Source organism: Meriones unguiculatus, chromosome 14 (genome assembly GCF_030254825.1).
Source record: "Meriones unguiculatus strain TT.TT164.6M chromosome 14, Bangor_MerUng_6.1, whole genome shotgun sequence".
NCBI lineage: Eukaryota > Metazoa > Chordata > Mammalia > Rodentia > Muridae > Meriones > Meriones unguiculatus.
In genome coordinates, this window is record NC_083361.1 from 35,271,673 (window position 1) to 35,408,586 (window position 136,914).

At 49.0% G+C, this 136,914-nt stretch overlaps 8 protein-coding genes across 21 annotated transcripts in view; 7 read left to right on the top strand and 1 right to left on the bottom strand.

Annotated features, from left to right (window-relative positions):
- Positions 1–1,677: 1,677 nt before the first annotated feature.
- On the top strand, positions 1,678–31,221 carry Ptprh (protein tyrosine phosphatase receptor type H). Its single transcript, XM_060367135.1, has 19 exons — positions 1,678–1,765; positions 2,501–2,534; positions 2,727–2,993; positions 4,850–5,116; positions 7,057–7,323; positions 9,189–9,455; positions 15,868–16,134; positions 17,493–17,792; positions 18,315–18,581; positions 21,864–21,942; positions 22,048–22,095; positions 25,294–25,384; positions 26,156–26,246; positions 27,327–27,403; positions 27,510–27,644; positions 29,157–29,279; positions 29,411–29,571; positions 30,353–30,488; positions 30,570–31,221. Exons 1-19 carry the CDS (start codon positions 1,715–1,717, stop codon positions 30,732–30,734), a joined length of 3,093 nt encoding a protein of 1,030 aa, XP_060223118.1. The 5' UTR covers positions 1,678–1,714; the 3' UTR covers positions 30,735–31,221.
- A 1,524-nt stretch (positions 31,222–32,745) lies between these two features.
- Syt5 (synaptotagmin 5) lies at positions 32,746–40,500 on the top strand. 2 transcript variants are annotated; one of them, XM_021657291.2, is made up of 9 exons: positions 32,746–32,972; positions 33,859–34,001; positions 34,508–34,680; positions 36,822–36,941; positions 37,070–37,237; positions 37,590–37,757; positions 37,987–38,104; positions 39,020–39,153; positions 39,968–40,500. In XM_021657291.2, the coding sequence occupies exons 2-9, from the start codon at positions 33,923–33,925 to the stop codon at positions 40,166–40,168; spliced, it is 1,161 nt and encodes a 386-aa protein (XP_021512966.1). In that variant the 5' UTR covers positions 32,746–32,972; positions 33,859–33,922; the 3' UTR covers positions 40,169–40,500. The 2 variants fall into 2 exon arrangements, with proteins under 2 accessions (XP_021512966.1, XP_021512968.1); XM_021657293.2 differs by having other exon boundaries at positions 32,756–32,972; positions 37,990–38,104.
- Positions 40,501–46,281: 5,781 nt separating this feature from the next.
- Positions 46,282–53,645, top strand: Dnaaf3 (dynein axonemal assembly factor 3). 5 transcript variants are annotated; one of them, XM_021657294.2, is made up of 12 exons: positions 46,282–46,385; positions 46,484–46,572; positions 46,888–47,030; positions 47,654–47,747; positions 50,107–50,264; positions 50,555–50,737; positions 50,922–51,047; positions 51,147–51,269; positions 51,641–51,758; positions 52,721–52,832; positions 52,980–53,054; positions 53,133–53,645. In XM_021657294.2, the coding sequence occupies exons 2-12, from the start codon at positions 46,488–46,490 to the stop codon at positions 53,599–53,601; spliced, it is 1,686 nt and encodes a 561-aa protein (XP_021512969.1). In that variant the 5' UTR covers positions 46,282–46,385; positions 46,484–46,487; the 3' UTR covers positions 53,602–53,645. The 5 variants fall into 5 exon arrangements, with proteins under 5 accessions (XP_021512969.1, XP_060223121.1, XP_060223123.1 ...); XM_060367138.1 differs by having other exon boundaries at positions 46,960–47,030; XM_060367136.1 differs by having other exon boundaries at positions 46,297–46,385; positions 46,470–46,572.
- An 813-nt stretch (positions 53,646–54,458) lies between these two features.
- Tnni3 (troponin I3, cardiac type) lies at positions 54,459–57,837 on the top strand. Of its 2 annotated transcripts, XM_021657295.2 has the most exons (8): positions 54,685–54,707; positions 54,966–54,978; positions 55,148–55,234; positions 55,664–55,705; positions 55,910–56,041; positions 56,443–56,532; positions 57,007–57,183; positions 57,691–57,837. In XM_021657295.2, the coding sequence occupies exons 1-8, from the start codon at positions 54,700–54,702 to the stop codon at positions 57,772–57,774; spliced, it is 633 nt and encodes a 210-aa protein (XP_021512970.2). In that variant the 5' UTR covers positions 54,685–54,699; the 3' UTR covers positions 57,775–57,837. The 2 variants fall into 2 exon arrangements, with proteins under 2 accessions (XP_060223124.1, XP_021512970.2); XM_060367141.1 differs by lacking the exon at positions 56,443–56,532 and having other exon boundaries at positions 54,459–54,707.
- Positions 57,838–61,620: 3,783 nt separating this feature from the next.
- On the top strand, positions 61,621–69,997 carry Tnnt1 (troponin T1, slow skeletal type). Of its 2 annotated transcripts, none has more exons than XM_021657312.2 (11): positions 61,621–61,929; positions 62,115–62,147; positions 63,207–63,228; positions 65,169–65,232; positions 65,479–65,595; positions 65,911–65,988; positions 66,359–66,472; positions 66,917–67,026; positions 67,743–67,833; positions 67,935–67,975; positions 69,754–69,997. In XM_021657312.2, the coding sequence occupies exons 5-11, from the start codon at positions 65,497–65,499 to the stop codon at positions 69,797–69,799; spliced, it is 579 nt and encodes a 192-aa protein (XP_021512987.2). In that variant the 5' UTR covers positions 61,621–61,929; positions 62,115–62,147; positions 63,207–63,228; positions 65,169–65,232; positions 65,479–65,496; the 3' UTR covers positions 69,800–69,997. The 2 variants fall into 2 exon arrangements, with proteins under 2 accessions (XP_021512987.2, XP_021512988.2); XM_021657313.2 differs by having other exon boundaries at positions 63,210–63,228.
- A 3,355-nt stretch (positions 69,998–73,352) lies between these two features.
- On the top strand, positions 73,353–94,176 carry Ppp1r12c (protein phosphatase 1 regulatory subunit 12C). Of its 4 annotated transcripts, none has more exons than XM_021657336.2 (22): positions 73,353–73,805; positions 77,319–77,449; positions 77,530–77,648; positions 84,970–85,129; positions 88,792–88,936; positions 89,018–89,092; positions 90,017–90,090; positions 90,166–90,293; positions 90,411–90,484; positions 90,730–90,882; positions 90,962–91,029; positions 91,482–91,595; positions 91,800–91,890; positions 92,107–92,190; positions 92,267–92,327; positions 92,480–92,565; positions 92,657–92,697; positions 92,806–92,878; positions 92,971–93,075; positions 93,264–93,314; positions 93,406–93,456; positions 93,536–94,176. In XM_021657336.2, exons 1-22 carry the CDS (start codon positions 73,461–73,463, stop codon positions 93,620–93,622), a joined length of 2,316 nt encoding a protein of 771 aa, XP_021513011.2. In that variant the 5' UTR covers positions 73,353–73,460; the 3' UTR covers positions 93,623–94,176. The 4 variants fall into 4 exon arrangements, with proteins under 4 accessions (XP_021513011.2, XP_021513009.2, XP_060223126.1 ...); XM_021657334.2 differs by having other exon boundaries at positions 73,354–73,805; positions 92,776–92,878; XM_060367143.1 differs by having other exon boundaries at positions 73,354–73,805; positions 92,483–92,565.
- Positions 94,177–95,765: 1,589 nt separating this feature from the next.
- Eps8l1 (EPS8 like 1) lies at positions 95,766–110,431 on the bottom strand. Of its 3 annotated transcripts, none has more exons than XM_060367144.1 (20): positions 110,346–110,431; positions 109,584–109,637; positions 106,131–106,171; positions 105,776–105,834; positions 105,248–105,409; positions 104,860–105,009; positions 104,425–104,507; positions 103,858–104,116; positions 103,471–103,597; positions 103,193–103,281; positions 103,028–103,102; positions 102,776–102,924; positions 100,635–100,776; positions 100,498–100,526; positions 98,006–98,135; positions 97,777–97,908; positions 97,514–97,622; positions 97,204–97,378; positions 96,759–96,891; positions 95,766–96,673 (listed from the first exon to the last, which is right to left on the bottom strand). In XM_060367144.1, the coding sequence occupies exons 2-20, from the start codon at positions 109,598–109,600 to the stop codon at positions 96,587–96,589; spliced, it is 2,148 nt and encodes a 715-aa protein (XP_060223127.1). In that variant the 5' UTR covers positions 109,601–109,637; positions 110,346–110,431; the 3' UTR covers positions 95,766–96,586. The 3 variants fall into 3 exon arrangements, 2 of the variants coding, with proteins under 2 accessions (XP_060223127.1, XP_021513013.1); XM_021657338.2 differs by lacking the exon at positions 110,346–110,431 and adding an exon at positions 110,233–110,339; XR_009585502.1 differs by lacking the exons at positions 97,204–97,378; positions 110,346–110,431 and adding an exon at positions 110,233–110,339.
- Positions 110,432–126,195: 15,764 nt separating this feature from the next.
- Positions 126,196–136,914, top strand: part of Rdh13 (retinol dehydrogenase 13) — a 20,036-nt gene continuing 9,317 nt past the window's right edge. The window contains exons 1-3 of one of the 2 annotated variants that reach the window (XM_060367145.1): positions 126,196–126,410; positions 127,460–127,578; positions 129,189–129,344. In XM_060367145.1, coding sequence (XP_060223128.1) covers positions 126,346–126,410; positions 127,460–127,578; positions 129,189–129,344 — 340 coding nt within the window. In that variant the 5' untranslated portion in view covers positions 126,196–126,345. Of the gene's footprint in view, positions 126,411–127,459; positions 127,579–128,623; positions 128,659–129,188; positions 129,345–136,914 lie in introns of those variants that run through there. The other variant, XM_060367146.1, reaches the window with a different exon arrangement.

Sequence of the window (136,914 nt, forward strand, 5' to 3'; positions counted from 1 at the left end):
ATCCTGGGCTACCTGAGATGCTGTCCCCAAAAATAGAATAGCCAGTTGAGGTTGGCACCTTCATTCTCAACACTCTGGGGGAAAAACACTGAAATAGAGGCAAGTGGCAAGTGTAGATCTCTGTGAGCTCAAGGCCAGCCTGGTCTACATAGTGAGATCCTGGCTAGACAAAACTACAAACTAAGACCCTGTCTCAAAAAAATAAACAAAATAAAAATTGTATCAGAGAATAAAATTCTATTAGTGGACTGCTTGCTTAGTATGCACAAAGCCCTGGGTTTGATCTCTAGCACTGTATAAGCCAGAAATCCTGGTAGTTGCTTATGATCCCAGCTCTCTGGAGGGAGGGGCTGGAAGAGAGGATCAGGAGTTGGGTGAAGGTCATGGAGAGTTTGAGGGCAGCCTGGGGTATGTAAGTCCGGTCATACATAGCCCAGGCTGGACTCTTGATCTTCCTCATTGCTGGGATTACAGGTGTGATTAAACATCTTGCTTTGACACGGCACATGCTATCCTCCTGCCTCAGCTTCTCAGAGCAGTGATGACAAGCATGCAACACCACACCCTCTGCGGTTAGGTTTTCCAGACAACCATTTCTCTAATTCCTCGTGGCTTGTTTACTGGAGGCTGTGACCATTTTTCACAGAGAAGAAATCTGAGTCACCCTGGGTTGAAGTCACCCTTTTAAGGCCATAGACACACCCTGTGACAAGGGAGCTATACAAATGTAAATAGTCAGGACAGATTACAACTCAGGGCTTCCTGGTGTGGGCTGCTTCTGAGCTGAGTCTCAGTGGAGGAGCAAGAGTGAGACCCTGCTGGAGGGCAGTGGTGGGGGGTGCCTGTGGAGGACACAGTGTGCAAAGGCTGGGACATGAGGAACATGCAGGGCTTCCCTGAGCAGGCTGCAAAAGTCTGTGGGAAGCAGAGTCCTGAGCCTGTGTCAGACTTAAGCTCACCAGTGGGACATGAGACACAGCGTCCTGGCTAGTGTGTGTGTGCATGTACATGCATATGTGTGCATGTGGGTGTGTATATATGTGTCTGTATGCATATGCAGTGTGTATGTATAGATGTATGTGCATGTTACATGTATATGTATGTATGCCTGTAACTGTGTATATGTGTTTCTGTGTGTATGTGTATTTTAAGACAGGATCTGATTTTGTAGCCCAGACTGGTTTGTAACTTGGAGAAATCCTGCCTTAGATTCCCCGCTCAAGTGCTGGGATTACAGGTGTGAGTCACCACATCTGGCTTTGGGCTGGCTGTGATGTGCCCCCATCCCTAAGAGAGGACAGGCATATGGACATTCAGCTCTATCTACTTTTGAAAATCTGCATAGCGTATTCACACACAGTGGGAAGCAACAGCTGTATACCTAGGGGATCTGAACGTGACTGAGTGGAGAAGAAGCTTCTTTTGTGGTACAAAATGGGGTGAGCTGAGCACTGAGGGTTCCAGACAGGCCCACCGAGAAAACATCCAGAATGTCTGTGTGTGGGCCTGAGACGGAAAGGAAGGACAGTGAGGGACAGGGCAGGGCCAGGCTGGCTTCTCAAGCTTAGAGCTCCTACTTCCTCCTCCGCCCATTGCAGCCTTAGCCTCTGGCCTCACCAATGGGCTGGCAAAAGGAAAAATCTCAAGTTGAAAGTCCAACCTGTAGAGGTTCCAGACCTGGGACTCCTGTGTCCCCTGTGCATTGTCGGGACACATGGCCAGAGCTGGTGGGAACCCTGGGGTTTGGGGGAGCTTGGTGCTATTGGTAAGTTCTCAGGGGCTGAGCTGGGATCCAAGGGAGGCAGGGATAGAAAGGGCTAGAATCTACATTCCCAGAGGGTGGGAGGAAGGTCCCTCAGCCAGGGGCTTGAAGAAGCAGCGGATGGCCATCACCTGGAAAAGGAAGGAACATCTGAGTTTAGTGGAACAGCAAGAGTTCTGACGTCCTAGTGTCTAGAAGCTGTAGTGTCTGCTTTGAGGCTGAACATGGATCGGGCTACTCACACACATCTAGCCCTCCTCCCTCAGACGTCGAAGCCTAGAGCCTACCTCTCTTCCCTCAGACCCAGGAGTTCAAGCCCTAACTCTATTCCCACAAACCCAAGGTGTCCAGGCTCTGGCCCACCTTCAACACACAGTCTGTCTCCAGAGTCCATTTCTGTTTCTCTCTTGTCTTTTCTCTTGGTCCATTACTTTCTTCCCACAAAGGCTCTAGTTATGTTTTACAGAAAGTAAAACTATTCATTTTATCTCTTGCCCTTATCTGGGAAACTACGTTGACTCCCACTTCCCTAGAGTATCACCTCTGCCTTGGGTGACCTTCCTAACCAACAGAGGACCAGAGTAGGGAGGACCTTTAACTAAACATTCTTCTCCTTGGTCAAGGTTGAAAAAAAAAAAGTTGGGGATGGAGATCAAGAGAGTCACAATCAGCCCTGTAAACCACACCTCCCAAACCTCACATACTTAAGCTAATTTCTTCCTCCCCTCTACTCTCTAGGGAGTGTGTGGTTGCACAGTGGTCAGGGCAGCTGGTGAGTAGCACTACTTTTAACCACTATGCTTACCAATGGATGGGAGCCCAGTTCCTCTGAGTCTGATGGTCAGTGGTGGACGGAGGAAAAAGTAGTTTCTCAACTGGGGGCAAGGGAAGTAGAGGGTGATGAGAAGGAGAATGAAGGATGATCTATGTTTTTCTAGTATGACAGTCTCACTCTACTTCTCAGCTCCATACCCAGTGAGAACCCTGAGGGTGGAAGCTCAGACCAACAGCTCCATCAGCCTGAGCTGGGAGCCACCCGAGAGCTCCTCATCCCAGGACCTCACCTACTGGGCCGAATGCAGTCGATATGATGGTAAAAATGAGACCCGGACTACAACAGACACCAGTGTCACTGTGGATGGACTTGACCCTGGGTCTTCATATGAGTGTTCTGTGTGGGTGGAAAAATATGGAGTCAATAGCACCAGGGAGGTTCGCAGTACTGCCACAGGTGAGAGCAGACACTGTTTCCTTCCATTTTCCTGCCCTCTCTCTTTCCCCTTCTCTCAACTTCATTCTCTGTCTTCACAGATTCTGAATGTGTAGCCCACACTGGCCTGGAACTCACAATCCTCCTACCAGTACTTCCTAGCTGCCTGGATTATAGGTGTTTATCAGCATGCCTGCCTTGACTTCTTAAAAAGATTTTTTGTGTAATTTATTTTATTTTATTTTATTTTATTTTCTTGTGTGTGTTCGAGTGCTCTGCTTGCTGATGAGCAAGTTCTCCAGGTGATGCAGTGTCCTGGGAGCCCGAAGAGGGCATAGGATCCCTTGGGAGTTAAGAGGCAGTTGTGGGCCACCCTGGGGTGCTAGGAACAGAAATCTGGGTCCTGCACAGGAGCAGTAAGTGCTCCTAACTCTGACCCATCTCTCCAGCCTCACATCTGGTCTCTGATTCCTTTGCTGTTAATGGAATGTGGTAGAGGAGCTTGGGAGCTGACAGGAGCAGGAGGCAGAAAGATATTTAAATGAAGCCACATATTTAAGCCTCCGTTTTTTTATCAGCCTCTCTGAAATAGAGAACAAAGGAGATATTGATGATCATGAGAGTTTATATATAGAGAGAATTCTTTTACTTCCTCCGTTCCTCTCTTCCTTCCTTCCTTCCTTCCTTCCTTCCTTCCTTCCTTCCTTCCTTCCTTCCTTCCTTCCTTCCTTCCTTCTTTCCTTCCTTCCTTCCTTTCTTCCTTCCTTCCTTCCTTCTTTCCTTCCTCCCTTTCTTTTCTTTAACATTTCTACTACAGTTTTCCCCTTCTCTTTTCCCTTCAGTCCCCTTCCCCACCTCCCTCCTGCCCTCCTACCATCCACTCCTTTACTTCTCTTCAGAAATGGCAGGTCTCCCATGGATATCAACCAAACATGCCATATCAAGTTGCAGTGAGACTGGGCACCTCCCCTCCTCTGCAGGCTGCAAGAGGCAACCCAGTAAGAGGAAAGGGTCCTTAAAGCAGGCAAAGGAGGCAGAGACACCTCCCGCTCCCACTGTTAGCAGTCCCACTAGAAGACCAAGCTACACAACTCTGAAATATACACGGAGGGCCTAGGCTAGTCTCATGCAGGCTCCCTGGTTGTTGGTTCAGTGTCTGTGAGCCCCTGTGAGCTCTGGTTAGTTGATTCTGTGGGCTCTTTTCTTGTGGGGTCCTTGACCTCTCTGACTCTTTCAATCCTTGCTGCCCTCTTCCACAGGATTGTCCAAGCCCTGCCTAATGTTTGGCTGTGGGTCTCAGTTGCTGGGTGAAGCCTCTCTCATGACAATTGGGCTAGAGACCAGTCTATGAGTACAGCAGAATATCATTAGGAATCCTTTTTCTGTCCTCCCTCCCTCCCTCCCTTCTTCCCTCCCTCCCTCTCTTCCTTCCTTCCTCCATTCCTCCCTCCCTCCCTCACAACCTCCCTTCCTTCTCCCAACCTCCCTCCCTTCCTTCCTTCCTTCCTTCCTTCCTCCCTCCCTTCCTGTCCTTTCTGTTTTTCCTTCACAGGATCATGCTAAGTAGCTGATGCTGGCCTCAAATCTGTAGCAGTCCTCCCAGCCTCAGCTTCCTGAGTGCTGCATTTTCAGACATGAGCCACCCTGCCTTGCCTGGTCTGACATTATTAGTGCAGTGACACATTTTTCCCAGCTCTGTGCACCCTCACCTGCATCAAATGGTGACCAGCTAAGAGCTGGTCCTAAGAGCTCAAAGGCTATTTGGACTTTCTAAGTCTGAGTCATCCAACCTGTGCCCCTGTGTCCAAGGCTTCTGAAGGAATAGACAATTGAGAAGCAGGGTCAACACCTGATTTCCCATTCTGTCCCCATTTCAGCTCCAAACCCAGTGAGAACCCTGAGGGTGGAAGCTCAGACCAACAGCTCCATCAGCCTGAGCTGGGAGCCACCCGAGAGCTCCTCATCCCAGGACCTCACCTACTGGGCCGAATGCAGTCGATATGATGGTAAAAATGAGACCCGGACTACAACAGACACCAGTGTCACTGTGGATGGACTTGACCCTGGGTCTTCATATGAGTGTTCTGTGTGGGTGGAAAAATATGGAGTCAATAGCACCAGGGAGGTTCGCAGTACTGCCACAGGTGAGAGCAGACACTGTTTCCTTCCATTTTCCTGCCCTCTCTCTTTCCCCTTCTCTCAACTTCATTCTCTGTCTTCACAGATTCTGAATGTGTAGCCCACACTGGCCTGGAACTCACAATCCTCCTACCAGTACTTCCTAGCTGCCTGGATTATAGGTGTTTATCAGCATGCCTGCCTTGACTTCTTAAAAAGATTTTTTGTGTAATTTATTTTATTTTATTTTATTTTATTTTATTTTATTTTATTTTATTTTATTTTCTTGTGTGTGTTCGAGTGCTCTGCTTGCTGATGAGCAAGTTCTCCAGGTGATGCAGTGTCCTGAGAGCCTGAAGAGGGCATAGGATCCCTTGGGAGTTAAGAGGCAGTTGTGGGCCACCCTGGGGTGCTAGGAACAGAAACCTGGGTCCTGCACAGGAGCAGTAAGTGCTCCTAACTCTGACCCATCTCTCCAGCCTCACATCTGGTCTCTGATTCCTTTGCTGTTAATGGAATGTGGTAGAGGAGCTTGGGAGCTGACAGGAGCAGGAGGCAGAAAGATATTTAAATGAAGCCACATATTTAAACCTCCGTTTTTTATCAGCCTCTCTGAAATAGAGAACAAAGGAGATATTGATGATCATGAGAGTTTATATAGAGAGAGAATTCTTTTACTTCCTCCATTCCTCCCTTCCTTCCTTCCTTCCTTCCTTCCTTCCTTCCTTCCTTTCTTCCTTCCTTCCTTCCTTCCTTCCTTCTTTCCTTCCTCCCTTTCTTTTCTTTAACATTTCTACTACAGTTTTCCCCTTCTCTTTTCCCTTCAGTCCCCTTCCCCACCTCCCTCCTGCCCTCCTACCATCCACTCCTTTACTTCTCTTCAGAAATGGCAGGTCTCCCATGGATATCAACCAAACATGCCATATCAAGTTGCAGTGAGACTGGGCACCTCCCCTCCTCTGCAGGCTGCAAGAGGCAACCCAGTAAGAGGAAAGGGTCCTTAAAGCAGGCAAAGGAGGCAGAGACACCTCCCGCTCCCACTGTTAGCAGTCCCACTAGAAGACCAAGCTACACAACTCTGAAATATACACAGAGGGCCTAGGCTAGTATCATGCAGGCTCCCTGGTTGTTGGTTCAGTGTCTGTGAGCCCCTGTGAGCTCAGGTTAGTTGATTCTGTGGGCTCTTTTCTTGTGGGGTCCTTGACCTCTCTGACTCTTTCAATCCTTGCTGCCCTCTTCCACAGGATTACCCAAGCCCTGCCTAATGTTTGGCTGTGGGTCTCAGTTGCTGGGTGAAGCCTCTCTCATGACAATTGGGCTAGAGACCAGTCTATGAGTACAGCAGAATATCATTAGGAATCCTTTTTCTGTCCTCCCTCCCTCCCTCCCTCCCTTCTTCCCTCCCTCCCTCTCTTCCTTCCTTCCTCCATTCCTCCCTCCCTCCCTCACAACCTCCCTTCCTTCTCCCAACCTCCCTCCCTCCCTCCCTTCCTCCCTCCCTCCCTCCCTCCCTCCCTCCCTCCCTCCCTCCCTCCCTCCCTTCCTTCCTTCCTTCCTTCCTTCTTTCCTTCCTTCTTTCCTTCCTTCCTCCCTCCCTTCCTTCCTCCCTCCCTTCCTGTCCTTTCTGTTTTTCCTTCACAGGATCATGCTAAGTAGCTGATGCTGGCCTCAAATCTGTAGCAGTCCTCCCAGCCTCAGCTTCCTGAGTGCTGCATTTTCAGACATGAGCCACCCTGCCTTGCCTGGTCTGACATTATTAGTGCAGTGATACATTTTTCCCAGCTCTGTGCACCCTCACCTGCATCAAATGGTGACCAGCTAAGAGCTGGTCCTAAGAGCTCAAAGGCTATTTGGACTTTCTAAGTCTGAGTCATCCAACCTGTGCCCCTGTGTCCAAGGCTTCTGAAGGAATAGACAATTGAGAAGCAGGGTCAACACCTGATTTCCCATTCTGTCCCCATTTCAGCTCCAAACCCAGTGAGAACCCTGAGGGTGGAAGCTCAGACCAACAGCTCCATCAGCCTGAGCTGGGAGCCACCCGAGAGCTCCTCATCCCAGGACCTCACCTACTGGGCCGAATGCAGTCGATATGATGGTAAAAATGAGACCCGGACTACAACAGACACCAGTGTCACTGTGGATGGACTTGACCCTGGGTCTTCATATGAGTGTTCTGTGTGGGTGGAAAAATATGGAGTCAATAGCACCAGGGAGGTTCGCAGTACTGCCACAGGTGAGAGCAGACACTGTTTCCTTCCATTTTCCTGCCCTCTCTCTTTCCCCTTCTCTCAACTTCATTCTCTGTCTTCACAGATTCTGAATGTGTAGCCCACACTGGCCTGGAACTCACAATCCTCCTACCAGTACTTCCTAGCTGCCTGGATTATAGGTGTTTATCAGCATGCCTGCCTTGACTTCTTAAAAAGATTTTTTGTGTAATTTATTTTATTTTATTTTATTTTATTTTCTTGTGTGTGTTCGAGTGCTCTGCTTGCTGATGAGCAAGTTCTCCAGGTGATGCAGTGTCCTGGGAGCCCGAAGAGGGCATAGGATCCCTTGGGAGTTAAGAGGCAGTTGTGGGCCACCCTGGGGTGCTAGGAACAGAAATCTGGGTCCTGCACAGGAGCAGTAAGTGCTCCTAACTCTGACCCATCTCTCCAGCCTCACATCTGGTCTCTGATTCCTTTGCTGTTAATGGAATGTGGTAGAGGAGCTTGGGAGCTGACAGGAGCAGGAGGCAGAAAGATATTTAAATGAAGCCACATATTTAAGCCTCCGTTTTTTTATCAGCCTCTCTGAAATAGAGAACAAAGGAGATATTGATGATCATGAGAGTTTATATATAGAGAGAATTCTTTTACTTCCTCCATTCCTCTCTTCCTTCCTTCCTTCCTTCCTTCCTTCCTTCCTTCCTTCCTTCCTTCCTTCTTTCCTTCCTTCCTTCCTTTCTTCCTTCCTTCCTTCCTTCTTTCCTTCCTCCCTTTCTTTTCTTTAACATTTCTACTACAGTTTTCCCCTTCTCTTTTCCCTTCAGTCCCCTTCCCCACCTCCCTCCTGCCCTCCTACCATCCACTCCTTTACTTCTCTTCAGAAATGGCAGGTCTCCCATGGATATCAACCAAACATGCCATATCAAGTTGCAGTGAGACTGGGCACCTCCCCTGCTCTGCAGGCTGCAAGAGGCAACCCAGTAAGAGGAAAGGGTCCTTAAAGCAGGCAAAGGAGGCAGAGACACCTCCCGCTCCCACTGTTAGCAGTCCCACTAGAAGACCAAGCTACACAACTCTGAAATATACACAGAGGGCCTAGGCTAGTCTCAATCAGGCTCCCTGGTTGTTGGTTCAGTGTCTGTGAACCCCTGTGAGCTCCGGTTAGTTGATTCTGTGGGCTCTTTTCTTGTGGGGTCCTTAACCTCTCTGACTCTTTCAATCCTTGCTGCCCTCTTCCACAGGATTGTCCAAGCCCTGCCTAATGTTTGGCTGTGGGTCTCAGTTGCTGGGTGAAGCCTCTCTCATGACAATTGGGCTAGAGACCAGTCTATGAGTACAGCAGAATATCATTAGGAATCCTTTTTCTGTCCTCCCTCCCTCCCTCCCTCCCTTCTTCCCTCCCTCCCTCTCTTCCCTCACAACCTCCCTTCCTTCTCCCAACCTCCCTCTCTCCCTCCCTCCCTCCCTCCCTCCCTCCCTCCCTCCCTCCCTCCCTCCCTTCCTCCCTTCCTTCCTTCCTTCCTTCCTCCCTCCCTTCCTGTCCTTTCTGTTTTTCCTTCACAGGATCATGCTAAGTAGCTGATGCTGGCCTCAAATCTGTAGCAGTCCTCCCAGCCTCAGCTTCCTGAGTGCTGCATTTTCAGACATGAGCCACCCTGCCTTGCCTGGTCTGACATTATTAGTGCAGTGACACATTTTTCCCAGCTCTGTGCACCCTCACCTGCATCAAATGGTGACCAGCTAAGAGCTGGTCCTAAGAGCTCAAAGGCTATTTGGACTTTCTAAGTCTGAGTCATCCAACCTGTGCCCCTGTGTCCAAGGCTTCTGAAGGAATAGACAATTGAGAAGCAGGGTCAACACCTGATTTCCCATTCTGTCCCCATTTCAGCTCCAAACCCAGTGAGAACCCTGAGGGTGGAAGCTCAGACCAACAGCTCCATCAGCCTGAGCTGGGAGCCACCCGAGAGCTCCTCATCCCAGGACCTCACCTACTGGGCCGAATGCAGTCGATATGATGGTAAAAATGAGACCCGGACTACAACAGACACCAGTGTCACTGTGGATGGACTTGACCCTGGGTCTTCATATGAGTGTTCTGTGTGGGTGGAAAAATATGGAGTCAATAGCACCAGGGAGGTTCGCAGTACTGCCACAGGTGAGAGCAGACACTGTTTCCTTCCATTTTCCTGCCCTCTCTCTTTCCCCTTCTCTCAACTTCATTCTCTGTCTTCACAGATTCTGAATGTGTAGCCCACACTGGCCTGGAACTCACAATCCTCCTACCAGTACTTCCTAGCTGCCTGGATTATAGGTGTTTATCAGCATGCCTGCCTTGACTTCTTAAAAAGATTTTTTTGTGTAAATTATTTTATTTTATTTTATTTTATTTTATTTTATTTTATTTTATTTTATTTTCTTGTGTGTGTTCGAGTGCTCTGCTTGCTGATGAGCAAGTTCTCCAGGTGATGCAGTGTCCTGGGAGCCCGAAGAGGGCATAGGATCCCTTGGGAGTTAAGAGGCAGTTGTGGGCCACCCTGGGGTGCTAGGAACAGAAATCTGGGTCCTGCACAGGAGCAGTAAGTGCTCCTAACTCTGACCCATCTCTCCAGCCTCACATCTGGTCTCTGATTCCTTTGCTGTTAATGGAATGTGGTAGAGGAGCTTGGGAGCTGACAGGAGCAGGAGGCAGAAAGATATTTAAATGAAGCCACATATTTAAACCTCCGTTTTTTATCAGCCTCTCTGAAATAGAGAACAAAGGAGATATTGATGATCATGAGAGTTTATATATAGGGAGAATTCTTTTACTTCCTTCGTTCCTCTCTTCCTTCCTTCCTTCCTTCCTTCCTTCCTTCCTTCTTTCCTTCCTCCCTTTCTTTTCTTTAACATTTCTACTACAGTTTTCCCCTTCTCTTTTCCCTTCAGTCCCCTTCCCCACCTCCCTCCTGCCCTCCTACCATCCACTCCTTTACTTCTCTTCAGAAATGGCAGGTCTCCCATGGATATCAACCAAACATGCCATATCAAGTTGCAGTGAGACTGGGCACCTCCCCTCCTCTGCAGGCTGCAAGAGGCAACCCAGTAAGAGGAAAGGGTCCTTAAAGCAGGCAAAGGAGGCAGAGACACCTCCCGCTCCCACTGTTAGCAGTCCCACTAGAAGACCAAGCTACACAACTCTGAAATATACACAGAGGGCCTAGGCTAGTCTCATGCAGGCTCCCTGGTTGTTGGTTCAGTGTCTGTGAGCCCCTGTGAGCTCAGGTTAGTTGATTCTGTGGGCTCTTTTCTTGTGGGGTCCTTGACCCCTCTGAATCTTTCAATCCTTCCTGCCCTCTTCCATAGGATTACCCATGCCCTGCCTAATGTTTGGCTGTGGGTCTCAGTTGCTGGGTGAAGCTTCTCTCATAACAATTGGGCTAGAGACCAGTCTTTGAGTACAGCTGTATCTTTAGTGATCTCTATTTCTCATGTCTTTCTTTCTTCCTCCTCCCCCTTTTTAAGTGATAGTTTCTCTGTTTCCAGAATCTCCTATAACTAACCCTGTAAACCAGTTTGTCCTTGAATTCAGAGTTATGCCTGCCTCTGTTTCTCTAGAGCATCATGATGTATGTACGACCATGGTGGGCTAGGAATCATTTTCCATACTAAGTCCTTGAGATATGAAGCCTCTTTGTCCTGGCCCTCTAGATGGTATTAGGTTCAGGGTCCCTTTCATGGCATGGCTCTCATGCTGGTCCAGTCATTGGTGGTTTCTTAGTTAGGGTTTGGTTTCTGTGAAGAGACACTATGACCTTGGATTCTTTTTTATAAATATTTATTTATTTATTTATTACAATTTATTGACTTTGTGTCCCTTCTGTAACCCTCTCCCTGTTTCTTCCCAGTCTCACCTTCTGTCCCTCTCTTCCTTCTATGCTCCTCCCCAAGTCCACTTATATAGGAGGTCCTTTTCCCCTTTTATCTGACCCTAGCCTATCAGGTTCCATCAAGGCTGTCTGTATTGTCTTTCTATGTGGCCTTGCAAGGGTCCACACCCCAAGGAGAGGTACTCAAGAGCCAACCACTGAGTTCTTGACAGAGACAGCCCCTGCTGCCTTTGCTAGAGAACCCCCTTGGAAACTGAGCTGCTTATGGCCTACATCTGAGCAGGGGGGGTCTAGACCCTCTCCATACATTGTCCTTGGTTGGAACATGTGTCTTTGCAGCTGCCCCTCCCTGGCGCCCAATATTTTTTTGCTTCTGTTGGTCTCCTTTGGAACTTCTGTCCCCTCCAGGTGTTTCTTTCTTTCTTTTTTTTAAGATTTATTTAATTTATTTATTACATATACACAGGGATGCAGATCTTGTCACCATGTGGTTGCTGGGAATTGAACTCAAGACCTCTGGAAGAGCAGCCAGTGCTCTTCACCTGCGAGCCATCTCTCCAGCCCCTTTGAGGTCTTTCTGTCTCCTCCTTCTTCCATAAGATTCCCTGTACTCTGCCCAAAGTTTGGCTATGAGTCTCTGTGCATCTGCTTCGATACCCTGCTGGGTAGAGTCTTATTCCCACCAAAATGGCTAAGATCAAAAACTCAAGTGACAACACATGCTGGAGAGGATATGGAGAAAGAGGAGCCCTCCTCCATTGCTGGTGGGAGTACAAATTTGTACAACTGCTTTTTAAATCAATCTGGTGCTTTCTCAGATAATTAGGAATAGTGCTACCTGAAGATCCAGCTATACCACTCCTAGGCATATATCCAAAAGATGCTCAAGTGTACAAGGACATTTGCTCAACCGTGTTTGTAGCAGCTTTATTTGTAATAGCCAGAATCTGGTAACAACCTAGATGTCCCTCAAGTGAGGACTGGACACAGAAATTGTGGTATATTTACACAATGGAATACTACTCAGCAATTAAAAACAAGGAAATCATGAAATTTGCAGGCAAATGGATGGAATTAGAGAAGTGAGGTAACTCAGATGCAGAAAGACACACAGGGTATATACTCATTTATAAGTGGATATAAGATATATAATATAGGATAAACATACTAAAATCTGTACTCCTAAAGAAGCTAAACAACAGTAAGGACCCTAGGGAAGATACTTAATCCTCATTCAGAAGAGTAAACAGTGTAGACATTGGAAGCAGGAGAAGACAGGAGCCTCCCACAGAGAGCCTCTGAAAGACTCTACCCAGCAGGGGTTGAAGAGGTGTAGAGACTCATGACCACAGACTCTTAAAAAACAGGAAACAAAAAACACTTAATTGGGGTTGGCTTACAGTTTCAGGTTTAGTTCATTATCATCTTGGCAGGAAGCATGGCAGCATGCAGGCAGGCATGGTGCTGGAGAAGGAGCTGAGAGTTCTACATTTGATCCACACGCAGCAAGGAGACTGTGTTTTCCACTGGGCAGAGCTTGAGCATAGGAGACCTCAAAGCCCACCCGCATATTGACAGACTTTCTTCAAGAAGATCACACCTCCTAAATGTATGGGCCAAATATTTACACACATAAGTCCATGGTATCGGTATACCTATTCAAACCCCCACACTTGTCCACTCCTGTAATCTCTGTGCCACCTTTACCTCAGCACATCTTGTAGGCAGGACAAATTGCAGGTTGAAAATTTTGTGGCTGGGTTGGTGTTCCAATCCCTCCACTGGAAGTCTTGCCTGGGCACAGGAGTTTGCCAGTTCAGGCTCGAAACTCCCCATTGCTAGAGTCTACCACGTAGATCCCTAGGAATTTCCATTGCTTTAGATATCTAGCTTGTTCCAGAGATGCCCTCGGAATTCCCGTGTTCTCTCCTTGTACTTCCATAAAAAATTTTTGAAGGTGCATTAGATATGGTGGCAAAAATGAGACCCAGAATACAATAGACAACAGTGTTACCATGGGTGGACTGGACCCTGGTCCTTCATATGAATGTACTGTGTGGGCAGAAAAAAATGAAGTCAATAGCATGTGGGACATGCTCAATCATTTCACAGGTGAGAGTGGACAGTCTTGTATTCTTCCTTTTTTAAGGATTGTGGTTAAAATGTCATAGGAGAATAGGCAGGGCCCATGATTCAATAGAAATAATGAAAATCACAACCCATATATGTGTATATATAGTTGTTGTGTATGTACATACATACATGTATACATAATAGATACATAGATGACACATAAAAGGTGATTGATAGATGGTAGACAGATGATAGATGATTGATGGATGATATATAGGTAGATAGATAAGTAGATAGATAGATGCTTATAGATGCTATCTGATAGAGCAGCAGTAGTGGGGATCAAACCCAAGGCCACATGTCTGCAAGGCAAGATTTCTACCAACTTGCTATGTAGAGCAAGTTGGCCTCCGTCTTCTAAGTACTCCCAGTCATTTTTTTAAAAACAGTTGGTAGTGATGCCTGAGCATCACTAGAAGAATCCAGCCAACCATCTAGTCCACAGTCCCTTTGGAACATCAGCAGGGGGAAACAGGATCTGTCTTAGGGCAATCTTGGCTCAGGAAATCAGTTGTTTATAGCATTTGCAGCTTCTGATTAAAGCTGGTCAGGAGCTAAGACTAGACTGCAGTCCAGAATAGCAGGCTGTGTCTCCTTGCTCAGGCTAGGGTGTATGCAATGACTGACCTCTGAGACTTCACTCTGTCTAAGCTCTGTGCCTCTGAACCTTTGTGTGTTCATCTTCATGCGTGCTTGCCTGGATGCATGTGACATGGAGGCCACTTGTTGACATTGGGTGCCTTCCTCAATTGTTTTTCACTTATTTTTAAACTGAAAGCTATATTTAAAGCTGGGTGATGGTACACGCCTTAAATCCCAGCACTCAGGAGGCATACCCAGGTGAATCTCTGGGTATGAGTTTGAAACCAACCTGGTCTATAGAGCAAGTTCCAGGACCACCAGGCTATACCGAGAAAGCCTATCTCAAAACAACAGCAGCAACAACAAGTTATTTTAAAAATCATTTAAAATCACAAACGCTATTGTATGTTTGCCTATTCTGTGTGTGTGTGTGTGTGGTGGGGGACTACATGCATACCATAGCCTCTGTGTGTAGGCCAGAAGACAACTTTCAGGAGTTCTCTCCTTCCACCTCTGGCTCCAGGGACCACATTCAGGTTGTCAGGCTGGCAGCAAGCACCTTTACCCGCTGAGCCAGCTTACTAGCCCTAATTAAAAATGTGTTATGTTTCCCTGCCTGTTTGTGAGTTTGGTATGTCCGTGCAACAAAACCCATGTAGAGGTCAGAGAAACTCCCAGAATGCTCTTCTCTCCTTCCACCGAAGGATCCGGAATCAAACTCAGGTCTTCAGGCTTGTGTGCCCATCACTCTACCCAGGGAGCCATTCAGAGGCCCTCCCCTTATTTACTTACTATTTTAGTTTTGTTTACTATTATTTTATGCATTTGAGTGATTTGCTTGTATGTATGTATGTATGATGCCCTCTGAAAGGCAGAAAGAAGGTGTTAGGTCGCCCAGAACAGATGGTTGTGAACCATCACGTCTTCAGTGCTGAGATATTGTGTGGCAAGCACTTTCCTGACTGAACCACTTCCTTAGCTCACCTTTTTTTTGCTTGTTTTTACATTTATTGATTTTATCAATTCGTGTATGCCTAGATATGTATTTTACCTGGATGCATGGATGTGTTCCACCTGTTGCCTGGTACCTGCAGAGGTCGGATCCACTGGATTAGAGTTACAGATGATTGTGAGCCACAGTGCGGGTGCTGGAACTGAAGCCAGGTCCTCTGTAGGAGCAGCAATTGCTCTTGCCTGCTGAGCCCTCTCTCCAGCACTTGTGTTTATTAAGACAGGCTCTTATGTAGTTCAAGTTGACCTCCAATCAGCTAGGTAGCCAAGGATGATCTTGAACTCCTGATCTTCCTTCATCTGCTTCCAAGGTTCTGCTATTAGAGACATACTCAGCTCACTCTGTGCCCTGTCCTTCTGTGTCACACATTGAGGGTGGAGGCTCAGGACGTCAGTGGCATCAGCTGAAGGTAGACAGTTCCCTCTGACTGGACGCCATTGTCTAGGAGAATTGCCACTAAGCTTAAGTAGTGACTTGAATATAAGGCAGTTGAGCTTGTGTAACATTTCAAATTTATCTCCCACCTCTCTGCTGGATGGGTACCCACCATGATAGACAGTGGGACAGCATTTAAAGTAGTGAATGCTAGCTTCCTTTTGCCTCGTATTGAGACACTGATTCCATCCATGCAGGCTCTGATCTCACAGCCTAATCAAAGCTTTAGGAGTACCATGTTAAACCAGGCATAGTGATACACGCCTGTGATGCTAGCACCTGGGAGTTGAGAAAGGCGGCCCAGAAGATAAAGGTTATTTTTGGCTTCTTCATCAACAACCTGAGTTTTCCAAAACAGGAAGAACAAAACAAACAAACAACTCAAAAAAAAAACAGTAAGAAATAACAACAGGAATTTGAGAAGCAGTAGGCTAAACTAGTCATCCCAATCTGCATGAACAAACAGTTGATGGAGGGCTGGGAATCTGAGATACTCACTGATCCCTGCTCAGTTTGAATTATTCTTGTTTTTCTTTCAGCCCCTAACCCAATAATGAACCTGTCTCTGGTGACTCAGACTAATGATTCCATCACCCTGAGCTGGGAGACCCCCAAGGGTCCAGACTTTCAAGGTTATACCTACAGCGTGCAGTGCACTGGAAATGGGGACAGAAGTGAGACCCAACATGTAGAAAACACCAGCATCACAATTGAGAAGCTTGAGGCTGGGACCATGTACAGCGTCTCTGTGTGGGCCAATAAGAATGGAGTCTCAAGCTTCCCGAAGACCCTAAACACCTCCACAGGTGAGAAACACACACACACACACACACACACACACACACACACAAGCCTTATGTTTGAAACAGAGCCTTATGTAGTCCTGGCTGGCCTTGAACTCCTGATCCTCCTGTCTCTACCTCCTAAGTGCCATGACCAAAGCAACTCTTATGAAAGAAAGCATTTAGTCCGTGGCTTGTTCACAGTTTCAGAGTTAGGCCGTTATCACCACAGTGGGGAGCATGACCGCACACAGGCAGACATGACGCTGGAGAAGTAGCTGAGAGCTACATCCTGATCTGAGGGTCAATGGTGAGCTGGCAGGAGAGAGAGAGAGAGAGAGAGAGAGAGAGAGAGAGAGAGAGAGAGACTGACTCTTGGCCTAGCTTGGGCTTTTGCAAACTCAAAGCTTACCCTGAGTGACACAGCTCCACCACTGAGGCACCACCGAATCTTTCCAGTCTACCAGCTGAGGACTAAGCATTCAAATGTATGAGCAGCTGTGGGCCATTTTCATTCAAACCACTAAGTGGATGTCATCATAGTTAGAATTCCTAAGTCCCGTTCCTAAAGATTGTCATTCCTCCGCCTTCAGGGATTTCAAAACTAAGGGTCTTTTAAAAAAAATCTTGGGAAATGGGCTTTTTGGAGTCAGAAAGGCTCAGCAGCACTCCCCAGAAACTAACAGTATCACCAGGAGCTGCTTCTGTTGAAACAGATGTGTGAAGGATGCCTTGCCTCAGCCTACACATGGTGGGTTCCATTCATGAGGAGAGCCAAAATCACTCCAGAGATTTGGTTCACTGCTGACGGTAGAAGTCTGTGGACTTCAGGGCTGAGAATACCAAAATGAGTAGCTCCCTCTTACCACTTGGTGTGTCTAAGAGGGAGAAAGGATCCTGTCCTTGGGTGGATGTGGGACAGGTACTTAGAGAAGGTTAGATTTTGTAGGGCAGGAAAGGTAACCGGACCACAAATCCCATTATGCCAGGGAGCCAAGGCTTTATATGTTGAGATATGGAGATTCCACGGCTCCAAGGGTAGTTGAGGAGACTTTTGAATGAGACCTAGAGCTATTGTCACTGGACAGAGAGAACTCAGATGATCCTGGTCCACACCCTGTTTCTAGTTCTTCCTTGTGGCTCCGTTCTCTCACTGGACTCACTAATGATTAGAACTTCACCATGAAGAGAAAGGAAGCAAGCTTGAGGAGGCATTTATTTCTCTCTCTTTCAGAGACAGACTCTTACAATGTGGCTTAGGTTAGCCTTGAATTCATGGTGCCTTACCTGCCTCAGCCTCCCACCAGGATCAAGTGTTCAACACCATGATTGGCTGGGGAAGGGTATCTCTGCGGCCATAACCCTTGGGGCTCTGTTTTCAGCTCCCAATGAAGTGACACATCTACAGAATAAAAGCCTTACCAACAGCTCAGTGACCCTGACATGGAATCCCCCTGATGACCCCTATTCTCACACCTACACCTACTGGGTCCATTGGGCCAGTGAAGAGGAGCCCCAGGGAAAGCAAGATCCTGGAGGACATGGAGCCAAATCCAAAGCTAAAACCAATGAGTCTTGGTATGAGGTCACAGCCCTCAGGTCTGGCACTTTGTACAACTTCAGCGTGTGGGCAGAAAGGAACCATGTACCCAGTTCCATACAGAGCCTCCAGGCACCCACAGGTGAGATGCCCTATCCTCTTTGTAGATAGAATGGGCTTAGGTCCAACCTTATGGGGAAGAAGGGAGTGGCAGAGTTGGAAGACAACAGTTAAGAGTACTTACTGCTCTTACAGAGTTCAGTTCCCACCGCTTATATCCAGTGGCTCACAAACACCTTTAAAGTAGGCAGAGGGGACCCAATGTCCTTTTCTGGCGTCAGTGGGCACTTTACCGACGTACACATATCCCTACATAGACAATGACACATACACATACCTAAAGTATTTCTAAAGAGGAAAAAATGTGAGTGGACTACAATTCCATAATGCCATGGGGGTTACACACTCAGTGGTACAGAGTCCAAGGCATTATGGGGGTTGTAGTCTGAGAAGACATTAGTTTTTTAAGGTAGGGCAGAGAGGACAAGAGAAGATGAGGTGTTTCAGTTTGGAGAGGAAGGGGTGGGCTAGCTCAAAGAGGTGGGTGTGCAAAACCAACCACTTTTGGTGGTTACTGTTGATTCCTCCTGTTTTCTTTACTCAGCACCCGTTGCTGTCAACATCATCTCTTGCATCAGCACCTCTGGGGGTTATGGTGTTGTCCTGAAGTGGTCCTGCCCATCTGGAGGTTATGAGACCTTTGAGGTGGAAGTGGGCAGGCAACGGAGCACCCAGGATGGATCTTTGTGTGAGAAGGGTGTGTCTGTGTCAGATCTTAGCCCAGCTCAATCCTACACAGCCACCGTCACAACTGTCTTTAATGGACTGAGGGTCCAGTCCATCTCTATGACCTGCAACACAGAGAGCACAGGTGAGTAGAGTCCCAGGGACAATCCTTGCCATGAAGGGAGGCCATGGGTTTTTGTTGTTGTTCTTTGTTTGTATTTTTAGTCTGTCTGCATTTTGTTTTATTTCTTTCTCTATCTGTGTCTCAATATCTCTTCTTCTCTCTACTGTGTTCATGTGTGTGCAGGTTCATGTGCACATATGTGTATGCATGTGACCAGAGGACAGTCTTGGGTATGGTTCATGTAGCATCCACATTAAAAATTTTAAATTACATTTATTTGTCTGTTTGTGTGTGTGTGACACATTGTGGAGATCAGAGAACAATTTGCAGGAGTTCGTTATTTTCTTCTGCCATGTGGATCAAAGGGATCTAACTCAGTTCCTTAGGTGTGCTGGCAAGCAAGCCCCTTCACCTCTGGATCCACCTCACAGTTCCATGTACATTTTTTTGTTGTTTTGAGACCTGGACTGTCACTGACCCAAAACTGGCCAAGGAGAGCTGAGCTGGTTGGGCAGTAGGCTCCAGGAATCTCCCTCTCCAGACTGACATCATAGGCATGTGCCACCGAGCCTGGATGTTTCTGAGATCGAACTCAGTCCTCATACTTTCAATGCAAGCATGCTACAGATTGAACCAACTCACTGATTTCCTTAAAATAGCTTTCTTGAAATAGAATTCATTGGACACACAATTCACAGTATATTTCCAACACCATTGCAGCTTTCACTACCATTGATTTAAGAACAATTTTCTTTAATTAAGAAAAATATTTTTTTTAATGTGTATGGCTGTTTTTGCCTTCATGAATGGCTGTGTACCATATGCATGAAGTACTCACAGAGGTCAGAAGGCCTTGATTTCCTTGAACTGGAGTTACATGTGGTTGTCAGGGCTTAGGTGATGCTGGGTATTGAACCCAGATTCTCTGGAAGAGCAGCCAGTGCTTTTAACCCTGAGCCATTCTCTAATTTTTATCTAATATTTCTTTTAAACATTTTATTCCACTTATCTATTAGTCTGTGTGTGTGTGGTGCACACACATGCCAGCATGCGTCTATGGAAGGCAAGCCTTAACCAGCTGAGCCATCTTGTTGGCCCTACCATGACCTTTTGGATGTATGTTTCACTCTGCCCACTCTGTCTCTTCCTAGGAATCAGGGCCCCTAGTAATCTAGGTGACCATTCTAGAGAGGCAGCGAGGTAGATGCAGTGTTAATTGTATGCTTCTTGAAGTTTGCTTTGCCCCGTTCTGTTCCTTGGGAGTATTTCTCTTTTAGAAAATTAGAATCTTGGAGGGGACAAAGTCTCTTGATGAATGCTGGAGGACCAAGTTGGTGAGGTTCATAAAGGACTTATATTCCTATTGGACCACCAGCTCTCTACAACCAGGGCTGCTGGGCAGCTGCAGCCTTGAGCTTCCAAGGCTCATGGAGACAGTTTCTTCTATGACTTGGTATCTCAGGACAGATCCTAGGAGAACTGTGCCTATCAGGACCTAGGAACAACCAAGGTCTTGTGTACTACTAGATGCCAGTTGAGGTCCACTGCTAAGACTTTTCTCTTGGCAAAGCTCGGCGCGAACCAAGCCCCTATCCTCAGGAGAACAGATGCTGTGAAGATGAGGAAGTGTGTGATGGTTGGCTTTAACTGTCAGCTTGACACAACCTAGAGTTATCTGAGAAGGGGTCTCAGTGAGAGATTGGCTCGATTAGGCTATCCGGTGGTGGCCCTGTTGTTGAGGGCTGGGATGTCTTGAGTACTGGAAGTCCTGCCCACTCTGGGTGGCACCAGTCCCTGAGCAGGGACTCACAGAGTATGTAGGAATGGAGACAGTAAACTGAGCAGTGGCATGCACGAATTCACGGCTCTTCCCTCTTGAGTGTGGATGTGACATGACTAGCTATGTCAAGTTTATACTACCTAGACTTCCCCATAGGGATGCAGGATAATCTTTGTCATTTAAGTTGCTTTCTATTTTCTCTGTGTGGCCATGGCTGTCCTGAAACTCACTCTGTAGACCAGGCTGACCTCAAACTCAGAGATCCTCCTGCCCCTGCTTCCCTAGTGCTGGGATTAAAGGTGTGGGCCACCACCACCTGGCTTAAATTGCTTTTGGCGGGGTGTTTTTCTCACAGCGACAGGGAGTGAAACTAAGATAGAATGGTTTCTTCACCTGTGAAGGCTTGCTGGCTCTCTTCGCTGCTTCGGTGGGCAGCCCTCTCTGTGTGTGGCACTGAATAGTCAGAGGCCAGTAATGCCTCATCAGCAATCTGTGACAACTGAAGATGCCTCCAAATGTTGAGCCATATCCCCATGGGGAACTACTAGTCAGGCCAAAGGCGGCAATGTTATGCTTTACTGTTAGGTTCAGTTTAGAAATTATGTATTTAGGAGGCTGGAGAGATAGCCCGGCAGTTAAAAACACATACTCTTTTTTTGTTTGTTTGTTTGTTGCTTTTTGAGACAGGGTCTCAGTATGTAGCCTTGGTTGGTTTGGAACTCACTGTGTAGAGCAGGCTGGCCTTGAACTCACAGAGATCTGCCTGCCTCTGCCTCCTGAGTGCTGGGATTAAAGGCATGAGCCATGGTGCCCAGAAAAGAGTACATACTGCTTTTGCAGAAGAACTAAGTTTGTTTCCCAGTGCCCATATCAGCCATATCAGCCTCATTCCTCCACAGAACTCTACCTCCAGGGCATCCAATGCCTTCTTCTGGTCTCTAAGAACACTTGTTCTCACATGTACACAGCTACACACACACACACACAAATTCAAAAGAAGAAATGTATTTGAGCTGGCCAGATGGATTGTACGGTGAAGGAGCTTGCTGCCAAGCCTGATGAATCCAACTCCAGGGCTTCACATGGTAAAAGAGAACCAACTCCTTCAGGGTGTCCTCTGACCTCCACAGACACACTGTGGCATGCATACATGCATACACAGGGAGAGATAGGAAATAAATAATAAATGTGCACATTCAAACAAAATAATGCATTTGGCTGTGTGGCTGGGATCCAGGGGTCTGCTGAGAAGGACTATCTTTTCCCTTTTCTTCGTCCTCACTATGGGCCTCTCAATGCAGAGCCAGCTAAGGACTGAGACAGAAAATTGGTAGATAAGAGCTGGCTCATCAGGTAAAGATACATACCATCCAAGACTAGGGACCTGGGTTCGATTCCTGGGATCCTCATAGTGAAAGAGAAAATTGACTACCCACATGTGCCATGTGTGACATGGCACACACACTCCATGCACACATCCTCACCATCACCATCAGTATCTCTCCCTTTTCGTCTTACTGCAGGGGTCATTGTTGGAGCCATCGTGGGCATCCTTCTGCTTTTCATCCTTGTGGGCCTGCTGATTTTCTTCCTGAAGAGGAGGTGAGACTTGGAAACAAGACTGCAGGATGCTTGGCTGGCAGGAGCTCAGAATGAGGCTCCCTGGTCCTGGGCTCCTGCCTGAGCTTTACAGAGTCTTTCTTTCAGAAGAAAGATGAGGCAGCCAAAGGGAGTGCCCAAGGCTCTGGTGTCCAGGTGAGTGAGGTTGGGGAATCATGGTCTGAGGGAGTTACAGCCAGCTAAGTCAGAGGGCAGAGCCATACCTGTGCTCACTGAAGCCTCAGAAGTGACTGTGACCCCACCCCCTCAACAGGCCACAGCTCATTCATGGAGGCAGAGCCTCAAGTCAATTCTTTTTAATCTTTAAATTTTTTATTTATTATTCTTTGAGAATTTTATGATTGTATGTAATATGGTTTGGTCATATTCAGTCCAATTTTTTAAAAAATTATTTTATGTATATGAATGTTTTGTCTGCATATATATCTGTTACTACACATAGTCTTGGTGCCTTTGGAGACTATAAGAGAGCATTAGACCCCACTAAAACTAGAGTTACAGATGGTTGTGAGCAGCCATGTGGGTATGGGTGCTGGGATTGAACCTGAGTCCTCTAGAAAACCAGCCAATTCTCTTAACCATCTCTTAACCAATTCTCTTAAGCCATCTCTCCAGTCTCATCCTAAATGTTTTGCATTTACTTTCTGTTTGTCTGTCTGTCCACCCACCCATCTATTTATCTGTCTGCCTATGTGTGCCTACATACCACAGTGCATGTGAAGAGGTCAGGGGACCACTTATGGGAGTTGCTACGTGTAGGTCTTGGGAATCAAACTCAACTTGTGTTCTACTACCAGGGATCACTAAAAAGCAAGATAATGTAGACTGCTCTATGTGTGCAGAGGAGACAGAAGTTGAGGAACATTCTAGACAGGGCAATAAAACTAGAGGGGGGAGTAGCCCAGTGTGCCGAACATCTTTAATCCTGGATCTCAGGGATGCTGAAGCAGGCAGATCTCAGTGAGGCCAGCCTGCTCTACAAGGTAAGTCCAAGACAGCCAGGGCTATACTACAGGGAAATTCTTCCTCAAAATAAATAAATAAATAAATAAATAAATAAATGAAGGAGGAGGAGGAGGAGGGGAGGGAGGGAGGGAGGGAGGGAGGAAGGAAGGAAGGAAGGAAGGAAGGAAGGAAGGAAGGAAGGAAGGAAGAAAGGAAGGAAGGAAGAAAAGCTGCTTGAGGAAAGGCAAAGCCACTTAAGAAGAATGTGAGCACAGAAATGAAGGAAGCTGGGTGTGTCCTGTGATTTAAGAGGGACATGCTTCCAAACAAGGGACGGACAGTGGAAGCTCGAAGGATTCAAAAAAGCATAGCTCGATGTGTAAGTGAGTCTGCTGGGGATTACCTACAGAGCCTTGCATAGAAAGAAGGCTCCATTCTCCAAGAGTCACCATCATTCTTGCGCCAATCACCAGGCAAACTTCTAGATTGTGACAATGTCTAGCAGGAAGGACGCAAACCCAGGCCTTGAGCGCCACCGTGTGTTCAAGCAGCAGAAGTTACTCCAGGCCGCAGTAAAGACAAGCACACAGGACGCCACAGGCTGGGAAAGTTGGCAGGCAGGGACTCCGGCAGCCTCAGAAAAGTGTCAGACTGTGGGGCGGTTTGTGTTAATGGAATTTTGTGTTATGGAAGTCTCATCTAAAGAACACCTAAGTGGTCGCAAAGTGGAGTTACTCTGTCCAAGACTAAGCAGTCTCGGTACACGGGGAGGGAAGAGTGTTAGGAAGCAGTATCAGCGACGTGGTAGGTGGGTGCTCCATCAGGTAGAGCCTTGCGGGGGGGGGGGGGGGGGGCGGGGGGGGAGGCTGGGGGAGAGGTTGTCAGTTTACTTCTGAGAGGGGAGTTTGGAGAGGTTTTCTGTTTGTTTTCAGATTTTTTATTATTTTTTATGGAGAAGGCTGTTTTGTCTGCATGGATACCTGAAGAGGATGGAAAAGCAGGCCAGGTCCTCTGGAACTGGAATTGCAGATGGTTGGGAATCATTATGTGGCTGTTCAAGTCCTCAGGATGAGATGCCAGTACTCTTAACCACTGAGTCCTTTCTCCAGCCCCATCCTTTTAAAGCTGAATAATACTCCATTGTATGGATAGACCACATTTAGTTTATCCATTTGTTCACTGATGGACACTTGGTGATAGCTCTTGGCCCATTACAATTTTTAATTTTTGTATGGTGTGTATGCATGCTTGTGGTGTGCATATGTGTGTGTGCATGTGTATGGAAGGAGTTGGGTCTCTCTTTCCACCATGTCGGTCCTAGGGATCAAACTCAGGTCATCAAGTTTATCGGTTAGTGACTTTTCTTGCTGAGCTGTCTTACTGATCCTTAGCCACCACCTCCTCCTGCTCCTCCTCCTCCTCCTCTTGTTCCTCCTCCTCTTCTTCATCCTCTTTCCTCTCCTCTTTCTCCTCCTCTTCCTCTTCTTCTTAAGACAGAGTTTCTCTTTGTAGCCCTGGTTGTTCTGGAATTCTCTCTGTAGTCTAGGCTGGCCTTGAACTCACAGAGATCCACCTGCCTCTGCCTCCTGAGTGCTGGGATTAAAGGTCACCACTGGGGTTCTTGTCCTATTTTTCAGAGGGAAGGTTTCATTATGTAGTCCTGGCTGGCCTTGAACTCTGATTCTCCTCCTGCCTCAGTGTTATGAACACTGGGCTTTCCATTGGTAATGACTATGCCACCGATGGGTGCTTGTATTGCTTGCAGCTTTGGGCTGCTGTGAGCCATGCTGCTGAGTATGCTCATGAGTCAATAACCTTTGACAGCCTCTTCTTTGGAGGATTTACTTAGGGCACTGCTAAATCAACTCATGGTAAGTCACTATGTAGACCAAGCTAGCCTCAAACAGACATCTGCCAGCCTCTGTCTCCCAAATGGACTCAGCTTCATTTGCTTTTTCATTTCATGGAGAGTATGTGATATGTGAAGGTCAGAAGACAACCCAAGGGAGTCAGGGCTCTCCTTTCAAGGATGAAACTCAAGCAATCAGGCGTTGTGTTAGGACTGGCTGAGACAGCTTGCCAGCTCCAAGGGGCTTAAAGTATTTTTATTTTACTATTTCTTTCTTTCTTTCTTTCTTTCTTTCTTTCTTTCTTTCTTTCTTTCTTTCTTTCTGTATTTTATGTATGAGCACTCTGTCTATATGTATACCTGCATGCCAGAAAAGGGCATCAATCCTGTTAAAGATGAGTGTGAGCTGTCATGTGGTTGCTGGGAATTGAACTCAAGACCTCTGGAAGAGCAGCCAGTGCTCTTAACCACTGAACCATCTCTCCAGCCCAAGTCTTCATTTTTATTCATTTGTATTTTTACCTTTCTTCCTGCCACAGCTTCCCAGGGGATATCCTGGCCAAAGACTTTGCTGAGCACATCAAGGAGAATGAAAAGGACAGCAACTATGGATTTGCTGAGGAGTATCAGGTGGGTGAGAGCAGAGGCATGAGGAGCTGGCTGCCACCCCCACTCTTGTCCTAATATTTTAGTGGCAACGTTTCATTATGGAGTCTTGGCTGGCTCTTGGTGTTTCTCCTGCCTCAGTGTCATGAACACTGGCTGAGGCTGGCTAAAGCATGGGCAACTTACCAATGAAGACAATGTCTTCCTTTTCCAGCAACTGTCAACTGCCCAGAGATCATCTATAAACCTCACCTCCTTTTTGAGACAGAGTCTCTCTCATGTACTCCAGGCTGGCCTACAACACACCACATAGCCAAGGACCTTGTGCTTAGAGTCCTTCCCCATGACCTCTTAAGTGCTGGCATTGCAGGTATGCTCCTGCAATTATGCTGTGCCTGGGGATCCAATCCAGGACCTTGAGCATGCTAGGCATGCACTCTACCAACGGAGAGCCACATCCCCAGCCTGCCTCTTTTAATCATACTGAAACTGCCAAGCATGTTTCTTTCCAACTCTTGGAAACCCTAAAACAATGATGGATACTTGGCTTCATAACAAACGGACTCCCTGACACCTTTCCCAGGACATCTGTCTGAGGAAGCCTCCAGCTTCCACTAAACCCTTACAAGTACCCCCAAGCTGAAGGGTCACATATCACCATTGTTTGTGGGTGCTACGGAGTCCCAAGATTCAAAGGATAAACAGAAGAAGGCACATGGAATCGTGAGGGCACTGGAGGAAGGCAAAGGCAATTCAAAAACACCTTAAATCTCCTCTCTGTCTCTCTGCCTATAGCAATTGGCTCTGGAGGGACAAGGCCAGTCTCAGATGGCAGCATTGGCTCCAGAGAACACATCCAAGAACCGCTTCAGGAATGTACTTCCCTGTGAGTCTCTGGTGTTTGTTGTCACCTTCATCTGCCTCCCATGGAGTCAGCCAGAACCCCGATCCTGGGTGCTCTGTCTCTCTCACATATGTGTGTGTGTTCATGCATGTATATGCTGGTTTGCATAAGTCTGGTTTGCGTTAGTTTGTAACCTCAAGTACCTTCTTCAGTGACTAGCCACTCAAAATTTTTAAATTTATTTTTTAGATGTTTATTCTTTGTGTGTATACGTGCATATGTGTGTGTGCACACGTGTATGATGTGTATATGGGTGCCCATGGAGACCAGAAGTTTTGATTCAACTGGAGCTGAATTTCAGGCAGTTGTGCACCACCTGCCATGAATGTTGGGAACTGAACTTGAGAGCAGAAAATGCTCTTCTCTTGTCCACTGAGCCATCTCTCCAGCACCATGATTTTTGTTTGCTTGTTTTGTTTTTCACATCTATCTGTCTATCTGTCTGTTGGTCAGTTGACCTATTTATGGTGTGGCATACATGCCACAGCATATAATGGAGGTCAGAGGGCAGCCTGAATGAGTCAGTTTTCTCCTCCCTCCATGTGGGCACCAGAGTCCAAACTCAGCTCATCAGGTTTGCTGACATGTGCCTTTACCGGCTGAGCTATCTTGGCTGTCCTGGAACTAGCTCTGTAGACTCAGAGATCTCCCTGCCTCTGCTACCACCACCCAGCCATTCTTGGACTTCTGATTCTCCCACCTCTACCCCCAAGTACTTAGATTATGGGCATCACCACACATAGTTTTATATAGTGGTGAGGCTCCAACCCAGGGCTTTTTACAGATTAGTCAAGCACTCTACTGAGCCACGTACCCAGCCCTACGTTGTTTTTGGAGACTTTGTTTTCACTGATCTGGAACTCACCAAGTCTGGCTGGCCTGAGAGCCTAAGGTATCCTCCTGTCTGCCTCCCTAGTGCTGGGGTTATAGGCACACACTACCATGTCTGGCTTTTTGATGTAGGTTCTGGGTCTTGAACTGAGGTCCCTTTACCGGCTGAGCTGTCTCTGCAGCCCCTCTCACAGCCTTCTTTGCATTACTCATGCTGTTGTGTTCTCCTAGATGACTGGTCCCGGGTTCCCCTGAAGCCCTGCCATGAAGAACCAGGCTCTGACTATATCAACGCTAGCTTCATACCTGTAAGGTGGCAGGGGGGGCACTCAGTGAGCCTGGAGAGATAAAGAGCTGAAAGGGGTGGTGGTCATCTGACAACCTCCCCTTGGTATGCCTGCTTTCTTCAACTAGGGTCTCTGGAGCCCCAAGGAGTTCATTGCAACCCAGGGTCCCCTGCCTCACACTGTGAGGGATTTCTGGCGTCTGGTGTGGGAACAGCGGAGCCACACCGTGGTCATGCTGACCAACTGCGTGGAGTCTGGACGGGTGAGAGATTTCTGCCCTAGAGGTAACCCTTGAGCACTGCCCAGCCTGGACACTAACGCTGTGCAGTCCCTTCTACATACCTCTGCATCTCTCCAGTGTAACTCCAGCAGTCTTCAACATGCACCCATCCCTCAGCCACCCTCAGAAGGTCCACAGGTCCGTGTGTGTGTGTGTGTGTGTGTGTGTGTGTGTCTTGGTTCATGTTCTGCTGTGGTGAGGCAATGCCACAGACTGGATATTTTGTAGAGAACAAAGGTTCATGTAGCTTTTGCTTCTGGAGAGTGGGATGTGTTCGAGAGTGTGATTCTGGCATCTAGAGAGGGCCTTCTTCCTCCAGCATGACAAGATGGGGAGTACAATGGTGAGGCTGAGCCAGTGTGCCAATTCTCTTCCTAGTCATATACAATCACGAATACCATCTTGAGGGCCTTACCCTTAGGACAACATTTAATCCTAGTTTCTTCCCATAGATCCTATCTCCAAATACCATTCATGTATGAATTTGGGAATGAGGCTCTCAGTATATAAATTTTGAGTAGAGGCACAGTCAAACTATATCAAGGCTCCACAGGCTTAATTAAGGATTAAGGAGTCCTCTTGACTGGTGTGAATCTATTAGACCTGGCACCCATAAGTCCTCTCTTGTTGCCATGGCAGCAAGCATATTTTCACCTTGATTAGAAAATTCATATGGGGCTGGAGAGATGGCTTAGAGGTTAAGAGCACTGGCTGTTTTTCCAAAGGCCCTGAGTTCAATTCCCAGCAACCACATGGTGGGTCATAACCATCTATAATGAGATTTGGTGCCTTCTTCTGGCATGTAGGCATTTATGTAGGTAGGATACTGTATGAAAATAAATAAATAAATAGTCATGTGAGAGGCTTGTTTTTGCTTAATAGCACTGTACAAACCTGTGAGGCAGTACAAACCTATAATCCCAGAATTCTGGAGGTGGAAGCCAGTGGATCAGAAGTCAAAGTCATCTTTGACTTCAAATAAAGCTCAAGATCAGCATTTGCTATGTGACATCCTCTCAGGAAGAAAGAAAAAAGACAACATGGCAAAGGTGTCTTGTTCCCAGAGCTGGGAAGATGGCTTAGCAGATAAGGAACTTGACATGTAAGCATCAGGACCACACAAACACCAGGTGAGCATAGTGACTCACTGGGAATTCTAGTCTTCAAAAGGCAGAGAAATGGAACCTCTGAGCCAAGCAGGCCAGCCAGACTAGCTCTATCAGGGAAGCTCTGTATTCAGTGGGAGACCCTGCCTCAGAGAGTTCAGTACAGAGTGGGTGAGGAAGACTCCCAAGACCAGCCTCAAGCACCCACATCCATATCCACTCCCCACAGTGTACTTACACACATGGGTACATGCATACACATGTATACACAGACACACCATACACAGACAGACAAACATAGAAACACACACGCACACACACGCACCACATCGGCATGCGCGCACACACATACATAGAGTGTATTGTCCTCTGTTTTTTGACTGTCCAGGTGAAGTGTGAGCATTATTGGCCTCTGGATGCTCAGCCCTGCACTCATGGGCAGCTGCAGGTGACGCTGATAAGTGAGGAAGTGACAGAGAACTGGGCAGTGAGGGATCTTCAGCTCTTCCACGTGAGTCCTTCCAACCCCACCCAGAACTCCTCAAAAAGTGTCCATGTAGTACGTGTCCCAGAGAAGCCCCATTAGACATAGAAACTTCTGGGACCTCTGCACTCTCCCTCCTTTGCTTTCACTTCTTTCAGATGGAGGAGCAGCAGACTCTCTCTGTACGTCAATTCCACTACCTGGCCTGGCCAGATCATGGAGTTCCTTACTCCCTAGACCCCTTGCTGGCTTTCCAAAAGGTGCTTCGGCAATGGTTGGACCAAACCATGGATGGAGGCCTGCCCATTGTGCATTGCAGGTGAGTGCCACCTAGAAGCCTCTCTATAGGAGAGCTCTATCTCTGTCCCCAGGGACTCAGAACCTGTCATGGACAGGCACACATTAATTATATAATTAAAAGCAAAATAAAAAATTTAGAAGTGGTTTTGGGCTGGACATGGTGGCATGCCTGCAATCCAAGCACTTGGAAGGCAGAGGCAGGTGGATATCTAAGGTCTAGGTTAGCCTGGTCTACAAAGTTAGTTCCCAGGACAGCCAGCGGTATACAGAGAAACCCTGTTTTGAAAAACCCCTGTCTGAGGGGTGGTGCATACTTTTAGTTCCAGTACTCAAAAAGCAGTAGCAAGCAAATCTCTCTGAGTTCAAGGCCAGCCTGGTCTACAGAGAGAGTTCCATGACAGCCAAGGGTATACAGAGAAACCCTGTCTTGAAAAACAAAACAAAACAACAAAATCACAAAACCAATTTGTATAGGTGTTCTTCCAGACCCATTATTAGCTGTGTGGCGTGGTACACATGACTTGCCTTCCTCAGCTTTCATTTTGCCACCTGTACAGTGGGTGTGCTGCTACATCTTATTTCCATGCTTGGGATCAGTGAAAAGATGAAGCAGAGATCACAGCAGATGGCCAACGGATATAGAAAACCCTAGCCTCAGCCACTTGTGTCACAGTCCCCGATTTAAACTGTCTTGAGGAGTGCCACAGTCTCTGAGTGCTGTAAAATCATGCAATCTCAGCACCTAGAACTCCAGACTTCCCTCCCTTGGAGGCCTGACCCCTGTCTTGTCCCTTGCCTAGTGCCGGCGTGGGCCGGACAGGCACCCTCATTGCACTGGATGTCCTGCTCCGGCAGCTGGAGTGTGAGGGGCTGGTAGGTCCCTTCAACTTTGTGAAGAGGATGAGAGAGAGCCGGCCACTGATGGTGCAGACAGAGGTAAGGGAGCTTTGGGGGACAGCACGGGTGATGTGGGGGACCCTCCAAGAAGCATCCTTCATCCCTCTGCATCTTCCCCAGGCCCAGTATGTGTTCCTCCACCAGTGCATCTTGAGATCCCTCCAGAAGTCAGCTCCAGACCTCGTCCCGAAGGAGGCAGTGTATGAGAATGTGGCCAGCCTCATCTATGAGAATGCAGCTGCCATCAGAGCCCATGACTCTGAGGTTTCCCCTTCTGGGTGCTGAGCCTACACACAGACATACTCAGGCCAGATCTGGACCCATGATGGAGCCCAGATACCTGGACCTCCAAGAGAAATGAGGGTTGGAGGCCCAGCATCCCCGTCCCTGTGGTAGAAGACCATTGGATGCCTCTCTCCTCTTCTCCAAAGGCAGGAAGAGTCTGATGTACCTCAACTTGTGAGCCTGGGGGCTGGGAGCCTGAGGACAGGGGTGGCAGGTTCTGTTCTTTGAGAGGAGGTGGGCGTGGCCTGGGTATCCAGGGTCTCAAAGAAACAGGCTGGACCCTGGAGTCAGAAGAAGGAATCAGGGTCTGGAATTCTGCTGCCTGAGGAGTAAAGGCAAGCAGGTAACTGCCCCCTTTTTACTTTAGAAACCAAACCAGTCTCCTTTAATCGGGGTCTGAGGGAGTTCCTCTGCTTGTGGTTTCCCCGTGTCCCATGTCTGCACATTATTTCCTTCTGTATAATTTATTAAACTCTTCCCACTGAAAGTGGCTTTTATTTATTTATTTATTTATTTATTTATTTGTCTCTAGAAGATAATAATGAGGTAGGAGAGGGGTTCCTTAAAGGTCTTAAAGACTGAGCAAACACCTATGGAGGAAACTAACTTTAGGAGCACATTATATTTCACCACCTTAGAATAGAGTGATTTGGGCTGGGAGGATAGTCCAGTTGCTAAAGTGAGTTTGGGCCCCAGAGTCCATGTGGAAAATGCTGGGTGTCAGGGGGCTTGCTTGTAGTGGCAGAAGTGAGGGGGCAAAGGCAGGGAGGTCCCCGGGGCTTTGGGGGTATCCGGCCAAGCTTACTTAGTGTGTCTAAGCCAGGGAGAGACCAGATGGATGAGGACGCTGAGATGGCTTAGCTGGAAAAAGACTTTCCTGTGAAGCCCAATGACCTGAGTTCAAGTCCCAGGTCCCCATGGCGAAAGGAGAGAGCCAGTGCCTTCAGATTGTCCCCTGACCCACACATGCCCACTCCCCACACAAAAAATACAATGTATTGTATTTTTCCTGGTTTTCCAGACAAGGTTTCTCTGTGTAGCCTTGGCTGTCCTGGACTCATTACATAGACCAGAGATCCCCCTGCCTCTGCCTCCCCCCGGGTGCTGGATTAAAGCATGCACCACCACACCTGGCTATGTAATTTAAAAAGTGGACAGTCTTTTAGCCAAATGGGCGGTGAACTGGCTGTTGAGAATCTATCTTCTCCAATCAGAACGTAACCACAGGATGACAGTTACAATAGAAGTCTTATTATCTGAATATGAAAGCATTTAAGATGGAATGAGGAAATGGCTGACAGTTGTCACTGGATGCTAGATGGTATTTTTTTTTAAAGTTCAGCAGGCCCTAAGGGAAGACATACCTGCAGCAGTATACTGTGAAGATTTTTCCTTCAATGTAAGAATAGTAAAGATTATGAGTAATATATAGTTATGTTTATAGGACAATAGGGATGTTTATTTCAGTGTGTAATGGAGGCAATTTTATGTGTAAAATGGCAGATCCACCTTTTTTAAAGGTGGATGGTACCCGAGGAGAAACATGCAAAGTTGTCTCTGACCTTCACACACATGCACTCACACCTGGACGTGCACTACTCTAAACACCGGCACACACGGGCGCACGTACACACATTCACAGAAGTGTAGGTTCTGTGTTGGCTGCAGCCAGGGGTGTAAGTGCTCCCTTCTAGGGACTGGTCAAGAGAAAAGGGTGTCCGAGAGCAAAGATGCTGGCGGCTCTTATTTCTTACCTCAAGAGTCTGGGTTGCTGAGTACTTGGGTCTCCAGAGGGGCTTTAGGATGGGTCCTAAAACCGAGTGCTCTAGAGTCTGGTTATTTGTATTGTAATAAGCGGGGTGTGTGTGTGTGTGTGTATTGCGGAGGCTGGTGCTCAGTGTAGCTGTCTGATGACTTAGCCAGAACCTTCTAGGGTACTAAGATCAACGTACGTGGGCGCCATGGTGGTTCTCGGGTGTGGCAGGCCGAGGGGCGGAGCAGGGCATTCTCCTTTCTCCCCGGCAGAACACGCACGCACACATATGCACACATACACTCACGTGCGCGCGTTCACACACAGGGGCACTGGCATCAGCCTGGCTGGCTCAGCCGCGCCCCCACCCCGCCGAGCTCTGCGTTCAGCACAGAGGCAGCGCCATCCACCCACGTGCTGGGGGCGGGGTCCCGGCAGCCCAGGACTCGGCACCTCCGGGAGGGTCCTGTCCAGCCACCTAGCAGGTAGGAGCTGTTGGGACCCTCTGTTCAAGCCACGTACTCAGTTCTATTCTCAGAGGGACCAAGGTGTGTGGGAGGGGTAGGGGTGGGTATAGGATGGAGGGTTGCCGACAAGGATCGTCTCTGAGCGGCAGGTTATGTGAAGAGAGACAGGTGTGGAGACAAAGAGGACAGGCTGAAAAGCAGAAAGCAGAGAGAGACCAAGAGAGACCAGACAAGAGGCCAGACAACAGAGGGCCGCAGAGACACGGACCAGAGAAGGATGTGGGGGACACCACAGGGAAGATGCCCTTCTAGGGTCGAGAGAGAAGTGGAGACCAAGAGAACAGGTGGAAGACGAGTCAGGGTGCTGGGGAGAGACTCGAGAGCCAGAGGATATGGGGCCCGGCAGAGGTGCCGGGACAGGTCCCCCACCTCAGCAAGGGGTCAGATGCGGAGGGAGGAGCCGCTGTAGACGCACAGATCACAGGCCGCCCTCAAGTACCCTGGCTGGGCGGCGGGATCGCCCGTCCTGGGTCCCAGGCACCGGCACCGCCCGGTCTTCATTTCTGTGCGTCAGTCCCTCCCGTTGTCTTGGCAACAGGCTCGTTACCCAGCAACCAGCCTTGCTATCACCCTGACTGGAGCCTGGCGGTCGCTCTGGGCAACAGTGGTCTGCTGGTTCCCACGCCTGCCTTCGCCTTCTTCCGGTTCAAGCCTTTGGGAAGGGCGAGGAAAGCGTAGAAGAGGATGGTTGGGGTTGCCTACAGAGATGGAGTGTCTCTTTGTAATGGCATTGGGTCCCCCAAAACCGGCCCTAGGCTTGGAGAGGCTGAGACTAACTCCCAGTATGCACCAATGGGATGTGGGGTTCTTTGATGCACGGAAAACTCACTGGATGTTTCGGCAGGGGTAGGGTGGGGGGATAGGGTACTTGGGTACCTCTGCAGAAAGCACCGCAGAACCTCGACGCCATGTTCCCGGAACCCCCGACCCTGGGGTCTCCAGCGCCTGAGACACCTCCAGACTCCAGCCGCATTAGGCAGGCCACAGGTGAGGAAGCCCTGGGCTAGTCCCCAAGGAAAGCCTGGCTGGATTCCCGGGGCCAGGACTCAGATGCACACTTGGGTGGATAGGCAGGAAAATCTGACAGGGATCGTGGGTCGGTATCCCAGACTAGAATCTGAAATAGTGAAACAAAGAGACAGATCTAAGAGGAAAACCAGAAGTGGATCAAGAGTGTGACATGGAGTGGGATCATAAGTGGGTGAAACTGAGGCCCAGGAGTGAGCCTTCTCAAAGAAGTATGGGTTGAGCAGAAATTAAGATGGCTGTAGAGACATCAGGATTATAAGAAAACAAATCATGTCAGTTTGGGTTAGGGCAGCAATTGAGCTTTAGAGATGAGATTGGTTGGAAGGAAAAAATGGGATTAAAATGGAATGGAATTGGTTAGAGGAAAAACCAGGCTAACATTTAAGCTGTCATATGGAATAAATACTTAGTTAGCTAACCGATTTCCCCAAGCTTTGATGCATGTTGTGTCCATCCTTCTACAGTTCCTGCCTGGGTCCTGGCAGCCATCGTGCTGGGCTCAAGCCTCCTGGTCTTCAGCAGCTGTTTCTGTCTCTACCGGAAGCGCTGTCGGAGGCGGATGGGCAAGAAGAGCCAAGCCCAAACCCAAGTCCATTTTCAGGAAGTGAAGGAGCTGGGTCGGAGTTACATAGATAAGGTGTGACAGCCTCTCAGTCCTTCCCTTTACACACTGGAACCCCATCCGGCTCCCTTCAGTGACCCAGCTATCCTCTGCCTTTGGTTTTGTTTTGTTTTCTAGACAGGGATTCTCTGTGTATCCTTGTTCTGGACTCACCTTGTAGACCAGGCTGGTCTTGAAGTCACAGAGATCTGCTTGCCTCTGCCTCCCTGAGTGCTGGCTTCTTCACTTCTTAATCTCTCTTTATTCACTGGACTCTGGGGATCAGAGCTAGCAACTGTCCACAAGAACTTTACTGTCTGACCTCTATGTGATGCACATGTGTAATCCCAGCACTTGGGGAGGCTGAGACAGTAGGATTGCTGTGAGTTCAACGTCAGTCAGAGCTATATAATGCCTGTAATGCCAGCCTGGGCTACACAGTGAAGCTTTATCTAAAACAAGACAAAAACATCAGGGCTGAAAAGCCAGCTCAGTGGTTAAGAGCACTTGCTGCCTTTGGGGAAGACATGGATTTGGATCCCAGCACCCACATGGTGCCTCACAACCATCTGTCACTACAGTTCTAGGAAACCCAGCACCCTCTTTCGATTTCTGTGGGAACCAGGCACACACATGCACACATGCACACATGTACACATGTAGGGAAAACACTCATACAAGTAAAGACATCCAGTAGGCAAATGGTTGCAAAGCAAGAATGGGATCCTTGGTTCTGATCCCCATCCAAAAGCTGGGTGTGGCCACGAATGCCTTTAGCTCCTCTAATGGAGGTAAGGAGTGTAGAGACAGGAATATCCCTAGAACTTCATGGCCAGCCAGTTTAGTGCAAATGGTAAACTCTAGGTTCAGTGAGAGACCCTGTTTCAAAAATTAAGATTAAGAGTGATAGAAGAAGATACTCAGAGTTAACTTCTGACTTCCACACACACAGGAATAGACTGATTATACCAACACACACAGGCATCTATCATACCACCACCACCACACACACACACACACACACACACACACACACACACACACACAGTCCTATCTACAGCCACACTACCCTAAATATTCTGGAGAAGTCACTCCAGCATATATGTCATATGTGTGCATGAATGGGCACACACACACACACACAGACACACACACAGGACTTAGATGGACCCTTCAAAAGTAAAAAAGACTAGGGAGTGTGGAGAGATGCCTCAGTGGTTAGGAGCACCCATGTAGGGTGGCTCACAACCACCTGTAACTCCAATTGCTGGTCATCCAGTGACTCTGGCCCCATGGGCTCCTGCACTCACGTGCACATATGCATGTGAAGACACACACCTATGCATTTTAAAAATAATGACTCTGGTAGAATCTGAATATTAGCCCTCTGAGTGCAGAGTCGAATGTAAGCCAGGCCGTCTTGGGCTTCTAACCCTAAGGACCATTTTCACCTGTGGGAACTACACTTTTGTTCTCTAAGCCTCAAGTCCATGGTAATTAACACATATTTCCTCTCCTTGCTCAATAAGTAGCTGCTATTATAATTATTAACTATTAGGATTCCCTTTGGGGGTCAGGAACCCAGCCTCCATTCCTATTCCTTAAGGCAGTGGTTTCAAAGGCCATCTGTGACAGAATCATCTCAATCTTTGTTCTAATTTAAGTTCCGGATGTAATGTCACCCAGATCTAGTGAATCAGAAGCCCTAATGAGGTGACTTTGGTATTTTGCCACTCAGCTCTGGTGGAGATTAGATTCACACTGGACTTTGAGAATGTATGACCTAGGTTAAAAGAAAAAAAACAAAACAAAACAAAAAACTCATATGCTAATGCCAAGTACATGGTAAATATGCCATTTTTCCTGTGATAATATCAATGGTGGAAATTTGAACTGTTATCCCAATATTTTCATTAGGATGTGGAGGAATGAATAGTGCCAGAACTGTGTCTCACTATGTCTATCTTCTGTCCATAGCAGATATCACTAATTAAATGCTGACAAATATATTGCCTTTATGTTACCATGTCTCATTCCAGACATTATTAATCAAACAGTGTTTAGACAAACAATCATTGAAGGCTTGAGGGAGGAATCTGTGAGCCTCTTGAGGCTTCCAAGCCTGGAGGGTGCTAGTTTCAGGGGAAGAGTCCACCTCCTTGCCCCTGGCTTTCCAGGTTCAGCCTGAAATAGAGGAGCTGGATCCCTCACCATCCATGCCAGGACAGCAGGTAACAGACAAGCACCAGCTAGGACGACTGCAGTATTCACTGGATTATGACTTCCAGACTGGTCAGGTGGGTGTGAAGGAGGGTGAATGCTTTGGGGGGGGGGGTGTCCCCAGGTACTCCAGCCCTTACTTCCTAGTGAAAATCCGGAGGAAGACTAAGACTAGAGTCTTCACGCTGTATTTGGGCAACTACAGCTCCTGGTGGGCATCTTGCAAGCGGAGGGACTGGCGGCCTTGGACCTAGGAGGTTCCTCGGACCCCTATGTTAGTGTCTATCTGCTGCCAGACAAGCGGAGACGACATGAGACCAAGGTGCATCGGCAGACCCTGAATCCACACTTTGGGGAGACATTTGCCTTCAAGGTGAGTTCCTGTTGTCCTCACCCCATTGGTCCTCAGCCTACCTCTAGTCCCTGGACCGCCAAGGACTGGCAGATCAGGCGGCGGCTGCCAGCTTATGTGTATAAGAGGTGGGAAGCTGTTCCTCGCGATGTGGAGTTTTCCCTGGGAACACTGGCGATCAAAGCCTGCGCTATCCATTTCCTTGTTCCCTGTGAGCTATTTGTGTCCTGTTAAACAAGTATTTCCTTCTGTGGATCCATGTACTTTACTGAGGTTCCTAGACTCTCCCTGCCCTACTCCACATCCACCTGAATATGCTGTACCCACTTGCTCTCTGACTTCCCACGCTCCCCTTCGTGCTCTCTTTCACCAGGTCCCCTACGTGGAACTAGGAGGCAGAGTGCTGGTCATGGCGGTGTATGACTTCGATCGCTTCTCCCGCAATGATGCCATCGGGGAGGTGCGGGTACCCATGAGTTCAGTGAACCTGGGGCGGCCAGTACAGGCCTGGCGAGAGCTACAGGTGGCTCCCAAAGAGGAGGTGAGCATGTGTGACCATGCCCATCCCTGCTCTGGGCCAATCAGATCACAGACCATGCTGTTCTTAAAGTCTCAAGCCCTTTTTTGGTTTGGGTGCCAGAGGGCAAGCTAGCTGGCTCCAAGGAATAGATAGACTTGCTTGGTGCTTAACTCTGGACGGTTTTACTCCAAAGCGAGCAGGCAAGGGACCGCAGGCCAACTTAGGTCATCGGTTCTATTGCTCCTTTTAGCAGGAGAAACTGGGGGACATCTGCTTCTCTCTCCGCTACGTCCCCACCGCCGGAAAGCTCACTGTCATTGTCCTGGAAGCGAAAAACCTTAAGAAGATGGATGTGGGAGGACTGTCAGGTGTGTGAGAAAAACAAAAGACGACGTAGGACTGTATGTGTGTGTCTGTGTGTGTGTGTGTGTGTGAGAGAGAGAGAGACAGAGAGAGAGACAGAGAGAGAGAGTGTGTGTGTTTCTACTGCTGTGAAAAAGACTATGACCAAAAAAACTTGGGAGCCAGGTGTAGTGGCACACGCCTGTAATCTCAGCACTACGGGAGGCAAAGGCAGGCAGATCTCTGTGAGTTTGAGGCTAGCCTGGTCTACAGAATGAGTAGGACAACAGAGAAACCCTGTCTCAAAAAACCAATAGATAGATAGATAGATAGATAGATAGATAGATAAATTTGGGGAGGAAAAGATTTATTCATCTCACAACTCTCATGTCACATTCCATCACTGAAAGAAGTCAGGGCTGGAACTCAAACAGGGCAGGAACCTGGAGGCAGGAGCTGATGCAGAGGCCATGGAGGAGTGCTGCTTACTGGCTTGCTACCATGGCTTGCTCAGCCTGCTCTTTATACCATCTAGGACCATCTGTCCAGGCCTCATACCCACCCACAGTAAGCTGGGTTTCCCACATCGATCCCTAAGTAAGAAAATGCCCCACTGTCATATCTGCAGGCCAATATTATGGAGGCATTTCTCATTTATGTTGTACTCAGATAACTTTAGCTTGTATCAAGTTGACAAAAAAAAAAAAAATCAGGACAGGGAGTGTATTTTTGCCTGAGGGTTCTAACAGCTTCCTGACCTGGAGGGCCTCTTAGGGGACAGCAGAGCCCCACACTCCTGTGGGATGACACAGATCTGATTTTATTCAGAAAAGGGGATCTGAGGGGTGCATACGGCCATTCTATGGAGAGTCCCCAGTGCTTCCACGCGACCTAATCCCCATGAGCTCAGCAGGGTGTTGAATGAAGCCTTCTTTTCCCAGATCCCTACGTCAAGGTGCATCTGCTTCAGGGAGGCAAAAAGGTCCGGAAGAAGAAAACCACCATTAAAAAGAACACTCTGAACCCCTATTACAATGAGGCCTTCAGCTTTGAGGTGCCCTGCGACCAAGTGCAGGTGAGTGCAGCCATGCCCCTGCTTCCAATGGGCTCCACCACAGGAGCCCTCAGGGAAGGTAGTGGCAAAGGGAAAGGAGCCTAGGCATCACTGAAGAGGTCAGGTCCTAGAGTCCTAGGTGGTATTATCCATCTTCACTTCTTCCTTTAGAGACCAAGAGCCCGGGCCCTACAACCTGGCTGTAAGCATGCCCTGCCCTAAGGAAGACTTGTATGTGTGGATAGAATGCCTGTCCCCAGCAAGCTCTGCTTCCTATAAGCCCAGACCACCCAGTTCTATAGAAAAAAGCCTTTATATGATCTTTAGAGACAAGGCTGGCCAGGTTATGGCTTAGTCATGACACCCATATCAAGGACTTGCATGTTTGCCCATCTTCTGAGCCCAGGTCTTTACGGAGAGTCCTACTAAGCTCTGGACAATGGGTCCTGAGGGTTTATCTCTGTAGAAGTTTGTTTTTTAGCAGGGTGTTATGGTGCTTGCCTTTAGAGCCAGCATTCCATAGGCAGAGACATGCGATGTCTATGACTTTAAGGCCAGCCTGTTCTACATAGCAAGCTCCAGGCCAGGCAGGACTACATAGTGAGACCCTGTCTCAAACAGAAAAAGAAAGGAAGGAAGAATTTCCTTTTAAAGGCACAGAGACTCCAGGGCACCCTTTTGTCCTTTCCAACTGCCACCCCTCTCTGTCCCAAGCTCCTGCAGCAATGTCCCTACATAGCCTGGCCACAGGGAGAGAATGTCCTTGACAATGACCCTGTGCCTCTTTCCATGCTTCCTTCCTTTACCTTCCTATCTCCTCTTTTCCCCACTACAGAAAGTCCACGTGGAGCTGACTGTTTTGGACTATGACAAACTGGGCAAGAATGAGGCCATTGGGAGAGTGGCAGTGGGTGCAGCCATAGGTGGGGCTGGCCTTAGGCACTGGGCTGACATGTTAGCCAACCCCAGGCGGCCCATTGCCCAGTGGCACTCACTACGGCCTCCCGACCGAGCCAGGCCAATGCCTGCACCCTGATTCCCATCAGGCAAGCGCCTGACTCCATATCCCTTCTCCCAGCCCCTTATACCACTCCCCATGCCCTACCTCCTACTTTCCAAACATCGAATTCATTCCTACCTCCACATTGGCGAGGTTTCCAACTTCCAGCACCACTCCCATACCCTGAGACCACGGTGATCCTGTGGGGAGGTGGGAAAGTCTGGCATCCTCTATCCCAGGGTCCTACCCTCTGCTTTGACAATCAGCTGTGAAGCCTGTTATCTCATTTCTCCCAGTATCTTAACTTTTCCCACACAGCTTGACTCCTGTACTGCTTCTGGGGCCAAATAAATACTCAACAGCTTGGAGGCGTGGCTCCAGTGCTCCTTGATGTGGGGGTGGGGTGGGGAGCAGGACACTGTGACTGGGACCAAGAATGAAGCTCATCTCCAGTCCCAAAGGCATGCCAGGACAAAGTTAACACTAAACACTCTGGAAATTCACGCAGGGAACCTACTCACCTACCACCAACCCACTCATACACTTAGCCATTCTTTTCCTGAACCTTGATTTTCTCATAAGAAACAAAACAAAACAAACAACAACAAAACATATGATAGTAATAATACCTGCTGTGTGACTGCTGTAAGGAGTTCATGGGCTCACCAACCAGGTAAGGCTTGGATCACTGAGCAGTGTTCACATCCTCTCACTGGCAGGAGCTCTACCACTGAACCACACCCTTGGCCCCTTACTGGGGAATTCTAGGCAGATACTTTACTAGGGAGATTCTAGGGATTCACTCTACCATTGATCCTTACTCTTAGTCCTCGTTTTACTTAAGTTGCACAGCCTCACCTTAAACCCACTGTGTACCCTAGGCAGGCATTAAACTTGTCATTCTCCTGCCTCATTTTCCTTAGTATCTGAGATCACAGATCTGCAACACCAGGCCCTTCATGCTCAGTTATGCACTCTTTCCTCTCCTTTTTCTCTTCTTTACTTCCATCTTATTTTCCCTGAGGTCTTCTGTGTATAGCTTCTGTTGAAGTGTGGACCAAGACTAGAAACAATCCCATACCGTACTCCTCAGTGACTTACTCTTATTAAGGAAACAAATTTCCAATTGAAATATTCAGAAAGTCCATGAAGTCTCCAGAGTCCATGGCCATTCTGCCCTCAAATAGCCACAGAATCTACGTGTAATGCTTATTTTTTTTTAGAGTATTTTTTTTATTTCAGTTTTTTTTTATTTTATTTTTTTTTATCAGTTACATTTTATTAACTCTGTATCCCAGCCGTGTCCCGATCCCTCATTCCCTCCCAGTCCCTCCCTCCCTCCCTCCCTCATCTCCACCGTGCCCCTTTCCAAGTCCACTGATGGGGGGGACCTCCTCCCCATTCAGTAATGCTTATTTTTAAGCTCTCTTTTATTTGGGGTTCCTTAATACCTCTCCCTTCCAACCCTCTAACCCTAGGTAGGAGAGAGAAGGTTAGTGGGGAGAGGAGGAGCAGACTGCTTTACTTCTCCCAGCTGTTTAGGGTCGATGGGTCTTTAGGGGCTGTACCAATCTTCATCACTAGTAAAGGGCAGCCAGCTGTTTCCTCCAAGCTGCTGCATCTGTCTGCTCCAAACCACCACACCGTCCATCTCTGGCCTCTCCAAACTGCCACTTGCCACATGCCACCACCGCATATGCTACACCTTCTCTTTCTGGGCTCTCATATTTATATCCTCAAAGTCCTAGACCACGCCCCCCTTTATACTGTAGGAGGCAGGCCGATTCCAGCTGATCATGCCCCGCATAAAACAATTATAAGCTGTGGACAAACTAAAACCCAACTAAAATCCCACACTTGGGATTAAAACAAGAACATATTTTTATCTTCAAGGCACCTGACCTTTTCAGTTATTTGAGGAAAAGCCATTGGTACCATCTCCCCTTCCTTCTTTCAACACATGTTGCTTCCCATCATCTCTCTGGGAAGATGATTTCTCTGCTAACTTCTTTTCTCCCCTGTCAGTATTTGGCATGGTACACAAGGTCTCTGCTGTTTGGGAAGGAAGCAGGTTAAGTAGGAAATGGGGCACGAAGTATCCTCAGATACTAGGAAAAGAGTATAGATTTGTCCCCTGAGCTTCCTGGTAGCCAGTGAGCAAGGAAATCAGATTACATACATGGGTTATGGTGGCCATAAAGATATAAAATTTTCCCACAAAATTTCTGGGTGTGGTGGTACACACCTTTAATCTCAGCACTCTGGAGTCAAGGGCAGGTGGATCTCTGTGAGTTGGAGGTCAGTCTTGTCTACAGAGCGAGCTCTGGGACAACTAGAGCTGTTATACAGAGAAACTCTGCCTCAAAAAAAAAAAAAAAAAAACAAAAACAAAAAAAGAAGGCAAGCAAGAAAGGCATTTCCACAAGATCATAGCTGTTATTTCTCCTGTGTGACTGTGTTGCTCTTATGAAGACAGTATATTATATATAATTAAATATTACCACCACTACTGCCAATATCACCCTCACAGCAAACTCATTATCAATACAATCTTTATTCTTATTGACAGATGAAGAGAATTTGTTTAGAGTCACATAGCCAATAAGTTTGACTTTAAGTCCTGGTACTTGAACTTGTTATGATGTATTTTTTTAAATTTTAAAGATTTATTTTATTATTTTGTGTGTATGGGTTGTTTTGCCTGTCTCTATGCACCAGCCACGAGTACACCTGATACCCGCTGAAATCAGAAGAGAGTACTGGATTCTCTGGGACTAGAATCAGTAGCACATGGTGGGCCACCATGTGCACGCTGGGAACCTAACCTAGGTCCTCTTCAAGAAAAGCAAGTGCTCTTAATAACAGAGCCAACTCTCTAGTCCCCAGACCTGTTATAATTTAGGGTAATATATTGAGGTCTCTGGGTTCTTTCATCTCAACAAGAATGTAGATCAATAAGAAAAAAAAGTCTATTACAAATGGCCACTGATGTTAAGAAATAAATCCAAGGTTTGGAGAGATAGCTCAGTGGTGAGGAATACTTGATGCTCTTGCAGAGGGACCAGAGTTCAGTTCCCAGCATTGACATATTGGGTCACGGCAAACGTAATTGAAGCTGGAATCTGATGCTTTCCTCTGACCTTCACAGTCACTGGACATACATGTAGTGCATAAACATGAAGGCCAAACATACACATATATCTAGGCCAGGTACGGTGACACATGCCATTAGTCCTAGCACTCGGGAGGCAGAGGCAGGTGGATCTCTGTTAGCTTGAAGTTCGCCTGTTCTACATAGCAAGTTCAGGACAGCCAGAACTACATAATAGAGAGACACTATCTCAATAAAAAGTAATCTTAAAAAAATTGAAAAAGGTGGCACACACTGGTAGGGTTTGCTGAAGGAGGTGGAGGCAGGAGGATCATGAGTTCAAGGTCAGCCTGGGATAGACATTAAAAAGAAAAAAGGAGTCCAATGAATGTTGAGGTAATTTAGAGAAGTCAGGGAGACCTTTTCTGAGGTAAAGTTTGAATTACGTACTAAGAATGGATGACACAAACAGGGAACAGGACAGGAGCCTAGTACAGAAGGCTTCTGAAAGACTCTACCCAGCAGGGTATTGAAGCAGAGGCTGAAACTCATAGCCAAACTTTGGGCAGAGTGCAGGGAATCTTATGAAAGAAGGGGGAGACGAAATACCTGGAGGGAACAGGAGCTCCACAAAAGAGCAACAGAACCAAAAATTTTGGGCTCAGGGGTCTTTTCTGAGATGGATACTCCAACCAAGGACCATACATGGAGATAACCTAGAACTCCTGCTCAGATGTGGCCCATGGCAGCTCAGTGTCCAAGTGTGTACCCTAGTAAGGGGAACAGGTGCTGGCTCTGACAATAACACAATGGCTGGCTCTTTGATCACCACCCCCCTGAGGGGGGAGCAGCCTTACCAGGCCACAGAGGAAGACAATGCAGCCAGTCCTGATGAGACCTGATAGGCTAGGGTCAGGTGGAAGGGGAGGAGGACCTCCCTATCAGTGGACTGGGGGAGGGGCATGGGAGGAGAAGATGGAAAAAGGGTGGGATTGGGAGGAGATGAGGGAAAGGACTACAGCTGGGATACAAAATGAATAAATTATAATTAATAAAAAATTAATTAATTTTATAAAGGAATGGATGACACACATAATGATAAGGGAGAAATAGAATGGAAACTTATCCACCACAAAAAGAAGTATGACATAAGAGAGCTTGCTGTGTAGACCTGAGTTCAAATACAAAGCACCAATATAAAAGGCAGGCATGACTGAGAGTGTCAGGAATATGACCACTGGAGAGCAGATTCACAGATTCAGGGAGCAGCCTAACAAAAATGGTGAACTTGCAGTCTAGTGAGAGATCTCTTAAGGAAACCAGACAGACAGTGAAAGAGGAAGGCACTAAACCCCTTCCTCTGGCCTCTGCATTTTCATGGGCACAAGCACCCATACATGCATATAGTACAAAGCACACACAAAGGTGTGAGTTATTATGTTTCATCATGAACCTGCAATTATATATTATGAAATGCAATTGATGATAGTATAACATACACTTCTTTTTAAAGATACACCTTTTTATTTTATGTGTATTAGTGTTTTGCCTGCATGTGTGCCCTCAGTATGCATACTTGTGCACCGCCTACATGTGTGTTTTCAGAGGCCAGGAGAGGGTGTCAAATACCCTGGAACAGGCATTACATACTGATGGTTACAAGCTGCCTGCCTTGTGGGTGTTGGGATCTGAACCCAGGTCCACTGGAAGAGTACCCAGTGTTCTTGACTGTTGAACCATCTCTCCAGTCCCTTTCTATACAATCCAGCTTGAACTACTAACCCTATTTCCAACCCATAACTCCCCAATTTACCCCCCATCAATGACTGGATTATAATCATGTACTATCACACCTGGTTTTATGTGGTGTAGGGGATGGGACAGTGTTTCAAGCATGCTTATCAAGGATGCTACCAAAACTGATGCCAGCCCTGAAGATATTATTTCAGTAGCATTGTCTCCTTTAATTTTTTCTTCATTCTAGTAATTCTGCTAATTGCTTAGGGTATGAAAGACCAATATTAGGTATCTCCCCAGAATGGAGATGAAAAAAAAATTTAATTCTTTATTTGTGTTAACATGTGTGTACCCACAGAGCAAACGTATTTGTGGGTGCCCACAGAGTTGAGAAAAAGGTGTCAGATCCCCTGGAGTGGGAAGTACATGCAGTTATGAACCTTCTGATGTGGGTGCTGAGAACTGAACTCTTCCCCCTCTGGGAGAGCAGCAAGTGCTCTTAACTGCTGAGCTAGCTCCAAGAGGGAGGGTTTGTTGTTTGTTTACTTTGCTTTTCTTTGCTTTTATGCAGAGTCCTACTTTGTCACCTCTGCTGGTCTGGAATAATGTGTTCAAGTGCTGGCCTTGAACCACTTATCTTTCTGCCTCTGCCTTCAGAATGCTGGGATTACAGGGCTGTGCCACGGTGCCTGCTAAGAATTTATTACCGAGTAATGACTGTGAGTAGCAGCCTGATCACATATTCTTGAAAATCTACTGCGCAGGGTCCTATTTTCCACCTGGTGAGGCCTGTGTCCAGGCAGATTCCAGGTGTGAAACAACAATAACAAACAAACAGACAAATTAGAGATCTGAAGGCATGAATCTGGGCTCCCTGCTGTAGTTTGGAGTTTGGAGTCATAGAGATTTCATTCAAAGCCAGGAGCAGTGGCTCACAACTCTTAAATCCATAACTCAGGAGACTGATACAGGAGTATTGCTGCAAGTTCAAATAACTTCTTTTTGACAGAAGGACCCTGTCCAAAAAAAAAAAAAAAAAAAAGGAAGAAAGAAAAGAGATTTCTTTCAGTTCTGATTTAATTTGAAGCAGCAAGCTAGGTCTTCCCTTTTCTAGAAATTTGGACATATATACACTGGCAGGCACGCTTTCTGGAGGCGCTGTCGTTATGACAACCGCGTCCAGCGTCCTGTTCAGGACGGTGCCGCAGCCATCCGTCGGCGCTTCTATTGGTCAAAAGTTCGTAGCAGGCTGCACCTTTTCATGTTCATTGGTCAGTTGATAGCCGCTGCAAGACCACCTACTTCCATTGGCTGACTACTTAGAGAGGGCGGAACCTCTGGGAGGCAGTTGTGCAGGCTTTTTCAGGAGCTCAGCCCCGGACCCTGCTGGAGAAGGGCCACCTCCGGAGTTTTGGAAGGATAAAGGTGAGGGGATCAATTTGGAGGCGAAGGGGCAAGAAATGAGGGGCACCGAGAAAGGGATAGGATGGACAAAAATGGAATTCCCAGGATCCATTTCCCAGGGCGATGACCACACCTGCGGGCTCCGGCTCCGGCTTTGGCTCAGTGTCCTGGTGGGGTCTGTCCCCAGCGCTGGACCTACAGGCTGAAAGTAAGTCTCTACCCCAGGACCACACGGTGCCTTATACAGAGGTACCTTTCCGACTCCCACGTGCGCATACCCCACAGAACTTGTGTAGGCAATACTAAAGGGGTGTGTATGCCAACGTTCCCATAATTAAATGGCTTGGGGAGAGGGACGGCCCCGAGAATCTTCTTTGATGATATTGAATACCATAAGGCAGAGGTACAGCTGTCTTTGGAATCCAGGATTGGGGTACCAGGCCCTCTGCATTAGCCTCTAAAGGTAGCTGCTGGAAACGAAGGAGACGAAGCCACCAGTGTCTGCCCACTATCGTCTTGTCAGGCCCTCCTGTGGACCCAGAGTCACAGGCAGTTACAGAGCACAAGATCCCGGAGCTGGATGTTCTCCTGTTAGGTTCTGTGGATGGGAGACACATGCTTCGGACGCTGGCCAGGGCGGCGCTCTGGCCTCTCAGGAGATTCAATGTGAGCTGGGATTCTGCGGTCGTGGATGGGGCAGGATGGACTGGGTGAGAAGCCAGATTCCCGAGTCCTTGAGAGAAGGGGGGATTGGGATGAAAGTTTCCAGGTCCTACAGGACAGAGGGGCTGGAAGCTAGGCCTTGGCATCTGAGGAAGTGGAAACTGGGGGTCTCAGACCCATGTCATAGAGAAGTAAGGCCCTCGGGTTTGGGCCTCCTGGGCTTCACTCAGTAAGAGGGAGAGCCTAGGGACCAGATCTCCAGTAGTGGTGTGAGGCATGATCTGGAATCTAAACTGTGGCTGAAGAACGGGGACTGGCAAGCTTGACCTAGTGTTTGAAGCCAGTGATCACAGCTGCTCAGGAGGCTGAGACAGGAGAAGCATCTCAAGTTCAAGGCCATCCTGGGCTACAGAGTTAAAGGCTAGAGTTCAAGGGCTACCTAGAGAGACCTGACCTCACAATAGAAAGAAAAACAGGAAATCAGCCCTGGGAATGCAGCTCAGGGGTGGAGTGCTGCCCTAGCTTGTGCAAGGGCCCTGTTGGGTTCCTTCTCCATTCTGGAGCCGGGGAGGCTGGTGTTCTGGGCTCCTAGATCTGCAGAATTGTCTTGTCTGTCACCCTTCCAGTTTTACGTGCTGGAGAATAATCTGGAAGCTGTGGCACGACACATGCTGATCTTCAGTCTAGCCCTAGAGGAACCTGAGAAGATGGGGCTCCAAGGTCAGTCATTTAAGAAGCTGGTATTCAGCCAGGCAGCAGTGGTACACCCCTTTAATCTCAGCACTAGGGAAGCCGAGAGAGGCAGATGGATCTCAAGGAACTCAAGGCCAGTCTGGTCTACAGAGTCAGTTCCAGGACAGCCAGGGCTACACAGAGAAACCCTGTCTGGAAAAACAAAAACAAAGACTCTAGCATTCCAACTCAAGGCTCTTTCCTCTCCTTTCAAAGATGCTGGCCTTCCAAGATGTGATTTATAAATTTTGGAGATGGGTCAGACACGACAGTGCACACCTTTAATCCCAGCACTCAGGAGGCAGAGGGAGGCAGGTGGATCTCGAGTTCAAGTCCAGCCTGGTCTACATAGCAAGATCCAGGCAAGCCAGGGAACATAGTGAAACCCTGTCTCAAAATGTGAAATGAATGAATAAAACCTTGGAGATGTAGAGTTAGTGCCCAAAGCCCTCGTATGGCAGAATAGGTTTTTTACCACTAGGGAGGTGGCCAGGAAACTCTGAAGTTCAGGTTGTCCTTAGCTACATGGAGTTCTAGGCTCCATGGGATACCTAAAATGCCATTAAAACAAACAAACAGAGGCTATGGAGATGGCTCAGCTGGAAAAGGTGACTGCCCTTAAGCTTGATGCCCTGATGGATCCAGTGATGTGGGTCACCTGGTGGGATGAGAGAACTGACTCCTACAGCTCTCACCTGCTCCCACACATGTGCCACGACAGAGACGCACACAAAGTAAAGTGTAAAAGGCGGAAGAAAAACAAAGCCCTTCCGTCTCTATTTCCTGTCTCATCCTTTGCATTCTTACATTTACAAAATACAGGTCCTAGAAGGTTCTCCACCAATGTGAGTCTTAGTACGTACTTATATTGTGTGTGTGCACAAGCATGCCATGGATGCCAAGTGGAGGTCAGAGGACAGCTGTGGGAGTTGGTTCTCTCCTTCTGCCAAATGAGTCCCTGGCATTGAACTTGGGTCCTCTGGCTTGGCAGCAAGCATCCTTATCTGTAGAGGCATCTTACCATTCCCTGCTGATAGGATCCATGTGAGGATTCTGGAGAAAACTGTGTACTGTTTGGCTTATAACACCAGTGTAGTTTCCTCCCTCCACCACTTGGATCCCAAGGCTCAAAATAAGTTCATCACCAAGCTTGGCTGCAGGCACCTTTACCCCTCCCCTCCCCCACCCACAGCATCAGCTCACTACACCTGAATGAATATTTTAGGTGTAAGAGACCCTGAGAAGTTACGACAGAGGTTTACTGCTGTAGATCAGGCTGCCTTGGACTTTGGGGATTCTCCTGTCTCAGGTTCCACAGCAGCATTGGAGATTATAGGCACAGGTTGCCCTAAGCAATGTGAGTATAGTCGGTCATTGCCACTAACAGCTCAGAGCATGGAGAACATACGGTTCTTAAGTAACTCAAACTTAGTTTATCTGTAGCTCTCTTCTGTGGCATTTGTAAGATTCGGACCACAATATATCTACATTTATCTGATAATTTTATATAAAATTGCATATGTATATAATGTGTATGGGGGCATGTAGCTCATTTGGTAGAATGCTTGCATAGCACATGGAAATCCCTTGGTTTCATCCTTTTTGTTTGTTTTGTTTTTCAAGACAGGGTTTCTCTGTGTAGGCCTGGCTGTCCTGGGGCTCACTCTGGAGGTTAGGCTGGCCTCAAACTCAGAGATCAGCTTGCCTCTGCATCCCAAGAGTTGGGATTAAAGGCGTGCGCCACCATTGTCCAGTGGGTTTCATCCCTAATACCAAATTAAAACGGTAAAATAAAAAAGTGGTGTTACAAGACATCCACTTCAAGAAACAGGTTATTAGCCGGGCATGGTGAAGCACGCCTTTAATTCCAGCACTCTGGAGGCAGAGGCAGGCAGATCTCTGTAAGTTCAAGGCCAGCCTGGTCTACAAAGTCCAGGGCAGCCAAGGCTACCTACACAGATAAATCCCGTCTCAAAAAAAAAAAAAAAAAAAGCGGTGTTACAATATTAAATTATTTCATCTTTATTGTGGAGTTTTGGGTGCTTTGGTTTGGGTTTGGCTTTGCTTTGCTTTTCAGACAAAAGTTTTCTTGTGTTCCAGGGGCTGTGTCACCCTCTTCTGACCTCTGTCTTGCACATGGTGCACAGATGTCCACTCAGGCACATACAATGAATAAAAGTTTAATTTGTTAAAAATAAACTTTTAAAAAGAGGCTTGAGGATATAGATCAGCTGGCTTTGCTGAAGTCGCTGCGCCAGTTCGCAGTGCTGGGTGGTGGTTGCAGTTCCCGGGGAGGTGCAGTTTGCCATGTCTCCCCTCCGGCGTCATCCTTCCCACCTCCCTCCAGAGCGGAGTGAGACCTTCCTGGAGCTGTGGGGGAATGCGCTGTTGCGACCGTCGGTAGCTGCCTTCGTGCGCACCCAGGCTAGCCTCCTGGCTCAACTGGTCCCCGAGCCTGACCGCCTGGAGGAGCAACTACCCTGGCTCAGCCTCCGGTCGCTCAAGGTGCCACAGCTGTCCACCACTGCTAGGGGGCAGGGAGGGGAGCATGGTCTGAAATATGACCTGCTGCAGGAAGAATGGAAAGGAGTTCAGAGGGTTTGACCAGCTGCAGCAGGCTGGGGTGTGGGGGTCGCAATCCCACCTCTGACTCCCACTATTGGGGCTAGGGTTAGGGGAGGCTTTGCTCTCTGAGTCTTCTTTTTTTCCACCCCTAAGTAATCATTCCCACTAATGGGATGGAGGGGAGCCTTCCCTGCATCTCTGGCTCTCTCCATGCTTTTCTGGCTCTGCAGTTCCGCGAGCGGGATGCCCTGGAGGCCGTGTTCCGCTTCTGGTCAGGTGGGGAGAAAGGACCCGAGGTCTTCCCCATGAGTCGCCTTTGGGACTCGAGGGTGCGCCACTACCTGGGTTCCCGCTATGATGCCCGGCGTGGCGTGGCCGACTGGGACCTGAGCATGAAGCTGCACGATCGAGGGGTGAGGAAGCCTGGGAGCAGGTGGCCGGCATCTGAGGTCTGAGGGAGGAGGGCCGGGGTCTGGACTCCTGTGTCTGACGGAGGAGGACTGGGCCTGCACCTCTGAGTCTGAGATAGGAGGGATTCCTACAGTTTGGGGTCTTATACCAGATTCATCAGGGCCTTCTTCCCCTCCTCTACCTCAGGCCCAAGTCATCCACATACAGGAATTCAGACGCTGGCGGGATACAGGCGTTGCCTTTGAACTCAGAGACTCGAGTGCTTACCATGTGCCCAACAGGACCCTAGCGTCGGGTCGCCTACTGAGCCACGTGTGTGTCTACTCCCAGGCCTGGTCTGCGTATTTTAGGTATCCACGTAAAGTTCCTAATTTGGACCTCACATGCATCTCATCCCCTTGTTTATTCCAGCGTGGGGAACAAGTGGCAGCGCGCGGGTACTGGGGGGACATTGCCACGGGGCCCTTTGTGGCTTATGGCATCGAGGCGGATGACCAGAGCCTTTTGCGAAGGAGCAATGGACAACCGGTCAAGGTGTGGGCTGGGGTGAGGTGGGAGGGGTGACTAGTATTGTGCCCAATAGACAAGTTCCTGCTTTTGGCCTTCCAAGCCCTGCCCCTTCCGCCAAGCTGCGCCAACACTTTTTAGCTCCACCCCTTATTTTGGTCCAGTGTCTCCATTCAAGAAACAGGTTTTGTCCCCAACTTCTTGGGTCCTACCTGCTCCTCCTCCTTGGAGGAGATTCAGTCCTCTTACTACATCCTAAACCCTAGCCCTGGAAAAGCAACAAGGAATTCTCAGTTTGGGGCTAGCTGTCTCCTGTGCACTGGAAGCCCCACCCTCGCCAGCATAGTCCACTTTATGTTCCTAGCCTGAGGTCGGCCCTTCCCTTTTCTCCCTGGCAGACTGCGAGCGAGATCACACAGCATAATGTTACAGAGCTGTTCAAAGAAGTGGCCACCTGGAGGGGCCCAGGAGCCACCCAGCAGAACCAAGAGGAGACAAAGTCGCCTGAGGCAGATGGTAGGTAGCCAATAGCTGCCAACTTCAGAGAGGCACTATTTTTTGTTTGTTTGTCTGGTCGTTGTTTTTTCCGAAGGCTTGAATGGAGTTGGTTTGGAATACCTGGGCAGTTGGCCTCTGGTTGATGTTTGTTCTCTTTTTCTCTCTTGTTCTTCCTTTCCTAAATCCTGAGATAGCAGTAGAGGTCTAACTGGGAACTGTCTAGATTCCTGCTTAGATACTTTGCCTTCATGGATTCTGGCTGTCCCTCTTTCTATTCCATTCCTTAACTCACTCCTCCCTAAGTGCCTGTTTCTCTTTTCAAGAGGCCATCCACTTTATTTCCTGTCTGTAAAATGGGTCTCTGTCTCGTGGGCCCCCCTCCCCAGATGTGCAGCGATGTAGCTCAGGGAAAGGATAAAAAGAGTTCTGGAAGGACAAGGAAGGTGGACAGGATAGCTCATCAGGGAGAAGCGCAGCTCTCTCTCCCGGAGAGAGCTGACTCAGTAAAGATTGTCACCTGACTTTTACACATAACCAAAAAATCAACAAAAATATTTTTAAAGAAAAAGACAAGAAATCTGAGTGTGGCAGTACATGACTGTCACCCCAGCATTCAGAAGGCTGAGGCAGGAGGAAATGCCTGGTTTAGGTAACAATTCCAGACATTTCAGCTACAAGATGAAAAGCTGCCTCAAGGCAAAAACAAAAGTAGAGGACAAGGAGTGTTAACTCCAGTATTGTTTGTCTGCCCACGAGTGTGTATCTCTTTGACCATCTCTTAAGATTTATGTTTATGTGTGCGTGAACACACATGTAAGTGCCTGCAGAGGCCACAAGAGGGAGCCATATCCCAAAAACTAAAGTTAGGTTCTGGCTGCCGAGCACCAAACTCAGGGTCTCTGAAGGAGTGTCAAGCCCTCTTAGCGGCTGAGCCATCTCTCTAGCCCCAGAGCTGACCTTTTTCACCCCTTCTTTTGCAGTGCCTACTCAAGAACCCTTCACTATGCACTTTCTGCCTCTCAATTCTTCACAGACTCTCCACCACAAGTCCTGCTATCAGGGCCGGTTCCAGCTCCTCTATGTGTCCTGTGGGTAAGTGGGACACAAATATACTCAGAGCCCTAGGATGGAGTCCCAGTTTCTTTGTCAGGAACCGGAACTTGAGCTTTGCAGTCTCCACCTGCTCTGGGCCTCTGTCCTCACTTGTGTTTCTCAGCTCCTAGCCTTTTCTCTCCTCAGGATGGTCCATCTTCTCAGTCCTGAGCTCGGGGCTTGCGTGGCCCCTGGAGGAAACCTGGTTGTGGAATTAGCTCGGTGAGCCAGAGGAGCAGGGTGGGAAGGTCCCAGCTGGGCCAAAACCCAGTCTCCTCACACACAGTTTCCTGAACCCAGGTACTTGGTGGACATACGGCCCAAGGAGTTGAAGGCGTTCTCTGACCGTGTTGGGGAGATAGCACAGGCGGCTGGGTTTGCCCCTCATACTGGAACCACCCCCTCGGAGACCTTTGCACGTTTCTACAAGTTAGGAGACTCCAGTAGGGGTTGTGGAGACTCAGCTTTGGAAGCCAAAGTCCTGGCCCCTCCCCCAGAAGCAATGAGCCCACCCCAGGCTGACCAGGCCACTTCTCTGGAGGCAGTAAGCCCACCCCAGGCCGACCTGGTCCCTCCTCTAGAAGCAATGAACCCACCCCAGGCTGACCAGGTCTCTTCTCTGGAGGCAGTGAGCCCACCCCAGGCCGTCCTGGTCCCTCCTCTAGAAGCAATGAACCCACCCCAGGCTGACCAGGCCCCTCCTCTAGAAGCAATGAGCCCACCCCAGGCTGACTTGGCCCCTCCTCTGGAAGTGAAAAGCTCGCCCTAGGAAGTTCTGGCAATGTCCATGATGAATGCACCTCTAAAACCATAGTATAACATGAACCCTAGCAACCAAGCACCCCACCTTTAATTGCTGAAGCAGGCCCCAGAACTGACACTCATAACCAACCTTCAGCCCACCTCTGGAATACTGTTTTACTCTGCATTCTTTCTTATTCCCAGTGATAACTAGAATTTCAAATTTCTTTCATGGAACTCAGTTCTACTTTTGGGGGGAGTCCTAGATTGCTCTCTGTGATTTATCCTGATGCTGATCCCAGGCTGGAGGTATAACCCTGGGTTCCAGGTCCTCTCTTTTACCTTGGGCCTTTCCTGACATGCTACTCTTGGGAGGGACAAGGACATACCCTCCCTTGAATGTGGTTCAAATAAAGAGTGCAGGGTCACCTCTGTGTATTCTGTCCTTAGTCGGTCTCCAGTGACAGAAGATGGTGGGGGAGGAGTGGGGGGGGATGAAGGGTGGGAGAGGTGCAGTAGAAGCTTGGTTGTGGGTTTACCAGTGAACTCCACTGGATTTCACAGTGGTGAAGGCTGAGAACCTGGGATCCTATACAGGAACCTTCAAACTAAACACACTAGGGGCATTGACACTGACCAAAGATGGAGGTGAGAAAGGAAATTCTAGGTCTCAGAAAGACTTCAGTTTAGTGACAGGCCAGGATCCTGAGGTGTGAGGGAAGGAGGAGGGAGCCTGAATTCTGGGTTTGAAGAAGGGGAGCTGAAGCCTAGATTCTTAGGTTTGAAAGAGGAGGGACCTGGCTCCCAGATTTTTCTGAGTCTGAGGGAGAAGGGAGTCGTAGTGTCAAGAGTCGAAAGGAGGAGGGGTATGGATCCAGGGCACCTTGGTTGATCCAGCTGGAGCTTTGCACACGCCTCCCCTCACACCCTGTTATCTCTCCTCCTGGGCAGGGGAGGAGACAGCAGTATATTTAGTCTTTGTCCTCAACCCTTATCTCAGTGTCCTCAGTGAGGCTTGAGCAGCCCAGAGGAGACCCAACATCTAGAGACCTCCAAGGTCACCGGGGACACCCCTGTAGGACCCTCCAGGAATCTTCCATCCCCTTCTCTGCCTCTGGAGAGCAGCATGGCGGAGTAAGTGAATCTTGGTAACTTTGGATGACTGGATGGGGAACAAGGAACAGTCTTGGGATCCATACGAGGGTTCAACTAGGTCGGATACTCGTCCTCAGAAGGTAGGAGGCAAGGGTGGTTGGATTTCCGGGTGGAAATAAGGTAAGAATTTAGGAACCAGACTCCTGGGGTCCGAGAGAGTGGAAGCTGATAACCCCAACCTCTTGGTCAGGGGGGTCACTGTAAATCATTGTCTCTGCACGGTTTCTCTCCCTTCAGGAGCAGCCATGCGGTGAGCGCTGTGAGCTAAGAAGTGGGGTAGGGAACCCTCGGCCCAGAGTGGGCGCGGCAGGGAGGGGACTGCAGCGCGGCTCGCGGGGAAGCCTGCAGCTCTAGGTGAAGGTACCGGGAAGGACTGGGTGGGAGGGTCTGGGTAGTGATGTAGTCTGCTTCACTTCCAGGCTGGGGAGTCCCAGCCGGCGCCCGTCCCTGTCCGACGCCGCTCCTCTGCCAACTACCGAGCCTACGCCACGGAGCCACACGCCAAGGTGGAGGGGGATCCTAAAGGGCGGGGCCACCGCTGGGCGGGGCTCCTGGGTTCGGAATCCTCTGGGACCTCGGGAAGGGGCGGCACCAAGGCCTTGGAAACGGGTAGCAGCACTTTGGTGACGGGCGGAGCCCGGCGGATCCGGTGCAGGTTAGGGTTGGTGACGGCGGTCTGTAGGAGGAACTCCGCTGCCTCTGCAAGGCTTAGGCCGGAGCGTGGGGAGCGGTGGATAGATAGGCAGTATGTAGCTCTAGTCAGAGCCCAAGACTGGTGGATAGGATCGAGGGACGTGGCTTCCGGTGGACTCAGCGTTCTGGTTGAAGAACGGATGAACCAAGTGGGCATGCACTCTGCTAGGTGGTGGTGCCCTGCACCCCGCCCAATGTCCACTTGGGACCTCTCACTGACCTTTCTCCATATCACCCCGCAGAAAAAATCTAAAATCTCCGCCTCCAGAAAACTTCAACTGAAGGTGAGGATGAGCTGGGAGGGGTAGGGCCTTGGTGGGCGGAGCCTTGGAGGCGTGGTTTTATTTCTGAGTGTGTCATTCCCTGACACACACAAACACATAAATGCACAAACACGTGCTTGTATATTCTGTCTCCTTGAAAGATGAAGGGACTTTTTTTTTCTTATGCTTTTGGAAACGCTGTTGTCTGCTCCGACCATTCCGCAGACTCTGATGCTGCAGATTGCGAAGCAGGAAATAGAGCGTGAGGCAGAGGAGCGGCGTGGAGAGAAGGGGCGCGTTCTGAGCACTCGATGCCAGCCTTTGGAACTGGATGGGCTGGGCTTTGAAGAGCTTCAGGTATCCGCTCTTAAAGCAGATTCCTGCCGAGCCTGGGACCCGAGGTTCCTCATCTCTGGCCTGGCATCCTTAGGTGCGAGGAGCACGAGCACCAACCATCTCCCATTTTGCTCCCGACCTGCAAGCCTTATGCCAAACAATACAGATAACCCTGCAGTTTCAAAACTTAGTGTATTTCTCCAGTCTTTATCTGCCAGGTCTCAGAATTCTTGGCTCCTGGTGCATTTAAGTTCCCTGGAGTTCAGATTCTAATGTCACTTTCTTTCAGCCCCTCCTCTCTCGGAGTCCAGACCCCAGCACTCCTCTTTCAAACTCAGGGGTCCAGGCCCCAGCCCTCCTCCCTCAGACCAGGGAACCCAATCTCCAGCTTCCCTTTCAATATACATGCGTTCCTTCATCAGGACTTATGTCGCCAGCTTCATGCTCAGGTGGACAAAGTGGATGAAGAGAGATACGATGTGGAAGCAAAAGTCACCAAGAACATCACTGAGGTGGGAAGCTTGGGAAAGTCTAGGCACCTTCACAGTAGACTGAGGTTCCCAGGACTGTGGCTTCAGGCTGAGGGCTATGGCTGTTTGTGCTCGAGATAACTCTGAGCAGAAGGCAAACAGTGGCAAAGAAGGTTTCATCAGAGAGACAACACATGCAAGGCAGATACTGGGTAGCATGAATAGGCTGGTGGAATGTGTGATTGGAGCACTGAGTAGCAGTAAATGAGTTGAACCCCAGGTCAGGGAGTCACCATCTGCACATTGTTGTACCGAGTTGTGTTAGAAGCGTTGATTGGCCAGTCTGGGGAATATCGGGAAGAGTTGCAGGTTGGAGGCGTTAACCTGGAGCCAGAGCTGGAAGAGAGGACAGAGCTTAGATGCTGAAAGCAAAACAGGGATGAGGGGAATTGTAGGTTAGAATTGTTGTGCTGGAAGGGTGCAGAGAGAAGCAGGGTTCCCCATGGTCACCCCCAGATCGCAGATCTGACCCAGAAGATCTATGACCTGCGTGGCAAGTTCAAGCGTCCCACCCTGCGAAGAGTGAGGATCTCTGCGGATGCCATGATGGAAGCGCTGCTGGGGACCCGGGCCAAGGAGTCCTTGGACCTGAGGGCCCACCTCAAACAGGTGAAGAAGGAGGACATTGAGAAGGTGAGTGTGGGCTAGGGTGAGGAATGAAGATGGTCTGAGCAGCCACCACCATGAGGTTATCAGAGAGCTGATGTGCTTGGGGTTCTAGTGAGAAGCAGCTGATGAAGGGAACTCAAGAAGTCAAAGGGAAGACAGTGAGTTAGGGAGAGAGTAAGTACAAGGAGTAGGAAGTGCAAAGAGACTGGAGGTGCATGGGGAGATGGAATACATGTGGAGACAGGAAGTACATGTGGAGACAGGAAGTACATGGGAGACAGGAAGTACATGGTAGGGACAGAAGTGCCTGGGGGTGACTGGAGGTACATGGGGAGAATGGAGGAGAATGGGGAGATAGGAAGTGCTTGCAGAAAGTTTGCCAGATTGTCTGAGGGGATGAGAAGCACTTTAGAACTAGATTCTTGGATAGGCTTCCAGCATAGAATGGTCTAGCAAGCTAGAGGCCAGATAGAGGATATTCAGGGGAGAGAGACCAGAAAGAGTCCTTAACCTTTGACCTTTCACCTCCAGGAAAACCGGGAGGTGGGAGACTGGCGCAAGAACATCGATGCACTAAGTGGAATGGAGGGCCGCAAGAAAAAGTTTGAGGGCTGAGCACATGGCTCTCACACTTTGCTCTGAGGATGTCCCTGAGGAATAAACCTCTCTAAATTGGAAGTGACTATGTGTCTGCTACCCTGGGCTTAGGCATGAGAAAGATGGGGGAAATGAGGGTTGGGTGTCTCTCAAAGCCATATGGGGGGTATAGTCATAGGCAAGTTTCTAACATGAACTAGTCTCTTCTACAGAGGGCATAGAACATGCTAAATCCACAGAGAAACATGCTAGTGGACCCCAAAGGTGGCTCTGGGGTTAAGAGCTCTGGGTGTTTTTCCAGAGGATCCAGGTTTGATTCCCAGCACCCACATGACAGCTCACAACTATATGTAACTAGTTCTAAGGGATCCTATGCCCTCTTCAGGCCTCTGCTCAGAAAAGCAAACTATATACATATTAAAATTTTTTAATTAAAAATAAAAATTTTAAAGGGTCAGGAAACGCCCCCCCATATAGATATATTCACAGTGAGGCAGACAGATGATGGAGACCCTGTAAGAGACAGAATCAGAAAACTAAGCCAAGTGGGGCATTGCTTTAAATGCAGCACTCAGGATGCAGAGGCAGGTGGAGGCTAGCCTCGTCTACATACTAGATTCCAGGACAGCCAGAGATACATACTGAGACCCTGTCTCAAAACCAAACTCAAACCAAAACCAACCAACCAATCAACCAACCAACCAACCAACTAACAAGATGAAACAAAACAAAACAAAACAAAAAACAAACAAAAGAAAACAACCTCAACCCACCCCTCCCCCACAGAAACCGAATACTAAAGAGAGGTGGGAGCAGAGAGAGACTCAGAAGATGAAGAAACATAAGCACATAGTTTAGACACAGAGAGGCGGAGCCAAAATAATTCAGAAACAACTACAGATGAATATACAGAGATTCGCCCGGAAACACACAAGGACAAAAACATGAAGAAGCTAGGTTAATCCCAGCACGGGAAGTTCTAGGCTAGTCCAGCCTGAGTTCTAGGCTAGCATGGGCTACATGGAACCTGCCATGTAGGACATCTATCATTCCTTCTTTCATTTCAAATATTTTATCCTCCCCTGCAACAAAAGAAAAAAAGACTATGCAGAATTTCACAGCAGTCCAGATGAGAGAGAGACACACAGAGAGATCAAACCCAAGAGGAGAAGAGAAAGCTGGGAACATCCACAGAAACAAATCCACAAACGGAGAGCAGAAGGCACGGGGTGGGGGGGCAAGGAAGTCTACTTTTGGGTGCTGGCTTCCCTAGAGTTCAAGGTCATGGCTTGGCTGGGAAGGGGGGTGGGAGGATACTAAAAAAGATCTGTGTCAGGTGGAGTGAGGAGGGGCTGGGAGGGTAAGGCTCTTCAGCCTGACACCCCATCCTCTCCCTCCTCCCCACACCTGCTTCCCAGCTTTAGCAGCCTGTTGTCACCATGGTGGAATCCTGGTGGCAGACAAAGGAGTGGGGGTGGGGAGGGGGAGACATTTGGACAGAGACAGAGAGGGAAGAGATGGAGAAATAGAAAAAAAAAAAGACACCGACCATTCAGGTGGAAGCCAGAGGCAGAGGCTATAGGAGAAGTTTGAGAAAATCCACACAGAGGTAGAAGCAGGAAGCCTCGCTTAGACTCGCCCCCCCCCCCCATTTTTCATTAAGCCCCCTTTCCTGTACTGTTTCCAGTCTTGGGAACTCCAAGGCACTGGGTTATTGTTGATGCTCTAAGAGAGCTTGTGGGGTGTCCTGATCTAGCCTAGACTCTAGGGTATTGCTGATGGAATCTAACAGGAATCTTGAAGCAGATGGCAGGTGTTGGACCCAAAAACTGGAGCCAGAGGGGGCAGAGGAGGCTCTTGAGCATGGGGGATGGTTTCTGCACAGAGGAATCGTCACTCCCTTCTCCAGCTTGGGGCGGGGCCCAGCATCCAGCTATAAACCCAGGGGGTGCGTCATTGTCCTCAGAAGCTCCAGACTCCTGCAGCACCTGTGGACCCAGCCTTAGGTAACAGGGCTCTGAGCTCTTCACACTGATATCTTTGGGGAGTGGGCAGGACAGGAGTGGAACCATGTATGACAATAGGGGCAGAATCTCCTCTTTGTTCTCCTCTTCCTCTTCCTCCTCATCTTCTCTTCTTCTTTGAGACAGAGTCTCATTTTATAACTGAGGCTGGCCTTGAGTTGGCAGCAATCTTTCTGCCTCCTGAGTGTTGAGATTGTAGGCAGCAGCAACCCAGCTAAGCCTGAGCCTTTGGGAGGACTTGAGGTGGTAAGGGGTAGGATTTGTGGGTTACAGAATCTGCGGGGTGCTCTTCCTAACACTGTAGAAGAAGTATTCGGAAGGCAAAGGCATGTAGCTCTCTATGAGTTCAAGTCCAGCCTGGTTTACAAAGAGTTCTGGGCTAGTCAGGACTAAGTAATCATACTGTCTCAAAACAAAGCAAACAACAAAATTGTAGGAGTTTCAGAGGCTGGAGGAATTTCAGAAGGGCAAATGCACCCACTTGCTAGGGTTTGGGAAATCTTGGGTATGAGGAACTGAAGAGAGACTCAGAATCTAGAGGCTGAAGGCCAGCCTGAGAAACAGACTGAGGCCCTGTCTTGGAAAACAAAGAGATAAACAACCATTAGGAATGGTGACACCATTATGCAGGGTACTGTGAAAGGGACCACGAAGTTTGGGAATCTGGTCTTATTTAAGAATTTTATACTTTCAGACTTCCACCTGGGGTCAGTAGGCTTGTGATTGGACACTCTGGGAGGCAGAAGAATCAGGACTTCAAGGTTATCCTTGGTTACATAGTCCAAGGCTTGCTAGCTTATGTTCTATGAGACCCTGTCTCAACACCACCCTTCAACCACCCCTCCCCCCCACAAAATCCAAACATGTTCTAGTCTGAATTGGGCACTCAGCCCAGGAGGCACTAAGATTTCTTGGTCGTTCTTACATAACAGGGGCATAAAGTTTAGATCTCAGAACCTGTGGGTACTGAGCTTTGAAGGTCTCAACCTGGGGACCTCCAGCCCTGGAGAAGGAGAGTTTGGGGGAGGTAGCTAAGGTCTTTGGGGGTCAGGGTGAAGCTGCTCTTGATACACTCACACCTTGCGGAATGTAGGTGAAAGGGAAAAGAGGGAGATGAGGGGAGGAATCCCAGGAAGCAAGGGGGCTATGGTAGGAGAGGAGCAGTGGTGGTGGGGAGCCCCACTTCTCCAGTTCCTTATTGGGAAATGTCCTCTGTTTTTCTGTCTGTGACATTCCCCCAAAATAGCACTGGGGTGGGGCAGCTATTGTCTTAAATCTTGTCCCTTTTCCAATATCTCTAATCCCTACTGGGATCAGGTTCTCACGGACCTGTCACAGGACAAAAGGAGACAGCTGGGGGTGGGGGCGGGGTATGCGGGCTTGGTGTAGGACTGGGGCCTTGTCTCAATGGTCTGGTCTCATCTGCATCCCAGCCTTCCCCGCTCTGACCCAGGGGTCCAGACTCCATCACACCAGCTCTCTTCCTCGGGACCTACCTACAGCACTCAGCCTCCTCTCTCTGGCCTGCAGGTCACTCCAGGATGTCAGACACTGAAGAACAAGAATATGAGTGAGTGATATCATCTGGCAGGGTTGGGGACTTGCAATGCGGAGAGATCATCCCATCCCAAGATGTCTAACTGTCTTCTCTTACCCCCTCTCTCCTTGTCCCTGTCTCTAGGGAGCAGGTGGAAGGTAAGTGGTTGAGTGAGCCAGCCTGGCTTGGAGGAAGCTGGCTCCTTGAGGGGGAAGTGGATCAGCTCAGCACCACTTAGGGGCAGGGATGAGGGTGGGATGTTCTGAAGCTGTTCTCAGGAAACCCCAGGCGGCAGGTGGAAATGACCCCCGTTCCATCTGCAGCTGGAGCACAGCTGGAGGTCATCTTGTTAAACCCAGTCTTCTACCCAGGACCAGGGCTTGGACCCCAGGTCTGAGGGAGGAGGACTGGAGCCTGGACTCCTAGGTCTGAGGGAGAAGGCTGAGGCCTGGAACTCCAGATCTGAGGGAGGAGGGCTGATCTGGGTATGAGATGGGGAAGACTGGGGCTAATCCCTGAGTCTCTGGTACACATTCGATGCTCCAGAGTCCTAATGTCTTCTGTGTGTTTCCCGACTCCTTCCAGATGAGGAAGCAGTGGAGGAAGAGGAAGGTGAGGCTTGAATCCCACAGGTTTTAGTAGGCCTTGGGGTGGGTGTGGGGAAGGGACATTTGGGCTGGAAGATCCTGGGTCCACTTTTTAACAGCATCTCGCTTCTCTCCCCATCCTTCTGTGCTCCTGTGTGGCTGTCCCTCCCTGAACCTCCCAATCCTCGCTTCTCCTCCTGCCCCTCCCAGCCCCCGAGGAGCCGGAGCCGGTGGCAGAGCGAGGTACCATAGCTTCTTCGCTTCTCTGGATTGATTCGGGGTGTCTGGGGACCCCGATATCATCAGGTCCGCAATCCATCATCACCCTGGATCCTGGATAACCGGCCCGGCTCAGCCTGATCCTTTAAGCTCCTAGGGCTCTGCGCCCTCTGGTGGCCGTGAAGGGAAAATGTCTTGTGTATCTTTAACCCTATTCCCTTCCTTAAAGGGAACGGTTCGTGCAAGCCTTCGTCCAATCTTGGAAGAATGCTTACTAGAAAAGTTGAGTGTTGGCGGAGAGGTGCCCCATCTCCTCTCCTTTTGGCCCCTGACCATGTATGCTATATTTATCCCCTATATACATTCAAAGGTTGGGGCCTGAACTTTTTAATCTTACATGATTTTTTTTGTTTTGTTTTTGAGACAGGATCTCACTTAGCCCAGCTGGCGTCAAATTTGCAGCAACCTTCCTGCCTCAGCCTCCCGAGTGCTGGGATTACAGGTGTTCACCACCGTGCTCAGTTTTTTTTCCCCCCTGAGACAGTCTCCACTTGTAGTTTAAGCTCGCCTGAAACTCAATTTTTATCCTAGGTTGGCCTTGAACTCATAGCAATTCTCCTGCCTCAGCCTTCCAAAGGCTAAGATTACAGGCATGAGCTAAGAGGAACTTGAAGTTTAGGGTACCAGTAAGAAGTGGGGATCTGTGTCCCAAAGTAACAGAGAACTGGGGACAGAGTCTAGAGGTCCCTGAAGAGAAGCAACGGAGTCCCTCCCATTGCTGGGTAGGATGGGGAAGGCAGGATGCAGGGAAGATATACTTGTCGACAGTCCAGGAGTGTGGTCTCTTTGGCTTTCAGAAGTTGGGGAGGAGGTGTCCCCATACCAGTGCAGAATGTATATCTGATGCAAGTGATCTTCTTCCTCCCTTTTGTCCACCTCAACTTTCTTTCCCTCTCCTAATGTCCCTACCCCTACCCCCGCACTGGACTTTTGGGTCTTCCCTGGGTTTCCTCTGAAGGGTGCCAATTCTCTCTGAACCCAGCTCTTGCTAATTATCTTTTTGTATCTCCCCATTGCCACCAGAAGAAGAGCGCCCCAAGCCCAGGTGAGGTGCTACAGGGTGGGTGTGGGTCATAAGCCTGTCCTCCCATACTCCCCCTCCTGGAGAGTCAGGGCACCCAAAAGGCAGAGAAATGAGGGCTTGCAACAGGCAAGGTTAATTCTTACAGCATAAAGCTCAGGATCTACATGGTGAAACAGGTCAGATTCAATAATAAGAGCCTAGGTTCTAGAATGAATAACATGTCAGGAGCATGTGTGTGTGTGTGTGTGTGTGTGTGTGTGTGTGTTAGCCCAAGGCCAATCAAGGAAGGCTTCCTGAGCCTGAGGAAGGTGATACCTGGACCCTGATGGATAGGGACCTTGCTAGTTGAGGGAGGGCATTGGGCACATAGTAGGCAAGGAAAGCCATTTCCTACATGCAAAGTTAGTGGTTACATAAAACCCAGTCTAGATGCAGAACTGGGTCACTGTGAGAATATGGCGAAGCCAGAGAGGCCACTGCAGGCTGTGAAAGCTCACTGAACTAAGAGCAGGCCTGGGGTAGTGATGTTAGAGCCAGGTCTTAGGAGGAAGAAACACTCCCAGAGAGTTTCCAGGCTAACAGACCAGAGTGAGGGGGATAGAGAGCTGCCAGGGAAGGGAGAGAGGAAGGACTCGAGGGCAGTGTCCAAGGGTTTCCAGGATTGACAACAAATGGAAGGCAGAGACTCCAAGTGGATGAACCTGACATATGAACAATTCAGGAAAGTCTCTGTCACCTTGGGTCTCGGGAAAGAGGGTGAGCCTGGCACAGTGTCATGCATCCTCAGTACAGTGGGCGTGGTCATTCCAAATGCAGCATCTGTTTGCCGATCTTTAGTCACAGCTGTTAACAGCAGTGGTAGGTGTCCTGAGCACGCAGACTTTTCTCCTGCTACAGCTGCGCACGGCCAGCAGCACAGCACTAATACAGCTGCGTAACATAAGTTACTTAGGGAAGAAAATCTCCAAAGTTTATGGAACTCAGCATGCATGAGCCCTGGGCTCCATCCTTACCCTTGAAATAAAACTTTCAGGGCTGGAGAGATGGCTCAGTGGTTAAGAATACTGGCTACTCTTCCAGATAGACCTGGTTCAGTTCCCGGTTCCCACGTGATGGCTCACAAACTCTGTAACTCCAGTTCCAAGGATCTATCCCTTTTCTGGCCTTTGTGGGCACTTGGCCATATGCATGTTACACAGGCAGCAGGCAAAGCCTCATACATACACAGAAAATAAAAGAAAAAGGGTTAAAAAGAAAGCAAAGTATCTCAGAGCACATGCAAGGAAAAAAAAAACAGTACTTTTAAATGTTAAGACATTTTATTATTTATTTTGTGTGTGAGTGAGTGCGAGAGCGCAAAGCTGTGTGTGCATGGCACAAGTGTGGGGTTCAGAGGATGACTTACAGGGGCCAGTTCTCTCTTTCTACCATGTGGATCCTCAGGCTTAGGCGCTTGGGCCTTTGCTTGCTGAGCTATCCCTGCCTGCTTTTAATGCAGAAAAGTCAACCCATGGCCTTATATGTTTGAGACAAGTGCTCCATCTTCAGTCACATTTCCAGCCCCTCACTGGGGGATTCTAGGCAGGGGCTCTATCACTGAGCCACACCCTAGTCCTGTTTTTACTTTTTATTTTGAGGCAGGGTCTCATAAGTTTCTGGGGATGGCCTTAGAGTCCCTCTAGAGCAGGCAGGCCTTGAACTTGCCTCAGACTCCGAAGCAGCTAGGATGACAGGTTTGTGCCACCAGGCCCTGCCTATTTATTTTATTTTTGTACTAGTGTGTCAAAACAGGCAAAAACAGTCTTAAATGTTTTATTCAACCAACAAATTAAAACTGTGTATATCTCTGACTGTGGTCTCCACACAGCCTCAGGGGGCAGCTGTCACTTTGAACAGCATGTGGCAAGGTAGGTGAGGGAGGACAGCCTGCCGACGATCTCTATCCATTTCTGTCCACACAGCCGTCCTGTGGTGCCTCCTTTGATCCCCCCGAAGATTCCAGAAGGGGAGCGTGTGGATTTTGATGTAAGTGACAGGTGTCCTACCCCAGACGCAGCTGCAGGATCCTTGGCGCCTTGAGCTCATTCCAACAGGTGCCCCTCTTTGCTCCCTTCTTTAAAAGCCTGGATTTACGCCAGTGCCCTGTTGTCAGCAAGGAATGCTTTGCTGACTTCTGCTGGAAGCCATCCCAGCTGGCTGTCAGTCATCACCTGGGGCTGGGAGGGGCGCCTCCAGGGCCCGGTCCGGTGGCCTCATGGGCTCCCTCTTCAGGACATCCACCGGAAGCGCATGGAGAAAGACTTACTGGAGCTGCAGACGCTCATCGATGTACACTTTGAACAGAGGAAAAAGGAGGAGGAGGAGCTCATTGCGCTAAAAGACCGCATCGTGAGCGGGGAAGGCTGGGTTTTCCAGTCCCGTACAACCCCCACCCCGCGCCCCGCTTCCCTCCCTTTGTTCAGTGCTTTGGGGTCTTTGGGAGAAACAGTGGGGACATTGTGTGGCTGCACTCCCATGTATATTTCTGCCAGGCATGGAGGCTGAGGCAGGAAGATTGCCACGAGTTCGAGGCCAGCCTGGGCTATATGAGACCATCTCAAAAGTGGAATAAAATGAAAGAAACCATACTTATTTTGCTTGCTGCCTACTGGGGGAGGGGCTAGCCTCCGAACCCCTCTCCCAATCGCCTCCCTTCTACCCTAGGAGAGGCGTCGCGCAGAGAGAGCTGAGCAGCAGCGCTTCAGAACGGAAAAGGAGCGAGAGCGCCAGGCCAAGCTGGCGGTGGGTGTCTAAAGAATTCTTCATTTCCCATGTGTGACATTCCTGTGGCTCTCAGAAAGTCCCTGTTGTGTATAGTATAGGGATTTTTCTATTGGAGGAATATATAAATAAAGTCTACTGTTGGATCAAGAAACTCAAGCCATGGTACAGAAGACTGAGCTTTACTGGAATTGAGCTGAGCTCAGACCTATGATCACAGTGCTCGAGAAGCGGAGGCAGGAGGATTTCTGTGAATTTGAGGCTATATATGAAGTTAAAGAGTGGATCCCTCCGCGGCGGCCACAACAGTAACTCATCTTGGCTCTGAGCAGTCAACTGCCCAGGCTACGGTCTGTAGGGCCACATGGGGCGAACCCCTTTGTTCTCACAGGAAGAGAAGATGCGGAAGGAGGAGGAGGAAGCGAAGAAGCGAGCAGAGGATGACGCCAAAAAGAAGAAGGTTTTGTCCAACATGGGGGCTCATTTTGGGGGTTACCTGGTCAAGGTGAGTTTAGCCTGTGGAAGACTGGGGTCTGCGTTTATTAGAAGGGAAGGGAGACTTCAGAGTGCTGGTCCTGAGGAGGAGGACTGAGCCTGGACCCCATTCAGGGGCAACTGTCACTTTAGATAACTTGTTGAGTAGGTGAGGGAGGCCATGTTGTCTCTATTCCTCTTCTGTCCATAAAGCCTTCTGGTGGTGTCTGGGTGTACGGGTAGAAGACTGGGGCCTGTACTCCTGTGTCTGAGGGAGGAGGGCTGCAGGATGGATCCCTGCGATCCTTGCGACCCCTGCATCTGAGGGATGAGGGCTGGGGGACACCTGGGTATAAGGCAGGAGGCCTGAGGCTGGACTCCTTGCATTTGGTGGAAGCACTGCCCTTGGCTGAGGGGCCCTGAGTGGATTTAGCCCCCAGGTTCCAGCACTGGTTTGGGATTCCTCCCCCTCCAGGCAGAACAGAAGCGTGGGAAGCGGCAAACTGGTCGGGAGATGAAGCTCAGAATCCTGTCTGAGAGGAAGAAGCCCCTGAACATCGACTACCTGGGGGAGGACCAGCTTCGGTAGGTGCCGAGGACAATGCTCTGGATCTGAGCCTGGTGCTGGGTTACTTCAGGCAACTGGCACTTCTTTTCCGGGCCACTGTGGCTTTCTCTGTTCAAAATGTCACTCAGATGCAAGCTGTCCTGTGGCTGGCATGGCCTGTACGTCTGGCATCCATAGTGCATTTAGGGGGAATTGTAGCATTCAGGAGGTGGAGGCAGGTACATCAGAAGTCCAAGGTCATCCTCTGCTGTATATTGAGTTGGAGGCCACACTTGGGTTACAGGAGATCCTGTCTCAGAAACCAAAACTAAATACACACACACACACACACACTAAAAACCAAACAGCTTTCACTCTAGGGCTCTCAGCCATCACTTTCTTCTCTCCTTAGGGAGTCCTCCACTCCAGAAAGATATGCAGCCATATAGTTTAAAACCTTCAGCCTCCTATCTTTTGTTTATTTGTTTGTTTTGAGGCAGGGTTTCTCTGTGTAGCCCTGGCTGTCCTGGACTTGCTTTGCAGACCAGGCTGGCCTCAGACTCCCAGAGATCTGCCTGGCTCTGCCTCCCTGAGTGCCAGGATTACCGGAGTGCACTACTAAGCCTGGCTCAGGCTCCTATCTTAACAAGAGTGTACCAACTACACCCAACCGAAAGGGACTTGCTGCATGGCTGGGGACAAGTACTCAACCTTTCTGGATCTCACTGCATCTCAGTCCTTCTCATCCTGTCAGTGAGAAGGCCCAGGAGCTGTCAGAATGGATTCACCAGCTGGAATCAGAGAAATTTGACCTGATGGAGAAATTGAAGCAACAGAAATACGAGGTGGGCCATGCCTCTACTGGGGCCCAGGCTGGGTGACGGGGGGCCAGGCAGGGCTGCGGTTGGGCATCCACTTCAACCTAGCCTGGCTTCCTGCTCCACAGATCAATGTGCTGTACAACCGCATCAGCCATGCCCAGAAATTGTAAGTGCCGCAGCCTCCATATAAGGTCCTTTCTGCTCCATCTGTCAGCCCCTCCTCTCCCCTACTCTGTTCCTTCCTCCCCACCTTCCACTCTGTCCCACCTTCTGTGGCTTCTGCACACAGCTGCCCTTTCGGCATCTTCTGTCTTTGTCCTTTGCTCCCTGAGACGTCCTTTTTGTATTTGTTCTTGTGGGCTTATTTATGTGTATTTCTTTGTTTAATTTATTTATTGTTTTGAGACAAAGCTTTACTTTGTAGTCCAGGCTGGCTTTGAACATGTAAACCTCAAGTCAGTGCAATGCTGGGATGATTGATATAGCTTACCACTCCTGACATTTTTGTTGATCTGTTTATTTTTATGGCAAGGTTTCACATAGCCGAGTCACTAGGTAGCTGAGGCTGGCCTTGAACTCCTGATCCTCTGGTTTCAGCCTCCTGAGTGCTGGGCTTATTGGCCTATCCTACAAATCTCTTGCTCTTCCTTATCAGCTCTTAGGTTTCAGTCTCCCTCCATCTCTCCTTCCCTCCACCTCTTTCTTTTGGGGAGTATATTTTTTTTTACACATTTTTGTATCATATTTGTGTGTGGATGCATGCATGTGTGTATCTTTGTGTATGTTCCTGTGAGTGAATGTTTGAGTGTGTGTATTATGTGTGTATGTATATGTGTGAGTATATGTGTATATGGTTGTATGTGCATGTGTGTTTTAGTATGTGTGTATTTATGTGTGTGAGTGAGTGAGTGTGTGTGTGTGTATGTGGTGTATGTGTGTGTGCCCATGGAAACCAGAAAGTTTGGACCTATTGGGGCTGAGCTACAAGTGGTTGTGCATCACCCAGCATGGCGAGTGTGCACAGAGTTCGACTTGGAAGACTTGGTTTTCTCTTTCTATCATGTGGGTCCCAGAGATGAAACTCAGTCCTTAGGTTTGGCTGCAAGCACCTTTACCTGCTGAGCCATCTCACCGGCCCTCCTTTTTCCTATCTCTTTGTTCCTCTCGTTCCTGCCTGTTTTCCTCCTCTCTATTTCTTATTATTAAGACAAGATCTCTGGTAAGCCAAAATGACCTAGAACTTCATTTATGTTGAGGCTGTCTTTGAACTTCTGACATTTGCTGGCTTCCACCTCTCAAGTACAGAGACTACAGAATCATCATGCCTGGCCTTTTGTTTTTCTGTTTTTTAAAAGATATCCTTGCTGCAAATCCCAGGTCATCCTCAAACCCTTGGTGATCCTGCTCTGTCCTCCTCAGGGCTGAGATTTCTGTGTGTCCCATCATGCCCAGGCTTCTCGCAGCTTCCTGCTCAGCCTCTTTCTTTTCCTAGTCTTTTCTGTGCTGTTCTAGCCTCCTCAAGTCCTGCTGCATGTCACCACCTTCAGGTTCCCCTTCCTTCACCCTCAAGTCCTTTACTCATAAATTTGCATGAGTTCTCTGAACTAACTCAAGAAAGTCAACTCTTACCTGGCCCCAACCACTTACTGGGCATTATCTGAAAGGGCATGCAACAGGGGCATGGCCCCGTGGTAGAACCCCTGCCTAGAATCCCCCAGGGAGAAGCTAGGGGTGTGCTCAGTGGTAGAATACTTACTTAGCATGTGTGAGGGCCTGACTCAGTGTTCAGTACTGCAAAAAATGACACAGCCCTGCTGCCCGTGCTCTTGTCTTCCTTTGGGTGGGGGTGAGTATTTAGTAGACTTCCTGAATTTTAAAGGCGCTGTGTTAAGCTTATCTTGGAGGCACAGAGCCTCTTGCTGACTCCACCTTCTTCTCCCACAGCCGAAAGGGGGCTGGGAAGGGTCGAGTTGGAGGCCGCTGGAAGTGAGACTACCTGGACATGTCCCACTGTATGGAGCCCAGGAGCCACTGGAGTGTGTCCCATCTGTGACTCAAAATAAAGGCTCCCAGGCATCTGCTTGAGTTCTTCAGGGTTGTTATTGTGAGTGGTTGGCTGTGTGGGTTGACTGACATCTCCACGTTGTCTGGGAGAATCATCTACTGCCATTAAAGAAATTTCAAGTTCACGGCTAGAAGCATAGCTTGTCAGCACTCAAGAGACCCTGGGTTAAATCTCCAGTTCTGCTTAAACTAGATATGGTGACTGACTGTAATCCTAGCATTTTGGAGATGGAGACAGGAGGATCAGGATTTCAAGGTCATCCTTGGCTACACAGTGAGTTCGAGACCATCCTGGGCTACATGAGACCCTGTCTCAAAAAATAATGACAATATGGGTGGTGGTGGCACATGCCTTTAATCCCAGCACTTGGGAGGTGGCAGTATGTGCATCTCTGTCAGGGTGAGGCCAGCCTATCTACAGAGTGAGTTCCAGGACAGCCAGGAATAGGTAGAGAAACCCTATCTTTAAAACAAAAACAAAAACAAACAAAACAAAACCAATACAAAACCAAAACCAAAAACCAAACCAAGCAAGCAAACAAATAAATAAATGAATGACAATAAGCAAGTATGCTAGGAAAGGGGGAGAATGAGAAGCCAGTGGCCGGAAGAGGACTGGTACATAAATGAACATATAAGTTATAATTCTAGGGCTCAGGACACAACTCAGCAGGTGTTTCACCAAGCTTTGTGAGCTGGGTTGAACTGGATCCCCAGGACCCACACGGTGGAAGGAGAGAAATCATGCCTGTAAGTTGTCCTTTGACCTCTCCGTGTGTTGGCGTACATGATCATAAATGTACAAATGAATATAATAATTAACAAAAGAGATGTGGTTCTGGAGCAGGAGAGATGGCTCTCGAGGGTTAAAAGTTCTAGCTGTTCTTCTAGAGGACTCAAGTTCAATTCCCAGCATCTATGTCAGATGGCCCCACAATAGCCTGTACCTCCACCTACAGGAGAGCCAATGCCCTTTGATGGTGTACCTGTGTACCTGCACGAATGTGTAGACACATCATAAATTCATAATAAATCTTTAAAAAAAGTAATGTGATTTTATAGGTTGGGACTGAACCCTCACTTATGATTGCAGTGTCTAGGGAACGGTTTTCTTTTTGTTCCTTAGTTGGAGGTATCATTTGAGAGGACACAACCTTTCAGGAGACTAATAATCTCAAGATATGCTTCTTGTGGATGGGTGTTTGGAGACCCAGTGTTGGTATAATGGTAGTCACAGACAGACCAGCCATGGGTATCCCTGTAAAACTAATTGCCTAATTTAAAATGTTTGTGTAGGATAATTAACCCTTTTAAGAACAGTTTTAAACAACACATCAGAGGGCCGGGTGTGTGGGGGCATATAACCCCAGGACTTGAGATGTGGGGACAATAGCCAGACCAAAACTGCCTCTCAGTAGTCTTACCCCTGCCTGTGCACTGGCGTAGCCCTGTTTTGTGGATAATTTTATAAAGTGGTGTAGTTTTTTAAAGCTCTGTTGTCTTAGTAAGGTGTGCATACATGCCATGGTCAATGGGTGGAAATTCGAAGACAGGTTTTGGAGTCAGTGCTCTCTTTCCTTGTGGGTCCCAAGGATGGACATATCCAACTTCATGCCTTTGAGAGGACTGATGTGTGTGTGTGCTGTTTGTGTGTGTATGGTTGTGGGGTCAGGCATCTCACACCTCAAAAACTACAGTATTATCCTTCTGGATTTATGGTCATCATTCCCCAGGCCTTGAAAGTTTTGTGGTTTATTTCTCTGCGCAAATCCAAGGACTAGGGAGCAAACGGGCTGCTTTAGTGCCCCTTATCTAAACGTTTGTTTTCCCTACACAAATTTCTGTTTGACATGGGTAGGTCAGTGTTCCTGTCTCAAAATGGTTTTTATCCTTCTCAAATTGGATTTTTGGGGAAGATAATGCGAAATATCAAGGTGTTCTTATCTTTTCGATCTACTATAAAACTTTCAAACCTAATGGAGCATGACGTTTGGACTTATAAAATCCCAGCATGCCAGGAGAGCAGGATGCAATCTGAATTATATTTCCTAGTGCCCCGCAGCGCCAGGTGGGCTGAAGAAAAGTGTGTGGTCTTTTTGGTCATGTTTGTGTGCTTCCTGGTGTGCTCACGGGAATTCTTACCATAACAAACCGTAGGCTTTTTCTGGATCTGGAAACTGACTTCCTGGGTACCTTGCGTTCTGAGGCACAATCAAAGCTGGAGGCGTGGCCCTGAGACTACATTTCCCAGCTTGCCCTATGTTATCTGATTTTCTTGAACTTTGCGTAGGAACTTTATGGCCATGTTAAGAGTGGTTACCCCGATGATTGACGGTGAGCCTTTAATCTTGTTTGAGAACTCAATTTCCCGTGGGCCGTTGGTCTCTCGGATGCCTTAGGAAGCCCATTCATTCATTCGAAACATTTTTTTTTTATTGCCTACTCTCAGGCTGTTCTAATCATTGTGACTAAGGGTGCTCAAAGAAGACAATTTTTTTCCTAGTCGAGCTTATCTATAGTTATTCAAAACCAAAACAACCCGGGCCTGCCGGTACCCCTTAATTCCATTACTGGAGAGGCAAAAGGAGGCGGATTTCTGTGAGTTCGTGGCCATTCTGGTCTACATAGGGTGTTTCATGCCGGGCAGGGCTACACAGTGAAACACTGTCCCAAAACAAACCAAACATAAAACCCCGCAAAACCCAAAACAAACTTCTATAATTCCTGCAATTAGGAGATGGAGGCAGGAAGATCAGAAATTTAACACCATTCTTAGTTAAAACAGTGAATTCGAGGGCCAACCTATCTCAAAACAAATCACAAAATGTATGCAACACGTGTTTCTGTATCGTTCAGGATCCGCTATCCGCCATTATCGCCCATGCGCCATCGTTTAATCACTTTAATCACGTTACAAAGTACTCATTTCCCAGCATGCTCCAGTATGGCCTGTCCATCCACTATACCCAGATTCCCAGCATTCCCTGGGGACACACACTCATTTAGGCAATTTTCTTTTTGTTTCTTGGTTTTTCTAGACAGGGTTTCTCTGTGTAATTCTGGATGTCTTGGGATTCACTCTGTAGACCAGGCTGACTTCCAGCTCAGAGATTTGGGAAGCAGGGGCATGCTTCCCAAGTGAGGGGATTACAGGCGTGCCTTTGGCAGTTAGCATCCTTCTAGCCTGGATTTCTAAATGTGTCTCAAGGATATAGCGAATCTATATAGAATCCATTTCCCAGCACTCCTGGCGGCCTACCTGATGCCTCATTCTCTACCCTATCTGCGCCAGTTATGGGAGTCTCCTCAATGGGGACTCCACTTCCCAGCTTTCCCTACGGGGCTTCCTTCCTCGCCCTCAACCCTCAGGGTTGGTTACGCAAATCTCCATCAGGACTCCATTTCCCAGAGGACTTTGGGTCAGCGCCATGACGTCACATACCGGGCGGAGGCCGGGCGAACCTTTGGGCGGTGCTAGGCCCTCCGCCGTTCCCGGCGGCCCCCGGGGCGGGCGGGTGGCGGCTGTTCGTCGCCCGGCGCTCGCTCGCTCGGTTGGTGGGCGGGCGGGCGGGCGGGCGGCCGGCGTGATGTCCGGCGAGGATGGCCCGGCAGCGGGACCGGGGCCGTCGGCGGCGGCTGCGGCGGCCCGTGAGCGGCGGCAGGAGCAGCTGCGGCAGTGGGGGGCGCGGGCAGGCGCTGAGCCGGGCCCCAGGGAGCGGCGCGCCCGCACTGTCCGCTTCGAGCGAGCCGCCGAGTTCCTGGCGGCCTGTGCGGGCGGCGATCTGGACGAGGCTCGCCTGATGCTTCGCGCGGCCGACCCCGGCCCCGGCCCCGACTCCGATTCCGGCGCTGCGTCGGACTCTGCAGTCCCGCCGTCTGCCCGCTCCGTGCTCGACTCCACCAACGCGGATGGCATCAGCGCCCTGCACCAGGTCAGCGTCCCCGCCCCGCGTCTTCGCCACCCAGGCATCCTCCATCCTTGGTCCCGAGGGACCTCGCTGAGCAGCCCGCCTGCTCTGTGGCCGCTTCTTCTCTGTCATCTGTGCTGTCATCTCTCTCCCGTGCATCTTTTGCAGCATTGCTTACTTCCGTTTCTACGCTGGCCAGGTTTCTCCTTTCTTGGCTGGTACTTGTTTGGCTGCGCGGCAGTCGTTCCTGACCCAGGCCTGAGGGTCATTCTCTTGCAATCTGATTTGACCCTCCTCTTTCTCTAGGCCCAGGTCCTTCTATCACTTCTTTGAGGGTCCACATTGTGCCATTCTCTTCTTCCCATGACCTGTCCTATCTGTTTCGGTCTCAGGATGGTCTTTTTCCCTTCTAGGCAGTGTACCACTTAGCTCCCTTGAGAGGAGCTTCCTCTGTTGGGTCATCCTATGCTATCTTTATCTTTTCTCCTACTGCTCAACTCCAGTGTCCTCTTAACTCAGTTCTCTCTTCATCCCGCTTTTGGGGATCTTGCCACCTCATAGAGAGGTTTCTCCTCAACTCACTTTTTCTTTGTCCACATTATTTGCCTTTCTGGAAATTTCTAAGCATTAACTCTTGAGCTAGGCTACTTATTCTCTCTCTCTCTCTCTCTCTCTCTCTCTCTCTCTCTCTCTCTCTCTCCTGGTTGGTTTGTCAAGACAGTATTTCTCTGTGTAGCTTTGGCTGTCCAGGAACTCGCCTTGTAGACTGGGCTAGCCTCGAACTCTTGTTTTTCCTGAGACAAGGTCTTGCTACGTAGCCCAGACCAGCCTCAAATGCAGGTCCTTATTGTCTCTGTCCCCCTCATTTCTGGAATTACAGGCATGGCTGCATTGCCTGTCCTTGTATCATCTCTTAGACTTTATTTGGTCAGTGTCCTTCTTCAAAACGTATGCCCTCTCTCTTAGATTTTTTTCCCTATCACCTCTCAGAGAATTCTAGAAACCATCCACTAAAACCCTGGGCATCATGATTATTTTTTTTTCTAGTGATCTGTGCCTGAGAATGAGGAACACCTTGTGATACCTGCATCCTTATGGATGCAGGATGCTTTTATTCACATTTGGCACTAGCAGGGACGTGATTAGCCACACAAAAGCCTACATCCCAGTTCTTCCCCCGTCTGGTCTCAGTGTTGGTCCAATGCCAGTCTTCTGGTGGGTAGCTTACTTTCATGGCAGCCACCATCTCCTGGGTTGTCTTCTCTTCTTATTAGGATCCCCATGGTTCAGTCACCTGTGGAAACAGGGGATCCTAGAAGGGGAAGCCTGGCTTCCTGTGGAGATGGGAAACAAAGGGAGGATGTTTGACACCTTCAGTTTTCACACATCCAAGTAGAGGAAAAACAGTCAGAATCTGTCCGTCCTGGGCTGGGATGTAGCTTAGGTCATAGAGTCTTTGCCTAAAATGCAGGAAATCGGGTGCTTGGAAAGTGGAAGCAGAAGGATTGGAAATTCAATGTCAAGTTCAGCTACACAGTGAGCTTGAGGTCATCCTAGGCCACATGAGACCTAGTCACAAAAAACCAAAACAAGTCAGTCAGTACTGACCTAATGTTAGTTTGACTGTCCATTCCTTGTCTCTTGTATCTTGAGTGTCTTTTCTCTGTGTCCTTTAGTTTTCTTACCTGTGGAATGGGGACCAGTGGTCACCATGTCCCTAGAAGGACTCTATGGTGGGAGTTGTCATGTGGGCCTTTCTTAGGGCCTGCATGAGCTGCAGGTATACCCTGGGAATTTGCTTCTACTGCTGTCTGGTCATTTTCCTCAACGTACAGCAGGGCACTAGTTCCCTGCATCTTTGACCAGTCCAGGAGAACAGCTCAGACTTACACATTACCCAAGTCCCTGGCCCTCCTTCTGAATGTACCCCCTTTTTCAGAATCTGTTGGATGCCACTAGAGCACCACCTCTGACAGGAACCTCAGGCCTGGCTTGTCAGTTAGCCTTCTAGGTGGGACTGTCCTCCCACTATGGAAATGCCTTGGTGAATTCACTCTTCAGGGCTTTGCAGGGGCCTTGAAGATTGGGAGAGCAGATTCAAAGAGAGCAGTTGGTTTATAGGGCTGGTATGGGGGAGCTGGGGTTTGCAGTGTGCAGTGGTGTGAGTGTAGTGTCACTACCAGTTACTGCTCTAGCTTTAGCAGTGAAAGTTCCCCGAGCTAGTTTCAGTCCCAGGAAGACAGAGGCATTTGGTCACTGTCTGGTGACTTATAGTGTCTCCTGATTTCTACACCTGGGGATGTATTTTTAGTTCTAAACTTCCTTGGGACATCAGCTTCCTTCCTCTATCTCAGCAAGGCCGGGACACTCCTTTCTCTCCCCCTCATCCAGTAATCTGCCTTGTCCAATAATGGCTATGAGTTGGGTCTGGAGTGGGGCACGGCTGGGAATTAAGAATCCTAGGTTTGAACAGGGGAGAGATTAGGAGCTCAAACACATGGGTCTGAGGGCGGAGGGACAAGTCTGTACCGTTAGGTGTAAGGAAGGAGGATTGGCTAGAGTTCTGTGTCTGAGGGAGGAGGAGGTGGGTCTGGATTCTTTGGTCCCTCATGCCCAGCTTCAGGCATCTTTCACATGGATGCCGGTGCCCAGCCAGGTCCTTGAAAGGGAAAAGCCCATCTGCCTCCTTGCCCCCCCTCCCATCACCATGACAACAGGGTAGAAATAAACTGAGCCCAGAGTGAAGCCCAGAGTTCATCCTGTTCCCAGGGCACGTGTGGCCCCCCTTTTGCAGCCTGAATTTCCATGACTTCATGCTCTTGGCCCTTGTAGCCTCCTTTCTTCTTTCTCCAGATGGTTGAGTTTGAAGAAGGGGGTTAATTTTCATGGGGACCCAGGAATCCCAGACCCAACTCCCTCCCTAGACTGAGTGGTTCCAGGGTCTAGCCAGTTTCATCAGGGATTGGGACCAGCTCTCTCCTCTGTCCCTAGGTGCTGTCCTGGCTTGGGTGAGGCTTTCCTCTCCCAAGTTTTCAGTTCTAAGGGCAAGGGAGTGGGAGTATAGTGGGGTATGGGTGTTTGGAGAAGATGTTCTGAGGAAACCTGTAGGTGAGCATTTTACCACGACCACCTGGATATGGATAGTATACCTCTGTGGTCCTGGGTTCTTCCCAGGAGATGATTCCTGGGGTGTGTCTGCCCAAGGTGCCCTGTGCCTTCGGAGAACATGCTGGGCTCTGGGCTCCATCTCCTAGAATATGTTCAGCAGTCACATGCAGGGATTGTAGCCCCACTTCTTCCATGGCTACTTTTTCAGTCTGCCTTCTGGAGCTTATTCCTAGTCTCCATGAGCTTTTCATGCACTAGTGACCTACACATGGGATAATTGGGGGTGTTTTAAGCAGCTGGTGGCTGGAGGACCCCTGGGGCCTACGCTGGAGGCTGTTGTTTACACCCCTCACTGACCCTGCGCCCCTGGTCTCCTTGTTGGGCCTGGCTGGGTGAGGTGAGAGCTGATGGGCCTGTCCCCATCCTTAGGCCTGCATAGATGAGAATCTGGAAGTTGTGCGCTTCCTGGTGGAACAGGGCGCTACTGTGAACCAGGCAGACAACGAGGGCTGGACGCCTCTGCATGTGGCCGCCTCCTGTGGGTACCTGGACATTGCCAGGTGAGGCAAGGGTTGAAGGGCAGGGCTTGGGTTAGATGTTGGGTCCAGGCCTGGCAGCTCTGACCGTCCCCTGCCCCTAGGTACCTCCTGAGCCATGGGGCCAACATCGCTGCTGTCAACAGTGACGGGGACCTGCCTTTGGACCTGGCTGAGTCGGATGCCATGGAAGGGCTGCTGAAGGCAGAGATAACCCGTCGAGGTGGGCCAATGGGATTGAGAGTGTTGGAATCTGGGAGTCTGGGCTGAAAGGCACAAACCATTTCCTTGGACTCTGGCTCTCTTGTGCCTCAGTTTCCTCCCCTGTAAAGTGGGAGTGCAAATATGTGTCCCCAGGGTTGTCAGGGGTCTAGTGAGACACTGCCAGACACAAAATAAGAACACAGCTTCTGTGAGTTCATTGTCACTTCAGCTCTGAGGAAGTAAGGCATGGAGGTAGCAAGCAAGGCCTTGTCCAGGAATAAGGATGACTGGATCCCATCACATGGTAGGAGGGACTGGGGCATGTAGATTCTGCCCTGAGCCCCCAGCACCACGGTGTCCTGGTTTCTTTCAGTGAGAGCTAGGAGCTTCAATCTCCATGTCTGGCCCTATTGATTTTCTTGGAAGGGGTGTGTATCTTCCTAATATCAAGTTCTTAAAGAGGCTTGAGATCCCTTTCTGCCTGCTTAAAAAGCTCGTATCCAGGCAGGGTGTGGTGGCACATGCCTGTAGTCCTAGCCTTGGGAGATGATGGAAGCTGGGGGATCAGGAATTCAGGGCCCTGCTCTCCCACATAGTAAGTTCAAGGCCAGCCTGGGTTGCATGAGACCTTATCAGCACATGTATCTAGAGCACACAAACAAATTGGCTCATAGCTGTGTGCTCTCAGCTCTCTAGTGCAGGGCTTGGAAGGAAAGGGATCGGGAAGCAGGCTGAATTGGGGATGCTCTGCAGTGTAGCAGGCTCTCCAGGAACATAAGATGCCAGTGGACCCTGGATTCAGCTCCACGCCAGGGAGCTTCCAGTTAGGAAGTAAGAGGGGACAGAGCACAGACGGGTCATGGGAGGCGTGGTTCAGGCTCCCCTGTCCCTGCAGGTTACCACCCAGGATGAAAAGACATGGGTTCAGCATCTTGGCGTATTGAATTTCAGGTGGCCGTGAGTCACTTGGGGATGCGAGGTGGAGGTCAGAGGTTAGAAGCCTCCCTGGGTCAGAGTAGAGCAGGGAGTAACAGTGGTAGAGCTGAGGTCCTGATTTTATTTTGGTGAAACTTCAAACTCAGAAAAGTTGACTCAGTACTATGACAACCACCAAAGATCCTCTCCTGGGCTTTATCATAGAGTTTGTTAAATTATGTGTATGGGTGTTTTGTCTGCATGTGTGTGTGTATTCCACATACAGGTCTGGTGCCTGTGGAGGCCAGAAGATGCCATTGGATCTCTTGCAGTTGTAGTTACAGACAGTTGTGACCCACCCTGGTGCTAGGAATAGAATCTGGGTCTTCTGGATGAGCATCCACTGTGCTTAACCACTGACCCACCTCGTTAGCCCCGTTTACATTTTTGAGACAGGGTCTTGCTGTGTAGTCCTGGCTGGTCTCGTACTTACTACATGATCAGGCTGTCCTTGAATTTGGAGCGATCCTGCCCGAGCCTCTTGAGTACTTGGATTATACATGTGTGCCAGCACTGCAGCTACTGTTTTGTTCTGCTCTCCTCCCTTCCATACACATAGGTATGTCAGTACCCTCCTTTTCCCCTTTGCAGCCTGTCTCCAGTCCACTCCTCAGCCCTTTGAGACTATGTTGCTGATGTTGTAGACTTTGCCTAGATAGTAGGGAAGCACCTCCCTCATCAGGCCCTGCTGCTTTACCCTCTCTAACAATGAGGTGGGGCAGCCTGGGGCTTTTACCAGAGCCACAATGTAGCTTGTTGCTGTGGCCTGAGCTTTTCCCACTTAGAGGCTTCAACGAGGGTGAGGTCATCGCCCTGCTTTCCCCTTGCCAGTGCTGATACAGCATTTCTCAGATACCATTCTGCCAGGCCTGATGAATTGTGAGTTCAAGGCCTGTCTGAACTGCAGTGTGAGCTAACTTGGGCAACTTGGGTAACTGTTCAAAAAGTTAAAAAAGAAAAAAGCTGGAGAGATAGCTCAGTCCCTGAGAGCACTTTTTGCTTTGCCAGAGGATCAGGTTCAGTTCACAGCAGAAGTATTTGGGCTCACTGTAGCTCCAGCACCTGGGGGAGTCTCATACCTCCGAGCTTTTCTGGTTCCAGCATCTGCCCCTGCACAGATACACATGTACACACAATTAAAAAGAATAAAAATATAAAAAATACGGAGGGGACTGGCTGTTCCTCAGTGATAGAGCACGTGCTGGGCATGGTCTAGGCCCCAGGTCCAGTGCCTGGCACTACAACATGGCAAAACAAGCGTCCCAAGATGTAGACCCACGGTATCTGTTGTTTATTAATTACTTAGTCTGCCTAGGCTGCTGTAAAACTTGCTGTGTAGTCCAGTGTGCTGTTGAGATCCTCCTGCCTCAGCTTCTTGAGTGCTGGGATTGCAGTAGTAAGCCTCCATGCTTGGTTCTCTGATTTTGTGGTGTTGGGCAATGAGAAAGCCACCTGCAGGCATATTTACAATAGCTTAGGGCTTGGGCGTGGCTTAGAAGTCCAGCCCTTGACACTTGGCCTAGTGTGTGAATTCCATCATCAGTACCAGGGAGGTAGGAAGTCCATCAGTGGATGGATAAGCAAAATGTGGTCCATACGGATCAAATATACTGTTCATCCTTAAAAAGGAAGGAAACTGACACACCTAACAACATGTTGAACCTTAAGGACTTAAATGAAGTAAGGCAGTCACACAAAGACAAGTGCGCAGTTTATACTTTTGAGAGATGCTGAGAGTAAAGAAAATAGTAGAGTTCCCAAATTCATAGGGATAGAGCATCCGATGTGCTTTCCAGGTACTGACAGCCCTGGGAGTAGAGCCGGGTGTGGCGGTTTTAATTCTACCACATCTCTCTAAACCCAGCTCTTGGGAGGCAGAGGCAGGTGAATCTCTTGAGTTTGAGGCCAGCCTGATCTACATAGTGAGTTCTAGGACAGCCAGCGCTACACAGAGAAACCCTGACTCAAGAAACTAAACAAAAGGGGGTAGGGACCTGGCTAAATGGCTCAGTAGGTCAAGGCACTTGGTGCCAAGCTGGACAGCTGCATTTGGTCTCTTGGACCCACCCGTGGTAGAAGCAGAGAGCTGACCCCACAAATTCTCATGGGATTTCCATACATACAAATAAATGAATATAATAAAAATGTGGAAGGAGAGAGTGACTGTTTAATGTGTGCAGAATTCAGTTCTTCATATGCCTGTATGTACATGCATGCATGTTTCAAGGCCAGAGGTCTATCTGGAATGTTCCTAAGAAGCACACCTGGATTATTGAGACAGGTCTCTCAGTAGCTTAGAGCTTGATGATTGGGCTAGTTTGGCTGCCAGTGAATCCAGGGATCCTCCTGTCCTCACCTCCTCAATGCTGGGATTACAGGTGTAACACCATGTCTAGCATTTTACATTGGTGCTGGGAATTACAACTCAGGTTTTCATGTGTGTGTGGTAAACGTGTTGCCAACTGAGCCATGTTTCCAAGCCCTAGCATTTTGGTCTTTGGAGATGGATTTCTAATGTCACCAGCTGCTTTGGCCTCACGTCAGGTGCTTTCTTTCATTGAGGTGCTTAGCAAGGCTCCTGGCAGCACAGGCCAATGCCCAACTGGGTCACCGTAGCCCTATTCCATGAGCCACAGTGCTCTGTGTGATGCTCTGGCACATGACCTCATGTCAGACCCAGAGTCTATCACTGGGCCGGAGGGCTTGTCACCCTGTGACTAGGCTTTGAGCAGAGTCATTCGGAAGTCAAGTGGGCGAGGAAAGTCAGGATGTGGTTACTGAAGGAGGAAGAGTGGGTGCTGCCGGGTCCTAGCAGTTCTGTTGTGGGCCAGGCTGCAGGTCAGGAAGGATAGATGAGGAGTGCAGCATGCAGAGACAGGCACAGAGGACTGTCATAGTTACAGGCAGAAGCCAGAGTAACAGGAAGGCTGTGCCTGGAGGGAATGCCCAGGCAGGAGCTGAATGTGGTCGATGCTCCATACCTGAACTCCTCTCCTGGTGTATGTGCCCCTAGGTGTGTGAGTGCATAGGATTGCTGCACAGTGTCGATTGTTGGTGAGGCTGAAAGGTTGACACTTCCACCAGACAGCGGATGACCACCTGATTTATAAGCAAGTAGTCCCAGCAGGGGTCAGCCGACTTTTCCAGTGAAAGGCTACACAGTACATTTTTCATGCCTTACAGGGCATACAGTCCCTGTTATGACTTTACCAGCTGCTATACAGAGAAATGAGCCAGGGATAAGATGAGAAAAAAACAGATGTGGCTGGGTGCCACTGAAGCTTTATTTTCAGGCTGGTGAGATGGCTCCGTGGGTGAAGGCACTCACTACCAAGCCTGACCCCTGATTTCAGTCCATGGGTTCCATTTGTTGGAGGGGGAGAACTGACTCCTGCAAGCTGCCCCCTGACGTCAGGTGTGTGCCTGAGTGCACGTGCACATTCACTCCATTCACACAACAGAATAAGCGTAACAAACGTTTTTCTTACTGCAAATTCAGTACACACACACCCCTTCATTTTCAGGACTGGGAGTGTGGCTAAGTCAGTAGAAGGACTTGCCCAAACTAAGGTCCTGAGTCTGGATTTCCAGCACCCACATAGACAAGGCCAGCCAGCACCTGTAATCCCAGCAGGTGTGGGAGGCAGACATAGAAGGATCCCTGGGGAATGCAGGCCAGTCAGTCTAGCTGAAGCAATGAGTGATCCACTCTCAAGACAAGGTGGAGGGGCGGATGGCTCAGTGGTTAAGAGCACTTGCTGGTCCTCCGGGTTCAGTTCCTAGTAGCCACATACCTGTAACTCCAGTTCCAGAGGAATCTGACTCCCTCTTCTGGCTTCTGTGGCACCAGACACACATGTACACAGACATATATGAGCAACACACAGGTACACGTAAAACTCCCAATTAACCAGCCATCCCAAAATAGCCTATGCAGGAAAAACTTAGAAAAACACAAGCAGGTCCTGGCTGTGTGCAAAGTGCAGGACACCCTTGCGAATGCACAGGAATACTGTCTGGTGGTTGAAGAAAAGCAAGGGAACTCCGCCCTTCCCCTTCCCTGCCACAGTAGGGTAGAACTGCGGGTGACTCCCTTTAAGGAAGCAAGAGTCTGGAGGAAGAGGGCGGTCCTGGCCTTCCCTGCCCTGTTCTCCATGACTGCGCTGCAGAGGGACTTTAGCCACACATTCTGTAACTCTGCCACTGCCAAGGAAGCTCTGGTTGGTCAGGAGACATGAACACAGACCTGGCTGCTACCAGGTAGTACGATGTCAGCTGATGTCTCGATGGAGTTGACCTTGGTCTGGGATGAGAAGGAACATCCCTAGAAACTTTCAAGGTTGTTTCTTGGATCTCATTTATAGTTTCATGGTGGAAGTGTTGAGGGAGCAGTTGGTGACCTTGGTTATGAGGGAGTGTAGTGGGACTGAAAACTAGCCCACTGTGTGTAGGGGTCGAACTTGAGGCCTTACATTCCAGGCAAGCATACTGCCCCTGGACCGAACCCTGATGGCTAGTGTTTTGAGACAGGATCTCGCTTTGTTAGTCCCAGTTGACCTTGAACTAGTGAGTCTGTGCATTTTACCTCCTTATGCTGATTTTTGTCTTTTTCCTTTTGAGTCTAGCCTTTAATGGCTGAGTCATCTTCATTTCCTTTGTTTTTGGTTTTTTTTTTTTAAAGTCAGATGGTACCTGAAAGTGTTTGTCAGTGAAATCCATAGTGAGCCACAAATGTAGTTTGAAATTTCCAAGTTGTAGGCTTGGCATATGGCTTTGTTGGTAGAGCGCTTACCTGTTAAGCATGGCCCTTAGCTCGACCCTCAGCCGCACCCAAGCTAGATGTGGTGGTATAAGCCTGCAATTCCAGCACCTGGGGGGTGGAGGCAGGAAGACCAGGTGCTCATTCAGGCCCATCTGGGATATGACTCTCTCTCTCTCTCTCTCTCTCTCTCTCTCTCTCTCTCTGTCACAAACAACAACCAATACTCAAGTTGAGTGCTATTGAAACATTAAGGGCAACTGAGGAAATGGCTCAGGCAGTAAAATGTTAGGTACACGAATGTTATGACCCAGATTTCCATCTCTAGGACCTTTGTAAAAAGCTGGTGGCACTGGTACACATTTGTATTTGCAGTTTCTAAAGCGAGGTGGGAATTGTTGGGCAGCTCACTCTATAGACCATGCTGGCCCTCAACTCAGGTATTCACTTGCCTCAGCCTCCCAAGTACTGGGATATTTTGGTTTGTTTTTTAAGATTTAGCTATTTTATTTTATATGTATGGGTCGTTTGCCTGCATGAACAGATATGTGCACTGAATGCATCCCGGTGCCATGGATCCCCTGAGTTACACACAGTTGTGAGCTGCCATGTAGATGCTGGGAATTGAATCTGGGACTTCTGGAGGAGCAGCCAGTACTCTTAACCGCTGAGCGGTGTCTCCAGCCTGCTGGTGTTTTTTTTTTTTGTTGTTGTTGTTGTTATTGGTTTTAAAGATAGAATCTGACTGTATAGTCCAGGTTGGCTTGAAACTCACTGTGAGAGGAGGGAGGGGAAACTGCAGTCAGGATGTAAAAATAAAGAAAGAAAGAAAAAAATAATATATATATACACATCTTATATATATTCTCTATATAATATGTATACTATATAGATAATTATCTCTATATATTTCTTATATATAAATATCTATTTCTTCCCAAATAAATAAATAAATAAATAATGGAAGAAATACAGAAAAGGGGAAAGAATTCATTAAACATTTAAATCTTGATCATCATATGTATGCTGTAAACATTGCATTTAAGTTGGAGCTATGCATGTGAAAATAAACACTCCTACATTAAAGAAAGGAAACTCACCATTGTAGACAGGCTGTTCTCAGATTTGTCACAACCCTCCTGCGTTTCCGAGTGCTGGAATTAGGGGTAGGAGTCACCACAATCAACTATACAGTGAAATTTTGCTTCGTTTATCACACTTAGGAGGGAAAGAAACCAGTAAGTAGTCACAGTGTGAAGGTGCTGGATTATGGATCATAGTGGGAGGAAGAGGAAAACTTAGATGGAATCAGGTGCTGGATTTGCTTGGGGAATGTAAGGTTTTATATTTAAGAGACAAAACTCTATAATAAACAGGTTATTAACTGATACAGGTCAAGACCTGTTTTTTCCATTCCCAGTGTGTGTCTTAAAGACCCTCAGTGGTACCCAGGTCTGCAGAGAACATGGAAACCCGGGGTCAGAGCAGTTCTCCAGAGTCCAAGCAGGGAACTGGATGAGATAGACTTGACGAATCATGGGGCTAAGCTGTGAACCCTTCTAGAAAATCTTGGATGAGTGCACCTGTCACCTTCTCATTCTCCCAGGTGTGGATGTCGAGGCAGCCAAGCGGGCTGAAGAAGAACTGCTGCTTCATGACACAAGGTGCTGGCTGAATGGGGGTGCCATGCCGGAGGCCCGGCACCCCCGCACTGGGGCCTCTGCCCTGCATGTGGCTGCTGCTAAGGGCTACATCGAGGTGATGAGGTGAGCTAGGCAGAGGGATTGCTTTGCCTTGAAGCTTCTTGGGGTTCTTATTCTTTTCTTCTAGTTTACACACCTAAACTCAAGGGTTTCTCTCTCTCTAGTTGTGCTCAAAGGGTTAAAAACTACATTTATTTGTATATGTATGTATGTGTGCAAATTTACGTGTATGAAAAACATTCATATACATAAAAGTAAAATCAATCTTTAAAAAATGTCATTAAACCAGGCGTGGTGGTACATGCCTTTAATTTCAGCACTTGGGAGGTTGAGGAAGGATTGCTGTGAGCTCTAGGCTAGCCCAGGCTATATATAGCAAGACCTTGTCTCAAAAAAAAGAAAGAAAGAAAGAAAGAAAGAAAGAAAGAAAGAAAGGGAAAAGCCCTATATGATGGTATACAGTACTATGATCACAACCCTTGAGAAGACATGGCAGAATTACTGGAATTTCAAGGACAGACTTGTCTACATGCTGAGTTTGAGACTAGTGCCTCTGGGATTCTATCGTAGAAACCCCAAATGGGGTTAAGATGAACCTCTGTGCCTGTCTGCATTTCATACTGGTGAGGTTGTAGGTAGGTTTTCTCAGGCAGTATTTAAGACATCGTGCCACCCCCAGATGCATAGCCTGTCTGCATAGTTCTGCTCCTGACAGACAGGCTTCAGCCTCTGCTTTCAGTATGAGTGCCAGGTCTGAAGTTAAGCTCTGAGCCCATCCCTTTTGGGGGACAGAATGCCCTAAGCAGAGTGCAGAGGCTGCACCCTTCTCCAGCATGCGTCCCACGTGTGGATGTGATCCACTGTGACTTGTCTCACCTGTCATTGCATCTACATCCGAGGTCAGCGAGAAGCAGAGGCAAGGGAGCAAGGTCTGTTCCTTTTCAGAAGAACATTCCAGAAGTTTATGCAGTGCTTAATGCCTGTGTTCCATTTACCCAGTTCTCATCATTGACCATTCCTAGTGACAAGGAAAACTTGGTTTTGTTTTGTTTTGTATCTGGTTAATGGTTGTATGATGTGCATGTGTGTGGGCACTTGTATGTGTGGGTGCACATTTGTGTGTGTGGAGGCTGCAGGTTGATGGCGAATCTTCTCTAGTTGTTCTCCACCTTACATGTTGAGGCAAGGTCTCTGGCTGAACCCCGAGCTTACCTTTTTGGCATGTTTAGCTAGCCATCTCCCTCTGAGGTTTTTCTATCTCTGCCTTCTACTCACTGGGATTATAGATGTGCTGCTGTGTCCACTCAGCTTTTCAGTGGATGCTGGTGATCAGAACGTCTGTCTTCATGCTTAAACGCTTTACCCACTGAGCCATCTCCACAGTTCCTGGGGACTGTTAAGTGGAGAAAGTGTCGATATTGTGGACAGCCTCATTCTCTTGTCACGGAACTGAAGCACCGGGGCTTTGGAATATCTGTTGAGCTGGGCGCAGGTCATCTCGTCAGATGGAGTCTGACTTGGAGTCTGACCTGGAGTCTGCTTGTGAGAGGCTGGGGTGACCTAGTGAAAGAGCACTTGCCTAGCATGTGGTCTGGGTTCCAATCCCAGCCCTGGGGAAAAGTTCACTGACTATAACTTTTGTGTTTATTTGGTTTTTTCAGTCAGTACCTCAGGTTGCTCAAAGATAGCCTCCTATTCATTAGTCTTGAATTTCTGATCTTTCTTCCTTCACCTCCCTCTGGGGTTGGAGGTGAGAGCCAACGTGCTTGCCTCCCTCTCTGTAGTTTCTTCTTTTTAAATCGAGATGAGATCTTGCTGTGTAGTACTGACTAGCTTGATACTTGATATGTCGCGTTCCTGGCCTTGAACTCACTGCTCTCCTGTCTCAGCTTCCTTGTGTGGTTTGTATTTGTACTCATCTGTTACTGCATTTGCTGTTATTTATTATTTTTGACTTATTAAAAGTCTTACTGTGACTCTCCTCATTGAGTAGAGGTAACTGTTTACTTGATGTCTGCTAGCCTGGGCTGGGCTCAGACTGCCATTGTGGCATGCCTTCCTGGCATTTCAGATATGTACCACCATAGGCAATGGTGGAGACATGGTGGGCCCAGTCATTCTGTTCTGATGGCTGTTTTGTCCATTGAAAGCCCACCTGGTGCCAGAGCTCCCCTAACCTAGTTGTGAGATGACCTTGGACTTTGTCATAGTCCTCTGAGGGTATGGCAGGGTCCAGTTGAAAACCTTGGCTTCGAGACCAGCGAGATGGCTCAGTGGGTAAAAATGCTTGCCACACAAGAGCCTAGTGACATGCATTAGGTCCTGGCACCAGTGGTGGAAGGACAAGACCAATCCCTGAATATTGTCTTCTGATCGTCATGGTGCTATGGCATGTGTGTTCACATTCACACACATTGCATGCACACACAATAAGAGTAAATAAAACTTTTAAGTTTATAAAAAGAAGACCTTGGCCTTGGGAGGATATAAATAGCGTATAATAGGGAAGGCCTTCTGGCAGACTTGATAGCAAAGAAACCTCTGGGTGAGGAAGTGCTGGCGAATTAGGGGCCCTGACTGGGTGACATGCTGCAGGTTCCTGGGATACTCACCAGGAGGGGAGCGGAGCTAGTGGCCCAGCATGGGGGAATATCGCGAGAAGCCCGGCATTCCTTGGGGCAGGGGAGCAGAGGACTCTTGGGAAACGTGGGGGTCTCAGAGCTAGACAGGACCTAGTGCCCTGCAGTGTGTAAGTGTCTCTGCCTCCCCGTGCTTGACACATTGCTCACTGACACAGGAGCTCACTTCTTTCAAAGAGGGTTCGAAGCTGGGCTGTGGTGTTGCATGCCTTTAATCCCAACACTCAGGGAGAGGCAGGTAGACCTCTCTGAGTGTGAGGCCAGCCTGGTCTACAGAGCGAGTTCCAGGACAGCCAGGGCTACACAGAGAAACTTGCTCGGAACCTCCCTCCATCCAAAACAAAACAAAATGCCTTGCCCCATGCTGGATTTGGAGAGCTCCCTGATTGTTACTTTCTGGAAGGTCATTGGCTGAGCCAGGCTCGTTCATATCCAGCATTCTGATGTTTTAGATCTGGCCATTCTGTGGTGGGGCTGTCCTGTGTGTTGGAGGTTGAGCAACCTCTCAGCCCCACCCACTGATGCTACCTGTTTACCTCTAAGTTCGGACTCTAGTGATGATGTGTGCAGTTGTGTGTGTGTGTCTGTATGTGGTGCTTGACACTGTGTATGTGTCTGTCTGCATGGATGTATAGATGAGGTGCTTGACACTGTGTGTGTATATGTCTGTCTGTTTTCTGTATGTATGTATGTATGCCTGTCTGTCTGTCTGTATCTGGTGCTTCACACTGTTGAGAACCAGTATTCTAAAACAGCTTGGTTCCAGAATTGTTTCCTCTTAATAGTCTTGGCTTAGTGGGAGAGTCCTGTCTCTAACTCATCACCTCTCACCACTGCTCTAAGTCCTTTAACCTGGGCTTGAAGAGTAGGATCCCTGTGGTATGAGGAACCTCTTGTAGTTTTGATTTGTATCTGCTTGTTGAAGGGAGGGCTCAGAGGAGTTTGTGCAGAGGAGTTTGGGGAGGGCTGGTTGCCAGCAAATCCAGTAGTGTTTCTGTTGATTGGTAGTACTGTAGCCACAGAATAGAATTTGAAATCAGCCATTGGCCTAGCTTGACCCTTGACCCCAGCCTCCCTATCCCTTAGGCTGCTACTCCAAGCTGGCTATGACACAGAGCTCCGGGATGGAGATGGCTGGACACCCTTACATGCAGCAGCCCATTGGGGTGTGGAGGACGCGTGCCGTCTGCTGGCTGAGCATGGTGGGGGCATGGATTCGCTGACCCACGCGGTGAGGGCCCTTTCGGGTGGTGGGGCAGGGTAGGGAGAGAAGCCCTTACACCATCATCATCTACCTCCTTGCCCCACTCAGGGGCAGCGTCCCTGTGACCTGGCTGATGAGGAAGTGATGAACCTTTTGGAGGAACTAGCCCAGAAACAGGAGGACGTGAGTCTCGACTCTAGTTTGCCTCTTTACTTGGCATCTCTGAGGAGGTAACAGTAACTGGGAGGGCTGACTTCGTTTGTCCCATGACACCCTCAGCCTTGGGACCTGCTGTCCCCACCTGGTGGCCTACCTCGGGTGAAAGTCTGTGAAAGGGTCCCCTCTGCTTACATAGAGGAGGTGAGGCCGTGCCCAGAGTTTCCTGCCTGCTTGGTGGGGAGACGACAGTGACACAGGTTGGACCCATCCTCCTCCAGTGTCTCTAGCTAGCACTTTTCCTGGAAAAATAGAGAGAGAAGCGGACTCCAGGCAGATGGCATGGGCTGGAATTCAGTATGCAGTGAGGTGGCCCAGGCATTGTAGGAACTATCTAGGAAGAACCATTGGGAACATTCTCCAGAGACGAGTCCTGGCACACTGAGATATAAGGAGGGCATGGGCATTTCTGGTGGGGTGCTGCTGTGACAAGGTGGACCAAAGGACAGGCCTTAAGGGTGTGGCTTATGACAACAGACCTTATTTAGTCTGGGACGATGGAACTGTCATTGAGCTGAGAGCTTCTCTCTAATGACCGTAAAGGCAACAAAGAGCCGCCTGGCCTGCGCTGCTAGCAGCTTTCCAGCATCCTAGATGGACTGAAGGGTAGGGAGGAGGCTTGCTTGCCTTGGGGAGTAGAGGAATCCCTCTAGGAGGCCAGTGACAAATTGGATCAGGCCAAGCCTTGGAGAGCTTGATAAGCCCCAGATATGGTGTGCTGCCAGGATCCTGAGTTCCCAGTGTTTTCAGGATGCTACATAAAGTACGGGTGGCCCAGTTACGTGTGATGGCCACTGAGGTGGGGAGGTGGCACTGAGAAGGGGCAGCCAGGAGATCCAGGAGGGACTGTGCTCTCTGGCCCTCCCCAGTTGCCCCCTTTCATCCTTGTAGCTTCGTAACCAAAAGGAAGCCACTCAGAGCCGAGGCCAGGAGCCACAGGTGCCCTCAAACAGCAAGCACAGAAGGTGAGAAATGCCTAAGCTTCGGTTAGCCTGGACTCACTACCAGCCTTGGACATTGACATCCTGTCCTTTCCCTAGGAGCTCCGTGTGTCGTTTGAGCAGCCGTGAGAAGATCTCTCTACAGGATCTATCGAAGGAGCGCCGGCCTGGCGGGGCAGGGGCTCTCCCTATTCGGGATGAGGATGAGGGAGAGGAAGCCCCAGCTGGTAGGGATACTAGACTCTGGATCTGGGAAGGAGTGATGGGCCTAGATTCCTGGGATTCTGAATATCAGAGAAAGCTGGCATCTCCCATGACCATCTCTTTCTGTTCCTGTGCCACAGAGCACCCATCTATGGAACCAAGAGCCCTCAATGGCGTGTCTTCCCCTGTGTCCCCCGGCCCCAAGAGCCCTGTGGTGAGTCCACCACCCTGAGCTGAAGTGAGGTTTGAGGCAGTGGTGGGATGCTGTAAATACTCCCACAGTGGTCAGGAAGGTGGCCTCTTGACCTGGTTCCTAGGTCCTTGTGGATAAAGAATGATTTTTTTTGTGGCATCTGCCATGGCTGTGATTTACTGTGGTTCTCCTGGAGTTGCATTCTGAGGCTATGGGAAGAGGGATCCTTGCTTTGCTCAGTAATGGAGACCTTCCTCTTCTCCCAGCTGCCAGAAGAGGCTCCCTTTTCCAGGCGCTTTGGTCTTCAGAAGACAGGGAGCTCTACTGCTCTTGGTCCCTCAGAAAGGAGGGTTACGGAGGGAGTTCTTGGTCTGCAGCGCTCAGCCTCCTCCTCTGTCCTTGAAAAGGCCTCCACTCAGGTAGGTGTCATGAAGGGGGTCAGGGCAGGCTTTTCCCTTGGGACAGAGAGTACCTCCTGTTTCTCTCCTGTCCCTCCAGGCCAGGGAGCCCCGTCTTGCCAGAGTAACCCCTACCCCTGCCCAGAAAGTGCCAGAGCCCTTTACCTTGTAAGTACCAGGGGTAGGGTAAGGGGGCAGGTCTGGTTCTATCCTGGCACTTGAGATCCCGAGAAAGTCCTTAGGATGCATCAAATAAATGCTCACTGTAAAACTCCCAGGCCACTGTGGTCTGTCTGCCCTGGGCCTTTGCACTTCCTGTGGAAACCATAGGGTTGGCTTGGGCTCTTCCTACCTCTTGGTGTCTGCTTATATGCCACCTTCTCTGTGGGGCCTCCCAGGACTGCCTTACTGACATTGACACAGAACATGTCCCTGTCTTGTTCTCAGTTTTCTACAAGCACTTTTCTCTCCATGCTTCAGACTTGCCGTTTTGGCTGCTGTTTGTTTTGCCCAGAAATGACTCTGTTCAGAAGTTATGACTAGTTTATTCTCTGGTCTCTCCCATGCCTGGCACAGAATGCAGGCTTGAGGAATATTTGCTGATGAATGAATCCATGCAGGTGTGAGGCTACCACGCCTCCTTCTTTGGATCACTCGGCTCCACCCTCCAGGAGGGAGCCAAATGTCCTCACAGCCTCTGCAGCACCCCTGGCCGACTCGAGGGATCGCCGGAGGTAAAGAGGCTAGGGAAAGTAGTACTTACACAGCAGTGTTTGGGGGTCTTCGGGGTTCTGGATAGGCTTCTGGTGTACTGTGTGTCCAAGGTCTACGAGAATTGAAATGTTCTCTGCCAGAAAGTGCACCCTTCTAAAGTGTCATACACAGGTGTGACAGCACCCAGGGGTCAGGGCACTCTCAGTTCATGGTTCTCCACTCAGGTCCTACCAGATGCCTGTGCGTGATGAGGAGTCTGAGTCTCAGCGGAAGGCTCGCTCCCGCCTTATGCGACAGTCTCGGAGGTCCACACAGGTGTGGGGGTGGGCTGGGCCTGTGCTCCTGGGTATAGTGGAGGAGGGCTGAGTCTATGCTCCTGGGTATGGTGGAGGTGGGCTGGGCCTGTGCTCTTGGGTCTGAGGGAGGAGGCTGGGGTCTGTGCTTTTGGGTCTGAGGGAAGAGGACTAGGGACCCAAACTTGAGTCCCATCAGAGTCTAGGCCTTTTTCTCTGACTATGTTCTCTCTGCTAGGGTGTGACTTTGACAGACTTGAAGGAAGCGGAGAAAGTGGCAGGGAAGGCTCCAGAGCCAGAACAGCCTGCCCTGCCTAGCCTGGTGAGCAAGGTCAGGTAAAGTGGGGTGGGTGGAACCTATTTCCCTGTTTCTGACTTGGTGTGCTCCTTCCTGGCAGGACCCTTCTCGGAGACCTCGTGTCCCTGGAGTGGAGAACGCTGAGGGCCCTGCCCAGAGAGGTGAGGCCTGCTTTCTGGGAAATAGTTCCCCAGGGAGCCATCCTGTCTCTCCCATAGGTCTTTTTGTTAACTGGAGGACTAAATTGGGTTCCCTGCACAGTAGACAAGGGCTCCTGTAGTAGTGTCTGGGCTGATTCCCGCCAATTCCCCAGCAGAGGCGCCCGACGGGCAGGGCCAAGGACCCCAGGCAGCCAGGGAACACCGAAAAGTTGGCCATGAGCGGAGGGGCCCAGCAGAGGTGAGGATATTGTGTGGAGGGTAGGTGGGCTGGAGGGAGGGCAGGCCTGGACACTGGGTGGAGAGATTAAACTCTTGGGGATCTTCTGCAGGGGGAGGAGGCGGGGCCTGCGGAAGGAAGTCCAGAATGCAGGTAGGCTGGGTCATGCATGGGGCTTGGATCACATCTCTGGGGCAGAGCTGGGTCCCTAAGGCCTGTCCTTTGGTCCAGCACGGTGGATGCTGGCTCCACCGTCCACAGGCAGCGCTCACAGAGAGACCTCAACCTAGAACCCAAGCAGGAACAAGAAGAGCCTGATGGAGGCTTCCGGAAGGTGCAGCATCCCAGCCCGTGCCCCACACTACCCTGTTCTGGTTGCCCCTTTACTGCCCCTTCTGAGCCTGCCTGCCTCCTCTGTGTTCCCAGCTGTACATGGAGCTTCGCAGAGAGAATGAACGGCTTCGGGAGGCCCTGACAGAGACCACCCTGCGGCTGGCACAGCTCAAGGTGGAGCTGGAGCGGGCCACACAGGTACAGAGGCAGACACCCAGAGCCCAGCTGTGTTGGGAATAGTGAGGGCAAAGCTCCGGTGGCTCCGGTGACTCGGGGCCTGGGTCTGCCTGAGAGGTTGGAGGGCTCCTTCCCCTAGTGATAGGACTCTGGCTGGACTAGTGGAGTAAGGAGGTAGCTCCTGACCCCAGGTCTTCTCTGTCCTCCAGCGGCAGGAACGCTTTGCTGAGAGGCCCGCGCTCCTGGAGCTGGAGAGATTTGTGAGTTGGGCTGCTGGGGTAGGCCTACTATGTCCCAGACTTCTCTGCCCCCTGTAGTTACCCTGCTCTGAACCTGCCCCATGCCTTGCAGGAGCGCAGGGCCCTGGAGCGCAAGGCAGCAGAGCTGGAGGAGGAGCTGAAGGTGATTGGGGCTTGTGATGGGCAGTGGCCAGAGCCCAGCCTGCCTAGCACTAGCCAGCTGACTCCACCCTGTGTCCTAGGCCCTGTCTGACCTGCGGGCTGACAACCAGCGGCTCAAAGATGAGAATGCAGCGTTGATCCGCGTCATTAGCAAACTATCCAAGTGACTCTGGAGGAGTTCCTGCACCATATTTATACAGCTGCTTCTGACACACGCACCCCTTCCCCCGAGTGAACATGAGTGACAGGGCTCCGGGGGAAGTTGCTGAGAAGCCATAACCTCTCAGGATCTCAGATCTGGGAGGAAAGCACAGAGTCCCCAGGAACCAAGAGGGGCCCTCTGAGGCCAGGATGGAGGTGGGAGGCTGAGCCAGGTAGGGAGACATTGCTGAGAGTGGACAGGCACCAGAAATGGGACCAAGAAGGAAGCAAGGACCAAGAAATGCAATGATCAGTATCCAGGAGCAGAATGGTTGCCCCGGGGTCTCACCTCACGTGTGATGCTACCCAGTACCCCTATCCTTCCCAGCAGGGATCCAGGAATGTGCCAAGAGTCCCACTGGCCTCTGCCAGGTGGGCCTGTATATAGGGTCCATGTGCAATAGGGAGGGATGTCTTCTATTTTTGCTGCCTCCTCCCCACCCATTGTCAGGGGAGGGGGAGAAGGTATTTTTGAGACAAAGCACAGGCACCACAAATAAAGTCGTGACATTGCCACTTAGTCTCCTGCTGGGTGTTGGATGCTGGTTTTTGCTTGTGTGCTCAGGCCCTTTGTGATGGGGTACAGTGGGTGGCTGGGAGCCTGCTCACAGGTGTAGGGAGGGTACTTAACTCAAGTGAGCAGAGGATACCCAGTTGAGGTGGGAAGGGTCAGGAAGAAGCCCATGGCTCTATGATACAGTGCTGGGGCACTCAGATTTGCCCTCGGTTCCTCTGGAAGGAGTGGGGTTGGTAACTAGCATTGATGATGTGGAATGGTTCACATAAAAAACTGCAAGTTTTTCATCTCTGGGAAAGGAGTATGTAATGGCATGAAGTCCTGCAGATCTTTGTGGCTACATCGGCTGGGACAGGGCAGGAACCAGTCTTGAGAGGCATCATGCCTCCATCCTGTAACCTACACTCCCAGTCACTGGGAGTGACTGCCAGTTTAGCTCTGTCTGTTCTGCTTACTGGTGTCACAGGAATGAACAGCTGGGGCCAGGAGCCCATGCACTGTAGGAGGGAGGCAGCCAATGTATGGATTTCAGCTTTAGTGCTGTGGAGAAAGCAGAGAAGGGGGAGAGGGCAGTGTGGTGTTTTGGTGGACTGTGTATGTGTGGTGTGTGGTGCATGGTATGGCTGATGTGGGTGTTTCTGGTGCATGTGTGGTGTTCATGATAGTCAAAGTAGTCCCCAAGACAGGCAGCACAGACACATACTAACAGGTGGCAGAGTGAGCCATATGTCTGAAGGAAGCACATTGCATGATGAGAACCATGAATGCAAAGGTCGTGGGGTAGCATAGGTCTGGCCTGCTGAGGTGCAGGGACATCTCTGCTAAGGACTTGAGCTCTGACGGTGGAGGCCTGGCCACCAGATTACCATCTGACTTGAGTTGTAACGGGTCCCCCTGTGATCAGCAAAGGGTGGAGTCAGGATTGATTCCAGGCCACAGGGAGCTACAGGCAGTTCCTGCTGCATTTCAGTCAGCAGCCCATGAAATCCAGTTTGGGGAACTGCTTGTATTTTTGGTTTCACTATTAGAAGAGGGTGGTGGCAGGGCATCTGCCAGTAATCCCTGGGTTCAGGAAACTGAAACAGGAGGTTGGATCATTTGAGGCTATATGCAGACGGTCTCCAACAAAACCAACCAACCCTGGCATAAGGAGTGATGGCCCAGGCTGCGATTAGACTCCACGGGGACAGGAGGATATCCCTGGCAGAGCCACCAGCCTTAACCAATGCCTGGAGTCCCGAAGAGGGAGAAAGCACTAAGCTTGGAGTGGTCGCAGGCCATCAGCTGTTACACTGGAATTAGGTTTTATCTCATGTGCCAGGAGAAGCAAAGGGGCATGCTTGAGGTAGTCAGGGAATGGGTATTGGGGCTCTGTAGAGGCTGTGTCCTAGGGGGAAGGTATTCTAGTGAAGCAGTCAGCCCAGGGCTGGCTCTTTGGGTCGGATTTGAGGGGCGCCACCTGGTGGCTCAGCTAATGACTGAGCTGCTCCACGAGTGGAGAATGACCATCTACCGGTGGGACTTCTGGAAGTGTTTCAGGGATGCAGGGAGAAGCGCCATGGCAGGAAAAGAAAGACCTTGGAGATTTCTAGTCTGAGTGAGAAAACCAGATCTTTTAAGCCACTTGGATAACTGGGACAAGTTTCAGGACCTGGCAGGGAGATTGTTCTTGAGGGGACAGGAAGACCCAAGAGCCTGTATGTAGCATGCCCAGGGAGCATCCAGATCTCCATAGCTGGATCCTCAGAGGCTGGTGCAGGCATCAACAGTGTGTAGGTGAGTTGAGCCAGGATGATAAAGGCTGCTCCAACTAGCAGAAGCAGGAAGTGCAAAATCGTGTGATTGAAGGGGCTGGCCCAAAATGGACAGTGGGCGGTGACAACCTCCTTGTTTGAATGAAAAAACCTCATAAGCCAGATGACTGGACTGAGATCAGCTAGGAGCCAGGGAAGGGTTTTGAAAAAAAGAGGTTGCAGGTGGGGCTAGCGGGAAGATAGCCTGGTGATTAGGAGAAACCTGTATTCTCTCCAGACTTATGGAGAGAAAATGTGTGGCATCTCCCAGATTCCTGGCTCGGTGGTAGCCAGCAAGAGGGACAGCAGGTGAACATGGCCTAAAAGGAGGTTGTTTATGGCACATCACAACCCAACGGATCCCTCACTGTGCCTCTTGGGCGTGCCCCTCTGGTAGTGTCTCTATGCTCCGCCCCCTCCCCCATTCCCCAATCCCTCTGGGAGGGTTCCGGTCAGCAGTGTCAGTGCAGTCTGCCTGCCAGGGTAGCAGGGAGACGAGGGAAGGAAATCCTTTAGGGCATCTACTGCCACTGGCGATGGGGAGGAGTCTGGCTACTGTTGTCCTATGGGCGCTGGGAACCCCGCCGTCTAATCACTTTTTGTGAGCGAGCCAGGAAGTGTCAAATGACTTCTGTTTTCGTCTCGCCTTCCACTTTTTTCTTTTGCTTCTCCATCACGGCCTCCAGCTCTGACACTTTTTCTCTGTCCTGAGGGCGGGGTGGAAATCAAGACCTGAGCAAGTGAATCCTGGGCGACTTCCGCTGCCTCTTAGGATTAGAGCAATTCTCTCACCTCCAGCAGCGCGCGCTGCACGGTGACTTGGCTGTACACTCGCGCCCCTTCGTCGGGGCACACTGCCCGCAACTCTTCCTTTTGCAGTGAGAAGAGTTGTGCCCCGGTCAGCACGCCGAGTGCGTCCACGGTCCTGAGCAAGGCAGCAGGGGCCATTTTAGCTCAAGCTCCCTGAGCCCCACTCCCCCCAATCATGTCACACCCACCCAGCTGCTCGTCCAATCAGAGAGCTCTCAGGCAAGGAAGTTAGGGCTGAGGGGCTCAGGCTCCAGAGACATGGGGTTCAGAAGGGGGATGGGACTTCCCTGTGGTCTCCAATCGGAGACTTTGATTGGGTGTTGCAACTAGGCCCATAGTTTCCTCCTCCCCGACCATGGACCAATCTGAGCCTCGACTTCCAGCTCTGGTATCTGTCTCTGAAGACTAGCAGCTAGACCCCACTCACCCAGAGCTAAAGCCCTTGGTCTGGAGCCAGGCACGGACCGCCGAGGCCTCAGAGCGCGGGCTGAGTTGGGGCTCCGGAGCACGGGGCCCCGGGACTACCCGGCAGGGACCCGAACGGCCCTGCGCCAGGCGCGCCTGCAGCTCCTCATTGACACAGAGCATCTGGGAGAATTTCTCTGCAGGAGGGAAACCGTGAAGGGAGTGTGCACTCGGTGCTGGGGCCAGGGGTTCGGGAGCCTCTAGCGTGCCCAGAGTGGAGCCTAAAAAGCGAAGACAAGGATCACTTCCCAGAGTGACTCTCCACCACTCACCCTTCTCCATGGGGTCCAAACCGTTGAGACTGTCGCAGCTGTCCCACTGTGGCCTCACTTGAGCAGGGGCTGCAGCTGGGTCAGGTGGGGGAGCAGGAGTGCTAGTCTCCTGGAGGGGAATGAAGAGAAAGGGATAGGTTAAACATCTAAACCCTCTCCTTTCCTAGCAGTACCTTTCACACCTGATTTTCTCTGCCCTCATCCCCAGGACCTAGGACCTTGTCCCCACTTTTCCCTGAAGTAGCAAGAATATTCTGACTTACAAGGCTTCTTTCAGGGCTTTGGCTGCATTGCACCTGCGGTCCAGGGTGGGGTGTCAGGATATTATAGGGTACATAGCCCTCCTGTCCCTGATGGTCTCGAACCTTCCACCATTTGCGCCTGTCATCCAGGACCTAGGTGGAGTATAAGCAGAAAATTCGTGCCCTGGTTCTATGCCTAGTCTAGGCTGGACTAGCCAATTCCAGGGTCTGTGGCTCCCACCCCACTAACCTCCAACACGTCTCGGTGTTTGACAGACAGCTCACTGCTGTTTCGGGCCTGGAAGTCATAATTACACAGAACCCACTTTCTGGTTCTCTCTTCTAGCTGGGGCTCAGCTTCCAGTCCTGGATCTTGATGACTGGGGAGAAGGAAACCGGTAGGAGATAAGGAGGTAGCCAGCCTTGCTGGTCTGGAGTCTAAGGTGCTAATGTGAAGTGGGGTTAGAGCCAAGCAGGGGCCTAGGTTAATATGTTAATGCAGACTTGACTTAGGAGTCACAGCTTCAATATAGTTAGCTCATTTCCTTGCCTGGCACCATGCAGTAAACATGATGTATTTTGGTTACTCTTTAATTCTTTATTGGATTCTGGGATTGAACTCAGGGCCTTGTGCATGCAAGGGAAATGCTTTACTTCTGAGCTATACTCCCAGTCCCTCACTTGCATTTTTTATTGTTCTTAACCATTGGTGTGTATTTTGCCTGCCTGCATGCATAAGCACCACCTGTGTGCAGTAGACACAGTCTGGAAGAGAGTGTCCTAGAGCTTGGAGTTACACACAGTCACAGTCGTGGGCCACCATGTTGTGCTGGGGACTGAACCTGGGTCCTCTGCAAAAGCAGAGAGTATTCTTAACCTCTGAGCCATCTCTCCAGCCCCTCACTTGCATTTTATAAGTGAGGACAGTGGGACTCAGAACAGATAGCTAGAAACAGAAGATCTATAGGATCATCCACTAGGATAATGAGCAGGGTTCGAACAGTAGCTAACACTTATGCTTGTACTGCCAATCAATAGCTGACGCTTATGCTGCGTTGCATTCCAGTCATGTTCAGATTCAGTTCTCCTGGAGCTACCCATAAATCTGGGTCCTGCTTAGTTCCTTCTCCAGAGATCTCACTATTATCCCCCTTCCACCCTTTGTGTGGTATGGGGGATTGGACCCAGTACCTCATGCATGCTAGGCAGACACTGTACCTAGGACCCATATCCCAGCCCCTCACAAGTGTTCTTCTGAGCCACAGTTTAGCCCTTCAATGATGGATGCTGGGAAAGCTTTCTACAACCATGGCCACAGCCCTTCACTGGTTGGATTCTAGGCAATGATTCTACCATTAAGCCCTACTCCCAACCCCTAAGTACTGTATTCTCAGGCAGCTACTCTACTCCTGAGCTGTGCCCAACCCTTTACTGGTGGATTCTAGGCAAATGCTCTGCCACTGAACTACATCTATTTTATGTATATAGATGTGTTTGTCAGGATTTTAGTCTTGTGCCTGGTGCCTACAGAGACCAAGGAGAGTGTCGGATCTCCTGGGATTAGATTTATAGATGGTTGTGAGCTGCTGTATGGGTGTGACTTAGCTGGCTCCTGGCAGTCCTTGTCTGCATCACTCTGAACTGCTCTGCATGCATCTGGGTTTGAACTCAAGCTGAGCCACAACACCAGAGGTTCTCATATTTCCAGGCAAAGAAATTATAGTCAGAGAAGGTAAGTAAAAAGCTGGAGGTGCCGAGCCCAAGGTTCAGAAGCAGGCAGACAGAGGAGAGGGTCCTGCAACACCAGGCAACTTGGGGGACAGCTGGCTCTGGCCCCCCAACAAGAGAGACCTCATCCCGGATCAGGCCTACCTGTGCAAGGGAGAGGGGGGCTCTTCAGGGCCACAGCACCCCCTGTGTGGGGCTGACAGGTCCCAGTGTGCCGTCCCTGCTGAGACCCTCTGCTGGGGCCCCCACTTAGACCCCATTCATCTTCCCCAGCTCTATCATCCACTTCCTCCACTCCTGGCCCTTATCTGCAACCCTAGAGTGTGACTCCTCTACATCATCTTCCTCCCCCTGGACCTACATTTTGGATTCCACATTTTGGTAGAACCATAAATTTAGGTCCCTAGTTCTTTTCTTCCCAGCGAAGTAGGCAGGAGTCCAGGTCTTAACCTTCAAGTCCCTGGGTCCTTTCAACCCGCTAGCGTTCCCGTTTGGTCCCAGTAGGTGCTGTTCCTTAGAGCATTCAGAAGCCACAAGTCCCACCTCCGTTAGCAGCCCTGAGATGCCAGCGGTCTCTAACGTTTCCTCAAGCTCCCCAGCCTCTAGAAGTACCAACCCTGTGTTTAGGTCTCCATCTTTTCCCTAATATCCAGTGCTCTGTGCTCTCGGGACCCAGGCGTGGTGCCTTCCTAGGTTCCAGAACACCAAACTGCACTGTTTCGGTCTTCTGAGAATACCGGACTTCAAGCCTTTAGACACACCCACTCTTACAGCTTCCGTTCCCTCTTCCCTTAGACCCGGAGATCTGGGCTCCTCCCCCTCCCTCCTTCCTCCTCCCCCTACCCCGCCCCGGCCCCGCCTCCTCACCACCTCACCCACCTGCAAGAGCCGGGAAGGCAGAGGGGGGAGAAAAAAAAGACAAGAAAAAAGGGAAGGGTCGGAGTCAGCGCCGGGGTGACCCCGGGACTCAGCCCTCCCAACCCCGCCCCTGGCTGCCCTGCGGCGGACACTCACCCATTGACAGCGACCTGGGGGGCGCTTTGCTGTGGGAAGAGAGTTTGGGGTAAGGTAGATTAGACCTCAGACTTCCTGGCTCACCGCAGTTGTGCGGATAGGGGAAGCCTAGTGCTTCCTTGGCAGCTCCGCCTCACCTGCCTGCGCCGCTTCTCATGCTGTAGCTGTTTTTCCACTGGGTCCTCCCAGGCGCGGCCCTGCGGGTCAGTGGCGGGGGGCTCCCAGCCGCTGTAGAATTCCGGATTGTATTGAGACCCTTCTTCCGGAGGCAGCTCCACCCTGTGGTCAGGGACACACCCGAAGGTTAGGCCAAACGGAGGCCGGGCACTAGTTCACAAAAATTCTCTCTTCCTGCGAACCTGGCTCTATCCTCACAATTCTTTTTCCCCCCCCTTTTCCTTCTTTCTTTCTTTCTTTCTTTCTTTCTTTCTTTCTTTCTTTCTTTCTTTCTTTCTTTCTTTCTTTCTTTCTTTCTTTCTTTCTTTCTTTCTTTCTTTCCTTCCTTCCTTCCTTCCTTCCTTCCTTCCTTCCTTCCTTCCTCCCTCCCTCCCTCTCTCCCTCCTTCCTTCCTTCCTTCCTCCCCGCCCCTCTTTCTTTCATCCCCATCGCAGGCTGCTCCCTTCTCTCTACCTGGTCCCACCCTACCAACCCTTTTTCCCCTTCGCTCCTCCCCTTCTTCTCAGATAAGGCGAGCCCTTCTTCGAGCCATAAAGCCACATCAAGTCGCTTCAGGACTAAGTGTAGCCTCTTGCTAAGGCAGCCCAGTTAGGGGAAAGTGATCCAAAAGCTATCCTCACAGTTCTTAACTTCATCTCTCTTTATCTGCTTCTACCCTCTAAACCGTACTCAGGACATTATATTTCTTTCTTTATTAAAAAAAATTAACCCGGGTGGTGGTGGTGTACTTCTTTAATCCCAGCGCTCTGAGGCAGAGGCAGAGGCAGGCGGTGGATTTCTGAGGCTAGTCTAGTTAACAGAGTTCTGGGACAGCCATGGCTACACAGAGAAACCTTGTCTAGGAAAAAAATAAAAATAAATAAACACAGATAGATAAATATAAATAAATAAACACAAATAGATACATATAAATAAAGCACTTATGTGTATGATGTTCTGCTTGCATGCACATAAATGTGTGCATCACGTGTGTGCCTGGTGCTCATGGAGGGCAGAAGAGGGCATCAGATTCCCTGAAATTGGAGTTATAAACAGTCGCGAGCCCCCTGTGGGTGCTGGGAATTGAACCCAGATCCTCTGGAAGAGCAGAATGTGCCCTAACCACCCATTAATTATATTTCTAACCACACTGATTGCCCTATTATGCCTCCTCCAATCTCTGATGCCAAGCTTTTTCTGTTTTAGAGGGTACAGGGTGGGAGCAGTCCTGATAGACAACCCCGGCTGGCCTAAACTAGCTTATTTAGAGTAGCTGCCCTTGACTAGCAGACATCCTCCTGACTATTTCTTAAGTACTTGATTACATAAAATATTTATTTACTTACTTATTATTGTGAGGGTGTGGGTGAGCACATGTGAAAGTCAGAGGATAATTTTGTAGAGGCAAATCTCTGTGTCCACATTTATGTAAGTTCCAGACAGGGTCTCCTCTACTGGAAGGTGATTTTCAACTTCTGACAGTCCTTCACCACTTCCCAAGCGCTGGGATTACAGCTGTGTGCCACTAAGCCCAAGCTACTTTTTTTTTTTTTTTTTTTAAGATTTATTTTCCTGTCTGCATGTGTGCCTACCCATCAGAAGAGGGCACCAGATCTCATCATAGATGGTTGTGAGCCGCCATGTGGTTGCTGGGAATTGAACTCAGGATCTTTGGAAGAGCAGCCAGTGCTCTTAACTTCTGAGCCATCTCTCCAGCCTCCCATCCCCCAGCTACTTTTTAAATACTTATATCAATCTATCTTGCCCTTCGACCCACTCCTAGTCTTGGGCTCTACTCTGCCCTGAAGAGGGCCTCCTAGCACAGACGTCCTCCACTCCAAGCCTTTAGGAGACACGGCCATACATCCTGCCTTTTCCATGTGGCTGGGTCCCACGCTCACCTAGACACCCCTCCTTGCCTCGTATAGTCTCTAAATTCTCGAGGCTTCTGCTTTTTGCTTCAACCCGACTCTGATTAGATCTTAAACCTTCCATTCACGCTACTTTCCGGCTTTTTCTCCAAGTGAATCCTGACATTTCCCTTAAGTCACATCCCTCCTCAATTTATTTAGCAGCATCCTGCACGCCAAGTCTGGCCTCTACCTCAAGCTTCCCCTCTCACCCTGGGCGGGTCCAGGAGTCCCCAAGCGACGTCCACAAGGCGTTTTCACGAGGAGTGACATTGTCGCGGAGCAGCGACACAGCCTCCAATGTCAGATGTGGTCGTCGCACGCTGCTCGCGAACTCAGGGCCTCCTGAAGTGTTCACGATCTGCCAGGCAAACGGGAGTGAGCATGCCAACAAGACTTTGAAGTCTAATCCTAAGCCTTCCAAAGCAGGGGTGGGGGGTCCGAGGGCTGGGAACGGGTCTCACCATCTGCAGAGGCCCGAACAGAAAGTGCAACAGCTCTGCAGAGGAGGGATTGGCGATGTTGCCTCTCAACCTGGCCTGGAGTGGAAGGAGGTCATTGCACAGATGGACGGGTCAGAGTCACAGTGCCCACATGCCATCGATGCCTAGAAATGGTTGTGTCCTCACCAGCAGACTGAAGGCGTATTTGATTTTCTGAAGCACGTCGGTGTATTCAGCCTCGGTGGGAGGCTTGGCCCTCAGCGTCAGCAAGCCCTCTGTGGTTGGGGAGCAGGTGAGTAGGTAGGGAAACCCGGACAGCGTTAGATAATAGCTCCAAAGGAGCAAACGCCCAAACATACGGCCTTAGGAAGTCAGACCTGGTGGGTGGGGGGAGACCCCGGGAGAGAGAATATCTGGACCTCATCCAGGAAGGTGTGTTCTGGTTCTACATGGAGGCCCTTTACCTCCAGGAGCTCGGCGTCGTGTCCTGCGGCCGCGCTCGCGGTGCTCCAAAACCCGGGCAGCCTCTGCTGACTTTTGCAGTCTGGATACGAAACTCTCCACGTCGTCAAACACGTGGTTCAGGATATCCTGCGGTACGACGGACAAGAGAGTCTCAGACTGGTCAAGTCCAGGTCTCCTAATGAGCTCCTGGACACACCCGCTACGTCAGGCCACGCCCATAACCGGAGCCGCGGCTGATCTGTACCAAAGACCCCAGCCCCGAGGCCAGTGCCTTGTCAGAATGTCACACCTGGAGGAGGCACGTTCCTGAATTTCGCCCCCCAACCCTATTCCGACTTGTCGTGGGAATCCCTTCCCCCAAGCTGGTGCCTCTCACGCAAGCTTACCACGTCCCGCTCCGCTTGCAGACCCGCCAGCTCAGGACCGCGTGGGCCCAGGTCCGGGGAGGCGGGCTCCGCGCTTCTCGTGCGAGCTGGGTCGGGTCTCCTTGCGTCTTCGGTCTCTGGAATTGGCTCCACCTGGGGTCGCCCGCGGCCGGCAGATGGCTCCACAGCGCTGATCACCGCGCGGACTGACGGGCGACGCTGTAAGGGCGGGGTCTCCGTAGCAGGGGAGGCGCCACGTTGCAACTCCTCCTGCGTCGCCCTGAGTAAGAAGGGGGAAACTGAGGCTGGGGCAACCGATGGGGCCAGGGACAGAGACAGGGGTCAACCGTAGGCTGGGCATACTGTAGTGAGAAATTGGACACGAAGATGGGGAAAACAGAAAACCAAGACAGGCTAAAGTAGAGGATTGGAGAAGGAGGTCACCTGGTCTAGGAGCTACAGGTACTTGTGACCACATTCAACTCTCTAGGCTGCTCTAAAGCCAATTTCTTAGCTGAGGAGAAGGAGACCCATAGACGGGAGAATGTTTTCCAGAGCGCTCGGCACCTGCTTTCTCCTTCCCCTCACCTGAGCGCGGCCGCCCTGCGTTCCCCGCGTCCGGAGCGGTAATTCTGCAGAGCCCCTTGGATGTCCTCACGGATCAGCTCCGCCTGTCAATCATACTTTAAGGTCTCCCCTCTTTCTCCCCATCCATGCCCGCTCCCGCCACTCTGGTTCTCAGCGCCCGGCCTCCGGCTGTGGCTGTCTTGGACGAAACCCATGGGCCCTCATCTTGGTTCTGCCTGTTCCTCAGACAATTCTTCTCTGTTTTACAAGGTCTGAGAGTATCTTAGCCTTTCGCCTGAGTCTTCTTCCTATCCTTACGTTCAGTCGTTGCCCAGATTTCAAAGTGCCCTCAAACCAGGCTCCCTCCTAGACCCTGTTTGTCATAGGCCCCGCCCCTAACAGAAGCCACGCCTTTGACCCCCCCACCAAAAGCCACCTGGAGCCACGCCCACTCACCCCGAGGAGCAGGCCCTGGAAGAAATGGACGTCTGGCTGTGCTCGCTCTGGCTCTTGGCACACCAGGAGCAGCAGCGAGCGGCTCCGACCTCGGGGCATCACCGCATCGCAGCGTACTATGGCGTCAAGGGGATAGGACTCCAGTTCCTCCTGCAGGACAGGACAGCAGGGTAAACGGAGCACAGACTGCTGATAGCACTACAGTTGTGCGGGAGCTGGGGCAAGGTAACTTCAAGAGTTTAGGGGTCTGCTTTAAGCCAGCTTGTTTAAAATAACACCCTGTTTAAAGACAGCTTGCCAAGGTTCACAAGGGAAGGAGGCTTAGGAGCCAAGATTCGTGCTCTGATTCCAGCCCCGTTGCTCTTTCCACCCACGTGCTCCCTGGCACCTTGGAGACAGGATCTAGCAGAGTGACATGGTCAGGTGACACCCTCAGAAGCATCTCCTGTGCCCAGACGCGCCCCTGGCTGTCCATGACGGCTAGCTTTCTGGAAGCGTCTTCCACGGTGTGTACGCCATCTTCCTCCCCCAAGCAGAAGGTGACCAGGTGCTAGCAGGAGTGAGAAAAGAAAGCAGTGAGTCCCAGGCAACGCCAGGCTCCTGCCGCGTGGTTAAGGGAATCCAGAGGTAGACTTGCAGTTCAGCCTTGCCAAGCTTCCCCCAGGTTGCTTTCCTTGGTCCCTCAGACACAGGACTCCAGACTGCTTGGCCCCGTGTCCAGCACTGGGGATGGCTCAGCAGAAGATCTGATGGAACTGAGGTCTCAGGCAATGAGGGCAATGTCAATGGGGAGAGAAGGTCTGAGTTTTCCTAGAGTCTTTTCTGCTTCATGGGCCAGCTGTTTTCAAAGGCCCTGTCATTTCAGGCTCACTTCTTCCCAAGAGACACCTTAGGGAAACATAGACCCCAAACTCACATTGACATGGTACTGGGACACGTCGGCCATAACCACAGTGGAGTAACGTTTTCTCTGTTCTAAGGGAGGGGAGAGCAAAGTGTACACAGGAGTCAGACTTTAGTCTTGTTCCTTAGACCCTGACCCCAGCCCTCCTTTCTCAGACCCAGGAGTCTAGACCCCAGCCTCCTCCCTCAGACCCAAAAGCACAGACCCTAGCCTCCTCCCTCAGATTCAGGAATACAGACCCTAGCCCTTCTCCCTAAGATCCAAAAGTCTAGATTCAATACCCCCCTCCATCAGGCCCAAGAGCGCAGGCTATATTCTCTCTTCTCCCAAGACCCTTATTCTTGGTCTCCTTCACCCACAAGCTCACCATAGATAGACTTTGCATTTGGTTTGGGTGTAGCTTCAGGCCTAGCAAAGAAAAAAAAAAACAAAAAAATAAAACAAGGGGTTAGTAGGACGTTGAGGCTGGTGAGAGATGCTGCAGGAATGACAGGCAAAGCATCAGGGAGCGTAATGGAGAGCCATGGAAGGTTTGGTCAGGTGAGAGAGCTGGTGTTTAAGAGAATGGTATGAAGCCAGGCCTGCCAGGCCTGGTGGCGAACGCCTGTAATCCCAGCACTTGGGAGGCAGAGGCAGGCGGATCTTTGTGAGTTTGAGGCCAGCCTGGTCTACAAAGGGAGTTCTAGGACAGCTAAGGCTACACAGAGAAACTTTGTCTCAAAAAACCAAAACCAAATAAAAAAAAGTAAATAGATGGTATGATGTGATAATGTATGGGGCAGAGACCTCCATATCACATAGACCTGGATTCATATATTTTGTCTGTCTGCTTCTCTCTGTCTCTGCCTCTTCCTTTCTCTCTCTTCCTCTCACCTTGAATGAGGTCTCCCGATGTAGCCCTGTAGTGTTTGGAAAATCACTATGTAGACCAGGCCTCAGATTCATAGAGATCCTCCTGCTTCTGCTTGAATTAAGGGCATGTACTACTATGAATCTCTCTCTCTCTCTCTCTCTCTCTCTCTCTCTCTCTCTCTCTCTCTTTCTCTCTCTCCCTCTTAATAAAAATGCTTTTTTTTGCATTTTTGAGATAGGATCTTGAGATCACTATGTAGCTGAGGATGGTCTTGAAATTCTGTTCTCACTGCCTCTGCTGCCAGCGTTCTGGGAATACAGGAATGCACCACAATATCCAGCTCTGGGTTCAAATTCATGGAGGAGGCGAGGCTGGAGAGTTGGCTTAGTGGTTAGTTCTGGGCAGTCAGGCCAGGGTGCTCACAACTACCAGTAAGTCCAGCTTCCGGAGACCAATGCCCTCTTTTTAGCCTACGAGGCATCCTCCCCCAACACACATCAGAGAGAGAGAGATACAAAGATGTTTATGATTTTAAAAAGACTGATGGCTAAGCTTGGTTGTCAATGTGACTACACCTGGAATCAACTAAAATTCAATGTGTTGTGCACATCTATGGGGGACTTTCTAGGTTGGAACGTTTGATGTGGGAAGACCCATCCTAAGTCTGGACCACACTTGAGGTGGCATCCACATAGAAGGACATGGAAGAAGGAAATGACTTTTTGCCTGCCTGCCCTCACTCTCACTGGCCAGTTCATCTGTTCTGTTGCTGAGGCATTCCTTTACTCATGTTAGAATATATTTCTTCAGAATTCTAATGTAGATCCAAGACCAGCAGCTCTCTAGCGATTCCTGGAGACTCCAGCACCAGACTGGGACTGCTCACATGCCCAGTCTGGTGTACTAAACAAATACCAGGTTTTCGACTTTTCTCTCAGACCACAGCATGCAAGCCATTCTAATAAGTTGTGTGAGTGTGTATATTCATTTTATCAGTTCTGTTCCTTTAGAGAATCCTGGGTAATACAAAGATGAAGGGTAGAGAATGGAGTCATTGGTACACACATATCATCCCAAAACTCAGGAGACAGAGAAGAGAAGTGTGAGGCTAGCCAGGGCTACATAGTGAAACCCTGTCTCAAAAAACAAAACAAAACAAAACAAAAAACACAAAACAACAGAAAACAAGAGCAAGACACTGTAAACAAAACAACAGCAAAACAAAAACCAACCAAGCAACAAACAAAAAACACAGACAAATAAAATCCCGGGCTGGAGGGCTGGCTGAGCAGTTACACGCAAGCACTGCTCTTTGAGAGGATCCAAGAGCAGCTCCCAACAGCCCCGCCAGGCAGCTCACAGCCGCCTGTAACTCCAGCTCCAGGAGATCCAACACTTTCTTCAGACTTCTGCAGGCATTGCACGCATGTGCACAGACCCAAAGTCAGACACACACATAAATAAACCTGGAACAAACAAACGACCCTACCAGACTCTGGTAAGGGGACCTAATCTTTCCTACCTCAGTTTCCCTTCCTGTAACATATCACAACATCTACCTGGTGTGGCTGCTGTACAAATTCAACCCAGTAGGTGAAGTGTTTTTCAGTCTCAGTAATAGGTATCATTCTAATTATGTTGCTGCACAGAGCTTAGCACACAGTGGTTGCTCAATAAATGGGAACTGATACAACTTTCAGGAGCTAGAGTATGCATGGAATTACCTCCTTCTCCTCCCACTGCGGTTCAGATCATCCCAGGCAGTCATTCCTGGTCTCTTCCTGTTCTCAGTTTCCTCTCAAAATTACCACTTGCAATAATTCTTTGTTGTTGTTGTTGTTGTTGAGATAGAGACACATATAGCCCAGGCTAGCCCTAAAGCTGAGGATGACTTTAAACTCTTGGTCCTCCTGCCTTTACATCCCAAGTACTGGGAATACAGGTGTAATCATTATCGTATATTTAATAAAGTATTAATTTAATTTAATTTAAGAAATAATAAATTATTATTTATGTTTTTTTGAAACAGTGTCTCTGCCAGTTTTCTTTTCTAAAAAGATTTATTTATTTTTTGTGCATAGATGTTTTGCCTATATGTATGTATAGACCTCTCTGTGAGGTCTCATATTCCTTAGAACTAGATTTACAGACAGTTGAGAGCTGTCATGTGGATGCTGGAGATTGAACCCGGGTCCTCTGGAACAGCAGCTAGCACTCTTCACCACGGAGCCATTTCTCCAGTACGCCTCTGTTTCCTGAGGGCTGGCTTTAATGTGCCCTTGTGCTGTGGATTAGACCCTAGTGTTTCATACATGGTAGGCAAGCTCTTACAAGCTGAGCCACATCCCCATTCCCTGTAGCTTTTTAAAATCCCCCTTTCTACCAGAAAAACAGTGGGTCAGAGCTAGGCAGTCAAGTCTAGTTAGACTCCTGCCTTTTATCCTGATCCTGCTTGTCGAATATCCCTACGTTTTATCAGGGCTGAGCTGGAGAGCTCACTACCTCTTCTGGTTTAATTTCTACTCCACTTTGTTTGGCTTTCCGCCTACTCCCTCCAGGAGATTTGAGTCTTCAACATCTTTGGCCTTGCTTTTCTAGCAGAAGGTCGATATTTAACACTAAGGTAAAGGCCAGAACAGTGGCTGTTCATAAAGATGGAGTGCCTGCTACGGGACAGTTGGCTGAGTCCTGCATGATTCTGTCGACTCTCAAAACATGTCCCCCTTCCCGTTTATCGAGAGGAGAGGCTGGGTTCCAGGAGGTGGCATGCCCCTGTCAGACCCACAGCACAGTAGAGTATCCACATTTACAACGGAACTGCTTTGTCCGTGCCCAAGCGCCCAAGCGCAGGCTGGGCAGGCAGGGGAGCATTCCTCCCGAAGCTCTAGAGATTGGGCTGTGGAAACAGGATCTGCAGGTGTGGGGGAAGGGAGGAGGGGCTAGGGCGGCAAGGCAGGGGGCACTTACCCTGTGGCGGTGCTCATGGTGGCAGAATGAGGTGCTTTATCCACTTGGAGATGCCTTGAGAGCCGGCAAAGACTTGAGTGACTGACTTGGCTTCAGGCCCATGACCCTAATCCAACCTTCTTCTCTCAAACCAAGTATCCGCCCCCCACCCCCACAACCCCCGCTTCTTTAGCCACAGGGATCCCTTCTTCAGACCCAGAACTCAGACCTAGGGGTCCAGACCCCAGCGCCCCTCCCTTAGACTCAGGAGTCCAGGCTCCAGACCTCTTTCAGACCCTGACGTCCAGACTTCAGTCGTCCTTTCTCACACCCAGATTTCCAAGTCCCAGCCTTCTTTTCTCAGACCCAAGGAGCCAGTGAGAAGTTTATTCCTCAGATCCAAGAGTCTAGACCGTAGCCCTCCTTGTTCAGACGCAGAGGTCCAGGGTGGACCTCATCTCTCAGATCCAGAGTCTAGACCTCCGCTCTTTCTCAGACCCAGGGGTTCAGGGGGCACCTTGTCTCATATCTAAGAGTTTAGACCTCAGCCCTCCTCCCTCAGACCCAAGGGTCCAGGTTCCAGCTTTCCTCCCTCAAATCATTCCTTCAGCTCTCCCCTCCCTCACACAGGGGTCTGGTCTGGCCCCTCATGGCGTTCCAGCCTCCTCACCTGCCCGCTGGCTCTGTCTGGCTGTCAGCCTTCAGCTCGCCCTCCCTTGTGCTCTGGCCTCCCCCGTCTGCCTCCTCCCAGGCCCTGTGGCTCCTGCATACCTGAGCGCTCACCTGGCACCGCAGGGCTGAGGTGGCTCAGGGGCGGGGCTGGCCCAGGGGTGAGGCTGGCACACAGACTCAAGTGCGGGGGCGGGTCGGCTGTAGGGGATCCCGGAAATTATGTGTGCCGGTTGTAACAACAGAATAACTTGCTGTCACACTTGTTCAGGCATCTGAGTGAAAAGCTCCTCCTTACAACGTTTTTGAGTCCTCCTCCGCGCTGGGGGTGGGGGCACAGGGTGGATTTCCTCTTGACTGGTGAGGAAGTTAAGGTGTGGAGTGGTTGGGCCACTTGTTCTTACAGGTAGGTCACCAAAAGAGTGTGTGTGGAAAAAGAGATCAAACACGGACTGTGTCTCCAGGGCCAGCATGCATCCTGGTTCTTGGGACGCCTATCCACAATTGCCTTCTCCCTGGCTCTAGACTCTGTCTACTCTTTTCCATCTCCTTTGGAAGCTTTGCCTCCATCATCCCCTGTGGACCTGAGGGTTAAGACTTGTCTCTGGCCTCAGTGGGAGGGAATGTGCTTAGGATGCGCTAGGGTGGGTTGGTACACATGGGGCCTCCTCTTCTCAGAGACGGGGAGAGGGGAATCGGGGAGGGGTGTGAGCATAGGGCTGGGGGGAGAAGAAAGAGGGGGCTGTGATCAGGCTGTAAAGTGATTAAATAAATAAGTTAATGAAAAAAAAAAAGACTTGTCTCATTAAATACCTAGCACAGTGGTTCTCAATCTTTAATGCTGAAACTCTTTAATACAGTTCCTCATGTTGGGGTGACCCCCAACCATAAAATTATTTTGTTGCTTCTTCATAATTGTAATTTTGCTACGGTTATGAATTGCAGTGTAAGTATCTGATATGCAGAATATCTGAAATGTATTCCCCAAAGAGGTCATGACCTACAGGTTCAGAACCTCTGACAAAGCTGGATGTGCTGGCTCACTCCTGTGAGTGAGTTTGAGGCCAGCATGAGCTATGAAGTAAGTTCAAGGCCAGCCTGAGTGAGACCTTGTCCTAAGATATAGTGCAGCCGCCACACTCTTGCCTAGCAAATGTGAAGGCCGGGTTCAATCCCCAACATCACATAAACTGGTCATGCCTGCACACACCTGTGACCCCAGAACTAAGAAGGCGGAGGCAGGAGGACCATGAGTTCAAGGGCATCCTCAGACACACAGTGAGTTTGAGACCAGCCTGGGCTACAGTGAGCTCAAGCAACAGTGATAATGACACCAAAACCCATACCCACACAAAAAGTGCGGCACACCTGACACATGCATAAATGAGCACAAACACCTTTCTGAGGTGCCCTGTTGAAACACTTCTCCAGTGCATGGTCCTCTGTGACTAAGCTGTATGTATCATTTCTTCTCCAAACCCATGGTGAGTGTTGGTCTTTACCAAGATGAGGAAACCGAAGCCTGGTGTGTTCAGATATTTGCCCAACACCATTTATGAAAACCAAGTTGTGCCATTGGCTTAAGCTCCTGTCAGTGGTTGAATGAATAAAGAAAATGTGGATGTGTACACAATGGAGTGCTATTCAGCCACAAAGCAGAGAGATGATACCCTGTCACTTGTGGAAAAAAATGACTGAGACTAGAGACTGTATAAAAAGGTTTTTGCATTTACTTGCTTGTGTGTGTTCACACATTCATGGGCACACTTATATGCATACTTGTAAATGGGAGTGCACATTTGTCACGGTGTGTATATGGAGGTCAGAGGACAACCTCAGGTATCAGCCCTTCCCTCCATCTTGTTTGAGACAGGGTCTCTTTTGTTGTATACCAGGGTAGCTGGCCGACAACCTGCAGGGAATTCTCTTGTCTCTATCTCCCATCTTACTGCAGAAACACTGAGATTCTGGAATCACGATATCACACCCAACTTTACATGGGTGCTGGGGATTCGAACTCAGGTCCTCATGCTTGCACAACAAGTACTTTACCCACTGAGACATCTCCCCTTATTGCTGTTATCTGTTCATTGGGTTTACTTTGTGTCTCTTCTCCTCACAATGTGAGCTTTGGCATGACAAGGACTGGGTGCTAAGATTGCTGACTGCTTTTCTATGGGTGTTTTGAAAGGGGACCCTGGCCACTGTAGACGTCCTGTGAGAAGAGGGGCTAAGTCACCTGGATGGCCAGTTTGATGGTCAGAGTGGCTAGGAGCACAGAATAGGGGCTGAAGAGGATCTGGGGGCAGAGCTTCAGTGCAGAACACAGTCTCAGCTGTAAGGGTCTCATGCTACAGACAGGAATAGGTGGTCTCATATTGCTCTTTTTATTTTATTTATTTATTTTTGTTCCTGTTAGTGTTCTTATCAGGTCACTTTTTTTTTTCTGAGCTCTTTTGTATGTGTAAGGGTGTGAAGGAAGATGTAGACAGGCATGAACCACATGGGTGTAGGAAACAACCCAGGCTTAGAGTGACAGGCCAGATCAGAAGGGCTCAGGAACCCAGCATGGGACACAAATACAGACCTGGCTCAGCCCAGGCTCCTTTCTTATGTGTAGGGATCAAAACTGTCTGAGAAAGCTATGGGTTTTGATCCAGGGACTCTGATTCCAGGGTCTGAGGTCTGGACTCTGGGTCTGAGGGAGGAGGCTGGGGTCTGGACTCTGGGTCTGAGGGAGGAGGCTGGGGTCTGGACTCTGGGTCTGAGGGAGGAGGCTGGGGTCTGGACTCTGGGTCTGAGGGAGGAGGCTGAGCTCTGGACTCAGGGTCTGAGAGAGGAAGACTAGGGTCTGGACTCTGGGTCTGAGGGAGGAGGCTGGGGTCTGGACTCAGGGTCTGAGAGAGAAAGACTAGGGTCTGAACTCAGGGTCTGAGGGAGGAGGCTGGGGTCTGGACTTCTGGTCTGAGGGAGGAGGACTGGAGCCTGCACTCCAGTGTCTGAGGGTGGAGGGCTGAGCCTTGCTTCTCTTTGAGGAGCAGAGAAGTCCCTCCCACAGTCCACCCCACCCTCCATTCCTTCTACCCACTACTGCTTCTGGTTGTGTGCAGTATGCGTAACACTGAAACCTGACTCCCCACCCTCATTCCAGAGCAAAGAGTTTTTTCCTTCTTTCTTGGCAGCAAAGGAAACCCTTCCCTCTCTCTAAACTATAACTTTGGCTCCCAAATTCAAGTGAGGCTCCCACCCCTGGCTAGCCTGACTCAGACAGTCCAGGGTGGAGGTTGTAAATGTCTCTCTGGGAAACTCACCAGAGGAGTCTCTCCTTGAAGAAGCCTTTTCACCCCCATGCCTGCTCATCCAGCCGAGGAAGGCCTCTGGTGAAGCTGATAATCTCCCTCTCTGTGTCTTGCCTCATGTCCACCCTGGTTCACTGTAGTTCAAGAGGTGGAATTTTCCTTTTGCACTGGAATTTATTCCAAGTACCAAATGTAAGGCCTTGGTGTATTGACTCTTGATACTTGCATTATCTCTACCCTCTCCACTCTTACCTCATACCCCCTTCATGAGGAAATCCTGCCATGGGAGAAAAAATCAAACTCACAGGTAAGGAGAACTATGGCTGGTTATCAGGGTGGGTGGAGTCATGAAACAGGGACTGGTTATCAGAAGAATATGTCTGCTTGGACACAGAAAACTTAGCTCACAGAAAACTAGCTCCCAGTTGGCCTTAGGCCTGAAATTCTGAGGCTGAGGCAGCGGGACTGAAAATTCAATGTCTGCCAAGAGCCTGGACAACTTAGTAAAGCTTATCTTAAGATAAAATTTAAAAGGGTTATTAGGGGCATTATTTAGCAGAAGAGCACTTTCCTAGAATTCCCCAGTAAGCGGCTAGGGTTGTGGCTCAGTGGTAGAGCACCTGCCTAGAATCCCCCAGTGAGGGATCGGAGTGTGGTTCAGTGGTAGAGCCTGCTGGGGGGGACCTGGGTTCTATTCTCTCTCTCCCTTTGTTCCTGTCCCTGTTCCTCTCTCTCTCTCTCTCTCTCTCTCTCTCTCTCTCTCTCTCTCGTGTGTGTGTGTGTGTGTGTGTTTTAAGAAAGGGCCTCTCTGTGTAGCTCTGGTCACAGAACTTGCTCTGTAGACCAGGCTGACCTTGAATTCAGAGATTCACCTACCTCTACCTCCTGAGAGCTGGGATTAAAGGTGTGTGACACATCTCTCTCTCTCTCTCTCTCTCTCTCTCCTGAAACAGAGTTTCTCTGTGCATTCTTGACTGTCTTGGACTTGTTTTGTAGACCAGGCTGGCCTTGAGCACACAGAGATCCACCCGCCTCTGCCTCCCTGAGTCCTGGGATTACAGGCATGCTGGACTGGGCTCTTTTAAAAAGATTAATTTTCATTACTTTTAATCATGTGTGTGTGTTGGTGTCTCTGTGTGAGTGTGTGCAGGCACCCAAGGAAGCCAGAGCCATCAGATTTCCCAAAGTGGATGTTAGGAATTGAACTCTGGCTTCTTCTTCTTTTTTTTTTTTTAAACAAAAAATTTTAAAAAGATTTATTTATTTACTTATTTATTTTACATATATATGTGCTCTATCTGTTGGTCATTTGCATGCCAGAAGAGGGCATCAGAGCCCAGTATAGATGGTTGTAAAACACGATGTGGGTGCTGAGAATTGTACTTAGAACCCCTGGAAGAGCAGCCAGTGCTCTTAACCACTGAGCTGTCTCTCAGTACCTGAACTCTGGTTCTTGTGAAGAGCTTTTCACATGTTCTTAACCTCTGAGCCATCTCTCCAGCTCCTGGGCCCTATTCTCAGTTCTGACTGCTAATTTTTGCCTTGCCCTTTCCCTCAGCAGGAAGGTTTTATTGACAAATGCACCCCATCTACATACATAGTCTTAGTCTGTGGTGTGTGCATGAGCGTGGGTGACAGGGACATTGTGTCTGTCCCCAGAAAAAGCACTTAATGGATGCTTGAGGGGTTTATGTGAGGATTGAATGTCTTCTCTGATCAACCGAATGGCTTTCTGTTCTAGCTTTCTTCTGTTCTATGACAAATCCCCAAAACAGCTCCTTCTATGAGGAGAGTCATGGCAGGAACGTGAAGTCAGGCCCAGAGTGGGCTCTGCCTTCACATGTACAAACCCATATGCAAACACATGCATAGACAGATCTTTAAAAGAATCTTGAAAAAAAGATAAACATCAAACATTTTAAAATATTTTACTTACTTATTTGTGTGTACACATGTGTGCCAGCATGTGAGTGTGTCCTAGTATGAATAGCACAGCATGCATGTGAAGGTCAGAGGACAATTTGTGAGAGTGAGTTCTGTCTTTCCATTATGTGGGTTCCAAGCATTGAACTCAGGTCATCGGGCTGGGTGGAGGGCATATGAGGACAGCTCACATGCTCTAGAGGAGGCTTGTGGTAGTAGGACTTTAAATTGAGGCTGTGCTTGGTGGTCCATGTCTGTCATCCCAGCACTGGAGGTTGAGACAGGAAGATTGCCATACCTTGAAGGCCAGTATGAGCTACTTAGAGAGTCCCTGGCTCAAAATAGAAAACATCATCAAGAAGAAGAAAAAAAAAAAGAAGAAGAAGAAGAAGGGGAAGGGGAAGAGGAAGAGGAAGAAGAAGGAGAAGGAAAAGAAGAAGAGGAAGAACAGGAGCTAGGATATAGCTCAGCTGGCCAATTACTTGCCTAGCATTTACAAAGCTCCAGGTTCAATTCCCAGCACTGCCTAACCCAGGCATGGTGAGCATACCTGTAATCACAGAATGCAGAGGCAGGCGTATCAAAAATATAAAGTCATCTTTAGCTTCATATCCAAGTTTGCTGCCATCCTGGGCTTCATGAGATCAGTGGGTAAAGGTAGTTGCTGCCAAGCCTGATCACATGAGTCTAGTCCTTGGGGTCCTCACAGTGGCAGGAGAGAACTGACTCCTGAAAAGAGTCCTTTGGCTTCTACACAGATGTAGTTGTGCACACAAGTTAACTGACCTGGTGAGATGGCTTAGTGGGCCAAGGCGCCTGCCGCCAGACTGGTGACCTGAGTCAGATCCCCAGAAAACATGGTGGTAGGAGAGGAGCAATCTCTGAAAGTTGTGCTCTGACCTTCACATGCGCAGTATGGCACTCACCCAAGTGCACATCCACACCCACATACATAGCACATACACAAGCACTCATACAGACATGCATACGCACACAACCACACAGGCACTCATGCAAGCACACACACATATGTATGCATGCACATGCACACAGGCACACACACAATAAAGCAACAACAACCTGGTAAGAAACAAACATCCATAATGATATTAAACTAAGAAACTAAACGGCAAACCACACATTGGAGCACACAGCTCCACCCTGAAGGAAAGCTCTCAGGGAAGAGGTGAAGTGATGGTGTGAAGAGAGGCAGCAGAGCCAGTTGTTTGTCTGGGGTGGATAGGAAAGGCTCCCCAGGGTGGTGCCCCAGCATTGACCTGGATTTTTTTTTTTCAATGCAGTTTATTCAGGAACCTTGAACAATCCTCGGACCCTGGGGAAAGCCAGCCCACAGCTTAAATAGCCTCTGGGTAGCCAACCCAGGCGTGCCACATGGGCAATGCAGATAGGTCCACATACATGGAAGCAAGCTAGATCCTTGGCCTTAGCCAAATGTGGAGTTGTTCATGACAGAGAGCACTCACCATCGGGAAGGTGGAAGGCGGAAACCAGCTCCATCTTTAAGGCATAGCATTCTGCAGCTCTCTACAGTTCCCCCTTTTTGTTTTAGACGCATCAGGCAAGAGTAGAGGTCTGATCTCTGATATTAGAAATAAATTGGGACTTTGTACCGATGTTCATTTAGGTGTCATCCACCCAAAGAGCATCAGACCCGACCGATACCTTTTTCTCAGAGGCGGGACCTGGGGCATCAACCCATGCATGCAATCAGACATGCTCTTCTCTGGGTTGACAGCGGCTGACCCTGAGTGCAGTGCTTAGCCTCGCATCCTGAGCGTATCATTTTAGCTTTTTATGGTATCCAACCATGCTTGGGGAGAATGTCCTGCTTCAATGGCTGTAAAGGCCTGAATGATCATGGCTGCATCACACTGTTGTGAGACTCTAATCTTGCATATATACCACAGGCAAACCAAGGAGACCAACACCAGAAGGCCTGCTAACGCTCCCATGCCCGCCCATTCCTTCAGATGATTCATGGCTGCAGCAATCCATGTTGATAATCCTGTGGCTAGTCCTGCGTCCACTCTGGTAGAATTTACTGTGACAATGGCCACTCTCAGCTGCTCCATCGTAGTATCGAATTCTCCAGTCCAATTACCTAAAATATAGCTCGACAATTGTTTAGACAGATTTGCAGCACAGGAAAAATTCTCATGTTGTATGCTAGTGACACAAAGTCCAGCATACTTTCATTGACAGCCAGGTTGAGCGATTTGCCATAGGGTATCAATTTGCTCCTGCAAGAGGTCAATCCTCTGATTGAACACCATCAAGCTTCCTTTTAGTTGAGCATTAATTCATTTATGTACAACTAAGGCATGAGCTACATTGGCTAAATGATTATTAAGGGTCTGAGCAGTCTGCCCAGTATGACTCATGGCTAATGCCCTGGTGGTAGCTCCAGCAGCCGCCAATGAGATGGCAGTAACAATGGTGGCTGTAGTTCGAAGATCCCTTTTCTGTCTGCAGAGAGTCATAGCGTGAGGGGCATCAATGGGCACAGGCACCCAGTGAGGCATGCGAGTAACCAGGGCATACTTAAATTTACTAGCATTCCAGCATTGGGCAAAAAAGCAAGTATTATTACCACAATTACTTGGCTCTATCTGGCTAATAATGAATAAAAATGGGGGATATAGACAAACAGGTGTGGGCTTATAGGAAATATTATGAGAAGCCTTAACCCCTCGTTGGAACATCCTGCGTCAGTTCTAGAACTAGCAGTGGTGGTGTCCGAGGTCTGAGTAGATTCCATTGCCCCCAGGGGCGAGACGTGCTCCATGCCAATTGACTAACTCCATGTTTTCCTCCAATTTTGAAAGTCATTTAAGGTTCTTAAATTATTTTTTCCCCTTTTTTCTTAAATTTTTCATCAATTACACTTTATTCTTTCTGCATCCCCCCATAAGCCCCCCCCTCCTCCCCTCCCAATCCCACCCTCCCTCCTCCCTCTGCTTGCATGCCACTCCCCAAGTCCACTAATAGGGGAGGTTCTCCTCTTCTTTCTGATCTTAGTCTGTCAGTTCACATCAAAAGTGGCTGTATTGTCCTCTACTATGGCCTGGTAAGGCTGCTCCCCCCCAGAGGGAGGTGATCAAAGAGCAGGCCAATCAGATTATGGTTGACCTGGATTTTGAGGAATGTGCAGAGGATTTCGAGCTGGGGGCAGAGGATTTCGAGCTGGGGAAGGCAGTCCCTAAGGAGGCTGGTGGATGAAATTCGAAGAGGCATGGCCATGGCTGTGAGAGATGGATGAGTAGTGGATGAGTAGGGAGCTGTGGCAGAAGGTAGTCAAGATGGGTGGTCAAGCTGTGACTGAGGGGCTCAAGTGGGTTTGGCCCCTGTGGCTGGGGATGTAGCTCAATTGGGGGCCGAGAGTTTGGTTCAGTGATAAAACACTGGTCTGGACTCTTAACAGCAAGGGCTGGGGCCATGCTGAAGTGGTTGAACATCTGCTTAGAGTCTACCAGTGAGACAGGCTCAGCTTTAGAAGTCTGCCTGCACATGGAAGGCTCTGGTTCTATTGCTAGTACTAAACAAGGAAAGACTTCCTCTCTCCCTTTTTTTCTCTCTCTCTCTCCAGGGTTTCTCTGTGTAGCTCTTGCTGTTCTGGGACTCACTCTGTAGACTTGGCTGGCCTGGACCTTGGCAGTCTGTCCACCTCTGCCTCCCAAGTGCTGGTGCCACTATCGCCCGGCAAGACTTCTTTTCTAAAATAGTATTTGTATCTATTCTTTGAGAATTTCATGTATGTATGCATACTTTTAGTTATTTTTCAAATAAATTCTTACTAAGTTGCTTTGGGTGTTCTGGAATGCATACGTTGGCCACTGCCATGCTTGGCTCTATTTTGATCTTATTCATGCACCTCCATCCCTCCAACTCTGCCCAAGACCCACCAACTTGTCTCCTTCCTGATTTCAAGTCTTCTTACTTTATTATTAATAACCCTGGAGTTCAGTTACGGCTGAGCACATGTGCATGTTGTGGGACCTCTTGTTTGCACCAGGCAGGCCCGGGTGATAGCGTGAGGAGGCAGAGGCAGGCAGGCCCGGGTGACAGTGTAAGGAGGCAGAGGCAGGAGGTTCAGGGCATGCTCAAGGCCTGGCCAGTCTGAGGTGCACAATGAGTTCTAGGCCAGTCTGGGCCACAGAGTGAACCGGGTGTGGTGCCTGGGTACTCCATTAAGCTTTGAGGACAAGCAGGATTCCCCAGAGTTAGCTCCTGACAGGAGCAGCCTGCAAGAGGGCTGCACCCTGGAGGCTTGACTGGAGCTCAGTGGTTCTCCAGAACTGGCCTGGCTGGCAGAGGGAGTTGGAGGAGCAGGTTGGTGGCAGGCACTGTTTGTTATTTGGGAGGGACAGAAGGTGAGGCTGTCCCAGCAGCCACTGACTGAAACTGGAAGAGTTGGCCTTCCAAGGAGGCCGGTAGCAGTCAGGGTGGCCAGACACCAGTGTGGGTGTGGGTTGCAGCAAGGGTGAGCTTCTCTTTTTGAGCTCCTGGCTTTCAGTTTCTTCCTCTCTAAAATGGGTGTAATTTCTAGTACCTGCCTCCATGGCTGCTAGCAGGGCCTCCCTGTGTGATTGATAAGACAGATCAACAGCTTGGATTGTGGTTAAGCAAGTGCTGGTTCAGCCAATGACAAAGAGCCCAACCGAGGAATGAACAAACAGTTCAGGAACCAAGATGACATGAAGTGACACAAATGGGTAGGCTCTGTGGATGGGTACTGCTTCATTCCGGTATCTGCTTTAATAGCTCCAGCCTCAGTTTCCCTTCCCTTTCCTTCCCTCCTTTTCCTCCTGTCTTTCTTCTTTCTTACTTTAATTTTTGGGAGACAGAGTCTCAAGCCCAGATTGACCTCAGATTTGCTGTGTAGCTGAGAATGACACTGAGCTTGTGATCCTCCTATTTCTATGTCTGGGCACTTGAATCACATGGGTACACGACCAAGCCTGGCTTGTTCAGTGCTGGGAATCACACCTAGGACCTCACACATGCTAGAGAGGTACTTTAGAATCCTAGACTCGATCTGAACTTCTTTTGAGAACCTTTAAAATTAATTCTTTGATAATCTTGTACGTGTTTTGATCATATATACCTTCCCACCAATTCCTTCTAGACCCACCCGCCCTTCCCTACCCAGCCAACTCTGTGTACCTCCCTTCCCCCACCGATCAAGTCAACCTTATGCTACCAAGTATTCTTGGATATGCGGCCTTCCACTGGACTGTGGCTGACTGACTGTCTTTGCCCCCATCTATCAATAGCCAATAGTTCCTCGCTAGTAGACTTTACATCCATCCATTCTCTTCATGTTGGTATTTGGTCTAGCTTGAACTTGCACGGGTCATGTTCATGCACTCATAGTCACAGTGAGTTCACACACTCAGCATCCCTGTCCAGAAGACACTGATCTTTGTGGTCATTGACAGCCGCTGGGTCTTACACTCTTTTCACCCCTCTTCCACAATGATCCCTGAGTCATGTACGTAGATATCCAGGTTTGGACTGAGTACTCTGTAATCTCTTATTCTTTGCACCTTGACAGGTTTTCAGTCTCTGTACCTTGAATCCGCATCTACTGCAAATAGAAGCTTCTCTGTTGAGAGTTGAGAGATACATTCTGTGTTTCCATATCTGCTCTGAACTTTTGCTGGCTATTCATTCAAGATGTTCCCTCACAAAATGCTTATTAAGCCCCACCTTTTTTAAAATTCCAGGTATTGTGGTATGTTCCAGGATAGAGATATGAACAAAACAGCCCAGAGTGTCTGTCCTGGAGCTCAATGCTGGTAGCAGACACAGCACAGTCACATTCAGAAGGCTTCAGATTTTATCATGCTACTCAGAATGACACAACTCAAAACTTACAATGTATTTACCATTTAATATTTTGAAACAAAGTTGACATTGTGTATCTGAAACGTGAAAATCCATGGGTAAGGAATGGACTACTGCATAGCTTCCACCTTGGGAATCCAGATGGTTGTGCCAGTGGCTGCCACCACAACTGTCTTCCAGCCAGGAGGAAGGAAGAAGATGGGTGGGGACTGCTCTCATGCCAGCCCTAGTGCCATGGACAAGGGGCAGAGTGGATACCGGTGTGCAGCTAGACATGTGGAGAAGCACCTGACGCTAGAGCTGCTCCTTCGCCCCTCTTTAGTCCATCTTCTAAATCTGAGCCAGAAAACAGCAGTGACAACAAAACCACACACACACACCTCACACCAAAACAACAAAAAACAAAGTGAACCCCCAAAAATGAAGTGAACAAACACCTCCCCTTTCATGAAAACAACCTTATGCCTTATGTCTTTCTTATGCCCTTTCATTGCTGAAAACTCCTCTCTGGCTCCCCAGTACCCTCTGAGCCACAGGCAAGCTTTACAGTCTGGCCTTTAAGCCACAGTTGGTTCTTTTCCTAGGACTACAGCCTTAGCTTTTCCATTTTGCAACCTCACCTCAAAATCAGGCTGCTCCCTCCTCCCCACCTCAGAGGCATCCCTGCTTCCTCCTTTTGCCCAGCTCTTCTCACATTTGGGAGCTCCCTTCCTGGCCGGGTGCTTCGCCTCACTGGAGAGGCCTCCTCTGCCCTCCTCAGGGTTTCCCCCAGCCTGTCTTTGCCCAGGTTCTGCAGTCCTGGCAGGCACCATCACCAACTCTCCTTTCGTTACTTTCTTCTTTCCATTGCCACTCCTGTCTCACCTAGCCTCTGTCCCTCCATCTCCTTTCCCCTTTCTTTTCACTGGTTACTGGAATATGAGTGGGCTGCATGGTGTGGTATGTCAACTTCTGAGGCAGCTGAAGGGGATGGGAGGCAGAAAAGACACCGGAGACTGACCTCAGCAGTATGGACTGTTTATTTTAAAACAGCGAGGGTTGACACAGCAGGGAAGGAGTGTCTGCCAAAAGGGGTAGGGGTACTTGCAGTTTATATGGGATAGTTGGAAAAGCTAATGAAGCTTCAGGGAGCTACATGCAAGTGTGAAATTCCTGGAATTGTTTGTTCAGACAAGGACGCTTTATCTTTAGACACTGCCTTTCCCAGCTATCAAGATGTAGGCCATAGTGGGAGACTGAGTTTGGCAATGGTGGTGAGGGTAAAGGGGCTGGAGTGTCAACATAGGGCCTTCCGGGCCTGACAGAGTTTGCTCATATTCTAACAAGGTGTACTGATGAACAGAATACTTGTTTTTACTTTACTTGCTACGGCCATGACCTGTGACTCCATTATCCAGTAGCTTCAAACAAGGGCCACTCTGGGGGCTGAGGAGGTAGCTCAGTTGGTAAGAGTTCTAGTGTAGCAGGTGTGAATGAAACCCTGACTCTGATTCCCAGCACTGTGTGAAATAGGTAAGTTTCCTTAGGCCTTGGGATGCTCAGTCAGGAGCCCCAGCACTGTACAAACCAAGTGTGGTAGTGTAAGCTCATAATTCTAGAACTTGGGGTGGGGGCAGGAGAATCAGGAGTTCAGGGTCATCCCTCAGCTACAAAGTCTGAGCAAGGCTGGGCTACAAGAGGCACTTGTTTCAAAAAAAGTGCTGGAGGTGGATGAGAGAGAAAGAGATGGAGAGAGAGGTAAAGACAAGCGAGGGGACTGAGAGAGACTTTTACTGGGTGCCTTGAAGCTTCCCCTGGGGGGGGGGGAAATCTGGGGACCCTGTGGGAATCCTGTCAGCACCTAGGACAGCACCCAGCGTGAATCACTTTCTTCTTGGCAACCTCAACCTTGGCAAACGATGCCCAGCCAACCTGAGTCCACAAAGACATTTCATCTACCTCGGGTGTGTCTGGGAATCGGGTAGGAGGCCTTAAAAAGCAGGAGTTTGTTTGCATGTTTCTCTCTGTAATAACCTCTGGCCAGCCATGTTCCAGACTCACTATAGATCAGGTTCTTGTGAACACAAATGACTTGTCATCTTTCCAAATTGCATGGTAGGGCCCGGCAAACTGTGGCCCTCTGCTTGTTTTCTAACTAAAGGTCTATTGCAACACAGCCATGCTGTGTTTGTGCATTGTCTGTGGCAGAGTGGCTGCAATCCTAGGGCAGCTGAGAGGACTAACTGGCCTTCTCCGTAGGATTCTGTCCTAGGAGTAGATGATTTTAGGTTGAGTGCTCCCAAGGTTGTCCTCAGCTACATGGTGAGTTAGAGACCAGCCTGAACTACAAGACACCCAAACAAACAAACACAACAAAACAACAATAAAAAAGTCACCATTGTGGCTTATTCCACAACTTTCTTTTTTCTTAGTTAGGGGAACTATTTTAATGAAACACATGACCAAAATAAATTGTGGAGGAAAGGGTTTATTTGGCTTACACTTCCATATCAGTGTTCATCATCACAGGAACTCAGGACAGGAACTCAAACACAGCAGGAACCTGGAGACAGGAGCTGATGCAGAGGCCATGAAGGAGTGCTGCTTACTGGCTTGCTCTCAACATTCTTATCTTCCAAGCTTCTACAGAACATCCCAATAAGCTCTCAACACTCAAAGGCCTTTTTAGCTCTGAGTTCCAAGGTCCTTTCACAATCCTTTCCAAAACACATGGCCAGGTCTGTCATAGCAATACCCAACTCCAGATGCCAATTTTTCTTTTTCAAGACAGGTTTTCTCTGTGTAGCCTTGGCTGTCCAGGAGTAGCTTTGTAGACCAGGCTGGCTTCAAACTCGCAGAGATCCATCTGCCTCTGCCTCCTGGAGTGCTGGGTTTACAGACGTGCACCACTACGTCTGGCTCAGATGTCATTTTTTCAATCATGCTCTTTTCAAGTCCACTTCACTGGTATTGGAGCACATTTCTTCAGGATTCTGTCATACACTGAAGACTAGCTTCATGAACTGAACAGCTATTGGATTCCTTGGCCACTGGTAGACTGCCATTGTTACACTAGCTGGCCCACAGCCTGTAATCTATTCTAATAAACCTCCCAACTTCATTTTTGTCATGGTGTTTTACCATAGCAATAGTAACCCTAACTAGGAACACCTCCTCACATTTGTGGTAAATGTAGGAACGCAGATGTTTTACAAACACTCTTTTTAGGCCAGGTGTGGTGGCACATGCCTTTAATTCCAGCACTTGGGAGGCAGAGGCAGGTGAATCTCTGTGAGTTTGAGGCCAGCCTTGTCTACAAAGCAAGTCCAGGAAAGCCAGGGCTATTACACAGAGAAATCCTGTCTCAAAAAAAAAAAAAAAAATCAACGAAACAAAACAAAAAACCCTAAGCTTACTCTTTTTAAATTAAAATTTGTTTACTTATTTTATGTGTGTGGATGGTTATCTGCTTGAATGTGTGGGTGCTATTTTGGGGCAGTACCTGTGACTGGGAAGAGGGAGTCTGACCACTTGAAACTGGAGTTAGACATGATTGTGAGCTGCCATGTGGTTGTTGGAAACTGAACCTGGGTCCTCTGCAAGAGCAGCAAGGGCTCACAACCACTGAACCGCCCTGCCAGCCCAAGGGGAATGACCTGCTAATGGTGACATCAGGAGAACTGTGGGGACAAGGACTGAAGTCAGTAACTGTATCTAGAACACAAGACGTGGTAAATAATTGTTGCAAGACGTTGTGAGTGAGCATTCACAAATGCACATTAAGGCTGCTGGCTCTTTTTTCTCTATTTGGAATGACCAGTCATCCCCTAAGCAGAACTTCTTACAAAGGGAATGTCTGGGTCAAGTGATGCATGAATGATCCTGTGGCAGATACCTGACAAGACTTTCAGGAATACTGTATAATTGACTCCCACCAACAGGGAGTTTCCCCCAGTCCTTGCCGACACTGAATACTTATCATAATTTTCAATGTTGCCAATCTGATAATAAAAAAATATTATCTCATGGATGCCTTCATGAAGACAAATCAGATATCAAGTGTGCTGGGAAGTTTTCTAGCCACAGGATGCATTTGCTCACAATCTATAGTTTTTTTTTTCTTCCTTTCTTTTTTTCCTTCTGTCCATCTTCCTTCCTTTCCCCTGCTTCTAGACACTAGTGCTTTAGTATGTTTTAAACATTTATTTGTTTATTTATTTGTTTATTTATTGTGTCTAAATGTGTGGGAGTGGGCACATTCGTGCCGTGGTCAGGGGACAGCGTTGGGAGTTAGTTTTATCTTTCCACCATGTTTTAGGAATGAAACACAAGTTGCAAAGCTTGTGTGACAAATGCGTTTACCCCATGAGCCATCCCACTGGGCAGAATGTGTCATATTTTAAAGCCAGCACCCGTCTTTTCCTTCAGATCCAGGGGTCCAGGTTCCATCCTCCTCCCTCAGAGTCAGGAATCTGTACTTCACCTTCTTTCCTCAGACCCATAGGTCCAGGCCCCAGCCTTCTTCCTTCTTCCACAAAACCTAACTCATGGTTCATTTTACCGGGGTTCACTGTCTGGAAACGGTTACGCTTGGTACCAAACTGTTTTTCTTCCCCTGCTTCCAGATAGTGTTTCTCTGTGTAGGCCTGGCTATCTGGTTTCGAACTCAAAGATTTACCTCCCTCTGCCTCCAGATGCTGGGATTAAATTCGTGCACCGCCGCCAAGCGGTTTCGGTTGTTTTCTTTTCTTTATTTTAATGGGCTAAACGCCTTTGGATTGGTTGAGTGTGACGACATTTGATCCGGCAGCTGGTCAACCTCGGCTCGGTCCCGCCCCATCTCTTGAAACTTCATTTCCCAGCATTAAGTGCGCCGTGGGCCTGCCTTCCAAAGAAGCCCCGTCCCCGCATCTGGCCCCGCCCCCAAAGCGTGGTCTGGTGGCTTCGCCCTTCCACGCAACGGGAGCGCACGTGGATTCCTGGGCAGTTCGTCCTCGGGGTGGCCTGGAGTGCAGACCCATCGATACACTGTTCCCCAGCCTGGGATGAACCGCTTTCTGCTGCCGGTGTCCGTAGTGGGCACGGTGATCGGCGGCACCGTGCTGCTCAAGTGAGTCTGTGCAGGTCTCTGTGCGCGCGTGTTGGTAGGCTGCTGCAGGGGAATGCAGAGCAAGGCCAGAGAAGGGTCCCTTGTCCTCAGTCTTCTTTCGTCCTGGGTCCTCCCGGCTCACCCACAGTACCACCTTTCCCGTACAAGCTGGAGGGGGCAGTTCACCTTCCCAAGGTCACCTAGGGAGAAGGGGTGGGGCTGGACCTTGTGCTCTTTGTGTCTCTGGTCCACTCTTTACTTCTCATCCTCTCCCTCCTTTCTTCCTCTTCCTCATCTTCTCCTTTCCTTCAGCGCATTTTTTGACAGGGTTTCACTATGAAGCCCTGGCTGGCCTGGAACTCATCGTATAGAATAGGCTGACTTGGAATTTACAGATCCGCTTCCCTCTGCTTCCTGAGTGCTGGGATCAAGGACATGTGTCACCATGCACAGCCTACATGAGGGCTTTTTTTTTTTTTTTTTTTTTTTTGCTTGTGTGCATGCTTGTGCCATGGTTTTGGAGATTAGAAGAGGGTGTCAGATCTCCTGAACTGGAGTTAGGGAGTTGTGAGCCACCATGTGGATGCTGGGAACTGAACCTGGGTCCTTTGTAGGAGCAACAGCCTTACAATGTATACAGTACATTTTGATCATATTCCACTTCCCTGTTCTCCAGTTCCCTCTAGTCCCTTCTGACATATTCTCCTTCCAACTTCCTGTTTGTTTATTTATTTACTTATCAATTTATTTATTTAGAGAAGTGGTATCATTTAGCCTAGGCTGTCCTTGATGACCTTAAAGTCCTGATCCTCCTGCCATTGCCTCTCAAGTGCTGGGCTTGCAGGTATGTGCCACTACTCCTGGCTACAGTCTTTTGTTTTTATAGACCTATAAATAAATGATTGCCACCTCACAGAGACTTCCCAGAGTACAGTCTTTTGCTGAGACGATGACAAAGGCATCATGTATTTTGGTGCTTTGGTCGAGGATAACAACTCAGGTGATTTGTCCCAGATCATAAATTCAGACACGAGCCAGACACAATTCACTCTGCTGTTTCTCACCCTCAGGGACTATGTTGCTGGTGGGGCTTGTCCCAGCAAGGCCACCATACCTGGGAAGACTGTCATCGTGACAGGAGCCAACACAGGCATTGGGAAACAAACTGCTTTGGAGCTGGCTAAAAGAGGTAAAAACAATGCCTGCTTTGGGGCTTTATTTGCAGACAAATAAACAGAACATAGTTCATTTATACAGTGGACTATTACTAAGCTTTTAAAAGGAAAGAAATTCAGACATGCTTCTGTGTGAGGATTCTAGAGGATGTTATGCTAAGTGAAAAAAAACCAGACATAAGTCTGGTGTTGGTCTCCTTGGTTTGCCTGTGGTATATATGCAAGATTAGAGTCTCACAACAGTGTGATGCAGCCATGATCATTCAGGCCTTTACAGCCATTGAAGCAGGACATTCTCCCCAAGCATGGTTGGATACCATAAAAAGCTAAAATGTTACGCTCAGGATGCGAGGCTAAGCACTGCACTTTGGACCCAGAGAAGAGCATGTCTGGTTGCATGCATGGGTTGATGCCCCAGGTCCCGCCTCTGAGAAAAAGGTATCGGTCGGGTCTGATGCTCTTTGGGTGGATGACACCTAAACGAACATTGGTACAAAGTCCCAATTTATTTCTAATATCAGAGATCAGACCTCTACTCTTGCCTGATGCGTCTAAAACAAAAAGGGGGAACTGTAGAGAGCTGCGGAATGCTATGCCTTAAAGATGGAGCTGGTTTCCGCCTTCCACCTTCCCGATGGTGAGTGCTCTCTGTCACGAACAATTCCCATTTGGCTAAGGCTGAGGATCTGGCTTGCTTCCATGTATGTGGACCTATCTGCATTGCCCACGTGGCACACCTGGGTTGGCTACCCAGAGGCTATTTAAGCTGTGGGCTGGCTTTCCCCAGGGTCCGAGGATTGTTCAAGGTTCCTGAATAAACTGCATTGGAAAAAAAAAACAAAAAACAAAAACCAGACATAAAAAAGACTACTGTATAATGTTGCTTGTTAGAGCAGGCACATTCTTTAAAACACACACACACACACACACACACACAAACTTATTTTATTATGTAGTGTGCGTATGTTGGGGTGGAGTGGGGTTTGAGCTTGTCACCATGTGTGTATGTGGAGTTCAGAGGACAACAATGGGAGCTGGTTTTCTCCTTCCACTATGTAGGTCCTGGACTTGAACCCTGGTCCTCAGACTTAGCTGTAAGTGCCTTCACTTGTTGAGCCAATCACCAGCCCCAGTATTTGTATATTTTGATAAGTTTGCATAATTCTCTCTCTCTCTCTCTCTCTCTCTGTGTGTGTGTGTGTGTGTGTGTGTGTGTATGTGTATGCATGCTAGAGAACCCAGGTAGTCTGCTACTGAGCTGCATCCCCAGCCCCTCCCTAGGGAATTTTAGGCAGGTGCTCTACTGATGAATTATATGCTCAGTCTTGTTTTCACTTTTGAGACAGGTTACTTAGTGAGTTGTCCAGGCAGGTTTTGAACTCACTTTGTAGCCTAGGCAGGCCTTGAACTTGCAATGGTTTGCCTCAGCCTTCAGAATCACTGCCCTTTCAGGCCTATACTAGCAGGCCTGGTAATATTTGAGTTTCTACCTTTTGGTGATTGAATATGCTACTAAGAAAGCTTGTGTACAGGTTTTATGTGGGTGTATGTGCTTATTTTGGTTGGGTTCATATGGAAGGCTAGGTTTGTTTTCTTTTCATATTTTCTTATCCTGGGCTTCCAGGAGGCAACATCATTCTGGCCTGTCGTGACATGGAGAAGTGTGAGGTGGCTGCAAAGGACATTCGTGGAGAGACCTTGAATCCCCGTGTACGTGCCCAGCACCTGGACTTGGCTTCCCTCAAGTCCATCCGAGAGTTTGCCAGGAAGATCATCAAAGGTAGGCAGGAGGACACTGACTTTTCCAGCCAAGGTTTGGAGCTTCAGGCCAGCCTCTGAGGAACCTGAAGCCAGTCAGGTACTGGAGCAGAGGTTAGCTGATAGGGTCTGCTGGGTAACACAGCTGCACTTGTTTACTTTCCTAAGATCAGCTGTGCCTACTTGTGAGAGTCCATCACAGTCTGGCTTGTAGACTGTTGGCCTCCCTCAAAGTAGGAGGGAGCAGTGGTTTGAATGAGAATGGCCTCCATAGTCTCATATGTTTGAGTACTTGGTCTCCAGTTGACAGAACTGTTTGGGAAGGATTAAGAGTGCGGCCTTGCTGAAGAAGGTGTGTCACTGAGAGTGAGCTTTGAGGTTTCAAAAGCCCACAGCATTCCAGTTAGCTGTCATTGCCTCATGCTTGTGGACCAGATGTAAGCTTGCAGCTATTGGCCCAACCCTGTGCCTGCCTGCTGCCATGCTCCTGCAATCCACTCTGGTTGTCATAGACTAACCCTCTGAAACTGTCAGCCTTCAATATATTCTTTCTTCTGTAAGTTGCCTTGGTCATGGTGTCTTATAACAGCAATAGAAAAATAAGATGGAGGGGTTAGGGAGGGTCGTTGGACCGTCTTTGAGTGTCTAGACATTTCTCGTAGCCATTTGTATATAGTTTTGCTCTAATTGCACATGGCCTCTGGGTCTGGGGAAGGGATTAAAATATATAGGCTGGGATGGTTAACTGAGAAAGGCTCCATCTGTGTGGCTATGGACACAGACCTTCCATGAAGCTATGTGGTCACCTACACTGTTGCCTACAGCCATTTACCCATGTTCTGGGAGTCAGCCAATAAACTCACGGGTTTCCCAGGTGAACTTTGGTGGGATGGAACTTTGGTTTGCCATTGGAACCTTAATAATAATATTCATATTTTGTCTTAAAGATATTTAATTTTTATTTATGTGTATGTGTGAGTGCCCTCAGACACCAGAAGAGAGGTTATTGGATCCTCTGCAGCTGGAATTACAGATGGCAGTGAGCCTCTCTACATGGGTGCTAAGAACCAAACTTGGGTCTTTTGAAAGGTATTGAGTACTTGTAACCACTGAGCCATCTCTCTAGCCCCCCTGTGGGATCTTGCAAGGAAAAAGGAAGTAGACATGGTTTGTAGGTTGGAGAAGCTCAGGCCTGTTGAGTTTACCCTTTCCCAAGTGGAGGCTCCCACTGTTTCCAGAGCTAGTACGAGGGTCTTGCTGGGCCTAAACTGGTTGTTCCAGCCATTAGGTTTATGCGGAGTATCCATTTCCTTGCTGGAAGTCTGGAATCTGGAATCTTTTTGGGTGGCTGGAGTAAAGAACCATAAAGTTGGGTGGGTGATGAATAATAGCAGACATTTGGAGGCTGGAAGGTTAAGGCACTGGCAGATTGATTCTATGTCTGCTGAGGCCTTACTTCCTTCCTGCTCACAGGTACCATAAAGTTGGGTGGGTGATGAGTAATAGCAGACGTTTGGAGGCTGGAAGGTTAAGGCACTGGCAGATTCTGTGTCTGCTGAGGCCTTACTTCCTTCCTGCTCACAGGTAGCCATGGCTGTGTTAGTGGTGGAAGGGAAGGGGAAGGGAGCCTCTCTTGTGAGTGTAAATCTAATCCTGAGGTTCTGTCCTTATGACCCAACACCTACAAAGAACCAGAACTAATAGGATCCAGTTCTTTTCTCTCTCTCATATACAAATATATATATGTATGTACATGCACCTGTGTCTACACACACAGACACACACACACACACAGTACAAAGAATTGGCTCATGCAGTTGTAGAGCTGACAAGACCCAGGTCTGCAGCTCACAGGCTAGAGTCCCAGGAGGTGCAGTGGGTGCAGTTTCTGTCCAGAAGCTTCAGACTCCAGACTGTTGTGAGTTTGAAGGCAGAAGAAGAGAGTTGACGTTACAGCACAAAGGCCTTGGGGGGAAGAATTCTCTCTGCTCTGCAGAGAGTAAACCTTTGTTGTGGTCGGGGCTTCTGAAGATTGGATGAAGCCCACCCACCTTAGAGAGGACTTGCTGCTTCAGTTTGTTGATGTAAATATTAATCTCATTCAAAACATAATTTAGTAATGTTTGACCAAATATCTGGCCATCCTGTGGCCCAGCTATGTGGACATATAAAATGTGCCATCCCATCCAGTCTAACAACATTTATTATGTGTGTGTACGTGTGTGCATGTGTGTAAATTAGTATGTATATAAATTTAGGTGTATGAATTATTGTGTATATATGTATGAATTTACTGTGTATGTTTGTGGGCACACAGGCATGCCATAGCTCATATGTGGGAGTCCAAGGACAACCTGCAGGAGTTAGTTTTAGCCTACCTTTATGTGGATCCCAGGGGCTGCACTCAGGTCATCAGGCCTGGTAGCAAGAACCTTTAGTCACTGAGCCCTCAGCCTTACTACCATTTTTTTTTCTTTTGAGATAAAATTTCAATGTGTAGCCTCTCATATATAGATCTACCTGCCTCCTAAGTGCTGTGCTGAGCTAAGGCATGGCACCTGCCATTACACCTGCCCTTACCACCTTTTAAAACAGTTTTAAATTATTTATTTATTTTTTGAGACAGGGTCTTACTATGTAGCTATGCCTGGCCTGGACTCCCTGTGTAGATGGGTTGGCCTGGAAGCCACAGAGATCCCCCTGCCTCTGTCTCTGGAGTGCAGGGATTAAAGGCATGCCTCACCACACCTGGCCCTTTCCCTGTCTCAATTTGTTATGTGGCATACAGCAGCTCCCTGGGTCAGGAGTTCAACATGCTTTTTAGAAGTTTTTTTTTGTTTGTTTGTTTTTAACGTTGAGACAGGGTCTTATTGTCTCATCTAAGCTGGCCTCAAACTCGGAATCTTCCTGCCACAGACTCCTGAGAGCTGAAGTTACAAGGAAACTAACATAGCTTTTTGTTATTATTTTTTTTTTTTCCATGTTAGGAATAGAACGTAGGATCTTAGGAATGCCAGGTAGGGACTTTACTGCTGGGCCATATACCCTAAGCCCTTTACTGGTTGATTCTAGGCAAGGAGCTCTATCACTGAGCCATGACCTCAGCCCCTCACTGGGGGATTCTAAGCAGGTATCTACCACTGAGCCATGCTCCCAGGCTCTCACTGGGAGACTCTTAGGTGTTTACCCCTGAGCTCCATTCTCACTCAGTCCCACCATATCTTTTTAGGAGCTCAGCTCAGCAGATCCTGACTCTGCAGGATGGTGGATGGACCATGTGGTGGAGGTGCGTTACAGTGATTAGAAACACAGCATCCAGGATGTGGTTGGAACACAGGAGTCAAATGGAGGATCAAGAGTCAGGTTCAGGGAGTGGTACACAGTGCTGCCAAATAGCAATTTGCAAGGTCGTGAATGAGGTTGTGCTTGTTTCAGAATCACGTCTGAAGTTGGAGGGTGAGTGCAAGGGCAGGACGCTGACTCATCATTGCTCCTGGGTTTTCTGGTGATGCAAAGGACACTGATGAGTCAGAAGGGCCTATGTGTCAGGTTATGGGTGATCCGTGTGCTACTAGAGGACAGTGCTTGGAGCTTTTTTTTGTTGAGTGCCTTTTGAAAATCTTAGGGCTGAGCTGGCAAATCCTATATTTCTGTCACAATGGGACTGACTCACCCTTTGTTTCCTTCCAAGAGATGTCAAAACTGTCACGTGTCAGTATTTTTAATAGGAGCATAGTTCCATCTTGAAGCAACTGTCAGGAAGTACAAAACTTGTTTAGTATGCTAACTTCTTTATTTTAATTTATTTATTAAAAATTATTTATGTGACCAAGCATGGTGGTACACACCTTTAATCCCAGCACCCAGGGAGGCAGAGGCAGGTAGATTGATGTGAGTTTGAGGACAGCCTGGTCTACAAAGTGAGTCCAGGACAGCCAGGGCTCTCTTGAGAAAAACCAAAACCAAACAAAAAAATATTTATGTGTATGGGTATCTTTCTTATATGCATCACATACATGCAGTGCTTACAGAAGCCAAAAGGGGGCATCAGATCCCCTGGAACTGGAGTTACAGATGGTTGTGGGCTACCATATGTTTGCTGGGAATCAAACCCAGGTCTTTTGGAAGAGCACCCAGTGCTGTTAACCTCTAAGCCATCTCCCAGCCCCCTGTTAACTTTTAAATTACATTTACTCTATCTGATTATTTTTCTTCTGTCTGTTTCTCTTATCTATCTATCTATCTATCTATCTATCTATCTATCTATCTATCTATCTATCTAATCTATTCATCTACCCATCTCTACCCATCATCTATCTATCATGTGTTGGTGTGGGTCTGCTACAGCACAGATACAGAGGTCAGAGTAGGACTTGTAATCAGTTCACAGTGTAGGCCCTGGGGATTAACCTCAGGTGAGGGAAGGCATGGCTAGTAGATCTGGTCAGAGCACTTTGGTTGGAAAACTTTGGAGGTGGGAGCTTTAGGCACAGGCTGCTCACATCTTGGTAAATCTGGAAGCAAACAACTCTGGCAGGAACCAGAAGCATGTATTACTTCAACGCCTGCCTTAGATGACCCACTAGTGGGGCCATGTTAACAGAGATTCTGCAAGCTCCGGAAACAGGTGCACCAGTTGGAGTCTTAAGTGTGCGCACATGTGCCCTGTGCACAAGTACCACAGTGTATGTGTGAAGGTTAGAGGAGTCAGTTCTTGGCTTCCATCATGTGGGTTTTGGGGCTTGAACTGAGGCGGTCAGGCTTGGCAGCAAGTGCCTTTACCTCTTCAGCCAACTCCCTTGCCCTTTTTAAAAACTTGAGCCTGAAGTAAGCTTTCTGCCTCAGTGTCCTGAGTAGCTAGGCTTGCCATCCTTCACTATACACTTCTGGCTTCTTTCTTGATACACGTATTTTACAGTATTTATTGTGTGTGTGTGCGTGCGCGCACACGCGTGCATGCCTGTGCATGAGTGCCATGTGCATGAGTGCCATGGCGTCGGGAAGCACCTTTCTCACTGAACCTTTTCTGTACCCTGCACAGCTACCATTGGTGAATTTTTAAAAAATTTATTTAATTAGTTTTATTTATGTGTATCTGTGGGTATGTGAGCATGAGTGCATTGGATTTCCCTCTGGCTGGGCTACAGGAGATTGTGAGCTACCTGATGTGGGTGCTGGCAATGGGATCAAACTGTGTCTCAGCCACCAAGCCATCACCGCCCAAGAGAGTTTTTTTTTTTTTTAATATATATATTTTCTTATTAAATAAAACCACTTCCTGGTCTGAGAAACCTCCTATGATTAAACTTATTGATGAAGAAGTAGGAACGTTCTCTTTTGAGTGTGTTGGTTCTCAGTGTTGCTGGGATGTCCATTTCAGGAAGGCGGTGACCTCGACTCTCCTGTACACCCTGTATTTCCAGTGTCCAATAACAGGTGCTTAGAAAATCCTTGCTGACTGACTAGTAATGACATGTTCCTCCCAGGCAGGGACTATTATCATTTTTTAATAAAGGAAGAAACTGAGTCCAAGAGAAGCTATGTGAACTGGCTAGTGTCAAAAATCCAGTCAGGTTTTTTATTTTTTGAGACAAGTCTTACTCTGTAGCCCAGCCTGGCCAGGAGTATAGGCACAAGCCACCATGTCGGACTTTAGAGCTAAGATTTGACTTGTCTGCCTAGTTTCTGATATGATGTACCTCTGTCCTTGCCCTCACCCCTACCCCAACACTGGGAATCAAACTTGGGACTTTGCAGAGGCCTGGTAGTTTGTCTATGTGTTGGGTACTTCTGGCCACATCTGCCAAGGAGTTTCTCAACTCAGTTAGTTGGGATGAGTAGACCCACTCTAACTGCGAGCAGCGTCATTCCATGGCCTGATGTCCCACAAAGGAGAAGCAGTCTCTCTGTGCTGAGATTAGGGGCAGGTGCCACTAGGCCCAACCTTTAGATCTATCTTATTTTATTACTTATTTAGTTTTGACTAAATATGTATGTTTGTGTTTGTTTGTGCATGTGGGTGCAGGTCCTGCAGAGACTGAGAGAGGGCAATAGAAGTCCCTGAGATGGAGTTACAGGTGGCTGTGACTCCTGATGTGGGTGCTGGGAACTGAAGCCCGGGTCTCTGCAAGAGCAGTGTGTGTTCTTAACCTCTGAGCCATCTCTCCAGCCCCGAGGCAAGGTTTTGCTTTATGACCCTGGCTGGACTTGAACTTGTAATCCTTCTGCCTCAGCCTCCTCTGTAGTCTGCACTACTACCCATGGCTTAGAGCTTGTGTTCTTCATTGCTGGTCTGTATTTCAGGCTCCCACCAAATGAAGAATGAGATCCTGGTTCATGACTCTTACATGCTAGACACCAGTCTCTTATCTTCACTGACAATATCTTGGAAGTGTTACGGATTCAATTATGTCTCTGTGTGGAAGGCTCTCTTAGGATCTCAGAAGGTGACCTTGTTTGGAGATAGGCTTTTTGTAGAAGTGAGGTCATCAGGATGTGTCCTAGGTCAGTATCCCTGGTGTCCTTATTAAGGGAAACTGGGACAGAGAAGGCTGTGCACAGAGGGAAGATTCGTGATGAAATATAGGGAGGAGTTGGCTATCCACTAGCTAAGGCCTGGACAGAGTCTCTTCCTCAGCCCCAGCTCGACCAGCTCTTGCTTAGTTCCTGATCCTGGCTTTTCATTGTCTCTGACATCCATTTCTGATTTTTTAAAGACTTTTTAAAGTTTTTAAATTTTACTTTATTTTAATTAATTATTATTATTATTATTATTATTTTTTTTTTTTGGCGACAGGTTTTCTTTGTATAATAGAGCCCTGGCTGTCCTAGAACTTGTTCTGTAGACAAGTCTGGCCTTGAACTGAGGGAGATTTACCTGAACTCACAGAGGCCTGCCTGCCTCTGCCTTCCAAGCGCTGGGACTAAAGGCGTGTACCACCCCCGCCCAGCTAAGATGTATTTATTTTATTTTATGAGTATGAATGTTTTGCCTGCATGTGTACCATGTTCATGCCTGGTGCCCAGAGAGGCTAGAAGAGGGCATTAGATCCCTTAGAACTGTGAGCTACTATTTTATGGAAGGTTTCTATTGCTGCAATGAAACACCATGACCAGAATGGGGAAGAAAGGGTTTATTTTATTTGGCTTTCATTTCCACACCATTGTCCATCATTGAAGGAAGCCAGGACAGGAACTGAAACAAGGCAGGAACCTGGAGGCAGGAGCTGGTGCAGAGGCCATGGAGGGGTGTTGCTTACTGACTTGCTCAGCCTGCTTTCTTACAGCACCCAAGACCACCAGCTCAGGGATGGCACCACCCACAATGGACTGGGCCCTCCCCCATCAATCAGTAATTAAGAAATGTCCTACAAGATTGCCTATAGCCCTATCTTATGGAAACATTTTCTCAGATGAAGTTCCATCTTTCAGATGATTGTAGCTTGAGTCAAGTTGACAAAACTTAACTAGATTATCTCTGACAGTGTTACTTCCAGTCACGGTTATGTGTTGCGCTCCTAGGGATCAGGCTCCATACGTAGCTCAGTACATATGAGGTAGGGGCTGCTCACAGCATGGCAAACCAGTAAGCA

Coding starts and splice junctions, on each gene's coding strand:
- Ptprh (XM_060367135.1), top strand. CDS start 1,715: ATGGCCAGAGCTGGTGGGAACCCTGGGGTTTGGGGGAGCTTGGTGCTA. Junction 7,324..9,188: donor GGTTCGCAGTACTGCCACAG/GTGAGAGCAGAC, acceptor TCCCCATTTCAG/CTCCAAACCCAGTGAGAACC. Junction 16,135..17,492: donor GACCCTAAACACCTCCACAG/GTGAGAAACACA, acceptor CTCTGTTTTCAG/CTCCCAATGAAGTGACACAT.
- Syt5 (XM_021657291.2), top strand. CDS start 33,923: ATGTTCCCGGAACCCCCGACCCTGGGGTCTCCAGCGCCTGAGACACCT. Junction 34,002..34,507: donor CCGCATTAGGCAGGCCACAG/GTGAGGAAGCCC, acceptor ATCCTTCTACAG/TTCCTGCCTGGGTCCTGGCA. Junction 37,758..37,986: donor AGGTGGCTCCCAAAGAGGAG/GTGAGCATGTGT, acceptor TGCTCCTTTTAG/CAGGAGAAACTGGGGGACAT.
- Dnaaf3 (XM_021657294.2), top strand. CDS start 46,488: ATGACCACACCTGCGGGCTCCGGCTCCGGCTTTGGCTCAGTGTCCTGG. Junction 50,738..50,921: donor TGAAGCTGCACGATCGAGGG/GTGAGGAAGCCT, acceptor CCTCTACCTCAG/GCCCAAGTCATCCACATACA. Junction 52,833..52,979: donor CTCCTCTATGTGTCCTGTGG/GTAAGTGGGACA, acceptor TTCTCTCCTCAG/GATGGTCCATCTTCTCAGTC.
- Tnni3 (XM_021657295.2), top strand. Junction 56,042..56,442: donor TGGGCTTTGAAGAGCTTCAG/GTATCCGCTCTT, acceptor TTCCTTCATCAG/GACTTATGTCGCCAGCTTCA. Junction 57,184..57,690: donor AGAAGGAGGACATTGAGAAG/GTGAGTGTGGGC, acceptor TTTCACCTCCAG/GAAAACCGGGAGGTGGGAGA.
- Tnnt1 (XM_021657312.2), top strand. CDS start 65,497: ATGGAGAAAGACTTACTGGAGCTGCAGACGCTCATCGATGTACACTTT. Junction 66,473..66,916: donor TTGGGGGTTACCTGGTCAAG/GTGAGTTTAGCC, acceptor CTCCCCCTCCAG/GCAGAACAGAAGCGTGGGAA. Junction 67,976..69,753: donor ATCAGCCATGCCCAGAAATT/GTAAGTGCCGCA, acceptor CTTCTCCCACAG/CCGAAAGGGGGCTGGGAAGG.
- Ppp1r12c (XM_021657334.2), top strand. CDS start 73,461: ATGTCCGGCGAGGATGGCCCGGCAGCGGGACCGGGGCCGTCGGCGGCG. Junction 77,450..77,529: donor GGGTACCTGGACATTGCCAG/GTGAGGCAAGGG, acceptor CCCTGCCCCTAG/GTACCTCCTGAGCCATGGGG. Junction 88,937..89,017: donor TGGATTCGCTGACCCACGCG/GTGAGGGCCCTT, acceptor TGCCCCACTCAG/GGGCAGCGTCCCTGTGACCT.
- Eps8l1 (XM_060367144.1), bottom strand. Junction 103,103..103,192: donor AATACGCCTTCAGTCTGCTG/GTGAGGACACAA, acceptor CTTCCACTCCAG/GCCAGGTTGAGAGGCAACAT. Junction 100,527..100,634: donor ATGAGAAGCGGCGCAGGCAG/GTGAGGCGGAGC, acceptor CTCTTCCCACAG/CAAAGCGCCCCCCAGGTCGC.